At 40.8% G+C, this 144,179-nt stretch overlaps 2 protein-coding genes across 4 annotated transcripts; one reads left to right on the top strand and one right to left on the bottom strand.

Annotated features, from left to right (window-relative positions):
• Window positions 1-25,225: 25,225 nt before the first annotated feature.
• MINDY4 (MINDY lysine 48 deubiquitinase 4) lies at window positions 25,226-127,276 on the bottom strand. Of its 3 annotated transcripts, none has more exons than XM_076332019.1 (18): window positions 127,057-127,276; window positions 124,894-125,013; window positions 115,774-115,982; window positions 111,877-112,135; window positions 110,423-110,841; window positions 94,138-94,196; window positions 93,681-93,790; window positions 92,435-92,551; window positions 88,820-88,908; window positions 84,093-84,194; window positions 83,035-83,098; window positions 81,600-81,665; window positions 81,271-81,338; window positions 59,284-59,347; window positions 57,198-57,359; window positions 39,584-39,764; window positions 33,336-33,408; window positions 25,226-28,809 (listed from the first exon to the last, which is right to left on the bottom strand). In XM_076332019.1, exons 1-18 carry the CDS (start codon window positions 127,117-127,119, stop codon window positions 28,761-28,763), a joined length of 2,274 nt encoding a protein of 757 aa, XP_076188134.1. In that variant the 5' UTR covers window positions 127,120-127,276; the 3' UTR covers window positions 25,226-28,760. The 3 variants fall into 3 exon arrangements, with proteins under 3 accessions (XP_076188134.1, XP_076188135.1, XP_076188136.1); XM_076332020.1 differs by having other exon boundaries at window positions 127,081-127,276; XM_076332021.1 differs by lacking the exon at window positions 39,584-39,764.
• Window positions 121,492-124,794, top strand: LOC143156043 (uncharacterized). Its single transcript, XM_076328939.1, has 2 exons — window positions 121,492-123,306; window positions 124,747-124,794. Exons 1-2 carry the CDS (start codon window positions 121,492-121,494, stop codon window positions 124,792-124,794), a joined length of 1,863 nt encoding a protein of 620 aa, XP_076185054.1.
• Window positions 127,277-144,179: the final 16,903 nt, after the last annotated feature.

The raw sequence follows: 144,179 nt of genomic DNA, 5'->3' as shown, positions 1-144,179 counted from the left end.
CTAAATCTGTTCCTCAGGATTTGCCTTTGCTAGGCTGCAAATCTCTATACCGTAGTCCCTAGGGAATGATTATTACAAGAAGGGTATAATAGTTATGTGATTTGTCTCCTAGATGGTTGGTGAGAAGAGAAGCTCCTCCAGAGGCTGTCACCAAACACTCATCCCTCTCCTTTGAATGGGGAGAGTACATGGAGCCTAAACTGCTGACTTTTGTGTCAAACTGATGCTTAAAATTAGGTGACATGAAATCTCCCTCCCCACAGTGTCTCTGCTACAATCAACTTTCATAAGGATCCAGGAAATTTGAGGTCCTTAGCCACAGAGGTGGAAGAGTGTGTTTCCATCAAGAAAATGGTGATCCACATGACACAGCTGTATGGAATACTTGAAACATTGGCAGCGCTTTCTAATACTGAGAGAAGATAGAAATTTCCAAGCCAGACTTCAAGGAGTGCAAATTCTCTTCCCCTGTATTATGCAGGCTACTAAGGGATGCACATTGTTCCACAAACTTGATGACAGAAAAGCAAGACACTAAAGAAGCATTTTCCCCATGGGAAGACTTGATTCTGCCTTATTTGGGTGATTTTTCTGTGCCTGCTTAATGTGACCAAAACATCTTCAGAACAAAACAATGCAAGAAAACAAGCTGTCCCAGAAGCACAAAATGTGAGGTGGAGAAAGGACTCTTGTCTCTAACACAGCAAATATTTCAGAGAATCTCATTTTTCATACTCACTGTTTCATTCTCTGATTTTTTAAGCTCTTTTTTTTTCCACAGAATAAGCCAGACAAAAAAAAAAAAGATCTCCCAAAACCCAAAAGCTTCTCAAAAGGTCATAATGAAGAATAATATTTCATACTGCAGGTGGCGGAGCCATTGCATTCCTTTTCAACACCACCAGAACCACATGAGAAAGTTTGCAAATACCATTTAAGATAGCAGGGAATGAGTCGCCTCACATAGGACCTCACTGTCCTATTTAGGTAATACTCGGCCTAGCTAAAATTGTAATAACTGGTACCAGCTATCACTATTAGTAACAAATACTCTATAGGCAAGTTATCCCTTAATCTGCCAGTACCACTGCCAACATTTAATTAATCTGCCTAAAGGCTTGGTGCTTCCTCAGTAGGGTAAAGGAATGTTTTGCTATTTATTTAGAGCTAAAACATAACCCAATTGCCATTTTTAGGCACTTGAACACTGTCTGATTTTCTAGATGTGCAACACCATTCATTTCAACAGTGCAGCCAGCTAGCTGGTTTCTAAACACGTTTAGAAGCCTAATTTCTGAGCTGACAACATTTTTTTCTAATACCTCTAATGTTCAAATACCTGGCACTCCAATGATCCGTGGTAACCATTATTTTTCTTCATTCTGTAAATGAATATTCGTGAAGTAATTAATTCCCAGGGCACAACGGAGGGACAAACTACTTGTGCTTCACGTGCAGTTTAAGTATGTGAGAAACTCCAGGTTTACAACTTTTCCTTGCACTTCTTTTCCAATTCAGCCAACCTACTGGAAGGGGCATTTGTTCCAGAAACCAGTCTGGTATGAAACCAATTCAACCCATAGGCTGTGAATGGAAAACGCTGGTATCTATATGAAGTGCTCACATGGTGTGTCCTTATGTGTTGGCCCATTTAATCTTCAAATATAAAAGACACCACTACATGTGTAGTTACTCTTTTGTGATAGAAATAGCCTTTTTTTTTTGTGGTAGCAGCAGCACTTTCAGCAATCACTATAACAGAGTGAAGTAATTTATGCCCACTAGGTCTCAATTTCATACAAACCCTTTCTGAAGCTAATTTGAATTTGAATTTGAATCATTTCTTTCAACACCACCAATAAAAAAGGAAAGTTGTAATATTCTTGGGATTCTCCAACAATCTGTAATGCAGAAACCCAGGAAATAATAACAAAATTACTTTAAAAAAAAGCACATACATTTGCAAACTCCCCTCTTTTGGCCAATGACCACACCCAGCACAACCTGGAGTTCATCCTGTATCCATTTCTTTAAACAACTAAAGAACAATGAAACATTTCTGGACATTCCTGCAATTGCCTTCTATCCATCAGCTCTGGCAGCTGCTTGGCAACTCTTTACTTGGCCTCCAAAGTAAACCCACCCTCTGAAGAAAACACTGCAAACCTCTACAGCCAGCCTGTTTGCCTGCAAAGTGATTAATTTTGGGCGTCTTGAAACCAAAGCCAGTGTGCTGATAACATGAAGCAAACAGAGGGAACAGTGTGTTGAACAGCTTGGAACGAACTGTTCCTGCTTTGCAAACCAGGCTGATATTCTCACCACACAGTAGGTTTTCCAAGGGATGGAAAATGAGCACCCCAGGCAAGTTTGAGGGGCTTGAGAGGAGCTCCTCCTCGTTATCCGCCTCCTCATCTCTATGATTGTGGAGACACCCTTTTATAAACATACATTAAAGCTGTTTGTGTTGTTCAAGTCTGAGATCAGTCTCTGTGCTGAAATTCAGGGGCTTCCCTCTCTGAGACATCCCTGAAAATTTCTTCCATTATTCTATTGATAAAACAGGAATATTTCATATAATAACATATACTGATAAGACACGAAGGCTGAGATGAAGAGGACTCTTATGAAACCCAGTTAAGAAACACTTGGGTTATCTCAACCAGATGTTATTAAACTCACCACAGGAATTACTGGCTTAGATATGCTGGCCTGTGTTAGGAATCATTCAGGCCACATGGCCACATGATTAAAACAGTCTCTTTTAGCTTTAAAACCCACACGTCCTTGCAGCTATTGAACTTGCTAACTCCTCTGGAATTCATGTGACAATATCAGTTTATACCATCTTTTCAGAAAAGTGTTTGCAAAGAAAAGCTTAAAAGCGTCAAGAGAACAAAAGGTTCCCTTTTCCTTTAATAATTTTCAAGTCAATATTACAATCTGGAAGGATCTGCCTCAGGATTTATGAGTTACATGAAAAGTTAGCCTACTTACCTACCATGTACGCTTTTATCTCATGCTCATCCCATAGTTTCTGGACATGCTCAGTTATAGCCAAGGAAAACTTAATTAGTCTTGACTTAAGTCAAGGTAAACAATTTAAAGCATTTTAAAATGCTCTCTGGGGCTCAAAAAAAAAGCAAACAATCTTTGCTAATGGAATACATTATTTCATTCCACAAGCTATTGCTGAGGTTTCTTCAATTTGGTTGAACATCTGTAATGATTTTCCAAAAAAGAAAGCAATAACTATTGTTTGTAGCTAGAGGGCTTGATTTCATGTCCCATCTGATTTTTCCTGGCAGTCCTCAAGATGCTCCTAGGAATGCCCTGGTCTTTTTTCTTTTTTTTCTCCCCATCCCTTCCTTCATGTATAGCAAATCATCCTGAGGAATCATGACAGACAGGGAATGGAGGTGTCATCTGCTTGTTCACTTCAACAAAGACGGTGTGCTCACAGCATGTTATACATAACATCAGAGGCATGCATGGGGATGGTATATCTTGGTCCCTCTAAAACGTTGAGTTCCTCTTGCCTAAGTGGTTTTGGAAAGAGACCAAGATGATGTATCGTCGCAACCAGCTTCCAGCATGCACCTGTGTTTACTTAACTTCAAAATGAAGTCTGTGCTGGACGTTGCTGGATAAGGTGTTATCCTCTAAAAGCTGTTTAAACTCTTTATTCTCCTTAGAAAAACGCTGAAATTAAGTTGTTAAAGACAAGTCCTGAACACATTTCAGAGCGTACTGAAGGTAATCTAAGTGGGTGGCTTACAGTTCATTGAACTATCGCACATTCACTGCTCCCATAGCCTGAAAAGGTTTCCAAGAGATACAAGCCAGTGAGGCAGGACCGAGCAAAAAGGTGTCAGAGAGCTCAGTGGGACTGCTTCCATTGCTGTCACGACCCAGGCATGACCAAAGGCAAGAGAGTGACCTGAGAAAGGCTCTCACATTGAGATCGACGAGCTAGGGCCAGAGACCAGCTATGAACAGCAACTTTAAAAGCTTCCAAAGACTTTTGCCAACGTTTGGTGATACCACTGGGAATCCCACCATGGCTCACAACTTCATCTTTCCTATGTAGATAACAACAGCAACCTGCGTTTTGTCTTGAACCTCAAAAGCACAACGTTCATCACATTAAATTACCCAATACAGGGCCATGACTCTTAGAGAGACCAGAATGCAGCTTTTAAGGGACTTTAAGGGAAAAGTATTATCTCCTGGTCTGTCTTGGGCCTTGGCATCCTGAAGGGAAAAGGTTATGGAAACTGTACCCTAAGCAAAATGTGAAAGGGGGGAAAAGTTGTTTGTTTGTTTGTTTGTTTGTTTGTTTGTTTTCAAATATAAAATGAAGGGAATTCCCTGTTGCCTCATACAGGGCTGTACAGTTCTGGGCAGCAAAAGCTAACGACACTAAATTTCAGCGCCCAGGAAACCATACCTTTAGAAAGCTGAGAAAACTTCCCTTTAAAATTCCTAAACAGTCTTAACATTTACCAAGCACAATATCAAGATCATCAGAATAATAGCTGCAAACTGCTCTTCCACGTAAAATCTTTTGAAGGAAAAGAAACACCGGGCTATTATTTGTCCTCTTTCCACCAGATATGGGCAGGAGGAGGAGAATTATTTTAGGGTAGAGTTAAATTTTTCTTTTGGATAAAAGTCCACATTGTTAGTTGTCACAATGGACATCTGGTGTAAATAAGCCATAGTCAGTTGAGTTCTGCATTTCTTTACTCTGCCTGAATTTGAGTCCTTTGTTATTCAGAAAAATATAGAAGTCTATAAAGGTCACTCAAAACCAAGCAAGAGTGATACGTTAGTGTATCCTCATCACTGCAAGGTCTCAGCCTCTGAAGCCTTTTGGTTTTCTTCTTTATGTTCATTCACCTGTTTGGTTACTTCATAGCGATGATTCACTGTCCTTTATTTCCTCATTATTCTTTCATTTCAGGCATGGTTTTCTATTCATTTCTCTTCTTATTATTTGATTGATGTTCTGAAATGTTACAGTTGTGAAATTTATTTTTTAATCAAAAATTCTTTAGAAATGAAGGAATTTTTAAAAATCAGAAGATACTATCCTGGTGGTGTACATATGCTCCACTTCTGAGCACCGTTATTTATTCATTTTGATAAAATCTTTGATTTGAAAAGACTGTTTATCATTATAGTTCTGAGAGGTGATATCTGCCTTTTTTTTGTTTTGGGGTATTTTTTTGAAAATGAACTTATGGATACTTTAGAGATGTAAATGTAAAAGATGTCTATGAAAACATAAGATGAAAATGTAATATGAATTGTCCTGGTTCTGTGCCATTGCCCTATTCTGGATGAAGTATCAGACCTACCATTGATTTTGTGTTTCTTTTACTTCATGATAACTATGTCCAGGCCATAAAAACACACAATTCTAAAAACTCAAGAAAATATCCAACCCTACCTGAAGAAAAGTTTTCTGTTTGGTGGGGTAAAGGGGGAGCAGAAAACATGTATCTATTTCCACCATGAGCTGTAAACTTCAAGTGTCGCAGTAATGGGCACTTGCTCAGAAACAGTCCACGCATTCATTACAGGCTATAAAAGCAATGTTCTGTTCCCATCCCGTTTGCTGTGAGCAGTGAATGCCAGCGCAGTAGTGTTGGTGTCTGATGTACAAGACCAAAACGTCTCTTGGCAGAATAATTACCCTGTGCTGAGACCTGTGCTACCGTGGCTGCTTCACCTCCAGAATGAGAGCTGGCTTGGTTGAAGGTACAAGCTACACTGAGTGCATAGGGTGTAAATACGTGCCGTGACGCCAGATGTGTCTCATTTACAGTGCACAGCAAGACTTTAGAGTTAAATTTCCATTTACTCGCTGCAAACAGGGGTTTACTAATGTAAGGAAACTGTTTGTTGGAAGATGATTTAAGCAATCAGCATTTCAAAGCAAGCACTGGAGATCTACATGACTACAGCATTAGAAAGGTGAGGTTTGGGATTCCTAAAATCTGAAGTTTGATCTACATGTGGTGGAAAGTGGGAAAAGAAAGAGAATGGGAAAGAAGTTTAACATCCAAGCTGCCCACATATCACCCCTGACTTAAATATATTTGTCCTCCCTCTTCATGGGTGCATAGTCTTTTCCCTCTGTCCTCAAAGAGATGTCAGAAGCTCTTATAAACCTTCCACCTAGCAAAGCCCCTGAAACAGGCTGCTATCATTTGTCATCCTCCTCCTCCTGCAAAACAAACCCTCCATCCATGTGTTCCACTGTACATCAACAAAACAGATAATAAAGATGCCAAGAATGGTTATTTTCTGTATTTTATTATTCCTGTTTCACACAGCTTCTGTGAAAAAACATGACAGGTGGTTGGAATAAAACATCCTACATGCTTTCTTTTTTTCATCAAAAGGCTGACAAAGAAAGGCTTGTCTGTCGCATCCCTCTTGCAATGTCTTTACTGGGACAGGCTGAGACAGAGGCATTTTTGGAAGCAGCAGTGCTCCCAAGCATTTCTGGGTGGCCGGCCTGAACAGCATGTGTGTGCAGATAGATATATCAGACTGTTCTGATGCCCTGCAAGCCAATAGGTTCTCTACAAGTCAACCAGGGCTACCAGGGATTTATTACAATTGAGCCTTGGCCAGTGGGTGTCACTAAAAATCAGCTGTAAGGGAAATTAAAAAAAAAAAAAAAGAAAGAAGCATGGGGGCAAGAGAACCTGAATATTAAAACAGCATTTCAGAATTTATTTTTGGCCCCAAGCGTTGTTTTGAATCCTTCCTTTGGTCAAACAATGGCAATGAGATCAGAGCCAGGCATCTAGTGCCCTCTAATTACTATCTGGACCGACGCTTGCAGTGAATAGCTGGTAGGAGGCCCGGATAGGAGGGGAAATGATTGTGCTGAAGTATCCCACGTGGATTCCCTGGTGGTGGTGGCATGTTCCTTTATGGGCTTCCTACGCTGCTGTCCCTCACGCAGTGGGGGAACGCCAGCCAGGTGACTCACTGAGATTCTGCCCCGTGTTTACTGCAACAGCCCTCTCCACAGGGACTTGCTCACTGTGTGGAGCCTGATTTTTCCCAAGAACATCTCAAAGGGCTAATTTTAATTTAACAAAAGCTTTGGAAGGTAGGGAGAAGGGAAGGGGGAGGGGGATTTCTTGCAGGAGGAAAGAGATGGCAGAAATAGACTTCTTCCTTTTTCCTTTCTCTTGTCCAAGATAAGGAAACATCACACACTAAAGGCAATTTAAAAACAACTTAAAAGGCAGATAAATTTAGTCACAACTATTCTGCTGGGTGGACAATTAAAATATAGAACAAGTCTTCAGCCAGAAGGTTTTTAGGAAAAACTGCTAATGGTCAAGACAAAGGGGCAAAAATCAAGGAAATGCTGTTTGTATTAAAACTATCATAGGACCAGGTCATAAACCCCTTTAGAGGAAAGATGGTCCAGTAGTTACCACAGTGGACTTTAAGTTATGCATTCCACCCAGGTCTCCTGGTCCAGTCTAGGCTTCCTCTCTAACTTCGACAGTCGCTGCAGCTTTTCTCTGTCTCAGTTCTCCATTCATAAGATAATAACATTAACATGAAGATGGCTAGGACCAACGTATGAACGGCTATGAGCTTTGCTGAAATTATCATTATATTAATAAGAAGTTGCACCCAGCTCTAAAGAGGCCTATTGCACCCTGCAAAAAACAAGGTTGGAGGATTTCATTGGGGAGCTCAGATACTCCTGTAACTTTCTAATTCATGGTCCAAGTTTCTAACTAATTGATAAAGACTAAAACATGTGAGCCCTGCAAACTGGTCCTGTAGGTGATGAGATTTGCTTCCTGAGCATATGAAGCCAAAGGCATACTTTCATTGTGAGTCTCCTAGAAAGCTGGAAGCCAATTCATCCACCCACGGAAAAGGGAAGCTGAATTGTGGTGTCCTTCGGTAGAAGGGGTGGACATGATGAGCATAAATGTGTAATCTTCAGACAGCCTAAAAGGATATGTCCTCTATCATATTAAAGAGTTCATGTTCTAGTTCTATCAAGACTCAGACTCTTTCAAATCTCTAAAAGGGCGAAGAAACGCATAATTCAAGGAGTTAAAAACTGAAGGTGATGAATGAATCTTGCAGGCACTGCTACAGTCTGATGATCCTTCTGTCAAAAATTGAAGGGACTTGTAGCTCTGAGGCAGGGAGATGCCATCAGAAAATGACGCTGGCAGCTACTCAGTAGAAGTAGAGGTTTTGCATGGAACCAAACTAATATAGCCACACTCCAGATTTAATACAAGGATTATAGTAAAGCCCCCTCCTTTTATGCCTCTTGTCAACTGTCTTTTTGCTGCTCTTACTGGCCGTTTTCTCAGTGCTCTTCAGGTTATATGGAATTTGAGCCAACTTCTGAAGTTTGATGGGCCAACAAAGATATTCCATCCATTATTGTGGTGAACATGTATCAACCACAGATCAGCACTAGCTTGGGGATGTCTGTATAACGCTCCGTTGCACTAAGTAAACATGTCTTTAATCTCTCTGTACCATCAGGAAAATAATAATATTTCTTTGATTTTTTCCCTTTTGATTTTCTTCTCTGTTGAGATTACAAGTATTAAAAGGCAGGCCCTTTCTCTTATTACAAAAGGGTACATCAACACAAATATGACCAACAGGCCAGGACCTGTTCCTTGGCCCTGAAGGCAAGTGGTGTCATGCATCTCATGGCCATATAGCTAAACTTTCTTCCATGTGAAAAAAGCGTGGCCTCACCCATACCACCTACTGGGAGCAGTCTCTGACCTGTGATATTACTTGAACCAGCTCTGAGCATTGTCTGGGAAAGAGGAAAATGACATGGAGCAAAACTGTTTCAGGGAGGGTGCTAACAGTTGATCACTATGGAAGATTGCAGGTCCAGCCCTGGTCATCTTTAATTTAACAGCATAGACCCAGTTTAAGTGTACAACGCTCAAGACAAAGGGCCACAAGGTTGATTGGGGCCTGTAGGTGTTACCATAAACCAAAAAAACCCCGTATTTTTCCAATTCACTTTTTGATTTGGCTTCTATTAATTCAAATCACTAGTCATGAACACCTCCCTGAAGGACAATACAGACTCAAAGGCAGCATGCAGTTTCTACACAATGACTCCTCCAGCAGACGCTCTTGTGCACTCCCAGCCATTCTCTGCCAGTTTTCCAGCTCTGGAAAATCAGCACAATATGTTACACCGGTGTGTGAGAGGAAAATGCCATTAAAGAACATGACTCTCTTGACAGAGCGGTGGAGGTGTGTGTCGCTCGGCTTGGCTATGGTGCACTCTTTGCGTCTTTGAAACATGCAACAGTGAAAGCAACATAGTTCAGATAATCCTTCCCAAGTGTAGTGAGAAGGAACTGCTGGTGCCGCAGAGCGAAAAAGATTTCCAAAGCTCGATTCTAATTTCCTGATTTTTAAAAAGAAATTTGTCATCTGCAGCTAATCATGTTTGTGCTTTTTGTTGCCTCCAAGAGCAACATTTTCCAAGGTGTTTTTAACGAACTGAACAGCCTTTTAAAGGCTCATGAGAGACAGAGAGACTGTCAGATACAAATCACTTTCTTTGATTATGCTTCACAAGATCTTGGTACATTCTTAACGGAAAAGAACACAACAAAGATTGATCCTCCTCCCACTTAAATCAGTTGGACTTTTTGTCTAAGGTGGGATCAAATCCAGAACATATTAATTAGAAATGTGTTTTGATGAAATGATGTTATATAGTGTGAAGCGTGTAACCAGAAAGGCAGATTAGGTTACAGGAAAGACATAGCTGGAGGAGACTTCCAAAGGGAAAAAGGCCAGGCGAGGTCAAGGTGGTAGGTTTGAAAATGGAGGGCTCACCAAGGAACAAGACGGGGCATCCACACAACCACAGCCTCACCTCTCGTGGGGGCTTGGACCCTTCTGACTTGTAGGACATAGTGCCATAACCCCACCTACATTCTCAATAGCTTTGCCAATAGATAAAGGCATTTAGTTATAATGAACTATTTCACGTGCTTTGGCAGAAAAGCACATAGTTGCTGAACAGTTGGGGAAGTGTTTTATCAGAGGCAGTCTGGCTGAAGGCTTGCCTATAACATTATTTGCTAGAGTTCTGTTGCGCTACACTTCTCATTTACAAACTGCTCTGCTTTTGCTGCTTTGTTTTCTTTAATTATTATTTTTAATCTGTCTAAAAGAGCACTCTTCCCCAAACCCAGATGACATTTTCAAAATTCTTAATTTAGTAATTCAGCAGCAAATTCTTGCAATGTTACCCACAGGTAACATGGTCTTGATTGCAGGAAATTTCAAAAACTCTTCTGACAAGAAGAAACCTTCTGTACTGCTAGGTGCAGTCTGTGGTTTGTCTGACAAAGTATCTCCCACTTTCACTCTCTCCCTCTTTCTGGAAGCCAAATATTGTATAGAATTTGAGCACAGAATTTGATTCACTTTAACATAATCTGAACCGTTGTCAAAAGTTTATTCACAAGGTATAGATTCCGTCCCAGAGAAAAATAGACTTTCCTTTCTGCTCTATCCCTTTGATGATAAACTGCTTTTGAATAAATGAAAAACCACTGAAGTTTTCGTCTGTACCTTTCCTGACAAGTGAAAAATTGACGGATTCCGTGAAATAATGTTTTCTCATACATGTTTTGTTTCTTTGGTACAACTGAGATTTGGCTAGGACAGAACATCAATCTGCCAGAATTATGCGGAAGGCGTAGGTTTCATGGTATTTCAGACCTAGTCAACACAATTAACCAAGCTTTGTTCTATTTTAAATTCAGAGAACACGTCCATCACCTTAGAAGTAACTTCCAGAAAGTTTTATTTTGGTTTGGTTTGGGTTTTTTTGTTTTGTTTTGTTCTTAAACCATGCTAGTTCCAGGCTGATTTCCAGAACATTTACGTTTCAAACACAAATAAGAACTTCTGAGGAATCATCTAAGCTGAACCTCCAGGTCTTTGACAAGACTTACCTGTTAAGAATAGACACAGATGTTCTCTGCACACAGAAGCTGTTTAGCTTCAGGCCTCCCTGTAAGATCTTCTTCTGTCACTGCAAAATTAATATTTTCAGCAGTATCTAGACTCCCTATGAGAAAAATAGAGCAAAAAGCTTCAACAACTGTGACCAAGCTTGTTAGGCAAATGAAAAATAAAATAATCTCAAAAGCCCTCCAATGTTCCAACAGTGCTGATCTATGATGATGTAAAAAAATCTCAGATGCCTACGTTAAAAAATATGAGCCATTACTCTATGTTTGTTTTTCTATTCGATTGTAAACTCGTTCAAACAGTATCAGGTTAAATCTAACTCAGCCTTTTCAGAGCTATAATAGCCCCAAAGCAAATTACATCCTCGGTTTGCTGACAGGAGTCTTAAGGGTCAGAACTCTAAATTCCATCACTTTGGTGTAGTGCCAGGGTCTTTGGAAAGAAAAAAAAAATAAAAATCAAGTAAGCTTCCTATGCGTCTTAACAGATACAAACAATTTTAGTAAAACTAAACTGTTGCTGAGGACTATGTGCACCCTAGAGTCTCATCCATGTTTTATTCTGACATGTAAAATAAAACCTAATGAGAAGTTACCGTAGATTAATGAGAAGAGAAAGGAGAATATTATTTTTATTTCATTTCCAAACTGTTGTGGAGCCAGTAAGGGATAAGAATGATTTGTGCCAGATGTACATAGATGTGTCTATGATGTACAGTTTAGACTGTGGTTACTGAATATTGGTTATTATATAATATCAGCAGAAAGACATGGAAAAGGAATAATTACAAGGCATCTTCTGGGCTTGCCGTACCCTGAGTTTCCAGAAGATTTTTTGTGACCATTATGAACTTAACCATTATTTACCTACTAACCCTTAATGCTTCAAAATGACAAAGCAGGATTCCATATTTTCATTATCATATATCCCAAGTGAGATGCTTATTTATATGGGTAAGTAAATGTCCAGGAAGAAAAACACTTCTGAAAATCAGATCACTTTCCTTGAGATGTTTGAGTTTGGAATAAAGCATCAAACTCAAGCAGCCCAATTTTGGTGGTGGTTTTTTTCCTGCTGGTGATTTAACACTGGCAGGGACTCTCTTCTGATATTTGTCATGCAGCAGAAATATTTTTTCCCTTACAGTTTGCAATTGAACATTTACAATTTAGCTTGCGGGATTTCCTAGGATATTAGCATGCTTTAAGAAAATTGTTCAGACAGCGCTGGCACAATTTGCTGTAGGTGGCAGAAATAAGCGAATTCTGTGAAACGTTTTGCTCGCCCAGGTCGTTAGGAGAGGAAAACCGGGGACATTGGGATTCAAAGCATGGAAGCCAATCACGTGGACTCCATTATCTGGCAACAAGCTCTTATTGCTTACATGACTCAATCATTAGAGGAGAATGTGAAATCTGAATCATTTTTTCTGGAAATAATATCTCTCTAGATATTATTGAAAGCGTAAGGCAACTATACCATAACTTAGACATCTAAATCAGATGTTTAAATGGAAATGGGATCAATCTGGTCCATTGTTTCTAAGCATGAAGGTAGAAAGCGAGGGAGTCCTGTCATTATAACAACAGTCCCTATAGCTCTCATTAGCTTGACAGCTCTAAAATTATGAAAACCATTAAAAAATGTCATTAATTTTCCAAAAATGTCTTTAAAAAGGGGGGAGCTGGGATGCCTTGGGGATTCTGGTATTAAAGTGAACTGTGTGTGACAGATTTCTGTTCTCTTCTCAGCTGTTCTTATTCTTACAGAATAAGCTAGGGAGAGGTTGATTAACTGCAGCAGTACAGAGTAATGATTCTTTTTACCCCTTGGCAGGAGAAGGCTCCAGGATTATCCACTCCACACAGCTTCCCTAAAAGGAGAGGAGAGCGTGCGGTGCACTCTATAAATCGTTTCCCAGGGAATGTTAAGTGAGCGTTTAGGCAGTAATGATTCTCTCGTGCCTCCTTGGGCAGGGAAAGGTCCCGTTTGCTCTGGCCCAGACTAATTTTTCAGCACGTTTGCCTTGGTAGCAGCACTGCTTTTTTCACATCCCTGTTTTCTGTTGAATCAGTGATTTGGTTGTTTCAGTTCCAAGTTTTCTTGATTTTTTTTTTTCTTTTTTCCCTACGAACCTTGGTAAACAGTCCTTCATTTGTCAGGTCCTGACTAATTATTTTCACCTAGCTGATGACTCCGCATTTTTCCTTCTTTGGTAAAAACTGCATGGATGTAGCAATTTATTCCCTGTTGCGAAAGTTTTCACTGTAATTAACTGATAAAAAGAATATCTTGGTGTAGCTTATTCTTTAGTCAAATGGCCGTAATTTTTTTACGTCAAACGAACAGAAGTTTTCTGTTTAAATCAAGGTTATATTTTGTCTAGGAATCTGTAACTGCTCACCCAATTCATCCATCTGAAAGTGGCCATATGATCATTTGTGTGGGGAACCATACATCATTGACCACGATCCTCAACTTAGCACTGACAGTGCACCATGGCTATAGAACTGAATGCAGCTGAACTAGGTTAGTCCAATGGACTAACACACAGATCTTTGACTTCAGTTGGCTTACACACTATTTTATTTATTTTATGCTTTGGGAGCTACCAAATTAAGAACCCATTCTCAATTGCAGATCTTTATTTGATTCCATATAACTCAAAGCTGATATTTTTAATTTCTTTTAGTGAAATCCTATTCATTTTGAAATCAAATCATATTGATTTCAACAGGAACGGAATTTCACCTTTAAAGCCCTTTAATGGGATACCAGACTTTTAAATGGAGTTAGTTTCTTTCATTCCTTGTCATAAAGTTTTTTTTCTCAAAGAAGCATATGGGTAGAGATGCAGTCAGCCTCATTAGTCGGTCATTAGAAACGTGTAGGCCTGTCAGGCTCTACTATGAATTACTCTACACATCTTATGCCAATACTGACAGCAGGCATTTAAGCCATCATGATACTGATGAATACCGAGAAGTATTTAAAGGCGAGTCAGAAGTTCTCTGATTAATTCACATAGAAATGTTCCATTTCTAATTTTACAATATCCACTCAAATTCACAAAGGAAATTTTTTTTATTTTGCAGTGAGATCCTTCATGTTAGAGTATGAAGGTGTCAGTTTTATTCTCAAATTCCATGTAGTTAAGAAATAGGAAAGGAAAAATAAAACTCAGTCAACAAAGATTTTCCCAAATATCCTTAAATATATCAGGACAGAAATAAACATAAGACAATTGGACGGTGGTATTCCATATGTCCTTGATTTGAAGTTATGGAGTCGCCATCCCTGGAGGTATTTAAAAGACGTGTAGATGAGGCACTTAGGGACATGGTTTAGTGGGCCTGGTGGTGTTGGGTTGACGGTTGGACTCGATGATCTTAGAGGTCTTTTCCAACCTCAATGATTCTATGATTCTATGATTCTATGATTCTTGTCTGAATTTCCCTTCACCTTACTGCAATCGTGTTTTGCTGTTGTCATTATATTTTTCCTTTCATTTTCAAATTACAGAAGTGCAACCAGAAAGTTTTGGTTATTCACTTTCAATTTTGCTTCTTTGTTTTTACATATAACAGTATTTTCCTAAATATTCAGCACGGACTTGGCTCTCTTTTTGCATATTTACTGTGAGTTTCAGAGCAAAAACAATTAGAACAACACAGTTTGTTCATCTGTTTCTTGTAAATGGGATTTTGAATCAGTAGTATGGAACTCCTTAAAAATTTCTGAGATTTATTCTTTTTCTCACCATCAGCTTAGAGCTCCAGTGCTCTAAGCAAATGCAGTTTGCTTGGAGCTGTTCTGCTTGGTAACTTGCTGTGCTCAGGGATCATTAAAAGAGCTTGTCCTTCCTGAACTTCTCAGGTACAGAAGGCTCGATGGACAAAATTATTAATTTTGTGTGCTGTGACTCTGTCCTAGCACAACTGCTTGCTGTTATCTACTTCTGTCTTTATATTGGACTTTATTAATTTCAGATATCTTTTCACTTGCTTCCTTCCCCAAGCTTAATAAACTGGGCCTTTTCATCAAATATTAACAAGTTAATAATAAATTGTAGTGTCATTTACAACATGGGTGCATTCAGAAAGATATGCACAATCTTAAGTGGGGATGCCACATGCTGTTAATTTTAGATAAAGCAGCAGTTTTATACTTCAGCTCTGGAGAATGTTAGGGGCATTCACAGTTCTCACTCCTAATTTACACAAAGGGCAACTGCAGCATGGCTTAGTTTATTTGTTGTAGTAGCAATCATTTTGGCACATGCTGGCACTGGCGCTGAAAGCAGAATAATGTCACCAGAGGCCGTTTCCTACACATTGCATTGGAATTGCTCAAAAATCTCAGCTGGAAAAGAGTCTGCTGAGGCCTGAGATCATAAAGGGCTTCTCATGTGTAAATGACACTGATCCTGATGCTGGAACAAGTAGTTAAACCCTCTGCAAGCTCAGAAAGAGCATGGAGAAAAAGCCCAGAAAATTACACTTCATTTTGTAATTTTATTTTTTTTTTTCCCCACCAGCCTATGGTCTGCACACAGCTGCCACTGGCTATGATCCATGTATAGAAAGGGGGGGGGGGGGGTGTTAAAAAAAAAATCTACTGTTACAGTTGCAAGCAGAGGGTCCCTTGAAGCATCCTCTGAAGTCAGGATTCATCTTGTATGCTCTGCTGCCCTTTCAGAAGTGTATTTGTGTTTTCCTAAAGTAGCTGTAAAAGGTCACGAGGAGGCACCTGTTCATCTGGCCCTAAAAGATGTGTAGGGTGATGAGTTCAGACATAACATTTCAAGAATAAATTTAAAATTGACAGCTTCCATCTCTAGAGGAAAACAGCATTTAACAAAATTATGTTATTCGGGTGTCAGTCTGTGTTAGGGGTTCTCCAGACCAGCCCATCACTTCACACACACACTCACAGCCCAGGATGACCCTATGTCTTTCATGAGGGGATGAAAAAGCAAAGCTCTTTCCCTCATTTTGCTCCATTTTTGTTATACAATGGAAAACAGACTAGTGCTGCAGTAAACGAAATGCAATTTTACTTTAACCTGAAGGGACACTTGTTTTTAAACATAGCAGCGATTACAAGAACCATGATAGCCATAGTTTTGGCACAGAAACTGATAAAATCTTCTGGATAACTACCACTTTCCCTATCTGCATGGCTTGTTTCTCCAGTTGTTCTCTGTTTTCACACCTAAAATTTTTGTATGATTTGCAGACTTACATAACACAACTGGCCATGAGTATACGGCCATTCCATATTTCCTAGGAAACCATGATCGAGAGGTGTTTGTTAGCTTGTTCATTCAAAAAAAGTCCTTTATTTTCAAAATCCTTAGCAATAAACTGAAAATCACAAACGACAGATGAAAATAAAGGTCATGCACTGGTAAACAGCAGGTAAGCACATCCAAGCATAAAATATTTCTGAACATGAAGAACAGAAGAAGAGAGTAGATGTGCATTTACTGTAAGACCATGGGCAGTGGTTTCACTTCGAATTTTGATCACAGATTAAAGTTATCCATGATATAAATTCTCTTTGCTTGAATCTGTCTAAATGTTGAATGTTTTCTGGTAAGGATAATCTTTTTATATTACATGCCATTAAAAAGCACAGCAAAGCAGAACCTGGTATTAGTCAGAGTTTCACTGGGGTGCCGTGGAGTTAAGAATCAATAATAAAATTCTAGTTCAGGCACCTGACATTTAATTTTGGATTTGTGATTAATATTGGATGTGAGGCACAACATACTGGTATGGCATTTCATAACTGTTCACCTTTATTATAGAAAAGGTGCTAGGAAATATTAAATCAGAAACCCATTGGTCCATTGCACAGAAGTCAGATCTGTAGAGACATGGAGAAAAAAATCATCTGAATTGTTTAGTAAGCAAGAAGTCAGAGAGATGAGCTCGTGGAGGGGGAAATTTGAAACCTCCTCAGACCAAGAGCGGTGGTGGCGTGACTTTCACATACGCCTACAGTGGGATGAAGGACCAGGGGAAATTTCCCCAAGTTGCTGAACTCAACACACTATGTCCTACAACCCCTTTCAGGAACTTTTGTTGATGGAGAAACAAGTTCCCATCCCACAGATTCAGAGCACAGAAAGGGCTCAGGGGGTTGCAGTTGTCCAGTAGTGCTCTTAAAACCCCCTAAAAGTATTAACATCAAATTTATTTCCTTTTTTTAATAGCTTAAAATATGTATCCAAAAGCTTGGTCTCTCTCTTCGTGGCTTACATCACGTTATGTGATTAAAAGCTAATCACCGTAAACAGCAAGGTTCAGTGAGGATCAGATGGACAACAACTGGGGAGACCACAGGTCAGGACGACGGATGTTAGAGGCAGTTGGATCCAAGAGCCCAGTGGGTGCGAGGCTGCCACAGCTCCATGTCTCTAGGCTCAGCCAGCTGTAAGGGTCAGCAAGTATTCCCAACGGGCGTGCACATACACTCACAATCTCTCCGGTAGCTGTTTCAGACCTACAGACCCTCCAGCAGCCAACTTGCAGACCCTCTGGTCCCTCCAGTATTTGGCCCCAGGGCCATGGTCTCTCCCATGCCCGGCTCCCAGACCTCTTACCCCTAGTCTGGTTTGAAGTTCACTGACAAATTAGGTAAACCCACGTGCACACACACACAGGACTGCAGTTTCTTAGGGAAACACGCACGCATCCTGGTTTCTCCAGTTCCTGGCCCCACAGACACACAAGCCCTGTGAGCCACATCCCCTTCTCCAGCTGCTGGCACTCAGACCCCATACACACATGTGCACGCAGAATAGGGAACCCCTCGGCCAGGAAAATATTTGGAAATGGAGTTTAATAATGAGACAGGACAGACTGAGCTCAGCAAGCGCAGAGCATGGCCAGCCCTGGTTTATACACGTTCGACTGCTTTTATCCCCTTATCCCTCTGTTTGCCCACACTTGCTCCTCTCCAAGCCACGTTGATTGGTCCTTCCCCCAAACATCCTATAATGTCTCACACACTCTCATAATTCCCATAAAAATATCCCACAATGTTTTACACAATCCTTAAATGCTCCTCCCTTGCATCCCACTATGAGTCCTGTTCCTGTGAAGGCAGTAAATCCTGCGGCTTTCAAGACCACCTGGGAAGCGTTTCTTTGGCCAAGCCAAGCCATCTTGGTGGGTCTCAGCCCTGACCGTGGGCTGATCACCCTCCCTGGGTAGCCCCAGGAGCGACTGAGGCAGAGTACTCCATTGGCACTAATAAAGTTATTGGGATTCCTCCACCTACTGTATTTCCTCCACTCCTTGACGAGCCTTTGTGTTTATGCTGATTAGCTCTTAATCACATACGCTGACGGATTAGGGAAACATCGTGCCTGCTGCCTCGTTTACTGCTCTTCTGGCCAGCCCTTGCATGGCACCTAGCACGATTTCCCCACCTGCTGATCCCAAAATACCATGCTCTGCTGCTTCCCATTGCCCAGCCTGCATTAAGCTCCCAAGGCCTGGGGAACCCTGTCTGGCCAACATCCCATTGTGCTCTCTTCCTTTCAGCCACCCTATATCAATCACCAGCTTCTCCTCACCCACATCTGTGAAGGCTTTGAGATCCTATAAAGTCTTCCTGATATACAGCTTCTGTCTCATTTGTTATTGTCTGCCCTTCCCTTTCGCTCCTTCCCTCCAACTAAGACTCTAGTCTTTCCTCTGGGTTTCCTTCTCATTCGCTCTGAGCCAAAGATGTGTGATGCCTGCAACTCTGCCCCGTTCACGTCCCTACTCAAAACTCATTTTCCCTGAAAGACTCACTAAATCAGCTGGTGAAACAACATCTCCACTCCACTGTGAGATATAAAGGCAAGAACGAAGAGATCAGTGAAAAACAGCAGTAACTGCTTTATCAAGCAGATATTCTGGATTTTGCAGATTGGTTTTAAGGCAAAGAAATCGATTTTGAAGCAGGGTCCACGTGAAACGTTTTCCCTTTCCCAAACCTGGTAACAAACATGAGGTACCTAATCTCTTCCTTCCAGACTCATTCCAACAGCCACAGAATCTTCACAACCCTTCTGCTGCCCCCAGGACCGACCGCAATCGGGGCAAGGCAAAGAAAAAGCTCCACCTCCCAGAGCTGTGTATCACAAAATTTAGCAGCACCCCAACATACATTCTCCAAAGCTAATATTTTGAAGACCACAATAAGAACAGATTGTTCAGTTTCTGTCTTTATTTTACCAGCCATTGCAGGGCATACTTTTTCTGTACTCTTTGATCCTTTACTAGAGCAGGGACTACGCTCTGAAGGAGTGGCAATGGTACAACTCAGCTGAAGTCAGAGGATTTACGCAGTCTGAAGACCTGGCCCTACATTTCACCTTGGCCTTTCCAGCATGCTGATTTAATTTAACCCAAGGCCAGGAATTAAAATAAAAAACAACAATTCATGCCTGGTTACATTTGTGCTTGTGACCTACGCCTGTCCGAACAGGAGTTGGACAGGACAAAGCACAATGCACTTCCTTGCTTTTATTGCTTTCATTCACTTCATGTCATGCCAACGAAGGTTGATTTAGGAAGTTCTAGTAATTAACTGCTGATGTTTTTGAATGCTGTTCCCAAGAGACTTACAATGACTTGTAATGGTTGTTCTGTAGGAAACTCTTTCTGGAACGATTGTAGATAACATATATTCTCCGTATGGCTTTACTTTTACTTGATTATTTTTTAAAGCAAGGAACGTAGTTTTTCCTTTAAGCAAAAGTCACCTGTTCCCTGCATCCTGAAAACCTCATAAATCACCCTCCTCCTCTCAGACCATACTGACATTTTGTTGTCAGAGTCCACAAAAGAAGGAGGCTTCCTAATTCAGTCACACATTAGACATAGGATATGTAAAGTGGGCAAAACAAGCAAGGAGAGAGTAAAAATTAATGCTGTCTTTATACTGTAAGTCATGGAGTGCCTTTCATTGCTCTTAGCAGTTGAGAAAACTCAAAAGGAGGAAGCACAGGAGCAATGTGTATTTGGAGAGCACAAGCCGTTAGAAGAATTTAAATCTAGGCTGGTGCCATTAGAGGAGACTCCAACAGCTCCTAACATGGTCTCATGGCTGTTTAGTCTCTCACTCTTCAGGATGCTTCCCTGTATTTTTAACTCACTGTTCTGTTAAAAATTAGTGGATGCCTTAGCACTGTTGCATAAAATCTAACAAATTCCACCCAAAATTAAAAGAAATATAATAATTATCATTCTAATTCCTCTTTCTGTGCCCTCATACACACGTGTATTTCTCCATGCAGCTATTAGACACCTGTTTTCTCTCTTAGATGATTAAACAGTTGGGTATGCATAGCTATATTTCATACTGTAAAAAAAAAAAGTCCGATTTTCAGATTTTCACCTACTATGTTCATCTGCTGCTGACATTGAAAACTCCTGCAAGATAATACCGATAAAAGCAGAGCAGATTCTAACGTGTGTGTTGCATTTGTCAGGTTTGCAAACTGGAACCATAACTTTAATAAAACTGGATTGTTTCTTAGAGAACTGACTTGACCAAGAGCGACTCAGGAAGGATATTGTGCATGATAGGAATTCAGCCCTGAGAAGGATGTCAGTCGTAATAAAACTGTTCTGTATTGAAGTGCTTGTAAAAGACCAGCTTTCTTCACATGCCATTGCAAAGCATTACTCATTTGTCACACTATCTAGGACTGACATTTACTCAGCCGCAATTTGCTATTGTGATATTTTTCCCTTTTACTTCTATTAACCAAACGCAAACAACATATGACAGCAGATTCAAAATCATATCAACAACGTATTACAGCCACTTAAAAACAGGAATATGGAGATGTATCATAGACAATAAGACATAAAGACACAAACTGTGAATCTTTTTCTCAGCCAAAATGTAATAGCGTGCAAGACAGTTATCTTCCATGTGAGATAAATAAAAATATGGAGCACGCTGAAAACAGTATTTAGCTGATTTGCATTTGGCCTGAGTTTGGCCCTTAGTATGTTCTCCTCCTGAATTTAACAGTCAATAAAGTAAATGAAGTGTAGGCCTAAAACTGCGTCACAAAGAAGAAAAAAATCTGAGTAACACAAAAATCAGTGTTTCATGATGTCTTGTACCTCTAGAGTAAAATGGTTTGTAGCCTCTTCCATGGTCAATGTTTAGAGTTGGATTTTTTCCTTTTACTTGGGTTACTAAAATTAATTTACTGTTGCACCTTCCACCCCCACTTACGATGATGCCTTTTTAATGTTTAGGATTTAATCCCTACCAAAAGTTCGCTGATGTGACCCATGTCATACACACAGCTGACTGAGTGGCTGCTCAGTAACTGTGATCTTCAGCTGGGGTTTTAACTTCTCCTTGGAAATAACCTTGCAGAAACCCAGACGTCCTCAGGGGAACTGTGCCACACAGATCTGCACAGGTAGAGACCGTGGACCGCTCCCTTCCCTTAGCCAGAAGTTATATTTTTCCATGCTCCCTGCAGCAATGATCCAGAATTCAAGGTCTGGAGACCTTGGCTCATATCCACAACACTTACCAAACCAAGTACATCTCAGCAAAAGGTATGTTTGCGGAACGTAACTTTTAAGCTCATATTCTTTGTGTGTTGTACAGAGAGGAGCTGAACAGTTTTATTCTTTTTTTTTTGGTTACACATTCTTTGCTAGTGTTTTGTCAATTAATAAATATTTGCTGAATTCCAGTGCACGGAGTATTTTTACAAATGCCCAGAATATTTCTTAGATTAATTTGGAAGTCCTTGCCAAATGATAAGATAATGATAAGAAAATAAGCAGAACACCCACACAAGGTACAGATATCTTGGGTGTTTTATCAGGATTTAGGATTGTGACACAGTCCTAGTGCTGTTATACAAGAAATCTACGCTTACAAAATCTCATGTCCAGGACACCTCCCAGGTCTCAACTCTGATATGCCTCCTGCGTGCCCACGTGAGCAACCAAATTTTATCAGCAGCTCCTTCTCCAAACGCTGGCAGATTCCTGCTGCTCAACGCTGTGATTTTTTTCACAACGAGACATTTCTCTGTCTCACAGCTAAAAGCCGTGAAGTGGAAGACGGGGTAAGAAAGGTGCAGGAGCCAGGAGGAACTCTAACCCATCATCTCATTCTCTTGTTTTGTTAAGTATATGGGTCTAAAACCACATTCTTCTTCTTTTCTGACTAATCACTCACACACAGGGGGATTCATCTGAACCAGTCATTCTAGCCTCCTGATAGTCAGCATAATCAGTGGAGATCCAGCCAGCAGCAGGCAGGGAAGTGAAAAATGCAATTCACTTAGTAGGCACCTAACAAAGGTTGGGTGACTCATGCCCATATTGTGCCTGTTTCTCACCAGTGTCCTGGGTCACTGGTTTACGTGGAGATATCTACCCTGTAGACACCTCCGACTAGGTCAGATGGATCCTGCCTAAGATGAGACTAAACTTCCTACAGCAGGAAGCCACTTAAGTAGAGTAACTATTGCCAAGACTAGTTGACACTGTTGGGAGCTTTTGGTTTGGGATGACCACTTTCAGACACACGAAAGACCTTTATTTTTCAGATTGTGGATACTCACTACTTTCCAGCGCCTTTATAGGCATTGGTACATCAAGCAAGCAGACCGTGTCACAAACATCTCCCAGTAAGCAGTACATGGACCAGCTGCAAAAATTAAATCAGTGTTGCATCTAAACCCATTAGCATTGCTGCAGCTCAGCCAGTTAGCCTCCATAAAAGAATGAGGGTTTATATGTTCAGCTTCAGAGCCATATTAACGTTACACTGCTGCTTCCAGATATACTGTCTCCGAGTATCTGAATCTAGTCTCTGCACAGGACCACCTCACCTCAAGCTGTCTGCAGCCAACTTATTATACTCTATTTTTTCATAAATGATCTCAGGTTTCTCAAATGGGCCTTGAAAATCGAGGCACCCAGATCCATGAGTTGCTGTAAGACATTTTAATCTGTGCAGACCAAGGATGTGCTATGTAAAGCCTGCTGTGAATAGCACGTAATGCGTACAGTGCCATGGAAACCACACACTAGTTGAAACCCACCTTGATGCCAAGAGCCAGAGATCAAAGAGATAGTGCTCTAGTTCGAGGGTCTATCGAAAGTCTCAATGCAGTCCATTCTTCTGAATAGCTGAGTTGTGCCTTTAAGCACAACTTCCATGAAGTGTCAACTGTTGCAGTTTAACATAATTCCTTCAAGCAACAGAAAAAAAAAAAACCACAAAACCCCACAGCAGATGACACTTGAAATCCTGGTCTGCTGGTAAATATTTATCTTTGGAAAAAGTCACTTTGCATACTTGAGAGGGGTTTTCATTTTAAAATCAGTGCTTGTTTCCATGTTGACAGAGTCAACAACTGTTGTTACTGAGGGACGTCACAAAAATCGTTTGCTTTCCACTGTAACAACAATCCCTCCCCACCCTGGTTGAAATGACAAATAAAATATCTGCTTGAAAATGCCCTTTTTCCTTCTCTAGTTTTATAAACAAAGCTGCCAAGGAGAAACCGCTTCCTTATTTCAGAGCTAACGTTGGATTTATTATCTTTTAGCCAATGAAAACAAATAAATGAAGAGTGCTTGTATATACAAAGTGTTCTTAATGGGATGAGTTTTCCTTAGGTTATGCAGCAGGCTGGGCCCTGGATCACACGGACATGCAGAAGCAATCATTTTCTTTCCATGAAGAAACCTCTCTGTTTCCTATGTGATCTTATTGATGAACAGAAAAATAAAATAATGCACATCAGCCATAAAGGCTTGGGTGCTTGATCCGTAAGATTTAGGGTTCTACAAGCGTGAACTGAAGGGACAAATTATTACAAGACAATCTTTGGTGTGGGTTTAGTTTTTATCACCTACTCCACAATGACTGTCCACAACATACTGGGTCTGGTCAATGTGAAATAATTCAAGGCAGTTTCCTCCATAACAAACTTACCCTGGGACAGGAAAATGAAACAGAGTTACAAACATAGTGTAAATCTATATTTTGTGTCACATTACGTTTTTGTAATCATACCCCTAATCATGTAGGCACTCTGAAGAACTTACTGTTTTACCCCTTTAAAAATTGATACCAGCATTTTCAGAAACAACCAGTGATTTGAGGTCCTCGTGGTTTAATGGAGCTCCCAACCACCACCACAAAATCGTGCCTTCTTCAAGAACTTCAGTTTCAGCAACTGAATCTTTAGAGCCCCTAAACCAGTTATCACTTCTGAAAAACTTGGCTTATGGCTGTGTCATTTTTCCAAGCTCTTCAGCTTTCCTCTGATTTCTGAAGTCACCTTTTCCTGTCATTTCAAATTAGCCCATTAGATATATTAGGAACAAACCCAAAAAGAAATCTGCCTCAGAAGAGTGAAGACTTAAAAACAACAGACTCAAGTTGCCATTTTTCCTCTGCCTCGGAACAAAACACATAGTGACAGCACACACTTGTTCATGATAATCAGTCATCATATCTCAAAGTTTTCCCAGATTTGACCAGCACAATAAGGGCAGATGTGTAGAAAAACAAACACCAGCAGGTTCATCAAATTAAGTCTGAATTTTGCCCACAACGATGAATTTTTCCCAAGTGGTTACTGCTGTAATAGTAAAACATTTTTTCTGCCGCAGCGTAGACCTGCAGAGGGGTAAGAAACCTACTCAGTGTGTGCACATACCCACCCTGCCCAGGCTCCCAACAAAACTCCGCAACGTGACCGCCTCTCCCCTGATTCTGATCAGGATGACGCAACTCATCTCAGACTAAACAACAAGGAATGAGATCTTTACGGATTTCACTATCGCTTGGGTAGGCTGCAAGCAGAGCACGGTGGACGTGTGTACATGGAGTCAGACAGTACCTCATGCTTTAAACTAGCTTCAGACTAGTTGGTTTTAGTACCTGTAGCTGCCTCGGCGTAACGCGACCGAGGTCAGCGTGGGCTGCTTTATGGCACTCCGACCGCACTACCGTGCTGCTCGCAGAAGAGAAGGCTTAACTTTTCGTTATTATTCCCCTGACCTGATGAGGCCCATGAAACATTTACAATCTAATCTCCCAGATTAATTTCCACTAGCAAATGAATTATTAAAAAAATGAGGAGGAAATCTGGGCTGTTTCTATTAGCATTGCTTTAAATGTTTTATTTGTACGGGACATTCTGTACACGACAAAGTTAAATATACATTTTGTACAAAGGTGACATATATGACACCTTACCAAAATAGTACCTCTGCTTAGATATTCATCTACATACACAAAATGCCATGTCTGTTGTTAGCTAAGGGGTCAGTTTTCAGCAGAGAGTATATTTTTTTATGCCACAGAAGAAAAGAGCATGAAATTAAGACATCATGAAGGCCAAGTGCCAATGTCACCGGTGTCTTTTAATGCTCAATTATCAAACGGTTGCTGTTTGTTCATTTCAGGAAGTCACGTTCATTGGGCAATGAAAAAGAAAATGAGAAACAATGAAGAGGAAAACATAATTAAAAAAAAATAGATGCATGCTGCTGGAACAGGATATGATTCTACACAGATCTGTGCAATGGTTTTTGCATTGCCGTATAACATGTTGTATTGCCTTGTCTGATTGACTCAAAAAGCCCTGTAATGTCTTAAAAATGTGCAAGTCATCTTCTTGATGCGGACAGTGATTGAGGTAATGCTCTGGCATTTTTCTGCAGAAGAACTAGATCCAAATGTATGTTCCGGTTGCACATTTCCTCCTTATGGAAGGATGCCCTAGCAAATCTCAAGAGCCGTCTCTCTTGCCTAGTAAGGACACTGCCATTGAACCCTGGAGAAGGAAAATACTGCATTTAGGCTCCAGGAGCAAGGATGGTGGAAGGAGCTTAGCAATGCTGAGGTTCTCAGTGCTCCAGTTTGGTGGAATTGCCCTACACAGATGGTGGTTTGGTGAAGTGGTCCAAGTGCTTTATTTCTGCCTTTGTGAGTGAGGGCACAGGTGAATCCAGAGTTGGTTCATCTTAGATAGATGACAAGTGGACAGTGGGCTTTGCAGAACAAATATATGTGGACATAACGACAGATAATGGGTAAGAAAAATCTGTCTCACTGAGGTTCTGTTGTAATAGCAATTAAGTGTCAACAAAAATACTCTCCATAACCAGTGATGAAGGAGCCTCAAAGGTCTTTGCAGCCTGTTTTAGAAAAGGTCAGAGTTCAGGGCTTCTCCTAATCTTCATTTATACTCCAAGATAAACCATAAAACACAATCTATTTCCAAGGCCTATTCAATAATCTACACTCTTTCTTATACCCTGAAAATCCTTACGTCTTCATGGGTGAAATCCACCTGAGGCAATCCCCTTGGGCTCCCTTATACTCATCTTATCATCCTACAGTCTGGAGCACAGTCCTTCTCATCCTAAAGCAATGATACACCACACCCTGATATCTCCCCTCCTCTGAACAGAGAAGAACAGATCCTCTGAACACGTCAGCACTGTAGACATCCATATTTCAGTCAGATGCAATCTGGCCTGTCACAAAGCATCTCCCTCCTTCCCCAGATGAACACTTATCTTTGCTGCTCTTCTATCAGGGAGTGGAAGGTTATCTCCACACTGACATACTTTAAAGCAGTGCTTTAAAGTAAATGTTGTAGGTTTACTAGATTGGAAAATCCAGAAAGGAATTGTTTGTTAAACCTGGTTCCAAAAATCATCCACCATTTTTCATCTTTACACTGTTTTCTGTCCAAACGCATACTGCAAAAAATCGTACTTTACATTATAGATGCCCTGTGAGGTAGGTGGGAAAATCAGACTGTATTTGCTTCATGAAACCAAGTGTGGGCTATAGTTCCTACAAATTTCAAGAGAAGCAAAGGCTTTGGATCTGGAATCTTTGATGGTTTGGGATCTCCCACTCCCAGAAACGCTGAAGCTCACACTGAGGCAATCTCTTACTGGGGAACTGGAGTGCTTGAAGTTTGGATGACGAGTGCATCGTAAAGGCAGTATTGAGTCCACCTATAGCTGACAGTACAAACGTATCCCTATATACACAAAAATGAAAGGGTTTGCCAAAGGCCATGTAACATCGCTGTAGTAGAGTCAGGAATGAGCTCAGATCTCATGCTGCCTTTGCCTCCGAGGTTGAATGGGAGATTGTAATCTCACAAAGTTTAAATAAGTTTGCCTATCTGATCTAAACCAAACAAATTATATTACACTGAATTAAATAAAAATAAAATGACTGAAACTCTGAGATGCTTTAATGCATACAGATAGTTTGATGTGAATGGGAAGCAAAGGGGGAGTCATTTTCATTCAAAGACTATCTAAACCTTTCTGTTACTCCGTTATGGCTTATATTCAGGTGGGTTTCCAAATCTAGCTCAAGTGCTAATTCCCCGAGATTTGTATTTGCATAGTCAGTTTGGTATTTCTACACTACACACAGTAGGACATTGAATTTTTGTTGGAAATTGATTCTGGAAATAGCAACTAGTTTATCAGGTCTCAGAGGAGTTTGCATACTGACTAGGGAGAAGGTGCTATGATAAATATCAGAAAGTAAAAGTCCTTTATTAAACTTTCATAAAATATTCACTCTCAAGAGAGAGGAATAATTCTCGAAATTTATCTGCCTTTTTTCCAAGGCATTTTTTCCAATCCTCAGTTCAGTATCTTGTTCCAATTTTGGTAAAGTGTTGCCAAAATATGTCACTTAAAGAATTCATTTCAGAGTACAAACTGCTGCTTTGGTACCTTGTGATACATCTCCACACTACATCATTTCAGTACATGCACTTTATTTAATCATGAAAAACAGTATCTGTCACAGATAGGCACCATATAAATTTCAAACCTAACAGCTCTTCTGTTTTCTTGTAATTATGAAGAAGCAAACCACAGGTCTTATCTGTCACTTTGGTATAAATAAACCCTAGTGTACAATGGTATAAATGTAAAGATACTGATACAGCTTTCTCTCATCCAGAAAGAAAAATGAGCTACATCAGTGTGAGGCAGTGTTACACACCAATTGCGCCCAGTACAAGGAACCTACTAGTATTATTGTTCTGGTAACACAAAACCACAATCCTTACTGCAAATTTCATGACACAACAAGAACTTTGTATAGGTCAGGCTTTATCTGAAAAGCCCATATGGTTACCAACCTGTTCAGTGCAAAACGAGACTTACTAATATCAGGTAAAGAAGTGAATATATATTTCTTGGATGATATTTTATACTTGCACTGGAGTTTTGTAGGTGAAGAACTAGGCAGTACAGAGAAGGCATGTAGAGTGACAGAAATCTGGGTTCAGCATCTTTCATCAGATGTTTTGAAACAATTGCAGGATACAGAGTGGATCCAGAAACAGACCTCAAGGGGACGTTGACAACTTCACTGCTTCATCTGTAACCTTGATGTGGTGGTGGAAACTCAGTCTACCCTCAGAAGCTGTATGTTAAAGGCAATGACAAGGAATTTACGGAAGTGTTGTTTATATTATAAGCAAAATATCTGAAGCACAAGGTGATTGAGGTGAAACTCTTCCAGCCCGCAAACCATGTCATTCTTCCTCTTCGTAAACTGCACAACTCTTGTCTTATTTCCTATATTGGTGGGAATAGGAGTGTGCTAATTCAGTCGTTTCCTTTTTGTCTTTACAAATAAAGTGCAGGTCAGGTCAGTCACAAGATTGGTTCTGTGCCATTCCAGTCAATAACAGCTCCTTGCCACCTAGGAATGAAAGCAATCGTTTTACATCCATCAGCTAATCAGGTCATTGGAAAGGTAACCCAACACCCCTCAACCACCCAACAAACCTTAGAGAGTTTAGGATGGACTCACTTGGGGTAACTAATCACATCTCCTCGAAGGGAAAGGAAGGGAATTGAGGTACTTGTGCCCTGCAATTTTAGATGTCCAAGTTTGGAGGTCAGTCTCCTTACCCTTCCTCCAGTCTCTTCTATGCAACAAAGAGTCCTCATCAGCAGCTGATTCTGAACAAGTACCTTGGTTTTGCAAAGACTGTAGGGAATCCCCAAGCTGGGTACAATTAATCCTATATAACCAGAATGCTCAGTCTCTCAGTCTTCAGAGCACTTCGGAATGCGTCAGTCTCAGTCTGACAAAGACCTGAACCAAGACTCAATGAAATCAGGATGATGCTCTCCAGTGACCTCACTGGGTTGAAGTGAGTCAACTTACCGTACAGTCAGTCATTCATTGCACCCTTGTCTGTGGCATTTCTCATGTTTGCAAGATCATGGTCCAGATCTTCTGAGAACTAAACTATTGCATTCACAGTGTCAAGTGTTTAGATCTGGTTTGAAAATCTGCCTCAGAGTGCATGTGCACAGTAGTAAGACATTGGTGAGGGGGTGGAGACAACAGTGAGTTGCCAGAGTGTCACATTCTTTCTGTCACCGAGGAAAGGATGTGTCAGCAGGGGTATGGCAGCTCAGTCCTTTCATTGAGCAAGTCAATTAAGTGTAAAACAAAACCAAAAGCTGAATTCATGCAGTATTCAGTGCAAAGTCTCAAAGGAAGTGACCATCTGAGGGCTGTTGTGAAATTTTTCCTTCTTTTTTTATTTTACTGAGAAAATAAAAATTAAAAAATTGCAGAAAGACTGTCCTCATCCCAGGGCTTAGTAGGGATACACAACAGTGATGCCTCACATTTTAAGCAAAAAGCGGAATATGTTCTAGCTGGGGATATTCGACCTAGTCTGGCATTTGCCAGTGTGGAAAGCTGTCTCTGCCAGAGGTTCAGAATATCACCTTACCCCAGAACAGCCAAATACAATCACCACCTTCTGTCCCCATTGGATTTTTCTGGTAATGTCGTCAAATCATCCTTTAACTTTGTGTAAAATCTTCCCAAGACACCACCTTCTATTTCACCAGGGTGACTAAAGCTTTGAGAGGGATCCACAGAGACCTCACAGAGGCCAAAAGACACCAAATTAAATCTGCTCCAAGACTACGCTGTACTCTGTGAAAATACTAACATGCTGATACCATTTTTGCTGTTATGGCTTAAGATGTTGCTAATTGCTATGCAGTGAGGAACTGGCCTTTTTTAAAACAGGCTTTCAATAAAGAGCTTAAACAGAAGATGATATTCTGAAGCAGGACTCAAGGTAACGTTCATAACAAGCCTTATTTCCTGCGTTTATTTTCAAACCATTTTTCTTGAGCTGTTTGTACACTAAAAATCAGTCCTTGGCTGTTTGCTTCTATGGAGACAGCTTCAAAATTTTTTTGACATATTGAGCCGGCACAAGAAAAGGTGTCAAATAGTGAGGAACCTCACTCACAGGTGCTGAACAAGTCTTTTCTTTACAGACAGAAACCAAACTGTCTGGACAATGCGGTGTGATCATTTCCCCAAACTATCCTGCCACAATGTAATTCAAATGGAACCCAGATTCTAGCTGCTGATTCAATTACAATTTATCAGATGAGCAATATGAAAACTACATTTGACCCATCTGGTTCAACTACAACCTCACCCAAGGGTCATGGAGTTAATGGAACCCAAGAGGAACTGGTTCGGGCCCTGAACAATGCTCAGTCTGGAATAACATTCAGAGTGTATCTCCTGTACTAATCATTTGGTATTGTTTTAGAGCACACCAATAATTCAGGACGAAATGCCCATACTCTCCTCTCCTCTTATCCACTAAATTTCCACTGGATGTCTCACTTCAAAGCCAAACAGATGAACTAATGTATCATATAGCCCCACTACCACAGAGGAAAGCTGATGTTAGAGGGTTAACAAAATATACTGCTGAATTCAGATTATAATATCAGATCAAAGTTTTATTCCCCTCAGGCAGAGCTAACAGATGTTATTTCCGCCAGTGCACAGAGCCGCCGAGGATCGTGACTGTGATATAAGTGTATTCTTCAGGGAAGAATGGGAAAAGACATCTGCACGGCATCTCCCAAACAACCCAGGGATGTACATTCCAGACATCTCTTGGTCAGAATCTGACTGCTTCTACAGATGTCTAGGGCTGAAAGCCACAATAAAGGCATATATACTTGCACTGGCTCTTTGGTTGGGACCCTGCAGGTTAAAGCGATACCTGTTGGTGACTAGCCATTCTAGCCGTCTGAAGTGTTACCTGCTTTAAACTCAGATCTCACTCTTCTGACATTTTATACAATAGGGACTAAAAACATGAGCCTCCTCCTCCTGCAGAAGCAAAACAACCCTTCTCCTCTGATAATACTAATGAAAAAACCTAAATACAGAAACAGTCTATTACATATGCAGTTTTCCCTTTGGGAGAGGGTAAGAGAACAAACAGCAGACAGATGTTAGGCATATAACTCAATGCACTACAGGACGATGGTGTCCAGGTATTGGGATAAACAACGGGTAAGGCTTTTCATGGATTAAACCAGAACCGAGTCATGTGAATGAAAGGAAAAACCCCAATCAACATTTGGAAACAACAGTTAATCTTCTCAATTCTGACTGTTCAGACTGTGAAATGCTCCATACTGCCTGAGAAATTATCCTGGATTTTTTGATGAGAAAGGTTTGATAAGGATCTTCATCATGAATGCTTGGTCAAAATAAGTAACGGCTCTTTGCTTGCTTGCTTTACTAAAAATCAGTTTAGGAGTGTTTTTCATGATTGTATGATAGAAAACATTTCTTTTTTATCTCCCAATTTGTTAAAATGTCATTAATTTGGTTTGGTTTTTTTTTTTCCTTATATACTGTTTCATAGTTGGAAGAAAGAGTTCTTAAAACAAAAAGGAAAATTTTGACATGAAAAACCTTTAGCAGCAAGGCCATGCTTAAATAAATATGCTCAAAGTAACTGAAGAATACTGAAAACAAGGAGCCAGACTGATCAGGGTAAATCAGACAGTCCTGAGAATGGTACAAACAAAATAAATTGACACTGGAATTTGCTGGTAATTTACTTCTCTGGTAGATTAAAGCAGGGAATTTAAAATAAACAAACATCACCATTACAAAAACTGTGTAACTTTGATACAATGCCAGGAATGGAAGATGTTCTAAGAGCAACTTTAAGTAGTTGCATGCATTATTCACCCCCACTGTGTGGGTTTCGGAGGCTATATATTATTTATTTTAGTTTGTAGTCATGCTTATGTGTCACTGGAACAGAAGAATCAATACAATCTGTATGTGCAGGGAGCCTGGACTAATGTCACTGCTGTCATGTTACGGGATGCCTCTTCTACTTTTCTGTAACTTTATAATGGCAGCCCCACATGAACACACTATTTGGCAGCCATTATTCTTTTTTTTGGGGGGGGAGTGTCTTTTTACAGGACAAATTATGGCAAGAAGAGGAGGGAAATTACAAGAGAAATCTGAAGCTGCTTGGCTTGCTGATTTAGCAAATGTTACGGTCTTGACAATGAGGCTTTTACTTCTTGCTCCAAAGATATTCAGATAGCAGCTTTCAAGGCCCTGCTGGAGTTGATATAAAGCTGATTTTTCTACCCAGTTAAATTTCTCCATTTTGCTTATTTCATGTCTCACTAAACTGAAAATGTTCTCATTAACTTCAGTATGACTGAAGTTAATTCAATAAATTGCTAAGAAGTCCATCATTTAATATCATATAGATCTCAAAATGGCCATGAAAATCCTAACATGACAGGAACTAGCCTTGTATTTACGGAGAGAATATGACCTAAGAACTGTCAAGAATGACTTCTTGACACGTCACAAAACACGGTGTTTTGCGGTCTTGAGAAACTGTGATGCCCATAGACACATGGAAAGTTTGAGAAAACTAAGACAGTTGAGCACAGGGCTTCATGCATCGAGAATGGTACCCAAGTCCCCCAGTGCAATTATATTTTTCAGAAAAGACTGATGAAGATGGAAAAAAATTTCTCCTTTTCTCATTATACCTCTACAATAGGAATCAATCGCTTTGGGGAACCTAAATTTAGATCTATTGAAATCAAGTTTTGCTCTCAAACTGAATTTGGCTCAGTCAGTTCTTGGTGATGTAATGAAGGTTCCTCTAAGAATGAAGTGAACTTCTTAGCCAGTTTGATGTTAACTACAGTAACACACAATTAAATGTGTAATACATATTATCACAGCCTGGCCTATTCAGATCCTTTCTGATTTTTAAGCAGTAATTTTGCAAGATTACTTGCTGCAATATTTTTTACCACACTCCAGCCTTACATATATTATTTATATCAATAACTGAATATGTCTGTATGAAAAACCGTAGTTTCACTTACTTTGTCCTAATACAGTGCTCAAGTGGAGGAGTAAGATCATTTTCTTTCTCTTCAGCGCACATCTGAGTTGTGTCTGCAGAGACATATCAGACATTATTAGCGGCTGGAGTATATTTTATTCATACAGAGTACCGCACTAGCTTCTAGGAACTCCACCCATGGAAGTGACAGACTACCACTCACACTGTAAATCTCCTAGCCCACAAAAGGCACGTATCCACTTTGGATTGAAATACCCTGGGAGGTGAGCACTGCTGGCACTTGAATACCATCTCATGCCCTCGTTCACACCACCTGAACAGAGTGGCCACAGACAGGGCCAGGAACGCTCAGAGTAGATACCACAACTATGGCTCTTTGCAAATGGCATGGGCTTTACAGCTGGCCTTAGAGTGGACAGTCTGGCACTCGCTGCTTTCTCGCTTCTTGAACCCTTTCAGCTAGTGGCCTACTGCCTGTTCACGTGACGGCAGGCTAAAGGCTGAAAGGGGGTGACTGAATGCAAACGCTGTTAGGAATGATCCCCAGACTGTGCCCAGTATTAGCTGTTCTGGGCCAGAAACTTGCCCAGAATTGTGCTGACTACTTAGCAGTAAGGATGATCGTGGGACAGTGTTCAGACTCATGCCCTGACCCCGGTTAGTTTACTAATATAGAGAAAGTTTCAAGAAAAAACATGGATTAGAAGGTGAAAGAATATGCTGGAGGGCTGTCATAAGGTTTTTATTTTGCAATTGATGTCGTAATTAGTAAGAAAGCAATTTTCGTTACTCAAATACTAAGGAGAGTGGTAGTCCTACACTTGAATAGGAAACTCCAAGTCCAGTCCAAGCTGGCTTAAGATTCTTTCACCCTGCAAAAGAAGATTGTCCCTTGACTGTTGAGAAAGCAATGCACAGACAGGAGAAGACGATGTTGTGTTGGATATAAAAGAGCTACCACAGGCTGTGAGCATTCCTTCGGGACAGAGAGGCAATTGCACTGTTCTGGGGAAAACAGAGAGGTCAGTGTCTCAGACACTGGATCTGTCAACAGTGAAAGTAGTCGCTGAACTTCCCAGAGAGAAAACATCCTGCGACCAGCTTGGATGTCAGTCTGCTCAGCTGTTTCCTGTTTTGGAGTAAAACATTTTAAACTGCAGCAGATTAGGGTTTTTTCTTTTTCTTCTTTTCTGTCCATCATCCAACTAATGGGTAGGTCACGAGCAACAAAACGATGCCAAGACAGGGTTGTAGGATATGGGTCTGCTTCAGTGAGACTGATGTAGACAGGATGGGAGGCAATCGCTCTTACATTCACAGCTGCCGGTCTCAGATATACCTGGCTTCCTCATGCCATAGAGAGAGCCTGGCTCTCCCTTGCCTGTTGATCTTGTTGGTATAAATATATGCAGAAAACTCTGAATGACTGTAAGGGCTGGAGTAGTAGGAAATAGACAATATTTAAAAGTACTTAAAGTATTGGCAGTTTTCTCCTAGATCCTCAGGAACTAAGAGGTACACAGAAATCTTTTAAGTTTCAAAGGGCCTCTTTTATCCTAATATTGAAGAGTTTATAACAGTTTGTTAGAGGTCTCCAATAGTATTTGGATCCCTCCAGGAATTCCCGATACTGATGTTCTGGATCTTCTCATAGTAAGAAGTAACAACCACTGTCCTGACCATAGTACTGGTAGCAGGATAGGCATATGGCACAGATGCCTTTCCCAGTCATTGTCAACTTGCTGAATTTTGTCATTTTTAGACTTGAGTTCTTCCAAGCAGGGGGTTTGAATGTGTCGCGGAGGAGTGGAATGCACCTCACTCAGAAGAGAGAAGTGGCAATATGTTTTATTGAGGTAAAATAATAATTTGACAGAGTTCAATAAATTCGATGGAATTTAACAAAGTTTGACAGTGGTTTACTAAGGTACAATAAGTTTGATGGCAAGGTTCACCTTATTAATTACTGCATGGAAGAAACATACAAAGGAAAATTTGAGTTAGTGACACTTACAAAGTTTAACAAGCCATTAGTCACTTACTGAGGATCTGGTGCGGCAAGGAATCTCTCAACATCAAGGAGTAAGGGATCTCTCAACGTTGAGGAGTAAGGGATCTCTCCGCCTCGGGCAAGGAAGGATCTCTGAGCCTCAGGTGAGGAATCTCAAACCTTGAGAGGCATCCCTGCTCAAGGGGAGAGTCACCTGGCGGCAGTCTAGCTGCAATTCAGGGGGAGCTCAAATGGGGCTCGTCCAATGATCTGCCGTTGGTAAAAGGTCTCTCTGCCTTGAGGAGCAACCTTGAGAGGCGTCCCAGCTTGAGGAGAGATCACCGCCAGGCAGCCACACTGCCCAGCAGGGAGATCTCAAAGAAGGCTCACTTAGGCTGTCATATTTATGGGATAAAGTGGTTGGCTCATAGTCAAATCACATGCGATGGAAAGGTAGGCATGAGACTCCTTGTACCCACAACTTACATTGTTTTTTGATAAATGAGTTTTGTTATTTATGCGTTAATTGCATGATCGATGTTCCAAACTCATATGTATTGATGTTTACTGTGTCACTCTGTTCCTTTGCGGGTGTTTGGAGAACAGGTTGAAAATAGAGGGAGTTCTTGGCTCGGCTACAGCTCAGGCCTTTACCTCCTTTGGAGCTGTACCAAATTACCGCTAGTTTGGATAAGGGGTCGAGCGCATCCGTCACAGAATGGAGGTTTTTTAAGAGAAAAGAATAGGAAAAAAAGTGTCACTAAAGGTGTATCTTACAGGAGCAGGCAAGGAACATTTAGCTAAGTTAATTAACTAACAAACTGTGTTAAAGTGTTTCATATAACTCATTTGGAGCAAGGCACATTGACGTTATGCTCTTCCATCAAGGGCCACAAAAATGATCAGGGCGATGGAACACCTCTCCTAGAAGAAAGGCTGAGAGAGTTGGGGTTGTTCAGCCTGGAGAAGAGAAGGCTCCAGGGAGACCTTATTGCAGCCTATCAGTACTTCAAGGGGGCTTATAAAAAAAGATGGGGACTGACTTTTTAGTAGGGCCTGTTGCGACAGGACAAGGGGGAATGGCTTTAAACTAAAAGAGAGTAGATTCAGACTAGATATAAGGAAGAAATTTTTTACGCTGCGGGTGGTGAAGCACTGGCGCAGGTTGCCCAGAGAGGTGGTGGCTGCCCCATCCCTGGAAACATTCCAGGTCAGGTTGGACGGGGCTCTGAGCAACCTGACCTAGTTGAAGATGTCCCTGCCCAGGGCAGGGGGGTTGGACTAGATGACCTTTAGAGGTCCCTTCCAACCCAAACTATTCTAGGATTCTATGATCTTTTATATCTTCACTTCCATACTAAGCTAAGGGTAGTGAGAAACTGAATGCCAGCACAGTTACAGACAAACTTGCTATTCAGGAGATATGATGAGTACAGGTTCAGAAGAGTGAAATCTGAACAATCACTGAAAGAAGAAATACTGCTCACAATTGAAATGGCAACCTTAGCAAGTGGTTTTATTAATAACCTTTCCAGAAGACTTTTGCACATTGGAACAATCTCATCTTAGCTGTGGGAAAAAACTGTTCTGAAGGAAGTGTCATAATCAATATACCCGCTTTCCCTAGAAGCTGTCTCCAGTATCTGAACTTCTGCTTGTGCCATCTTCTGTGGGATCTGCAAAGGGGCTGAGGATGGGTCTATGGCTCTGGAAGAATCTTCTGAGACATTCAGTTATAGTCTTCTTAGCAATTATTCAGCTGCTTTTTGAAAACACCTTTAAAAGGATACTGAGTTGGAGGTATGCACCAATGAGATATAAGAATGATTTATTAAAAAAGATTGTACAAAGATTCCCTATATCTTCACTTGGAGACAACATATTGTAAATGCTAACATAGGCGTTAACTGTATCTGCTAGAAAGGAGGAGCAGTATCTCTCTCAGCAGTACAACACACTCTTTCATACAAGTACTTTCTGTGACATATAACAAAAATCAGAGAATCTCCACTCAGTCCCTAAACAGCTGAAAAAAGAAGATAAGCAAAATGCAGAGGGTTATTAATTTAGATACACTGGCTTGTTTTCCTTCTCTGCCTATCAGAAATTTCCACCCCAATGGAAAGGATTAAAGAACCTTCGTCTACGTAGGATAGTACATTGAACTCAGTAGCAGGCATTGCCTGCTTTTAGGAAGGAACTTCATATTCCTTGTCCATATTTTGGCAAATGGTTATAAGCAGAAGAAGCAGGGCAAATTCTCAATATAAAGTGGCAACTGCTATTACCCCCGAAATGTAATCCTACTCTTTCTTTCTGGCTTTTTTGCCTTCCTTGCCCAGTGTAATTTCTTCAAGATTTCCTGAAATGTGACCTTGATTGTAATCTTCCTAATTCTAAACAAGATTCCCATTTCAAGGAATTCACCTTTTGCTAGTGAAAAGCAAACAACTTTGCTACCCAGCACCAGTGACATATGGCTGTGCAGCATCCAGGACCTCATGTTGTATCTCTAGGTAACACTGCCTAACCATCATAGCTTGTTGATATTTCCACAATGGAAATAGCAGTAATAACTAGCATTCTGATATTTCTATCTGGTACTGTATTCATGGTTTAGATGTATGATCAGTGTTGCCTTTTTGCTGTAAAGTAATTTCAGTTTTTCTCCAGACCTAACAAAGAATTACTATACAGCCAGAACTAGGATAGCGTTTCCCTGGAATGATGAAATTATTTGCATCTTACAGCCTTTTGCAGAATTTCACAGATAACAAAAGATTTACTAGGACACATTCCTGGAAGAGGCTATAGCCACAACAAAAAGATATCTACCTCTCAATGCATGTTTAGTCTTTGAGGAGAAATATACAGATATGCCATGACAGGTTGAACAGTAAAGAGAAAAATTTATACAAACTCTGAGCACTTTCTCATCCAGGGATCTCAGAGTGCTTGGTAGCTCTGGATTTTGGAAACATTCCTGATTTATTAATGATGAAAAGACAGATAAGGACACCTGTTTTGGACCGTATGTTACACGGTACAACACAATGGAAAAAATGTGTCTCGATCTCTCTAGTCCTATGCTGAACTGTATCATCTGTGTCATTTACAAAGAATCTTTTATCTGGGACAGACCATGTGGGAACCAGTTGGCAACTATAGCCCTGTAAAGGTTAAACATGTTTTTGAGACAATATATAACGTGATCACTACAATAGAATGACAGGGATTTTAATTAAAATAAGAGGATAAATAACAGGCAGAAAGACGATTGAATTTACTACCAAATCTTGTGAGATGCTAAAGCCCCCAGCACGCCCACCATACAAACAGCTTTGCCACATGGACTCAATTAAAACATACAACACCTGTGTATAACTCAACCTGTCCAAGAACCAGAATATAGGTGCAAAGAAGGAATACAGGCAGCTTATTTTTAAAGAGTGGACTACAATAGAGTGGCTCCTTAAGACTGAGAAGGAATTTGATTAGATTGTATAAATATATTGAAGGAAAGAAAACAAAAGATAAGTCGGATATTATTAACAAATAGGAATTTAGTGGTCAAGAATGTCTTAATATGGCAATAAGTAGGAGCTTTCTAAGCATCAGAATACTTCTTGTCCAAATGCCTTCCAGTTGGAGAAATACGTAATTACTGTAAAAGCAGCTGCATAATTTGGCATGGTTTCCTGAAAGAATGAGTGTAACAAGTCAGAAGATCTTTTGCATGCTTGTGTTTCCAGGAATGCTTACAAGCAGGTAAGAGACTAGACTTTGTTAGCAGATTACTGCCATCTTCTGAAGTAGCTGGTTTTGGAGGCAAGGATTTCACGCTTCCTCACCCTCTCTGCTCATTTTACTACAGGCATGTAGGGTTGAGGAACAGGAGTCTTGCACTTTCTGTCTGTAGAAACGATGTGAGAAGATGTGAAGGAGAACGGGAGTAGTTAAATATGGTTTATAGTCCTGGGAGCATGAATAGGCCAGATCACCATCTGTTCCTTGGAAATCAGTGTCACTGAAAGATTTACCGGTCTGTATAAAGTAGCATATGCTCACTTTTAACCCTTTCAAGAGTTTATCCTCAAAATTTCCTTGTGAAATCTAATTTCCAATTAACCACCAAAACTAACTACGGAAATTAGGAAACAGGCACACAAATAATCCTTAACGCCTGAGACCATCGTCGTGTTATTGGATTCTTCTTTCTGATGTGATGCTGTTGCCACCACCAGAGATGAAACGCAGAGTTACTGAGTCGTACATACCAACTGTTAACCGTATTTCTTCTTCCTGGTTGGCCAAGCCATCATAATAATATAGATCAAATCTCCGCTCTGTTTTCCAGTCACCTAGTAAATCCTTTTCCAAGCAGAAAAGCACACTGAAGTGGCTTTCACTGCATACCAACCAAATTGGGTATTTAGGGGTCTTCAAGTAACAACCAACCTAAAAGAAAGATACAAAACATTAGAACATCACGGGGGGGCAGGGGGAGAAACAATTCATTGTGGAAAACATGAGATGTATAAGATCACTTATTTATTATAGTCTACAAACATTAACAAAGGTTTATTATATACTGCTGATGAAGCAGACCAGGATAGCTCTGGTAAATCATGGAACATATAAAGCAAGTATCTGGCCTTGAGTTATAGGCGGGTAATGAAATCCGGCTGTAGTATCCTTACAGCAAAAAGATCATATCCCAGATGATCAGAACCAAAAGAAACCCTGTCCTCTGCAATAGCTATAAAACCACAGTGAGTTTAGGTCAGGAATACTACATAAGATCAATGGGAGACCGTGCTCGTATGCAACAGTACCTGGCAGCCGGGAAAGAGACTTCATAGGATCTCAGATGACATGAGACACCCATGTGGGCAACTAAACTGAGCCCAAAATCTTTTCTTGGATTAAGAATATGATACATTCCCTTCACTTTAGCATCTTCTTCTAGCTTCACAGTTCAGATATGTAAAATATTTTCAGCTACTAGAAGAAAGCAATAACAGAAGCACTTCTTTTGATTCATTATTCTTAAAAATGAAATATTCTCAGCTGAAAAAAACCCAATGATTTCTTTAACAGATGCTTTTTCTAAGTTTTTGCCCTCCTTTTGAAAGTTTGAAAGTATACTTATTTATAAATATCCTAAATATTCTGTATGAATTGCATATAAATGATTTTCATACTCAAGAGCTTTAAACTGGAATCGATGGGGGAAGGGGATACCAACAGGATTGCAGTAGGTAAGCCAAGGGTTGGCATGGCATCACCTGAGGGTGGCAATCCTAGTGGGAACATTTACACTGCTCCTGGGAGCACAGAGGGCTCAGGAGCATATCTGAAATGCTTGTACACCAACGCACGCAGTATGAGAAACAAAGAGGAGGAACTGGAAGCATTGGTCAGCTCCCAGAGCTGCTATATCATTGGTATTAGTGAGACGTGGTGGAAGGAGTCCCACGATTGGAGTGCTGGGATGGAGGGCTACAGGCTGTTCAGGAGGGATAGGCAGGGCAGGCGAGGTGGAGGTGTCGCACTATACGTAAGGGAGAGGTTTGATTGCACAGCCCTTATAGTTAGTGATGATGTGGTGGAGAGCCTCTGGGTAAGGAAAACAAAGGAGATGTCGTAGTGGGTGTCTACTACCCATCGCTCAGCCAGGATGTAAGCACTGATGAGTTATTCTACAGGCAATTAAGAGAAATTTCTGGAACAGTAGCCCTTGTCCTTACGGGAGATTTCAACTTCCCAGACATCAACTGGGAATATCACACTGCTGTGACGAGCAGGTCTTGGAAATTCTTGAAGTTTGTAGGAGATGACTTCTTGTCACAGGTACTCAGTGAGCCAACTAGGAAAGATGCTCTTCTAGACTTGCTATTTGTCAATAGAGAAGGAGTCATGGGAGATGTGATGGTAGGTGGCTGTCTTGGCCACAGTGATCATGAAATGGTTGAGTTTAAAATTTTCAGTGTAATGAGAAAAAAGGACAGCTGAGTTGCTACCCTGGACTTCAGGAGAGCAAACTTCAAGCTATTCAGGGAGCTATTTAGCAAGAGTACCCTGGGAATCTGCTTTTGAGGGTTGAGGAGTCCACGAGTGCTGGTCAGTCTTTAAGAACCACCTTTCAGAAGCACAGGAGCAGGCAATTCCACTGTGTCATAAGTCAAGCAACCAGGGCAGAAGACCAGCTTGGCTGAACAGGGAACTCCTCGTGGAGCTCAAGAGGAAAAAGAAACTGTATGATCTCTGGAAGCAAGGTCAGGTTTCGCCGGAAGATTACAGAGCTGTGGTTCATTTATGCAGGGAGAAGACACGAAAGGCCAAAGCTCAATTAGAGTTGAAACTGGCCAGAGTTGTTTCAGATAACAAGAAGGGCTTTTTTAAGTATGTTAGTAGCAAGAGGAGGTCTAAAGAAAATATTGGACCGATACTTGTTAAAGATGGTCATCTGAATAATAGGGATGAAGAAAAAGCGGAGGCATTCCATGCATTTTTTGCCTCAGTCTTTAATAATATTGATAGACCTTGGGCTGCCCAGTCCCCTGAGTCAGAGGACCACGAGTGTGGGAACAGTGACTTTCCATTTGTGGACACTGAAATTGTAAGGGACCAGCAGTATCAGCTGAATGTGCACAGGTCCATGGGGCCTGATGGGATTCATCCCAGAGTTCTGAAGGAGCTAGCGGATGTTATGTCAGGACCCTTCTCTACCATCTACCAAAGGTCTTGGGAGTCTGGGAGGTCCCTGCTGACTGGAAGCTAGCCAACGTTATTCCAATCTACAAAAAGGCCGTGAGGGAAGACCCAGGGAACTACAGACCTGTTAGTCTAACCTCAGTTCCTGGAAAAATTGTGGAGAAGATTATACTGGGTACTATTGAAAGGCATTCCAAGGATAATGGAATCATCAGGCACAGTCAATATGGGTTCACAAAAGGAAAGTCCTGTTTAACTAATTTGATCTCCTTCTATGATAAGGTCACCCACCTAGTGGATGAAGGGAAGGTGGTGGATGTAGTTTTTCTGGATTTTAGTAAGGCTTTTGATACTGTGCCTCACAGCACCCTTCTGGACAAGTTGTCCAACTGTGGGATGAGTGGGTTTACAGTGCGCTGGGTGAAAAACTAGCTGAAGGGCAGAGCTCAAAGGGTTGCAGTGAATGGGGTTACATCTGGCTGGCGACCAGTCACCAGCGGTGTTCCTCAGCGTTCAATTCTAGGCCCAGTTCTGTTCAATATATTTATCAATGATCAGGATGCAGGAGTTGAATGCACCATTAGCAAGTTTGCTGATGATACCAAACTGGGAGGTGCTGTTGACTCTCTTGAGGGACAGGAGGTCTTGCAGAGGGATCTAGATAGATTGGAGCACTGGGCTATGATTAATGGGATGAAATTTAACAAGTTGAAATGTTGGATTCTGCACCTAGGACTGAATAACGCCAGGCACAAGTATAAACTGGGAAAGGAACGGCTGGAGAGCAGCCCTGCAGAAAGAGATCTGGAGGTGCTGGTCAATAGCAGGCTCACCATGAGTCAGCAGTGTGCCCTGGCAGCCAAGAGGGCAAACCGCATCCTGGGGTGCATCAAACACCACATAACCAGCCGGTCAAAAGAGGTGATTATCCCGCTGTATTCAGCGTTGGTGTGGCCTCACCTGGAGTACTATGTGCAGTTCTGGGCCACGCAATTTAAGGAGGATGTGAAGGTCCTTGAATGCCTCCAGAGGAGGGCAACAAAGCTGGTGAAAGGGCTGGAAGGCATGTCCTATGAGGAGAGGCTAAGGACTTTGGCTTTGTCTAGTTTGGAGAAGAGGAGGCTGAGGGGTGACCTCATTGCTCTCCACAGCTTCCTGAGGAGGGGACATGGAGAGGGAGGTGCTGATCTCTTCTCCCTGCTATCCAGTGACAGGACGCGTGCGAATGGTTCAGAGCTGTGCCAGGGGGGGTTTAGAGTGGACATTAGGAAGCATTTCTTCACCAAGAGGGTGGTCAAACACTAGAACAGGCTTCCTAGAGAGGTGGTCGATGCCCCAAGCCTGTCAGTGTTTAAGAGGCATTTGGACAGTGCCTTAATAACGTGCTTTAACTTTTGGTCAGCCCTGTATTGGTCAGGCAGTTGGACTAGATGGTCCCCTGTAGGTCCCTTCCAACTGAAATAGTCTATTCTGTTCTATTCTATTCTATTCTATTCTATTCTATTCTATTCTACTGACTTGAAGTATTATTCTTAAATCTACCAGCTATTTAAAATGTGGGCTACTACAGCAATTCTTTGGATTTGTGAGTAATTGCTTTTATCTATATATGTACCCAATTATCAGTTTAATCAGTTTTTTCTGCTGCTTCACCCCATAGTCTTTAAGGTTCAAGTCCAGCAAAGGATTGAGGCTAGTTTTATGTATATTTAGGCTCATATCTATTATTTCTCATGGAATTTATGTTTTAAGGCAGACATATATATGTTTTAATACCTGAGGAAGCGTATCTATGGTTTTGAAACTTAATGTATGCTAATTTAAAATGAGTCATGGAAGTTTCCTGCATCCCCTGAGGTCAGTGAATATCTTGTAGTATTTTCTTCACCTCACACTAATGTGTTCTGAGACAGATACCATCCTCCTATTGCATGCTGCTGCTTTAAAGCTGCAGTATCAGTTAATGATATTAGCCCCTTCAGTAGTAAATAATAGAGTAAAAATAGTGATTAGATTGCTTAATGTAGCAAAGAAACCTTATTTCTTCCAGCTAGGATTTTAATATTCAGCTACAACAGATATTTATTATTAGCTATATTCCTGTCATTGAAAGCTGTATTCCAAGTTCAAAGTAATACTGTTTTTTTCCCCATTGAATTGTTGGGGTTTGTATCTTTGATAAATCGCTCAGGGAAACTAAAAATCAAAATAAAACTTTTTGCTTTCAGTGGAATGTTTCTGACTGTGGCTCTGCTTATTATTCTTATAGTAGCCAGAATCATTACTGTGCAGGACGCTGTGTATAACCATCTTTATTTTATCCCCAGTTTTATGTATCCTTTGCTAAACAGATGTTGCACTGCTGGTATGCTACCAATGTGCAAAACAAGGAATGGCAGCCAAGTGTGCAAATATCTGTGCATAGAAATGTAAGGTCAGTTCCTGTCTCCATAATACAGACACATGGATCAAAGGAACTTTGCTAGTTTAGAGGCTCAGGTAGTTTTGAAGAGGTTTGCACAGTAATATGGCAAGTGATATAATCTACAGAAATCATCTCTATTGCTACCTTTACCTTTACCACTCTGGGATTTAAATCATGCTTCAGCCTATGCAGTGGGTGCTAGTAGAAACTGGAAAACTTTTAACAGAAAAATTCTTATATGTGTTTTTTAGATATAGATTTGCGGATACAGCTTCTACAGTACAGCCCCCAGCTCTTCACCTTGGGCACACAGGTGCAAATGTCATCTAATATACTGCTAAAAGGCAGAAGCCAACGTATATGATGTCGTAATTAAAAATGTAAACAGCATCCCAAGTGATAAGGAGTGTGTGGGTTTTTTATTATTGAGATTTAGAATTTATATCTGAAGTGTCATATGAGTACAAAATCAATTATCTTCCCCAGTGAGAATTTCTTCTGATGTTTGTTAGATAACAAGTCTCTAGCTAATTAAGTAACTGTTCTCTGACTCATTATTTTGTTAATATCTATTTAAAACACCCTTTTATACAACAGTTTTGCTTTTTATGTAAATTCTTGGCTTAAAAGTAAAGAAATTTTTTTAAAAGCTTACAACAATCCTCAAAACAGGAGTTATCAAGAAAAGAAATACACAGATGCAACAAAAGATGGCAAATTAGAGGGATACGGATGAAAAGATTCAGTCTCACAAACATGCATATTTTAATATGCAGATAAATCAACACCAAAAAGGAACAGCCAGCCTTCTCCTAAAAATGTGTTCTTCCTACATATGTCTGCTAAAGTAACTTCCAAGCTTCATCAAACATTTGACAAACCAAGATTAGAGAGATACGGAACTGTTTCAAAGCACACATCCACTCCCATTCTTACTCACATGAACAGTCCTATTGAAGTCAGGACAAATCGTTCAGATGAGAAAGGTCTGTAGGAACATTTTCCAAATATGTATAGTTCTCAATTACAATGCTTGCAGAAGAAGGCGAGGGCATGAACTTTAAGACAATAAGGAGAGTATAAAAACATTGCAGGTCAAATTGTCATCTCCCATATAAAGAGAGAAGTCTTCATTTCAGTTACGTCAATTATACTAGTTGAGGATTAGCTGCTGCCTTCAACATCAAGTTGCGTTCCAGCTGTTGGCTGGTCACTGCAGGTTTTCTTCTCCTCAGAACCACCGGTCACTCTGTCCCACTATCATCACCTTCCAGGGGCTTCTGGCTCTCCAGACACCTCAGGTTATTCCTACACTCCAGCTTTAAGGTCAAGCGGCATGGAATGGTTTTTATCCATGAGGCTAAAATTCCTTCCTCTCCCCAAACATGTTACTTTGTCTAGACTTCCTATAAGGAACTTCCCTCTCCCATAGCATTCCCCAAAACATGTCTAGGTTTTTTCTACAAAATACAATGTCTAACTACGCTACTGACGAAGTATTTATTGTGAGGATTGGAAATTGTGAGGATTCCTTTGCCTGCTTCTTCAAGCATCAGTTGTTGAGTGTGGACTAAAAGTATGCCCTCATTTAACTGGTCCAGCTGGTGAAGGGTGAGTGCTTCTTCAATTGCCTGGCCAGGCTGGTTGGTGGTAGTGATCCTGGAATGTAACAGGCCCTTGAAGCAGGACAGGGAAGAACAAGCATGAACACCCAGTGTTCTGACTCCTCAGGAAACCCTTTAAACTCAGTCAGAGTGTGTGTCATCCAACAAGTGCTTGCCAGGGAATGGGGCCCTTCTTTCCAGCTGTTGTATGCTGCCCTATGAGTGTAATGCTGGCTCTGACTTCCAAAGGCAAATCAGGGATATGTGACTTGAATCTATTTTGTTAAATATTATTATTTTTGTTAAGGGCTCATGGCTGTATTTCTACTTTGCAGAGCATAAAAAGAATCCTTTTTTTTTGCTGCTTGCAGTATCATAATGCATTAAAAAGTAATAATGCATTACTACTCAAATATTTGTTTTCAAACATGCTCATTAATCTTCTTCAGGAAAAAAAAGTAAGGGGGGGAGAATGAATTAGGTGTCTCTTCATGCTGCGAGTTTTCAATTCCTATGGAGACTTCGCTAACCCTAACCCTCTCCCTTACAATCCCTTAAAAGTGCTCATAAATTTCAGGGACACAATTCTCATCTTTGGAAAATGTCAACCTTTCAAAAGCAAGCACCTTCAAAGGGCTCATTTTCAGTACTACGGGTGGTCTTTTTCCACATCTGACTTAGTGTATATTCGCACAATGTTGAAATTAAATCTACAGACAAATATTTATTACTGGAGAATTATTGCAATATATCTGCCAGAATGAGTGTATGGTATTTCACCACTCAGATTTTATTTGCTCATTGAACAAGGCTATCTTTTGCCACGTGTATACCAAAAGAAACAAACAAGAAATATAACCCAGATTCTGTGTTTCTTGGATTCCATTACACAATTTACCTTGAACAGAAACAAACATTAGGTTATCACTCCTATGCAGTGGCCATGATTTAAAGAAGAAGAGAAGATGATATCAAAACCAAGGAGGATCACTGGATATGGCTAATGTGATGGCATTTTTCTCCAGGAGTTTTGTTATCACTTAATTTAATTTCACTTCCTTGCTTGTTGGACTTTACTTTTTTTTTTTTTAATTAAAATTATATTCAGTCATTTCTTGCTTTATGTTTGTTTGCCTGAATACAACTGTTATAGATGCTTATTTTCCAGAGTAATCATACAGTGCTGTAGTGAGACCCATGTGATTCCACATAGGTCTGGGTTCTGTCAGACTGAGTTATTGCTAGTTGTACTGAATCCAATAGGATTGATAGACAAAAGGATAATTACACAAAGCTTTCACAGTTACAGGCCACAGCCTATTGTTTGTTCTGTCAACGTTTTTTCCCTGCAATTGCAATGACCTTTACTGAATTAATATTAAACAATGTTCCAACAGTGTTAAGACTGAAGTGTCAATGGTGTAAAAGCAGATACGCTTTAATAGCCCTTGGGTGATCAAGAACACCACTGACTCAGTTCACCTATTCCACCAGCACTATTAAAACACCAGGTCAGCCACATTACTATTATATTTGCATATAGTTAAGGGACACCTTGAGGGTAAAGTTATTGCCATTGAGATGTACTTGATTTCAATCCGATTAAGAGAAATCAAATTAATGTTCACAAGATCTGACATTCAAAGTATGCATAATTTAATTACTATGCCAGGTTAGGCAGAAGTTGAAGAGTTTTTAGCCAGATATTTATAAATTGTAGTAGAAAACACTACTGCTACATGGAAGCCCTAGATAATTTCTCTGCAGCTTTGAATCCTTTTTGTTGTAGAAAAGGAAACCTTCCTGATAATGAATTGGGGAGAAAAAAGGGCAACATTAATGAAGAAGAATAGAAAGAGATGTGTGTTCAATCCCAGGACTACCAAACCAAGGAAAAGACTCCTGGAAAGCACTGGCTTTTGACTAAAGTTCTCTTATGCTGCCACAACATAAAAGAAGATAGCAGTTGCGGCAAGGGAGATAGACGCCAGGGTGCCAGGTAGCCTCAGGATTTTTCTTTATCCTTGTTCCATTCTGCTGCTTTTCTGGTATGTCCCATCAAGTGAAGAAATGTTGAGGGAGATTCTGACCCTCATTCAGAATTCAGCACTTTGCCATTCCCTCAATACACATGAATACATACTCAATACGCATAATTCATTTCAATACGTTACTTCACTGCAATGACAAAGATAGGTCCAGATTCAGTCCACTTAACTCTTCAGCATCTATTTCTGGCCCCTTTAACGTAGGTTGGCCCCTAGCTTAGGTTGGCTTTGGCTGTCTGTAAAATCAAACAAGGAAGAGATGGGTATTGTCAGAAATTTGGACTCCCCCGTCATCAGCTATACAGGGAATTGGCTGGATTCTTACCTTAAGCATTTTCAGCCTGTAAAGGACCTAAAGTTAGATGGGATAAATCCAGATCCAAATGCAGGTATTTATAATCTGGAGAGACATGTGGAAAATATTTGACTTATCATTTTCTGTTTTGTCTGTTTGCAAAGCATGCAGAGCTCTTTTAAACATGTGGGGTTTGTTATTCTTATTGTCTTAAATAAAAACTCTGTGATTCTATTGTATTTGGAAGGACGTTGACAAGAAATCAATGCCAATATCCCAGCAACAGTTACTAGCCTCTGGGAAGATAACTGTCCACGGATAAGTAGGAGGACAATAGGACTTCATTAAAGAAAATGTCCGTTTCAGGCTAGAAAGGGAGATGTAAAAACAAGGAATGAAGAACAGACTTTTTAAATGGCCAATGCCTTGTCAGCCTTGTTCCAGTCAAACTTCTATGCATCACATGTTTTTGCCCACAGTGGCGCTCACAAATGTCTTAAATAGCAGGGTCCCTTGCCGAATGCATCTACGTGACGCAGTATCTGCCGCATACCCATTACTGAAAAATAAGTGGAAAATTAAAACCAACCATCAGTTTCCATTTTGCACACGCATATTTTTGTTGTTGGTTTCTTAAATGAGATGGTTAAAAACCTCTTTCTAAACCTCCCCCTCTGCAACCCCACCAATGACCTGGCTTGAATCCAGTCCATCTGACTGAGAAAGGCGCCTGTTTAGCAGACATATTTACCAGCGAAGAAGGTTATAGGAAGGACGTTCCACAGGGCAAATAAACAGGTGAGGTGCCAGAAGACAGAGCACGTGTGCTGAATTTAATAATTCAAGTAGGTCTTGTTATAGCACAGAGTGTGCTGGTTTCATCAAAAGGACCAAAGATAATATTTCCCATTTGTGGAATTTTAATGAAAAAAATTCTGTTTATTTATGTTTCCCTCTCTTTTTGAAAAGAAATAGGAAAAATGAGCATGTAACTTCTTTGTCAATGCCACGTTCTCTCTTCCTTTTCATAAGAAATTTAATTTCTGTCATTTTTTGGGCCCCTCAGTACAAGAAAGACATTGAGGTGCTGGAGTGTGTCCAGAGAAGGGCAACGAAGCTGGTGAGGGGTCTGGAGAACAAGTCTTATGAGGAGTGGCTGAGGGAACTGGGGTTGTTTAGCCTGGAGAAAAGGAGGCTCAGGGGAGACCTTATTGCTCTCTACAACTACCTGAAAGGAGGTTGTAGCGAGGTGGGGGTCGGTCTCTTCTCCCAAGTAACAAGCAATAGGACAAGAGAAAATGGCCTCAAGTTGTTCCAGGGGAGGTTTAGATTGGATGTGAGGAAAAATTTCTTCACCGAAAGGGTTGTCAAGCATTGGAACAGGCTGCCCGGGGAAGTGGTTGAGTCCCCATCCCTGGAGGTATTTAAAAGACGTGTAGATGTGGTGCTTAGGGACATGGTTTAGTGGTGGACTTGGCAGTGTTAGGTTAACGGTTGGACTTGATGATTCTAAAGGTCTTTTCCAACCTAAACAATTCTGATTCTATGAAATGCAAAAACTAAAAAGCATCAGTCTCTTGAAATGCTGACAGCTGAGGCAGAGTCTTGGACATTGTCAAGAATCAGAGTAGGGTGAGTCTGGGAGGTCAGATGATAGGAGCTTTAACTACTATAGCAGGACAGGTTAAAAGCAGGAAAGAATCAGTGAAGACAAAGAATCGGAGTCAAGGTTCAAAAGAAACAAGTAACCTTCAATACTTCCATTACCTCATGTACAACAGCACATAGCTAAAGTGGCTTCAAAAAAGCATTTCAGGAGGATGGCCAAATTCATCAGCCAGTATCATACTAACTTTAGAATGAGAGATTCAGAAGGCCTGTACTCTTTCCCCAGTTCAGCCACTAGCTTACTGGATGAATTCTTGGGATAAGCACTTTGACATCTGTTTGTCTGTTACCCGCCCTGTAAAATGGTAATGATACTTGCCTCTTTTGCAAAGCACAGATCTATTAATAGGAAATGGCACATAAATGATAGTAGTAGTAGTAGTAGTAGTTGTAGTAGTAGTAGTAGTAGTATCTTTAAAATTCTTCAGATGAGAATGCAGATGATTTTTCTCTTTTGTTGCTGTTAGTCTCTTAAATGATCTGGTATAAATACGAGGAGCATCTGTTTCTACTTTTAACATCACAGTAAGTTTTAAAAAGAGCATTTCATCATTCAAAGTTTTTTCACCTGCAATTTTAATATGGCATTTAGGCCAAAGACTCTGACCGAAAAGCAGGGACTTTCTCACCCATGACTGCTATGATTGGTCCTGCCCACTTCTGTACCTCACCCCTTTCTCTGCGGTCTTGTCCCTGCTGCAGAAACAACTCAGCTTCCATGAGACTACTGCTGAACTGCTGCACACTGCAGCCCAGCGAACAGAGGAAAACCTGCACCAATTTTATGTGGGCTGACCAGATTTTGGAAATGTTTCTATTGCTTTAAAAGTTCTAAAAAACCCCAGGAGACCTAAAATCTCAATTTAGGTCTCTTAGTTAAATGTGTAAGATCAGATGGAATTAATATAGCTTAAATGAGGGCTTAGCACAAAGGAAAGAAATCCAAAGATGTGTAACTTGCCAAAGTCCAAAGAATTGGACTTTTAAGTTTTTTGCACTAAAATACGGAATCTCACTATGAAACTAAATGTTTGCATATGAATTAGACTGAATGAATCCATCTGTCATTGTGAAACAATTTGCAACAAGTAATTACACTACAAAACATATACTGAGCATGGTGATATGTTAGGACTAAGAGTGATGATTAGACATTAACAATTCCAGACAAATTACATGAAGCACACGTTTTTCCAATCAGCAAAGATAACACATTCGGCATGATCCACCGAAAGAGATTATTAGATCAGCAACAGAGGGATTCTTCAGGCAAACACTGGGGAAAAAGGGACTGATCATTTTGTTCTGATTTGCTACTGTTGAAGTTTGACAGAAGGATTAATTCAGTTCTCACACCCTCATGATATTTTCAACTCAGAAGACATGCCAAGGAAATTGTGGATTATATACAAATACTCCACATATTAGACAAGGGAGATAAAACGGTATAGAAATCTTTCTCTATGTGGATTTACTGCATCTAGCCTGGAATCTTGCATATCTCTTCCTAAATGCGTTGGTAAGTTGGAAGGAGTCTGGACTAGAGCAATAAAAATAAGCTTTGGACAGGATGTACTGATGAAAAAGGGAGGAACTGTTACATCAGCTTGCAAATGTCTAGCGGATGGGGATGAATTGTTTAGGGGGCAGGTTGGATTAGAAGTAAGAATGATAATCAGAGGAAACTAAGTAAATGAACAGTCAGATTTAATATTAGTACATCCAAAGCACAAGCTGTTTAGTAGATATTAGAATCTCCACATTTGCAGGTACCTGCACATCTGTATTTGCACTTCCTCATATTTTAAAGTAGAGACGCGTGAGAAAAAAGGTAAGCTCACAGTTACATGCACTACAATCAACTAATAAATGGCCATCTGAACAGAAAGGCAGGAACTTCATGGATGCAGATTTTTAAAAGAAAGCCTATTATATAACAGGACATAAAAATATCCTGAATTATCCCCTAAGAGATTGGCTGGATATGACCTAAAGGGAGTTTTCCAACTCGAATGTCTATGATTCACCATATATCACGCTCAGGATTTTCTTACTCCTGGAAACAAAAAACAAAACAACCAAAAATGACAGTCCTTTTCCATCACTGGTTTCAGTTACCATCCTCATAGCCACAATGTAATTGGATGCTGAATCTACTTACCAAAACACTGACAGGAAGAAAAGAGTCAGTTTGAAAGACTTACAGGCAAATTCTATTCTCAGTTCCGCTACTGCAAACTATCAGTGACATTTTTTCTAAATTGTTCTAAACTTTTATCTTTGTAACAGAAAGCAGAATCTGGCCCCTCATGCTGAAGCCACACTGGAGACTCCCCTGACTCGAGGCCAAAGTCCACCAGAATCCGACTTTTGTCCTAGTCCTAAGGCAGGCATTGCAGCATGCGCTGGGACGTACGAACTGAAATGCGGCGCACTCGCAGATGTTCTTAATAAGAAGCAAGACAATTTGTATCAGATGCCTAACTAGTGTAGACCAAAAAAAAAGGAAACTACATCTACTGGAGTTTCTATAACTGATTAAGAGACACTGGCTTGGAAAACAGATCACTGCTCATGAGTCCACCTCCCATGCAAGAGCACAGCAGTAGAAGAAACAGACCCCCTCCACCATATAATTTGCAGAATAAGTGGAAGACTCTGTCTGATTCTCTGGGTAACTTTTTATTTTATTTTTAGAGGGCAGATGGGAAAGAAATAGCTCTTACCTACACTGACCTCACTTACCATTTTGCCACTTAGAAGTCATATTCCTCACCAGAGAATGGAAAAAATGCTACAGTGGTGCATAACCATTTTTTGAGGTTTTAAATGTTACTTTGTTTATAGAAAAGGACAAGGAGCTTGAACTAGACACAGAAGCTAATTTATTCTTAGTCCAGTTTGTTCTGAATTAATCTGATTTGGATACACTGATATGGATACACTGATATGTTGTCTTGACTTGGCAAGGCCAAGTGCAAGGTCCTGCACCTGGGTCGGGGCAACCCCCGGTATCAATACAGGCTGGGGATGAAGGGATGGAGAGCAGCCCTGCCCAGAAGGACTTGGGGGTACTGGGGGATGAAAAGCTGGACATGAGCCAGCAATGGGCGCTCGCAGCCCAGAAGGCCAATCGTATCCTGGGCTGCATCAAAAGCAGCATGGCCAGCAGGTCGAGGGAGGGGATTCTGCCCCTCTGCTCTGCTCTGGTGAGACCCCACCTGGAGCACTGCGTCCAGCTCTGGAGCCCTCAGCATAAGAAAGACATGGACCTGTTGGAGCGGGTCCAGAGGAGGGTCACAAAAATGATCAGGGGGATGGAACACCCCTCCTCTGAAGAAAGGCTGAGAGAGTTGGGGTTGTTCAGCCTGGAGAAGAGAAGGCTTCGGGGAGACCTTAGTGCAGCCTATCAGTACTTCAAGGGGGCTTAGAGAAAAGATGGCAGCAAACTTTTTAGCAGGGCCTGTTGTGACAGGACAAGGGGGAATGGCTTTAAACTAAAGGGGGGGAGATTCAGACTAGGTATAAGGAAGAAATGTTTTACGCTGAGGGTGGTGAAACACTGGCACAGGTTGCCCAGAGAGGTGATGGATGCCCCATCCCTGGCAACACTCGAGGTCAGGCTGGACGGGGCTCTGAGCAACCTGATGTAGTTGAAGATGTCCCTGCCCACGGCAGGGGGGTTGGACTAGATGACCTTTAGAGGTCCCTTCCAACCCAAACTATTCTAGGATTCTGTGACTGAATTTAAGCCTTATTATAATCTTGTGAATAATGTAAAGCATTGCGTTAATTAAAAATATCAAAAATTATAATTTGGGAGCAGTGGAAAAATGTAACTGACTTTAGCCATATGGGAAAGTTACAAATCAAGCTTTGTTTTCAGTCACACTTTTATATTAGGTCACTACAAACAACCTCTTTGCTAATCACTTTCAGATTTTTATAGAGGCGCTGACTGCAAATCCAGATGGGACCATTATCATTATCTAATCTAGCATCTAACATGAATAAGAGAATTTCAGATAATATCCTTGCATCAAACACAAGATTGTCTGTTAAAGATAGAACATGTCTTTAGGAAAGATGTCCATCTTTATGACAATGTTGATGGAGAACCAATGAAATCGTTATACAATTTTTTCCAGAGGTAAATTAATGGCTGTCACTTTGAAATTTTTGATCTATCTTTCAGTTTTCATGATGACTACAATTAAAATACTAATTTCAAAGACGTGTTGAAGGGAACATTCCCATTATATTGACAGTTATTTTAATTGTCTATTATTTTTTTCACTGCTAATACAGCAGTATAACAACGAGCACAACTAAGAAAAGGCGACGGGTGATAGTAGTAGGCAACTCTCTTCTGAGAGGTACGGAGGCACCCGTTTACTGACCTGACGCACTCTCTAGAGAGGTGTGCTGCTTACCAGGGGCTCACATCAGGGATGTCACCGAGAGACTACCAAGCCTCGTACAGTCCACTGACTATTATCCCATTCTTTCACGTGGGCACCAGTGATACAGCCAGGAGCAGTCTGAGGAGTATCAAGAAGGACTACAGAGCCCTGGGAGCGGCGGTAAGGGACTCGGGAGCATAGGTAGTTTTTTCATCAATCCTGCTGGTCAAAGGGAAGGGGTTTGAAAGGGCCAGTCAAATCTGGCGAGTCAACAAATTGTTACAGGACTGGTGCCACAGCCGGCTACTTAGACCATGGACTCGCTTTGGGAAACCTGGTCTACTGGGGGCTGATGGGGTCCATCTGTCAGAGAAGGGGAAGAGCGTCTTCAGTCATAGGCTTGCCAAGCTGGCGAAGTGGGCTTTAAACTAAAGTTGCCAGGAGAGGGGAACCTCAATCCATCCCACTTCTACCAGTTTGATGCCAGTGCCAGCAACAGGTGCCCAGAGCCTGGAGAAGGATCACAGGTCAGCAGGAGAGCGCTTGAAGAGCAGCACAAAGGAATTCCAGCCACTCCAGCCAGTAAGACAGCTTCATCGGGGGCCCAACTTAAATGCCTCTATGCAAACGCACATAGCATGGGGAATAAACAAGAGGAGTTAGAGACGTGCGCACGCCTGCAGGGCTACGACCTTATTGGCATCACGGAGACGTGGTTGGATGGCTCCTATGATTGGTGTGTTGGGATGGAGGGATACAGGCTCTTTAGGAAGGACAGGCAGGGGAGACGAGGAGGGGGTGTCGCCCTCTATGTCAATGACCAGCTGGAGTGCACGGAGCTCTGCCTGGGGATGGACGAGGAGCCGACCGAGAGCTTATGGGTCAGGATTAAAGGGAAGGCAGGGACAAGTGCCATTACGGTGGGGGTCTGCTACAGGCCACCTGACCAGGAAGACCGAGCGGATGAGGGCCTCTACAGACAGACAGGAGCAGCCTCACGCTCACAAGCCCTGGTCCTCATGGGGGACTTCAAACACCCCGATATCTGGTGGAGGGACAACACAGCAGAGCATAAGCAATCCGGGAGGTTCCTGGAATGCATCGATGATAACTTCCTTCTCCAGGTGGTAGAGGAGCCAACGAGGAGAGGTGCTATGCTGGACCCTGTTCTCACCAACAAGGAGGGGCTGGTGAGGAATGTGAAGCTCAAGGGCAGCCTGGGCTGCAGTGACCACAAAATGGTGGAGTTCAAGATCCTGAGGGCACCAAGGAGGGCGCACAGCAAGCTCACTACCCTGGACTTCACGAGAGCAGACTTTGGCCTCTTCAGGGATCTGTTTGGTGGAGTGCCATGGGCCAAAGCCCTGGAGGGAAGAGGGGCCCAAGAAAGCTGGGTAATATTCAAGGATCACCTCCTCCAACCTCAGGAGCGATGCATCCCAACAAAGAGACAGTCCGGCAAAAATTGCAGGAGGCCTGCATGGATGAACAAGGAGCTCCTGGACAAACTCCAACACAAAAAGGAAGCCTACAGAGGGTGGAAGCAAGGACAGGTAGCCTGGGAGGAATACAGAGAAATTGTCTGAGCAGCCAGGGATCAGGTTAGGAAAGTGAAAGCCCTGATAGAATTAAATCTGGCCAGGGACATCAAGGGCAACAAGAAAAGATTCTATAGGTACATTGGGGATAAAAGGAAGACTAGAGAAAATGTGGGCCCTCTCCGGAATGAAATGGGAGAACTGGTTACCCGGGACACAGAGAAGGTGGAGGTACTCAATGACTTTTTTGCCTCGGTCTTCACCGGCAAATGCTCTAGCCTCACCGCCCAAGCTGAAGAAGGCAAAGGCAGGGACTGGGAGAATGAAGAGCCGCCCACTGTCGGAGAACATCAGGTCTGAGACCATCTAAGGCACCTAAAGGTGCACAAGTCCATGGGACACGATGAGATCCATCTGCGGGTTCTGAGGGAACTGGCGGATGAAGTTGCTAAGCCACTATCCATCGTATTTGAGAAGTCGTGGCAGTCCGGTGAAGTTCCCGCTGACTGGAAAAGGGGAAACATAACCCCCATTTTTAAAAAGGGAAAAAAGGAAGACCTGGGGAACTACAGGCCAGTCAGTCTCAGCTCTGTGCCTGGCAAGATCATGGAGCAGATCCTCCTGGAAACTATGCTAAGGCACATGGAAAATAAGGAGGTGATTGGTTGACAGCCAGCATGGCTTCACTAAGGGCAAATCATGCCTGACAAATTTGGTGGCCTTCTATTACGGGGTTACAGCATTGGTAGATAAGGGAAGAGCAACTGATGTCATATACCTGGACTTGTGCAAGCTGACTTGTAGTCAGCTGAACATCTTTCAACTCCACAGACTTCACTGAGCAAGTCCTAGTTCACGTATACAGAGCTATACAGTAGCCACTTAAATAGAAGTGTGTTAGTCTGTAAGCTGACTCCCACTTCAGGTGATCAGTTAGAAAATGACACAGGCATGTAAGATTTGAGATGCTGTAGACTACCCAAGTCATTTACCAAGGGGTGGCAGCTGTGACACAGAACCTGCATCCAGAAGGGAGGCCACGCTTTGCCTTGGAGCGGCTAAAACAGTGCTAGATGCCTCTGAGTGAGCAACTGAATCAAGCCCATAATGTCTTAGCTGCTATACTCACTCCAAGCCAATTTTAAATTTAATTGTTTCCTTTTTAATTAAAATCAGAAGAATGGAAAGCATACCTGACAAACATCATAGTGCTCGAAGAGAGACAGCAAACCAATATCACTGCGGCTTGTGATACCTTTCAAAATTGTGATATTGCCATTTCCAGAGTCCAGCTCTATCACATTGTTGAAAACATTGGACACAGCTTTGCCAGTCAAAAGCAAGTTCACCAATTCCTGTTTGTGACATGTTTAAAAAAAAAACCAAAAAAACCCAGAAGTTAAACATCTTGTCTCTACCAGACATCAGTACAAGATTGATTCAGGATTGATAAAGTTACACATGTACCAGACTCTTAATTTATGTGGTGGCTTTAAGTTTAGGGTTAGGATTAGGATTGCTTATAAAAATTCTTCCAGATATTTTGGGGAAAGTCTACTCCCAAAGTAAAATGAGGAAATATTTGCGGAGTTTTCAATGTTCATCTTTCCAGAGGCAAACCACTGATAACCAATTTAGTCTTACGTCCAACTCTCAACCTTCTCATATTAGTGTTGTGGGGGTTTTGTTAAATTAAAACATTTTGTGTCCCTTTTTCTTTACAATGAAAGCTACAGCATGAATGATATAAATTAAAAGCCTGTACAGTACTACCTGATATTTCTGCATGTGCTTAGTGATGCATTTTGTATGTTGGACAAGATTTGTTACAAGATTTTTTCTTCTCACCGATTATTTCTGGACAAACTTAAGTCTCATTCAGTAAGACGTTCACCCATATGGCTTCACATCTGGTCCATATCACTAATATACTCATACTTACTATAGCAGATTTTTCATTATTTCCTCTCCAATTGAACTAGAAGTATGTCAGAGGCTAAATACATGTGAGAGGGTGTGTGTGTGTGCATATGCGCATGTGTGCATGATTGCACGTGAAGTTCAAGGAACAGAGACACTAGACATTTTGCTTAGCATAAGATCCCACAAGGGCCAGCTAGGATGCAACAGCATGTAACAATATCTAGCAGCAGACTGCGCTACAGCAATGAACCAGCTAACTATTAATAAATAACATATGTCAAGAAACATGAGGGGAAATAATAATAAGAAAGTTTCCAGAAAAAATAGTCCAAATTACCATGCCTGAAGACATGAATAACACTGGTATTGCCAGTTTGGATTTGATGTATGATTTTAAAAATACTGCATGTATTTATAGTCCTATGTTTCTCCTGAAGGACTCCCCAAAGTTTATAGGTTCTTACTGATGTTTTTAGGACTACTAATCCACCAGTGATGTTCCACCACCTTCTTGAGGAATCACCATGTGACCACAGTATAAAAGTCTTCTAGCAATAGTACAAGAGAAGAACATGAAGCTTGCCTTTTGCAGCCAAAATGGCAGTACGTTTAATAGCTGTGGACCATATTCAGACCACACAACTGCCCATGTCCCAGCTTTGGGGGAATCCATGTCCCAGAATTTTGGGATCTACATTCCACCTAGGTGTCCAAGGCAAAGCGTTTCCAACTGAGTGGATGCCTCCACAGGCCTAGAGCCAGTGGGAGACATTTGGTTCAGGACACGAGCTGGAGTTTAGAGTACATAAAGTTGTGGTCCTAAAAGTCAGACAGCAATTCAAACTGCTTATTTTCAAGCACCACATGTCTTTTAGACACACCTATAATAAGTCAGTGTCTCCGGTTTGAAGTACCAGTTAGCTTCAGTCAGCATCACCTCAGTTAGCTGGGCAGTGACCGTTTACAGAGGAGCTGTACGATCAGACATGCAACCTCAGTCACCTTTCTGAAATGGCAGGGAGGAAACACAGTTTGCAGTCTCAGCAGTATCTCAGCACTAAAATCAACTAGGGAGTTCAAAAGAGGCAGACAAAAGGAGTATGAGCAAATGCACACACAGGTACAGACACACGCAGACCAGAATACCAGGCCAAAAAGCAAAGGCTCTGAAAGCAAAGACAGCAATATGCCAAAACACAATGAAAAAAGAATAAAGGATGAAGGTGCTTGACATTATGGTGAAAAAGGAAAAATATAAGGAACCTAAAATAAGCAATGCCACCTCTTCCCAGAGGTCAGTTCACAGCTCTGCATGCAGAAGCGTAGGACACCCCCAAGACCGCACACTTAACTTACCTGAGTACAATAGCCATGGCTGCCAATCAATCGGTTTGTAAGCACATCAAAATCATTGCGCACCCTGAAAAGGAGTGGAGAACACAATTAAACTAGGAGTGAAGAATACAAGTAAATTGAAATACATTTGCTTCTTTTCATTAGACTTAACGCCTCTAAATCTTGGGGAAAACCAACCCAAACTGTTTCCCGACCATAAATATAGCTCTACGTTTTGGAATCCTTTCAAAGTGATTCTTTGCATGGCAAAAAAAAAGTGTATACATAAACTAAACCTGTGGCAAGCAACAGTTTGTTAGAGCTAGACTAAAGAAAATAGCTGTAGGGGAGAAAGAAGCCATTGTCACCACTAGTTAGAACTTTAGAAATTAGAACTACTGGACTACTTGTCTTACAGAATTACAGAATCACAGGATGGTTGAGGTTGGAAGGGATCTCTGGAAGTCACCTTGTCCAACCGCCCCCCACTCAAGCGGCCCGACCTAGAGCCAGTTGCCCAGGACCATGTCTAGACGTTTTTTTAATATCTCTAAGGAGGTAGACTCCACAACCTACCTGGGCAGCCTATTCCAGTACTCAGATAAGATGTTCTCACAAATGCATGCATTTGTCATTCCTATCATCAATACTTGGAATATATCCACAAACAGTAGATGATATAATCTATATACTATATTGTCCATGAAAGAGACGGAAAGGAAAGGAAAGGAAAGGAAAGGAAAGGAAAGGAAAGGAAAGGAAAGGAAAGGAAAGGAAAGGAAAGGAAAGGAAAGGAAAGGAAAGGAAAGGAAAGGAAAGGAAAGGAAAGGAAAAGAGAAAAGAGAAGAGAAGAGAAGAGAAGAGAAGAGAAGAGAAGAGAAGAGAAGAGAAGAGAAGAGAAGAGAAGAGAAGAGAAGAGAAGAGAAGAGAAGAGAAGAGAAGAGAAGAGAAGAGAGAAGAGAAGAGAAGAGAAGAGAAGAGAAGAGAAGAGAAGAGAAGAGAAGAGAAGAGAAGAGAAGAGAAGAGAAGAGAAGAGAAGAGGAGAGGAGAGGAGAGGAGAGGAGAGAAGAGAAGAGAAGAGAAGAGAAGAGAAGAGAAGAGAAGAGAAGAGAAGAGAAGAGAAGAGAAGAGAAGAGAAGAGAAGAGAAGAGAAGAGAAGAGAAGAGAAGAGAAGAGAAGAGAAGAGAAGAGAAGAGAAGAGAAGAGAAGAGAAGAGAAGAGAAGAGGAGAGGAGAGGAGAGGAGAGGAGAGGAGAGGAGAGGAGAGGAGAGGAGAGAAGAGAAGAGAAGAGAAGAGAAGAGAAGAGAAGAGAAGAGAAGAGAAGAGAAGAGAAGAGAAGAGAAGAGAAGAGAAGAGAAGAGAAGAGAAGAGAAGAGAAGAGAAGAGAAGAGAAGAGAAAAGAAAAGAGAAAAGAAAAGAAAAGAAAAGAAAAGAAAAGAAAAGAAAAGAAAAGAAAAGAAAAGAAAAGAAAAGAAAAGAAAAGAAAAGAAAAGAAAAGAAAAGAAAAGAAAAGAAAAGAAAAGAAAAGAAAAGAAAAGAAAAGAAAAGAAAAGAAAAGAAAAGAAAAGAAAAGAAAAGAAAAGAAAAGAAAAGAAAAGAAAAGAAAAGAAAAGAAAAGAAAAGAAAAGAAAAGAAAAGAAAAGAAAAGAAAAGAAAAGAAAAGAAAAGAAAAGAAAAAGGAAAAGAGAAAAAAAAAGACTCTAGGTGTACACTTTTATAATACCGCTGTGTGGTCCCTTCTTCTATTTTATGACATCAAAGAGAAAAGTCCGTGAAATTGCATTATTGATAATTATGGAGTAATATCTCCCCAAACTAAAGTTCCCTCTCCCATAACTCCTGGAATTATTGAATTAGTGATTGGTTGATGACCTAAAAAATAAAGGTTGTAACTGTGATCATTTTTATCCTGCAGAAATAATGTAATTGCAAACATTATTTTATACACAAATAAATGTCTAATCTAGTTTTGAGAAAAAACACTGTACTATATTCTTGGACAGCTATGGCAATAAACTCCACGGATTAATTCTATGGTTCATAAAAAAGCTATTTCCCTTCAGTATAAAATATGTCAATCTCAATTGCTTTGGCTACATCCTTATTTCGGAATTGCTACAAAGGTAGAGAGAATGCCTGAATGATCATCAATTAAAACTCAGTTATTCTACATACATCTGGCCTTCTCACTCTCATTTGACTTGTAAAATCTTCTATGGACCCAAATATTCATGTTTCCTGGCAATTAGCACAATTATTTAAAAAAAGAAAAGATTTTATTTATGATAAAGTAAGAGTTGAATTGATGTGATGTGGTTAGAGTAGAGCTAGCTAGAAATTTCCCTTCAACATTGCTATACATGCTCTGTTAAAAAAATGATTTCTTAAGTAAAAAGCTGGGACATTCCCTGTCTTCATCCCAAACTTTACATAATTATTTTCTCATGGGATTTCTTTGAATGCCAAAATCATAATGTAACATATAATTTATAAGATTTCCAGCCCTAATGATACTTAAAATCATTCAAATCAAGTCATAGCCATTGAATCACAATTGCCTTTTAAAAAAAAATATTTTAAAGATCATTTACAAGTTAGTCTCAATCATAACAAAGTGCCACAATAACATCTCTGGCTAGTGTGGAATCAAAGAAAAGACCACGGAAAGTGTGCCTGGGATATGGAAAATTCTCTCATGCAACATTGCAAGGAATGGATGAGGCGATAATAATCTTTGGATTTCGGCCATTTTTTAGTTTTAGAAACAGTTTCATCTTGAAAACGCCATAGCCTTGTTTGAAATGAGTAGACTATACAATATGCGTCAGTTAGGGACGATGGGACATACGACAAAGACAATAGGAGGAAGTTCTAATTTCATCTGTAGGTACAAACAATATGGGAGTTCAGAGGTGTATCTCAGATTTTCAAGATGAAGAACATCTGCCTTTCAAATCATCTCTGCTGATGAGGAAACAAACGTCAGGCATATAGCTACGAGATTTACACCTATTCTAAATGGTTTTAAGATTATTATTCATACCTGCCAAAGACTTACCAGCTTCTGTGCAGGTGTATTTATTGTGTTAGAATAAAAGGCATCAGCTTTTAAGTGCAAGTACACTTCATGCGTTGTAAAAATACCAGATAACGATAACACTGTGTTTTGTTTTCTGCCGGGCTGTGAAGACATTCATTGATGACAAGCAGATCTGAAGCATTTGTTCATTCTGGTGTCTTGGCTATCAGATGTCAAAACAGACGTAATGACTAAATCATTACTACTAATACCACTTTGTCCCTGCATGGAATTTTCCATTTATAGTTTTCAAATCACTTTAAAACAGAAAACCCCATTAATTTTATGCCAGGAGACTTTTAAGTATCCTGGTCATCATCAGACAATGAGTTAAAGGCTTGACTCCACCGAATCCCTCCTTCTTAATTTACAACCCAATGCTCTGCATGCTGCTTTGACAGAATCACAGGTCACTAAAAACACACTACCCAAGAGAACAGTGTTAATGGTAAATATTTCTTCCTCATGCTATATTATCAGTATTTCCCAGTGTCACAGCAATACATAATTCTAACTGGAGAGTGACCTAGGAGTATGTTGACTGCTGGCGCAGAACGGTGGTGTTTGCCTCACTTGGTAATACTGTAAAGTCTGTGAAAAAAACTATTCAATCAGAGAGCAAGATACTGATTTTTAAAATCTCCTTTTTTAATTTAAATTTTAAAATTTAAAACAAATACTTAAAATTAAGCACGCGTTAAAATATGCTTAAGCGCAATCTTCAGCAGGAATAATTTCCTGAGTTGATACAGAATCAAAAAGTTGACAAAGAGATCTGCCAGGTTTCAGATCACTCTGTAAGATCTCCCAGCTTTATTTTTATTTTCAGTTGTACTGTGTGGAAAGTAACGTGGCGTACGTCTGTACTGAAAGGAGGGAGAAGAGAGTTTGAATTCTCTATAGAGCGAGTGAAGCTGTGGCTTTGCAGCACAAAGGAACTCCAGCCAGTGAGACAGCTTCATCGGGGGCCCAACTTAAATGCCTCTATGCAAACACACATAGCATGGGGAATAAACAAGAGGAGTTAGAGACGTGCGCACGCCTGCAGGGCTACGACCTTATTGGCATCACGGAGACGTGGTCGGATGGCTCCTATGATTGGAGTGTTGGGATGGAGGGATACAGGCTCTTTAGGAAGGACAGGCAGGGGAGACGAGGAGGGGGTGTCGCCCTCTATGTCAATGACCAGCTGGAGTGCACGGAGCTCTGCCTGGGGATGGACGAGGAGCCGACCGAGAGCTTATGGGTCAGGATTAAAGGGAAGGCAGGGACAAGTGACATTACGGTGGGGGTCTGCTACAGGCCACCTGACCAGGAAGACCGAGCGGATGAGGGCCTCTACAGACAGACAGGAGCAGCCTCACGCTCACAAGCCCTGGTCCTCATGGGGGACTTCAAACACCCCGATATCTGGTGGAGGGACAACACAGCAGGGCATAAGCAATCCAGGAGGTTCCTGGAATGCATCGATGATAACTTCCTTCTCCAGGTGGTAGAGGAGCCAACGAGGAGAGGTGCTATGCTGGACCCTGTTCTCACCAACAAGGAGGGGCTGGTGAGGAATGTGAAGCTCAAGGGCAGCCTGGGCTGCAGTGACCACAAAATGGTGGAGTTCAAGATCCTGAGGGCACCAAGGAGGGCGCACAGCAAGCTCACTACCCTGGACTTCACGAGAGCAGACTTTGGCCTCTTCAGGGATCTGTTTGGTGGAGTGCCATGGGCCAAAGCCCTGGAGGGAAGAGGGGCCCCAAGAAAGCTGGGTAATATTCAAGGATCACCTCCTCCAACCTCAGGAGCGATGCATCCCAACAAAGAGACAGTCAGGCAAAAATTGCAGGAGGCCTGCATGGATGAACAAGGAGCTCCTGGACAAACTCCAACACAAAAAGGAAGCCTACAGAGGGTGGAAGCAAGGACAGGTAGCCTGGGAGGAATACAGAGAAATTGTCCGAGCAGCCAGGGATCAGGTTAGGAAAGCGAAAGCCCTGCCAGAATTAAATCTGGCCAGGGACATCAAGGGCAACAAGAAAAGAATCTATAGGTACGTATAGGTACTGTCGTGGCAGTCTGGTGAAGTTCCCACTGACTGGAAAAGGGAAAACATAACCCCCATTTTTAAAAAGGGACAAAAGGAAACCCGGGGAACTACAGGCCAGTCAGTCTCAGCTCTGTGCCTGGCAAGATCATGGAGCAGATCCTCCTGGAAGCTATGCTAAGGCACATGGAGGACAGGGAGGTGATTTGAGACAGCCAGCATGGCTTCACCAAGGGCAAGTCCTGCCTGGCCAACCTAGTGGCCTTCTATGATGGAGTGACTACATCAGTGGACACGGGAAGGGCTACAGATGTTGTCTATCTGGAGCTCTGTAAGGCCTTTGACACGGTCCCCCACAACAGCCTTCTCTCTAAACTGGATTTGATGGGTGCACTGTCCAGTAAAGGGTGAGGAATTGGTTAGGTGGTTGCATCCAGAGGGTAGTGGTCAATGGCTCAATGTCCAGATGGAGGTTGGTGACAAGTGGCATCCTGCAGGGGTACGTATTGGGACCAGTACTGTTTAATATCTTCATCAGTGATATAGACAGTGGGATCGAGTGCACCCTCAGCAAATTTGCAGATGACACCAAGCTGAGTGGTGCGGTCGACACGCCAGAGGGACGGGATGCCATCCAGAGGGACCTGGACAAGCTCGAGAAGTGGGCCCCTGTGAACCTCATGAGGTTTAACAAGGCCAAGGGCAAGGTCCTGCACCTGGGTCGGGGCAACCCCCAGCATCAATACAGGCTGGGGGATGAAGGGATTGAGAGCAGCCCTGCCCAGAAGGACTTGGGGGTACTGGGGGATGAAAAGCTGGACATGAGCCAGCAATGTGCGCTCGCAGCTCAAAAGGCCAATCGTCTCCTGGGCTGCATCCAAAGCAGCGTGGCCAGCAGGGCGAGGGAGGGGATTCTGCCCCTCTACTCTGCTCTGGTGAGACCCCACCTGGAGTCCTGCGTCCAGCTCTGGAGCCCTCAGCATAAGAAAGACACGGACCTGTTGGAGCGGGTCCAGAGGAGGGTCACAAAAATGATCAGGGGGATGGAACACCTCTCCTGTGAAGAAAGGCTGAGAGAGTTGGGGTTGTTCAGCCTGGAGAAGAGAAGGCTCCAGGGAGACCTTAGTGCAGCCTATCAGTACTTCAAGGGGGCTTAGAAAAAAGATGGCAGCAAACTTTTTAGCAGGGCCTGTTGCGACAGGACAAGGGGGAATGGCTTTAAACTAAAGGGGGGGAGATTTAGACCAGATATAAGGAAGAAATTTTTGACGCTGAGGGTGGTGAAGCACTGGCAGAGGTTGCCCAGAGAGGTGGTGGCTGCCCCATCCCTGGAAACATTCCAGGTCAGGTTGGACGGGGCTCTGAGCAACCTGATCTAGTTGAAGATGTCCCTGCCCACGGCAGGGGGGCTGGACTAGATGACCTTTAGAGGTCCCTTCCAACCCAAACTATTCTAGGATTCTATGATTCTGCTAAGGCAGAAGCAGCCTGTTGAGACGAGAGATAGCAGCAAATACACTCAGATTAATGTTCTTCCTAATGTGCATAAAGTCATAGTTTCAACTTTTGCTGTTTTTCAGTTTTTGCCCTGGGACCCCTGAATTGCTGAATTCTCCATTCAGCAGTGCTGGAATTGCTTAGTCCAGCTTTTCTGATATTTTGACAAAATGTGGACGTATTTTTATACGCTCACAGAACCTAAATAACGTGGCAAAACTCATCTCCACATAGTTTATTAATTTTGTACTGTTCTTTTTAAAAATATTTCTATTCAAATCTTTTTTTTTTTCCCCCATAACAGGGTGATCAGAGTGAGGTACCTATATACTAGGGCTCAACTTTCTTCTTGTTCAGCATGCAATCAAACATTTTTTTCTCACATTATTACCGCATAAAACAAACATCATTATGTGACAAAACCAATAGATGTGTAAGGCAGCTTCAGAGCAAATATCTACTTTATAGCAACTGGAGAAATCTCGTCATGACAGAAATCAACAAAATACATCTGGTGTGAATTATACATATTTTTTCATGTTTTCTAACGCTGCTGATTTTAGGGCAGGAATGCCTGAAATAGCCTTTCCAAAAAATATCATTACATATTATAAATCTCATTTTCTCCCCATGCTCCTGTTGGTGTTTCTGTGTAAATCTTCAGCCTTGTTGAAACTGTTAGTTTCAAGTTATAAATAATGTTTATTAAGGATGTAAAGTACTGAAGATGTATAGATGTTCTGAGCCAAACCTTTGACTGCTCTGAATTATCACAGCCATACTGACATAACTTGCTGACTTCAAGGTAGCCATGACAGTTCTTATTAGGAACCTGCCTCATGTTTTCAATTCATTCATCCATTCTGGGATATACAAATTATAAAAAAATATTCTAAGAGTTTAAGACAGATGGACAAAAATACCACAGTTAGAAGAAGCTGTAACGGCACTATAAACCTTAGCACTGATGGTGTCCTGATAAGATAAATTACAGTGATCTGTATGGACTCTACTGAAGTTTTAAAAGTACATAAATACAAATCCAAAATACAAATATTTTGAGCACTGTATGCTACAATATAACATAATCTGTTATCAGGTTAACTTTTTCTTAGCAAATAACACTGAGTTAGATAAATAAGACATTTTAAAAATGCTTCATACACCTTAATTTTCAATTTACTTGCAGGAAAACTGTTGCCAAGCCTTAAATGGAGAACATCTGAGCATTGAATATTAAATACAAAAGTCACTTACAAACTTTAACACTAGGAATAACTCCAGACTCAAAATATGAGTTAGTTCATGTCAGTTATTTACCCTAGATATCGTTTGGATTGATAGCGGAACAAAATAAAACAATATAAAACAAAAAATGGTGCATTCAAGTAAGCGCTAGCTGTTTTACAGTCCTTAACTCTGTGGCAAAGCTGTAATAGAAAATTGGTGACCTCATTTTGTTCATGGCAACAGACAGCTATATTAACAAACACACAATTACAAGTCTACTCCGAAAATAGAATTTGGGTTGGGAGGGAGAAAAACTCATCTTCAAGCATAAGGATTTCAAATAATTACAATGGGGATGTGGAAAATGACAGGATGGGTGACTGGCTTATTGTGTAAATGTTCCATAATATTTTTTTTTTATACTGGCACACTGCAAAGGTTTCAAATGAATGTGCAAAAAAGAAGGGAAGAGCCCTTCTGAAGAAAAAAAAAAAAAAAAAAAAGGATTGTTATTTGGGATTCAAACCAGTGAAAGCAAGGAAGTGGCTTCATTCTTAATTTATCACTTTTTTCACGTACCTGCTAATTTCACAAAGTTCTTAAAATGTACATGTACTCAGGTAATCATGCACATTTAATTCATCGGCTCTGCTGCTACAGGGTGCTAACTTACTCTAGAAAGTATTTATATTTCAGAGGGATAGATCTGATGTGACAAGTGATTAAACTATTGGCATATTCTACCCACTGTTTCATTTTTTAAAATAAATTATCTTTCTTATTGAATGCAATATGTCTTCCTAAGCGCAACACATTAAGCAAAGATACTAAAGCCGGATCTGCTTAACCATGTTGACCTTATATTTAGCAAACAGCTGAACAGTACACAGTATGACAGTAGACTGGCTGAAATTGGGCAAAAATATGATGGTGTTTTTGCTACTGTTCTATTTTGTAGTAGAATCACACTTATTCTTTCAAAGCTTTGGGGTCTTTTTAATAAATATACTTTATGCCCCTAAAATCAAAAGACTTCATTTCTAAAATGTTTCGATTTCCTGAAGGAAAGGGAAAAAACAAGATTGGGAAGATGACAAAGCTAATCAATCGCTAGGGATGGGCTTCATATCACTAATTTTTTTTATATCTAAAGATGGACACATAAACATCAGTTTGTCATTCTGGGTTTCTTTACATGTACATGGAGAGAAACTGGTACGTCCTGAACGTAATTTATGTGACCTTGCTTAGATAATTTGCAGAGTAGAGGAAGAAACTCTACTGGAAAATGTCTTTTCCCCATCTGATGAACATAAAGAAAAAGGGAGCCTGCCATGACTTGGGCATGGCCATCTAATTGCTATATACCAGGGACTGGACAGATAAATCACACTCACAAATATGCTGGCACTGCAGACAGGCTGAGTGTATTTTTTTTAGATGACAAGCTGAGAAATAAGGTTGCTATAGAAATGACAACACCCTGTAGCCAGCCTTGAAAAAAGACTCCTCAATTGGACAAGCCAATTAAAAGCAATGCATGAACACTTGGTTTCAAATAGTCACTTTGTTATAAATTTTAGCTCAACAGTAACAGAATTTGAGCATTTAGATATAGTGGAATCAGAGGAAGTTCAGACGGTCAGAAGAAACCACTGTCAAGATAGGGAGCAGCTTTCCTATAAGAAGAGACTACATAGACGAGGACCATTTCACTACAAAAGGACACAACTGATGGACTGCAACAGAAGTTCAAAAACTCCTCAATGGTAAGGAGATGACTAAGGAATATTTGCTCACTACTTTTCATAACATGAACTAGGCAACACTCTGTAGACTTATTGGGCAACCAGTTCAAGCAAACAAAAGGAAAATCTCTTTCGCAAAGTACAGTGGGGAACTCATTGCCACAGGATGTTGCGAAGGTCAAAAGAATTAAAGGGTTCAAAAAGGTTTTAGAAAAATTCATGGAGGATAGGTTCATAAAGGGCTAATAAACTCAGTGGTCCGGATACAACTGCCAGCTTAGGAAGTCTCTGAATTACTGACTATCGGAAACATGGAGAATATACCAGCAGAATAATTGCTCTATATTCACCCCATTTCTTATGCAGTTTCCTTCAGCAGCCACAGCTTTCCACTATCAAAGACAGGCTACTAAGCTAGATGGACCTTTCCTTTGATCCTATACGGACAGTCTTATGGAACTGAGGGGCAATTAAATCCACGTATCTCAGATACTTCTCAGAACAGAACTCTGTGTTTATATTAGCCATAGCGTGGATTACAGCCATATCACATACTGGGGTAAAGCAGAGTTGCGGAGAAGGGGAAGAAAGGAAGATGTTCTCTGCATCTGGCAGATAAAATCCAGCCATCCCAGTTACTCTCTTTCGCAGAAAACCATGTCTTAGTTGCTTTCTTGGCTTCCCGTACTTTTCTCAGTGGTAGCTTAGGAACCTGAAATCTAGTCACACTTTGACTAGATTTATTGAGTCACAGGCTAAGTGTACTGATACATTTTCATTTTGTACTAATACTAATTTGTACTAATGTTCTTTACATTAAATAACTCTTCTCAGTCCTTCTTGTTTACTTACAACTGCTACCCTCACATTTTTTAGACAATAGTTACATCCCCTCTCAAAATTTGTTTTTTATGCTAGCAAAGATAAAAAATTTTGTTCTTCTTTCATAAGGCAGATTTCTCATTTTCCTGGTCTTCCCTTTCCCTACGCTTCTCCCAGTTTTAATGGGTGTCCTGGTTTCGGCAGGGATAGAGTTAATTTCCTTCCTAGTAGCTGGTACAGTGCCGTGTTTTGGATTTAGGATGAGAACAAAGTTGATAACACACCCATGTTTTAGTTGTTGCTAGGTAATGCTTACACTAGCCAAGGACTTTTCAGCTTCCCATGCTCTACTGACTGAGCAGGCTGGAGGTGCACAAGGAGCCGGGAGGGGGCACAGCCAGGACAGCTGACCCCAACTGGCCACAGGGACATTCCATACCATGGGACGTCATGCTCAGTATATAAACTGGGGAAAGCTGGCCGGGGGGGCCGCTGCTCGGGGACTGGCTGGGCATCAGTCGGCGGGTGGTGAGCAATCGCATTGTGCATCACTTATTTTGTATATTTACTATTATTATTATTATTATTATTATTATTATTATTATTATTATTATTATTATTTTATTTCAATTATTAAACTGTTTTTATCTCAACCCACAAGTTTTTCTCACTTGTGCTCTTCCGATTCTCTCCCCCATCCCACCGGGGGGGGGGAGGGGGGGAAGTGAGCGAGCGGCTGCGTGGTGCTCAGTTGCCAACTGAGGTTAAACCACGACAATGTGTTAACCCAATTTGACATGGTATTTCAATGAGGACACATCAGTGCCTTGCACAATCTATTAATATTTCTTCACCTCCTAAAACAATTTATGCTGATACACCCTAAGAATATATCCAACGCTATTTTATAATGCTGGCTCAAAGTCACTGTGTGCTCCACTACTCTTCTCAACTCCACATCTTGCCATTTACAACTTACGAACCCCCACAGTACAGTAGTGACTGGTCTCTTTGCATGACCCTGTAGTTTCTGCAGTTAAAAGAAATTCTTTTTTTATTACCCTCACCATGAAGCTGAGCCAACTCTTTTTGTACAACATGATTCCTTCTCTGTATTGACAGTGCCTTTCAACTTTTGAGTCATCAATACATTTCATTAGCACACCATTCCCTTTTTCCAACACTACTGCAGGGAGTAAAAACTAAGTTTAATCCCAGACTGATCACTGAGGAACGCTATCAGTAACCTTCCCCACACTGATAACTTTCTTCTGAGTACCTTTCCTTTATCACCTTTACAATTCTTAAAAGATCTCTTATTTTCACATTAGAATATGACTTCTCATTTGGCATGATATCAAATACAAAAACCTCTTATTACCTCTCCATTAACTAACTTATATTCTGGGTTGGTTTTTTTTTCAGTTTAACTAACAATTCTCCATTTGGTACTATAATTGCATGCTTTACTGAAGTTCAGATAGAATTCATCTATTTCATTTCCCACTTTAAAAAAGCTGCTGTTATCAAAGTAGAATATTAGTTCAGTCTTGTATAACTTATCTTCAATAAAATCAGACTGCATTCCCTGCCATTTTCCATTTACCTCTGTAGTTAGTTACCCTCTTTTCAGAATTTTGCCTACAGCTTTTCAACCTGCTGAGATAAAGGCTAAGTTGCTTGGTCTGCTTTTCCATCTTTCTTAAATATAAGTATTGTCTGCTATTACACAGTTATATGTTGACCTCTATTGTGAAAAGTTATTAAGCATCATTGTCATTGTATCTGTGATTTTAGATGCTAGTTATTTCAGTATTTGGAGATGGAGAGCATCCACTTCTCCAGACTTACTGCACCAGAGATGCAAGGTTACTGTATATTTTAATGGGGCAAGTGGTATAGCACGACAAAGCATGTAAGCTTTTAGGATCAAGTCCATTCATAAAGTCTGACAAAGCAAGAGAGAGCTCAGAAGGTCTTGTATAAGTTTAGGAATGAGATCTAGGCAAAAAGATACCTGGTTTATTTTTTCCTTCACGTTGTGTAGCCATCATTTTTCAGGTTCAGTTCTACCTCCCACAAAATTAATTCAATTTCTATGCATGGATTCCAATTATTCATCCTGACTTTGCACCATGTTGTTCTCCTTACTGAAATGTAAGGCAGAATATTAATTTAGATTTGGAGCGTTCTTTACATTATTCCCGGTATCAGCCACATCCACTCTACACAGAAACTTCACGTCTTTTCCTGATATCTTTTTATTGATATGATAAGGAAATTGCTTGTTGTTTAATTTCCGTGACTCAAGGTCTGAGTCTGACCTCGTCTGAATCACATTATTTCTGTATTTTCCAACACCAAGACTCAGACCACTAGTCCTAGAGCTATTTGCTGTTCACCACACTTTTTTCATTCCTTTTCACTCTTTCTTTAGAGGTCAGAAAATTCTCCAGAGAATGAGCTAATAAGCTTCCTTCTCTTCAGGCATGTTCCCCAGCTTTATGATTTATCCTGATCTGTTCTAGAAGGAACTGGATGTGTCAGGGATACAATCTGAAATTTTCCCCTGTTGTCATAAGAAATCTTTCTGTTACATATCCACACCAAATTTGCTATCGCCCAGCATATAGTCCACTTCTCTGTTCTGTGGACCCATGCCAGTAACAGGCTTCCTGAATTTTCTTAACAGGGAAACAAGGGTCACACATCTCTCTCCATTATTTGTGCAAATTGCAGTTCTTTTTCCTTTTTTTTTTTTGCATTATTTCCTAGTATACCAGTCCCTTAACTAGCAAGATGTCAAACAGAATCAGTGTAACAACCTCTTTGCCTTCTTGATTCTTCCCTTTTTTGCTGAGTTTGGTTTCATTTTTTTCTGTTTCCTTTACCACTAATCTTTGTTCCTTGTTCTTCAGTGCAGCAAACTTCTTCAAACCTAATTCAGCTCTTCCTCTTCCTTGCCTTTGTGGTCATGTTTCCACCTGGGTCACATTCCTTATCTAGCAGGCTATGTAGCTTCCTTATCTTCGGATCTTATTTAAGAGATGCCTACATATTTGTGTTGTGTCAGACCCTACTCTCCCTTCCGGTATCTTGTTTTCAAAATCCCATTCTACCATCATCTCTAGCTTTATTCTTTTGTCCCTGTGTCCTCTCTTTCTCAAGTGTTACAAGGTGACATTTCATACATCAATACATTCCACTGCATATCCACTTTTGAAAGAATATAAATCTCATAGCTTCAAATCGTGGTCTCACATCCTCCTCCAAATATTGCTAAGGCTGTCTCACTTATTAATCCTGCCTTCTTGCCTTTCTTTGAAGGAAAAACATTAACTTCTTTCAAGCAAACTCCCTTCTTTATTGCCTCTTAGCAGCTGAAGCTGCAATCTGTGCTTTATTAAGGTTTTACATTTATTAATGTATTTATTAATGTAGCAAGCAATTCTTGCCCAGTGAACATTCCAGCTATAAGGGCCTCTATCTAATTCACACAACCGAGCCTCAACCACAAGGAAGATCCTGAAGATTATGAATTGCACCCAACCTATCAAGCAGGAGGTACAGAAGTTCACTTACCCAAACAAACAAGGAGTCAGTTGTTCCCTACCAAGGACTGGATCCCACACAAACTCTCCTATTTGCTCTCCTCCCACTGTTCTTGATAAATCTAATCTCACGCTTCCTCCATGTTGTAAAATCACAAATGGGTCTTGGAGAGGTCTGAGACTCTCAAATATGTATTTTTCAGTTAGGTCAAGCTGCTTGTTTTTTAGCACAGTAACATAATTGACAGCTGTTTCCCCTTAAAAATAGCTGCTTCCCTATCTTTTTCAAACACCAAAAAACTAAGCTGTAAAATACATGATGACAGGTATTTATATTACATAACCGTAAACACCGAGTGAAAACTGCTCACACACGTAATTTCCCTTGCTGTTGGTCTCCCAGGCATTCTCAAGTGGGGGGGAACTATCTCTGAAAAAGTTTTCCCAGAAAACCGGCTCATAGAAAAATATACTTCCGTCAAGAACTGACTATGCCCCATGTGACTGGATCTTTTCTGTGAAGTTGTAATTGCTTTTACCATTGGACAAGTCACTTCACAGAAAGCCTTTCTTCACCAGCCAAATAGCATGAGGAGAGTAGGTGCATTTTAGGGGAACTCTAAATTAGGGATTGGCTCTGAGACAGGAAAAGGTGTCAGTTAAGGAAAGTGGATTGAGGGTGGAGGGCCCATTGTTCCACCCGCAATTCATGCAGCAACCGAGCATCACTTTCTTTTTTAATGTCCTATGTGACTGAAAGAGTTTGAAAGTCAAGTAACATGTCAGAATCAGGGTTATTTCACAGTAAACGATACAGAAAAGGATACAGAAAAAATGGCTTGATACAGATTACTACAATGATTATTATCTTCTGTTACACACCTCTCAATAAAAAGTTGTCTTATTAAGTAAAGATAGTCTTCCCAGAGCTTGGCTTTCAATATGGTTTAATTGCACTAATATTTTATAATTTTAATAAGGTTATTTAAGATTATTTAAGATTATTTATTGTAATGAAATGCATGGTTAATTAAAAGTGCTTATTCTGTCCTTGCAGCAATATGAAATAATCCAGATGAAAATGGACCAGCAAATCATGTCTGAAAGGCAGGTAACATCATGGCTAGAGATGCCAAAATTCAGTAGTCAATTTACAGTTTCGTCTCTGATTTGTGGCACCTCGCCCTGGCCACAGTAAAACAATGTGCTCACATGCTTATAGCACATGCCTAACAAATTATATGTATCTGGAAGCTCTTTGATAAATCAATTCCCACAGGCTTCTGCTTCCCAGTTGTCACATGTCCCTCCTGTTCCATGAAAACTCTGTAGAGTAGGAATTGTGTGGATATGGGCAAACAACTGATCTTGAGGCCAGGTAGAGTGTGACTCGTAGTAATTGCATATATACATGCTCTTACCCTGCAGCAAATCTGAGATAACTTTCTGCTGTGTGAAACAAGGATGAACGCATCTGTTTGCCCTATAAGTTAGTGCATATATGGTCAGAGCTACTGGGGAGCAGTAGGTGGCATGCTGAGGTGACTCTGGATGTGGCTTTACTCTTTCTGACTCTTTGGCAAGGAGAGCTTCTGATCTTTATTACAGCCCATAAGTATTACTGTACTATAAATATATAATGTACATATATAACAGTATGTCTCACAGTGAAATGCTGTCCTATGGAGATGAGTAAAGACAGAACTGTCATATTTTTTAAAAAATTGATAAAAATAGTTTACCAATGGACCAAAGCAGGAAAATTCGTGGAATATGGCTTGCAACCAGACAAATAACTACAGAAGTAAAACCAAGTTGACAAACAGAGCATAGTACAGGGCATAATAATGATAACAACGCAGTTTGTCCAACATCCTCCATTTTAAAAATCAGATTCCTCAGATGAGCAAGTCATTCGTTCAGGAAGGTATACTAGTTCTGTAAATGCTGAAGCTAGATGCTCTGCATAGCCAAAGAGGGATTGTAGCCACTGGTCCTTTAGCCTGTCTGATCAGGCTTTCCTCTCACATGAAGTTCAAACAAGTCAAAACTTCTCTCCCCTATAACATGCCAAGTGCACCTCAGCTTCATTTATTACAGGAAGGATATTTTTTGAGATGGAATAGGTATACTGGGCAGCTACTAACATGATTTGATGCTTCTGTGTGTTTATTTCAAGGATGGATTAGAATGAAAGACGAAGGAAATTTAACTCCCCTAGTTCAGTAAAATGGTACCACAGGAATGAAGAATGCTCACGGGCACAGAACAACATAGTGTTAATCATTTGATTCCCCTTAGTAAAAAATTGTTAATTGATAGAAGACTTCAGAGAACTAGGTAAGTTACTAATAACTAAGGGCAGACTTATTTGGTGTGAGAAGTCCTAGACTGATAAGGAATCAAAATGTGATTTATTCCATTTAATAAAAAGGCACTGGCTTTTGAAAAAAAACAAAAAACAAACAAACAAACAAAAAAAAAACAACCAAAAAAAGCCCCCAACCAAAACTCCCAAACTCAGAAATGGAAACAGCACAAATAATTTTGAAACAGGGCTGTACACATTTCTGGAGCACTAAAGACCACAGAAGGAAAGCTATTAGAGTTGTGGGATCGCAATAAGGAAAAAGGTGTTGACGCGTATTTTCCTAGGTTTATAAGTGGCCATCCTTAATGAAGTACACAGCCTCCTCTTGACTTGCAAAATCACTCTCCTTTTTCTTTTTTCCCCCCACAGATAAAGCCATTGTTTTCTTTTTTCTCACACAAACACTTCAGAGAAAAAACTGAAAAGATACCCAAATGACCAATGCTGACTGCAGAATTACATTTGTGATCTGCTATCAGTAAGTGATAAAGTATCCCTAAGTCGACAAGAAAGATTGCAAACACTGGTGTTTTGATTCTATCGGTCAGCAAATTTGCGAGTAACACAATGAGTCTGTGTTTCAGATGAGGCGCTATTTATTTTCTCCAAGTAGCTTGAAAGTGGCAGTACACTGCTTTTCCACAAAGGAATTTGACCTAAGGAATTTTCTTATTCAGTATGTTCTTTGCTCTAATAGGTTCTAGCAATGATGGTATTATGCAACACAGTTATTGCACAGATTAAGAAAAATATGGCAATGGAAACACAGTGTGACTGATCAGTAAGAAGCCGAAATTTAAAGAAAGCTTTTCAATGAATGGATCAGAATCAGCCACATCCCAATATAGCAATGGTTTTGCAGGAGTAAGCACAGTGAGGAAGGTGCCAAGTGTTAGAGGTGATGAGAAAGCATCTAGTAGAGAAAGCTTGTGTTGCAGTTCCAGTATATGTTGTATCTTCAGCAAGACTGGGGGGTTTACTGAAGCTGCCGTTACCGGGTCAGTGTAAGCCACTCCTGAGTATTCATAACTTTCCTACATGCAATGTGCCATTCTCGGATGCAACGGTGAGGCCCACATGGGGGTTTGCAGCCCACCTTTAAGTTCAGTCTCTCCCAGGTACGTGGAAAATATCTTGTGGCTCTTAACAACATGAAATTTTAGTACACATTTTGCACATTCAGGAAGATTAGTCCCCTGAGCTAGTAAAATACGCCCACTATTTTTTAATTTTTCACTGGTTGTAAAAAAAAAAGAAGTTACAATTGTTAGTAACTAGCATTCCTTCCTGTACCAAAAGCAACAACACGTTCTCAGCAACTTCCTCAGGAATTCTCACTCCTCTTTGGCCATTTGTTATCAGTTCTACCAGTGATGATCATTAGTGCATGGAGTATGATAAACTCATTACCAAAACCTACAAAGCAGTGCAAACCCCTGCATTTCCTGGCATGCGTTCCCATTAAATAAAAATACTTAGATTGTCAGTGATTTAGAACAACTGCCCAACAGACCTAGCTGAAATCTGGAATTTCTGTTTACAGGAAAAATCAGTAACAATGTAAAAATTATGGAGCCAGACCAAAAGTCAGCCTGTCCCAGCATCCAGTCAGAAGCAGCAGTAGCAAACATCAAGGCAGAACACAAAGACGGGGCACATGGAGATTACATGTAGACAGGTGCATTTAAAAGTACTGAAGCATATACGTTGCAGTAATTTGCCTAAATTTATTTGAACCTCTTCATACTTCTGGCCTCATCTCCCAGTACTGAAAGTTACCTATGCTGTGGAGAAAAAGTACCGTGGCTTGTTTTAAAATCGAAGCCTGAGCATTTCCATGACAGCCACCAAGTTTTTGGACTCTGAGAAATAATGTATAATCACTCCTTATTCAACCTTATCATGGATGTCTAAATTTTATCATATCCAAGTTATACCTCTTCAATGCCGAAGAGGAAAGATTTCATCCGTTCTCATGCAGAAGCTAGTCCACACTAAAGGGAAACTTTGTTTTTGTCTTTCAGTGTGTTCTAGTTCTAATATGTCTTTACTGACCTGGGGAGACAAGACTACATACAAGATAAAGACATAAGATCATATATTTATACAAACACATTACCATGTTTTTATTCTGTTCTCAGTTCTTATCACCATTACTCCCAACACATTATTTCTTTTTTGTCTATCATAGAAAATTGAACTGATATCTTCAGATAATTAAATTACTAGTAGTGGTGCCAGAATTTCTCTCCTTTTTTCTAATAGCCTATTTAAAGCCCATCGCTAGGTAAGTATAGTCAAGATAGTTTCTTCATCATGTATAATGCTTTGCATTATTAACACCAAATTTAATCTCCCATTTTATTGACCAGTCACTACAAGACAGCATTCATTTCACCACCTGATGTTTACAGTGTAAAGCCTCTATATGAGTAGGTCATTTTGATTTTCTTTTTATATAGAGGAGATAAGTAAGCATTTCAGGAGATGATTAATCTCATTCTAAGGTAGACATTCAAAATAAGCCAAATGAATCATGATCTTTTTCTCTTTTTTGAGCATAAAAGAAGCCTGGATGAAAATATTTCCATAGAAAGTAAATAAAGATAAGTAAGATAGATCATTACCCTCAAAATAGCAAATACCTAAGAAATAGGAGTCTTGGCTAGTAGTTCTCCCTCCAAAATCAAAGAGGGCACTGCCCACAGCAATTCTCCTCACCTTTCTTGACACTTATTTTCAGATGGGATGACTCTCAGATAAGCTTCTCTCTTTTCACTGATTACAGAGGGAGCTGGGAGGACTGAGACTTGGCGTAATTTTTAGAAGGCTAAACTTAGATGAGATTACTCCATTGTTGGCACTATGAAATCCTTCTGAACTGCTAGAACTTAGTCACAGATTTAAGAAGGTGCTAACAGGTCTTGATCATTCTGAACTGCACCAACTACTGCAGCTATCATTCCCGAGTTACGTGGTCACAACTGCATGCCATCTTCCATCTGTACAAACATGGGAAGCATCTGTCCACAGATGTGACTGCTCTGAGGAAGTCTGTAAGCTTTGTGGTCTCATTATCCTGCACTCCTTCTAGATCAGTTCTGGATGGGTTGAACTGCACAGGTCTTGGTACAGTGGTACTTATCCTTCAATTAATCAGCCTCACCATTTTGTCCACATTCAGTGCTCTGCCTTTTAACTTGTAATTAATGTTTCCCCACCATATAAAATAAGGTATTATTATTTTCTTCCAATTATATCCTGAAGTGAAAGCTTCAGTAAACACTGGAATTATTAATGGAACAGAAAACATTGGGAAGAATATTTTTGATTGAAAGAAATATTTCAATATTCATTAATCAAAATGGCAGTCTTCTCTTGTTGAACCAAACGTAAATGCTTTGGTTTGGTTTCATTGGACATATCTCCGCATCTTACACAATGTTGTTTTATGATAACCACGGTTCAAGACTATTCCATCCTTAGTCTTGAACTTGCTTACAAGAAATGCCAATTATTTACAGACGAGATATTTACTAAGGGACCCCAGAGGGTCACCATTGTGGGCACATGGTGAAGAACTGACCCAAACAGAAGCATTTCAACATGATTTGAGAAACTAAAATACTTCAACTTCTCAACTAAAATTAAATAATCTATCTAGCTTATTCAATAGAATATGCACACAAAACTCAAGACAATTGAAACTTCCATGGAATTTTCTTTTTTTTTAAAAAAAAAAAAAAACAACACTGATTTTCTGTTAAAAAACTGGGACAAAAAAAAAAAATCCCAGGGAGATCTATTACTGGATGAAAATTCCATTACCTAAAACAACTCTTATTTGTCTTCAACTATTCATCCAGAACTATGCCAGTTATGTAAATAATTACTTACAATGCTTGTAACACTCACTAAATGGTACATATTTCTTGATGATATGAGCAGTGAGTTATTTGTCTTGATATTTGTAATATCCTGGGAGAAGTACTATGACATAGCAAATCAAATCTATTACTGAAAATTATATAAACAAAATTTAGTTTGCACTTCTAAAAAAAATTATGCAAAGGTCTGAAAACACATTCCACTCTATCTAGTGACAGAGAAAAATTCCTGTTTCTTATAAACAAAAGATAGGTACCAATGCAATGTATTACACAGTACCAAGCTAGAAGAGTAATGGTACTTTAAAATGAAGTTCTGTGAGAAAGTCATGAATCTTCCTCGAAATAGAGCTACATTTTATAAACAATTATGACATTGCGGACCAGAACTGTATTTAGATACCTAAAAATGCAAATAGGCACCATAAGGAATTTTCATGTTCACTTCAGTCGCTTAGCTCCCCCAAATACAAACACAGATGATTGATTGGCCTTGTCATAATCCATCTGTTAAGAATTGAGAGGTGATGGAAAAATAAGCTCCTTGCTTATATTATTAAAGAATGTTTACCATTTTATAGCAAGTAAAGCAATGCAATCAATAGCAATTAGGAACATTGCTGCTTTTGGTGATCCTACCAAATGCCAAATATATCGTTACTTGCTCAAATACCTTTACTAATCTGGACCTCTCTGCTGTAACTAGCTCAGAAAAATGAGGATAAATGACATATGCTATAAATTTATCACGTCATTTGTATTAGAGTGCAAAAGTGGAGTTAAGCCAATGGCCTGTAGTGTTACTGTAAGCAAAAGAAAGGAAGAAATGACAACATAACCAGAAAAACAATCTGTAAATGCTTGTAGGAATCTCAGTAGGTGAGCAACTGAATGCATATCACAAATTTGGACTAAGTTGCTATTTATTTTCAAGACAATGCAGAGATGTAAGAAATAAAAGCTTACACAAATCAAACCCGTGCTACTTTCAAGCGTAGCTGCTCTCTCTCTGTCAGTTGTTATTGCAAGTTGTCAGGGAACAGGTTTTTTTCACTTGCAGACAACTCTAGGAGATTTTTACAAAAGTGGAATTTGACAAAATGAAGAAAGCTTTTATATTCTGACCCACTCTGATATTCACAGTACCACAGAAATATGTTTAATCTGTATAAAATCACAATTAACTGCAACTGTGCTTGGGCAAGCCTCAATGAGTTTTTAAAAGAGGCTATAATGACTACCCCTTAGTTAGAACTCAGCGTATTTATTACACCAGTAAATCGAGACCAGATTTGTCATACCTTACTTATAACCACCTAAAAATTAGCTGCCTAAGCCGTTTTATACTAGCCTTTCTTTATCATTATCATTGACGGAGAGACTAGGGCATCACAAGCAAGTTATTCATCCCTACCTAAGACAGATACCTAAAGTATGCGAAATAAATAAACCTCTAAACGAGTCTTGCTTTCAACTGTCAAGACAGGGAGCATAGGCAACTACCTTAGACATGTTGCCTAATGTTTAGATGGAGACATTTATATCAGATATGGTGGACTGATCACTGCCACTTTAACAACATATATATATATACACAAGCGTGTGTGTATACAACAAAAAAAACCCCGAGATTAGGTGAGTAAATCTGCATAACTTCTCTATATTTATCAGAGTAAACGTCAAGATAGATTAAAAAGGCCGGAGAGTTAAGTACATCATGGTTGTTTCCTCACTTTGCACAGCTTGTTTGCTTTGCAGTTTATGAAACAGGGATACAAAGACACTCACAGATTGATAGATCTTGATAAGATGACAGACACAGTCAGAAGGATGCACCCACAGGGACCAATTTCAAACTGAAAAAGAAAAGGACTGGTTTCATTTTGTTTGTTGTGTACATTTTTTGCCCAATCCTACAGAAATGCAAATCGAACTGAAAGCAGAGATAATTGTTCTCATTTATGCTAAAACTGATTTGTTGTTCTGTTTGTTAAAATGCAAGACACGTCCATATAGTGTTTGAAACAATGTTCAGAAGACATCACATGAGACTGATAAACACAGAAAGACTGGCAGCTGAACTGTAACAGGTTTAGTATCTTCTCTATACACAGTACCTGGTGAATATTCTGCTGAAGAAATACGATCAGATCTTCATATCTTGCGGCACTATGTAGCATTAGCTGGGAAGAAATGTAAGAAGGAAAAAAAGTAACTGAAACAATAACAACTCATTTTTATAACCTGAAAGCTGAACTAAAGTAGCCAAAACTTTAAATCTGACTGGAAAGATTTGAACTAACAAAATGGCATAAAGATCTAATGAAATCTACCTCTTACTGTTGTTACTTGGTATAATATTGTATCTCAGCACTTTGCATATTCTCAATTTTTAAATACTGCTTCTTGTTGTTTTTAAGTTCATTGAACAGACAGTTTGATTCAATTTTAAGCATTGTTTATGCAATGAAAAACAATTCCTAGAACCAACATAGGAATACTGCAGCTTTAGAAGACAAAGAATGGGCAAGTAGCTCAGGAGTTTGTACCTATGTAGTGAGCCATCTATAGCAGGCATGTATCAGAGCACTTCTTGTCATACTCAGAGAATACTCCCATGAATACTCCTATTTAACATGAAGTGCAGGAGAGTTCACAGATCCGGGCCCTTACTTCAACATTCTTTGTCTATTTTTCCATCTTCGTATTTTGACAGATATGGTGGTCTTGTGGATACTGTGTGAGGAAAGATCAAGCAGTCTGGATTACGTTCCTTTCCATCACATTTTCACTGTGGCTATGTCCACATGACCTTTGATAAGCAGTACTTAGAGGCAACATAATGGTGTTAGTTGCACTCTGAAACAGCCAGCAGCTCAGAATTATGTTAACGTATTAATTAAATAATCTATCTTGTCTCCTGGAAGAGCATATTATAGCCAAGGTTTTCTGCTGCATTCACCCTATTTATACAGGTTTTCACTTCCAGTTGTTCCAAAACTGTCTGGTTCTGAAAAGTTGTTGACACATCCATTCCTCCATTTAGGAGGCCAGTAATATTTCCTCAAACAACTAAAACCTGGCATCACTGTTTGCAAAGCCGTTTGAGAGCTTCAGATGGAAATAAAGGCATAACTGGAAAGTATTTTGCCATGTGGAGCTTCTGGAGGAAAAAAAAGGCAAAGAATTCTGTGTAAGACAAGAAGAAAATACTGCCTTTTGATGCTCACGGCCATGCTGGTCAACTTGAAAGGATCCACGTTCACTTTTACTGCATATCAATAAAAGCAGGCACAGTTTATAAGCTTGAAACATAGGCAGAACAAAAAGGACTTCAGAGAGCCCAATTGCCCACAGACACTGGGATGACTCAGAGCCAGACTACAGGATTTTATTATTTCCTATTGGTTTTTGGATCACAACTAACTAATTTGACATAAAAGATTTTAAAACACTAAGAGAGCAATGGAAATAAGATTCATTGCACTAAAATAAGAAAAGCTAGAAAGAGGATATATGGAGAATGTTACTGTGAGTTACACAGAGCCTTACAGTTTCTAAGATTCCATCTGCTTTATATTTTCCTATGGGAGTGAACTGCTGTCTTCCTGATGGCCTGAAGAGGATATTCAGACAAAAGCAAAGCTCATGTTAAAAGGAACAAAATGGCATTAAAGGGAAATGAACATGTTATAGGAACTGAATGATGAGCCAAAGATTTTGTATTATTATTTTTAACCATTTTTTTAAAAAAGACCTCTTGCATAATAAGTTCATATTACATATTAAACAAACTTTTCTCAATTAACCATATACTTTAGCTGTGTTGTGCTCTCTCAGTCTATTTAATATGAATTAAAAGTTTCTCTATACAGAAAGAGGATAAATATAGGTTTAAGATGTTAACAACAGTTTTTATTGGAAAAGAATATTAGAGCAATGACATTAAAACAAGCAGAACATATGTACAATATTATCACAGAGGAAGCATTTTACAGATGTAAAATATGCAAAATATAATTTGAAATGTCTTTGAATTTGCTGCTTCTATTTCAGGTTTGAAGAAGGACTTCTGTGCCCAAAAGCTTCTCTGTTATTTTTTAGCCATCTTAGTTGATCTAATAAAAGAAATGACCTATTCTCACAAAACCTGGCTCACTTAAAAATATCGTGTAGGATCCAGCACAGCCAAAGCTAGCGATCTAAAAGTTAGATGTCTGGTGTACAAGAAGCCTAATTGCATAGCATAAACTAAGTAACTAGTAGGCAGCTACAGCAAAAGGAGATTAATCCCAGCCATAATAGAATACCCTGCAATACAAAATTGTTGGACTAAAATGCTGCATCTGGAAAAATAACTCTTGCTAAAGATTTTGGAGGAATCCTAGCCTCAGTGAAATCCACAGGATCTTTCACAGCAATTTCAAAAGATTTGACTATTCTGTCCCAGCTACTGGGACAGCAGAAATGACATTTTGCATTTCTCCCTAAGCCATTTTAGACTGCATAAACACATCTTACAAAACTTTCATTTTGTAAACTATATACATAGATAACACACACAAGTATAGGAGCGTTGTACAATAACTAAAACTGCTTCTCTTACTTACAGTGCCACAATTGCTTTTTCATTGCCTCCTGCACGCCACAGTATGTCTGCAATAGCCACGGTGAGGCATTTGGTCCTGTGAACTTCTGAAGGCTGAAGACAACTGCAGGCCAGGAAATGCAAGAAACAGACAAGTATCAAAATGTGTATTGGGAAGCTTACTCAGTAGAGGGCAAACTGCCCCAATTACAATATACACAGATTCATAGCAGGTTTGTAGCTAAAAGAACAAAAGCATTTTTTTAGAGACTATTTAGGTGTTGTATTGTCTAATAATGAGGCTCCAGCAAGTTGCCTCAGAAAATTATCATTTAGGTATCTCAGTTCCTTCTATAATCAAGAAAGAGACAACTTGGATGGCCAACTCAAAAAAATCCTGTGAGTTGAACAGGGAGCTTGTATTGTTACTGAGAAGATATTACCAGGTATAAAGGTACAGTTGAATCCGACCCTTCTCTGAGGATTAAGCATCTGAATGAAATGCCATGAGAGCAGTCACTGTGCACGCAGCATGAAGACTTCTCAGTGCTGGAGCGAACAGGTGACAGGAGGATGTGGTGCTGCTGTTCAGCACCTAAAGAGCTCTAAAGAGAGAGATGCGACTGAAGTCGCCACTGGAATATGGGCTTTCTGGAACCATTCTTTGAGGTGAACCACCTGAAATGGCATTTTAGGCATTTAAGAAGGCACCTTGGATCTTACTGAAGATAATCAGATCCAGTGAATAGAGCTGTATCTACAACAACCTCCTCTTTAGATTGCTAGGAAAACAAACTGGGCACAGTGCGTAGGTCTCTGTTAAAGTGAGAAGCAAAACAGAAATTTGAGGGAAGTTAATTCATCTAGGTCAAGTGTTAACAGCAGTGTGTTGCATTTGGGCGATCTGGATGAGCTTATGTTGCTCATAAAGATGGTTTGACTGCTGTTACGGGTACTTAAACCAAGCAATTGTAAGCTTGCTAGCCTATGTCTGTATGTTCTATGACAATACCCTTGTAATACAGGTGAATCTAAGAGACGAAATGCACAATCTCTACTTCTAGGAGATTAATACTAAAGATGGTGTCTGATTTATAAGGAATGATTAAAACAAAACTATTACTATCATTAAGAGCAATGGACCAAAATCAAGAGAACACTAAATAAGGTATGATCAACAACAGGAACTGATTATACACAGATCTATAATCATACCCTGAAAACTAATCTTCTAAAAGAAATAGTGGATGCTCTTTCAGAATACATATTTATAATTGGTTGGACAAAAAAAACAGGTAAATATACTTTAGGGAACAATACTGTATTGGCAAATAATGGACAAGAGAAGCTAATTCATGTTTAAATCTATAATAAAATTGTTTTAATATTCTGTATCAGGATTGTTTTATATATTAAATATGATTTTTAGTTTATAAAGGCCTTCATACTTAATTTCTTTCTTAATTTTTTATTTCTTAACTCTTGTCAACAAATCTACACCATAACGTTCTTACCTACTACTAAACTTTATCTAAAGTACCCTCTGCAATAAACACTATGCTTGCATTTTTTTAATAGGGTATGCCCCAAAGCGGTGACCTAAAACATTATGGTAACTGACCCAGTATTGGTCTGTGGAGCCCCACTGTTTCTGAAATATTTTCATTTAGATGCTTGGCTTGGAACTTACACAATGCTGTGCAAAGCTACGGAATGTTTACAGTAGTCTATTGATCCTAAACATGTAAGCAACGCTGTCAACAACCTACAGACTGTGTTTTGTGAAGTTTTCTAATACCTCCTGTTATTCTAACTGCCAAGATGTGAATGGAGAAATAAAGGACCAGGAGGCCAAAAGTCACATAATGGAAAACCAGCAGATTAAGAATAAAACCTAACATCCGTGAGCCTGAAGAAGGCTCAGATCCATGCCCCTGGGAAGCACGGAATTGGAATTTTCTCTAGTGGTTTCAAGAATGGCAGTCTTTGAAATTCAGATATTATCAGTCTTAGAGTGTTACCAGCATGGGAGATGATGTCAAAACCTGTTCCCAGCATTTGAGTAAAAGATCTAATAATTCAAAAGACTAAACAAGAAACACCAAACATCAAAAACTTAAACAGACTTTCAAGTTTGATGCCTGCCTTGAATATAATGTTCATTTAGAGAATGTTTCCCTCTCTGAAGGATATGAGATATGGGAAATAATTGGTGAGAGTTTTCAAGTAAAAAAAATATAATCATAACTTTCTCTTATCTCTGCCTGTGTTCCAATACAGACACTCAGAAATTTATGTGAAGCATAGCAACTAATTCACGTGTCTGAGAGAGGTAGCAGAGTAAGAAGACATGATATTTATTTCTGGAACATCGAAGAAGCCTGAAGTCAAACACTTACTGTGAAGTGGCTAATAATTTGAAAATTAAGGTTAGAATTAGAAAGGAATATTAATCCTCTCATTTCAAGCTCTAAGACTTCCCTTTCTTTCTGCCTGACTAAGAGTTTCTGCCCATGGCAAACACATCATAAGAAAAATATGTTAATCTCATGAATAAAACAGTGCATCTTGCTATTCATTTTTAGGAGCCTGGAGGCTATTAGCATTTCTGTGCATAAAGACAAAGAGCTCACCTGCTAACCTGAAATTCCTTGGAGACTTTCTGCATACTTCAGCAGCATTTTTCATACACAAAATATGTAAGAACAAAATCTTTTAAAACCATGTGGATAATGGGAGGGGAAAAACAGTTGTAGCTGGCATGAGTTGGGACACTTATAGTTTAAACAATCCAGCCTCAATCCACTTATTTGGGTGTCACATAATTTTATGACATTTACGATCACTGAACCATGTTGAAAAAGGAGAAGGTTAACATCTCTATTTTTACTAGGGATGACCCGAGACTCAAAGGGACCAAGAAGCAGATGATCAAAGGCCGTCCTCCAAGCTGAAACAAATTCTTCGTTTTCACAACCAGAAATAATTCTTCGGTGAGTTCTGTGGAGATTCCTGATCGTAAAATCTAAATATGTACTGATTTTCTTGCATGGAACTTTCTGAGTTTTTTCTTTTATGTGGACAAGAGCCTCATTCTGCCTTGAAAAGCCTACTCTCATTATAATCTGAATTAGAATAATAAAGTTTTGCTAGCTATTTTTTGCACTTTTAAAAAGTGTGCTCTGAACAGCAGGCTCTTGATATGAATTACAGACAGATGTGATGTACTGAACAGAAGAAGAACAAAACTAATCTGCATAACGTTGTGGAGTTAACTTGACATTACAGTCTGCACATGTATTATACCACTGACCCTATCTCTTTATCAGTCCATGGTAATTGCCTTTAAGTGACTTCAAGGAACAGGCAATTTTCAAGTGATTAATTTATAGCATCTTGTTTATTTGGCCCCTGCCTCGGGGTCTGCAAGCAATCGGTGCCAATAATAACTAGCAACAGCAATAGTAGTAGTAACGATAAAACTTTCAGTATTGTATTTAGACTCTAAGCCTGGTTTTCAACATTTCTAATGGCTTTACTAGGTGTCTCGTATCAGGATTGCCTACCCACTAGTACTCCTGGACTTGGGCACCTGTGTGGACCCCCTAGGGCCTGGTAATCCTTTGATTAACTGTCACCTCCCATCCTTGGGTGCTGAAGATAAATAATGATGTTCTACAGTTGCCTGTTTCTTTCCGTTATTGATGAAAACAGGCCAAACAATGCATTTACATTAAGCGCCAGTCAGACAAAAATAAGGAAAATCAACAGAGATCCTGTCACTTTCCTAAACAGTTCCAAGCAGAAAAGTGTATATTTAAGGCCAAATTTTTACACATGATGAACATTTTTACATTGTAAGGTAATGAAGTTCAAGAAAAATCTCAGCATGAAAGCTTTTCTTCTGACTAAATTGGGGTCAGTAAATGTAAATGTAAATTATCACCCACAAATAACACAAGGTGGTGGCAGCATAAACCAGTAAAATACTGTTACCCCTACTCAACAAACTGTACCTATAAAGCACAGGAAAGCTTTGTGAAATTTTTCTTTTGTAATGGACTTAATTTCTTATTGAAAAGAAAAGGCGAACACAGGAAGCCTCATAATAAAGCAATTTTTTCAGACACTATTTTCCAGCATTTTATTGAATAAGCTCTGTTCCTTTAGCAAAGTGACAAGTACATTAATATTATAGCAGCCCAAGCAATTTTCCTTGACGCTAGCAATACTTAAAAATATTCATTTAAAGGAAGTAGAAAATACACACAGAGAATTTAAATTTAAAATCTATTAAGGAGTTTAACTGTGAAAGAACAAACACAGTAGCAAGAAAAAAAAATTATAGCTATAACTTTAATTTTTCACCCTCCCTGAGATTCTTAGTCTCAAAAACTCCATGAATTTCACGGTCTTTCAAACCTTGATTACACTTTCTTTGAAATCATATCTCCACGGGATCTCAAGGTTAAATAATTTTCATTGGCCTCAATTCAAGCTGTTGGATTTTTTTAGAGGTTCTCGGGTTAATCACAAGCAAGTAATTATACAAATAAAACACCAACCTCTAAATTCCTACAGTTGAAAGGGAAGTAAATACAAGTAAATCATATGCTACTTTCTTTCTCTCTCAGAGACTAAGATAAGTTCAATAAGTTCAAACTCAAAAGGCTCCTGAGTGGCTGCAGCAGAGAAAAAAAATTTTTACTTCTGTATGGAAAACATTTTTGATGTCAATTGCTGACTTACCGAGTGTCTTTATTCCTGTTACTGTCTGCAAAGATAAGCTGTTGTAGGACACATGCTTGAACTGCAGCCAGTACTCCACATGGGCCACCCTGAGGGGAATAATGGGACACTCCATGGGTAAAACAATTTGCACTGTTTGATGCTGGTGAAAACTTTTGCAAGCCATGTGCTTCCATTCAGGCTCAAGCCATTCTTTTATCTCTCTCTTTCCATCCATGACTTTGTAGTGCTGTCTGTTGCTCTGGGTTTTTTTTGCAAGCCAATGAAAATCAATGTTACTAACTGGTATTGTGTTTCCTACCTATTTTTCCTGAAAATGCCCAGACATCTATAACGTCAAAGGAAAGGTGTCTTAAAATCTGTTCGGTGATTATGCAAACAAATGAAAGATCTCCTGATCCCTACTGAGGTACAGTCTACCTTGACTTCCAGAGAGAAATCAAATCTGACTGTTTTCCAAAGGGTGAAAATAAGCCTTGCTCTTTTACCTCCTCTGAGCACTGTGCCTCCCCTCAAGTTCCCACTTACATCAGTAAACAAAGATTTCAGTTTTATGTATAACCTTCTGCACCAGGCAGCTATCTCACTGGGGAAGAGAAAAAAAATGAAGGAAGTTTGAACCTTTCAAATGATTAACGTTGGAAAAAAAATCACAATACCAACAAATACCATATTAACATTAAACTTTATGGAAACTAGATTTATAGCTGTTTTGAAAGACTGTGGGATGGGGTAACAATGTATTTCCTTCTCCTTGCTTATTCCCTGCCATCTAGCCCACCTGACCCCATTGCATGACCAAGACCTGTTCCTGTGGGTTAACTATATGGCAGAGACAGTTGCACAATTTGTCCTGAGAAGCAAATGGTATGCCCTCTTCTTGCCTAGAAAACTTCATCCAGCATAACTCTCCTTGCCTTGACACTCAATTCTCTCCCAGGTGCCTCGTATCATATTATTTACCCAAGTAGTTTGCTGAGGAGACAGAGAAAAGCCGTCATTTGTCTGGAACGTCTGTGCATGAGCGGAGCAGGCTATGCAGGACACAAGACTAACATCACAGATACCACAATACCACACATCGCATTGGTAGTACTGGGAATTACTGCAACTTAACAGAGGATTCAGCATATTAAATCCCACAGATGCTATCCCATGTGTCAGTCAGCACGTGCTGCCATTCTCAGAAATGGGTTCATTCCTAACATTAGGAAGTCCATTACTTTAACACAGGTCCTCCCTAAGCCAACATCTCATATAGGCTGACGTGTCAGTGCTAGCTTTGTCTACTCAGGTAAAGTAAGAAAAACAATGAGGGTAAGAAAGTATGGACCACCTAGCAGGTTTTTTGGAGAGTCTGTGTTCTGATTTTAACCCACGCCAATGTCTACGCTGTTGTTACTCTCCACAGCATGAGATCAACCCAGGATTGCACTGCTGTCATATGCAACTGTAGTTGCACCCCTGATTTCCTCTGTAGATCACAACCAGACTGTCATGAATCAGTTTAGGATCTGTCAAACTCCTCTCAAAACCCTGGAGGAAAATGAAAAGTGCAGCCAGCACTGCTATTTTCAAATAAAAATGTGATCAAAGCGATCAGTTTAATTCTCAGGTTGTCCTAAGTACAGCATCAAGCCTAAGGGAACGGGACCTGCAGGTACATGCAGTATGCACAGTATGCAACCCAGAAAATAAAAGTCCTGTAATCAGAAAGTAGCTTAGATATTGATACCTTCCATTATCTCATTTATATTACACACACACACTACCTCTCTGTAATTACTGACATAACTAATGAGTAAATCATCTGAAATATGTCAGGGAAAAAAGCAAGATTTCAGTCCACGAGGGAAAGCCTCCCAGTCAAAAAAATTATAGGAACCATTCTAAATACCTTCTTATAACACCACAGAAACTTAATGTAGGAGAGAATCAAACAATTGTTCAGCTGAAATGAATTTTGGAAGTGAGGAGGAATATATTAACTATCTGAGTTAACACATCTAAGCAAAACACTGTGGTTTACCATTCCTGTTGTGGAATTTACAGTAGGGAATTTAATGGCCAGTGAGTCGCTAGAAGTGATGAGAGATCCTTTCTCTAGCAGCAGGGTCTGGAAACACCAAAGTAACGTTTACTGTGGTCCAGTGAACATTACTGCCATGGTTCCTTTTGGAGTTTAAATTAACATTTAACATCTTTTTTCGGCTAGGTTTTATTTAAACATAAGCAGCTTTCTTCTGAGATCATCAGCCTAATGAAATATTTAACTAGACAAGGTAAGTTAATTAAACATCTTAATGACATGTTTATTAGTCATTGTCCTTGCCCCAAAGCCTCTCTTCCTCTCATTTCTGTATAGTACGTAACGGTCTACTTCTCTCAGGCCAGATAAAGATTTTCTGCATCAGTGCAGAAGCTTGATGAGTGTTTTGTAAAGAGGAGTCTACTCCTTCCCTAGTCTTTACTGAAGTCCTCAGATCCTTGCTCGTAAGAGAAGAGACCTGGTGCATGGATATCCCAGAAGCATACGTACAGAGTCACAGGGCAGAGACAAAAGCATTAAGCTGCAGCTGTGAAGGATGCATTTTTATGATGGATCTGTTTGATTTTGGAGGCAGCTACATATCCTGTGCCCTGCATGCGGTCCCTGGTCCCATCGGCCAGCTGAGAAACCGGGCTGACCAACTGCATCCGACATACAGAGCAGAAAGACAGTCTGAAGCACTGCAGTCTCAGTCTGTAAGTCAGGTGCCCAGGCAAGGCTGACGAGATAGACACCAGATGAGTGAGTCTCCCAGTGAATGCCCTAGACCAGAGAGATCTTTGTTAGCGCCAAAAATTTCTATGGGTTGGGTACATGCTTTCCAGGCTGACTCTAGCCATGGCGTGGTGGTTTTACCAGCTCAGGTTACCACAGGGACCTGTTGGGGATTTTAGAAAGGGCCACTTGGTAGATGATGCCTAGGAATTTGTGAAAACCTTGTTTTAGGCAGGAGCTGGCATCCTGTGGCTGCAGTCCAGAATTACAGAAACATGGCTGCAGAAGAGGTGGTCCCACCAGCAGTCCCAGTGTCCCAGTCCCAGTGACACTGCAGGGACATTTGTTCCCTTTTATTTTAGTAATGAGCCTCATCGTGTGACCCCCATACCTTTAAGAGGCAAAAATCTCCTTGTGATTTCCCAGGCACTACAGGCAATTCTTGCTACGTCCCCCCATTTTAAGAAGATCAAGCTCCATCTTAAACTTGTTAAACATTGTCCCCACATACCCTTTTTCTCTTAAACTCCACCCTTGATTTATGCCCTTTTATTCTTTTACCACCACTAGCTTTCAGCTGAAGTGGCTTGTCTTCCTCCCTACAAATAACTCCCCGTCACACACACATACGCACATTTTCTGCAGCTGCTTTAAGTTTCCCTCAGAAACATGCCATGCATCTCAAGTCTCCTAACAAGACCTGACAAGGTGGCATCATCCAGTGGTAACCAGCGAAATTAAAGAAAGAGAAGAGTCTTTAGAAGGGTTTTTTTTTTCACTGCTGAAACACATAGCCTTTGTAAACTCAGTGTAAAAAGCAAAGACCGCTTTAAGGAAGTCATTTACAGTACCTTTTTTTGCACAATGCCGTATTTTAACTGTGGTATGTTATTAAATGTAAAACTCTGTATTTTCCATTCTTCACTGAAGCAACAAAGACTAGAGCCAAACAAAAGATTTTTTAATTCCTGTAAAAAAAAAGAAAGAAAGAAGTTATTTTAAAAACAAATCCAAAACACAGGTATGTTTTCTTGCAGTAATTTGTAGAAAAGAAAGGAGGACTGTGGAAGGGTCATGACTAACTCACTATAACCACCCTTTTCTGTTTTACACATACTGTAAATAGCAACGCTCAAATGAAAAGGAGCAATTTTTTCCTTTTCCTGCAATATTCCTTCAACTCATAATGCTGTGTGCTGCTCAGCATAGGAAACTGTTTATGGAGATCGTCTGGGGCACAGTTTCCCATGAAAGCATTACAGGATATTGCCTTAAATTCAACAGCTCGAAGAGCAACGCTTACTAATGGTTACATTAGGGAGAAAAGGACCCTGCTGGACACAGTATGGAGAAAAGGCAGCCTGTTTTGCCTGTCAAAGCTGCTGGTATGAGATAAATGTTACTCAGACGTTTGACTGCTGTATGTCAGATGGCATACGCCAAATTCAGATCTCGGCCCTGAACAACTGCAGACCACTACCATCCAGGAATAGCGAAACTGAAGAAATTGCATTCATGCTAAAGTAAAGCTGGGTAAATAAGAACAGACTTCTCAGTGTTTGTATAGTTACTCAGACCTCTTTGATCTAGAAATGAAATTGGAAGACACCCTCATTATCTTTTCTCTGTTTTTTTTTTCCCCTCTGTCTGAATGGGAAGGACAATATTAAAAGTATTTAACGGTTCCATCTCTGCTCAAAATAAGGAAAATAAGCAAGGGAGAAACAGTGATAGGGGAATAATAAACTTGTTCTGAACCACTGTCCATTTAAAGGACTGGAGAATAAGCACATGAATAACTGACTAGAGACATTAATAAAATAATATAAGCTTCATTAATTAAAGCTATATCTGTGCTTCAAGTGGGCTGATGCATTCTGGCATGTTCTTCTGGTATTTTTCTGAATTTTGGACAGGCATCCCTACATTACTTTTTCACCTGAATACCAAATAAGGAATATACTCAGGGATGAATACAGCACACGTTAAATCACACACAAACATGCAACACAGAGCAATCCATTACAGCTTTGGCTAACTTAACTGAAATAACATTCTCACACATCTATTTGTATTTACCATCATAGTTAGTCTTACTTTTGCAAGAGAAATATCAATTGCCTTTGATACTACTTGACGCATATACTGTGTTGAAACATCCGGGTTCTTACTAACTTCTCCAGTTGTTTCTTCATCCTCAACATCAACTGAAAGAAAAAAAAATCATATGATGTGTTGGATGAAAAAAATTGCCTCCCCCAGCAGGCTCAGTGCCAGGGGGTCATCAATATGACAATTAACACTTTCTTGTCGTCCGTCTTTATAAAAAAGAAAATATAGTTCTAGTCAGAAAGGACAGATAAAAAGTACACGAGCCAGCCTTTGTTTGATCACTTCTTAATGACTTCTTTACACAGTTTTACCCAAGAAGTTAATAACAAATGCAGTCACTCTGAATCAACTAAGAGTTACAAAAGCAACTTATACATATTTGGTTACAGCTGCTCTGAAGAATACAATGGCAAAAGACAAACTGAAGCTTGCCATAACTTACCTAATTCTAGGACATCTTTCATCTGGTCTTCTTTATAGCAAGTGGATGTTGGAGACTTCCTACATTAAAATTAATCAAAAAATGAATGAACAAATGTTCACTTTTAATGAGAAAAGTTGTTTGAATAAACAAGAAGAAATATGGAGTATGCCCACACAAAGATATAATTTTTTATGTGTGTGTGTATATATGTGTATATACATGTATATATATACACGGGGGGGGAGTGGAGAGAGAGAGATAATAAAACATGCAGATAGATTAAAAACATATTCAATGGCTTTCACCTTTAGCTTTTAAAGTGTTCTATACAAAGCAGCTCAGTCTCACTAACATTTTTGTATGAAGAAATAAATGGTGTTAGAGCAAAAACTTTTTCAATGGAAGAAAGCTGAACTTCAGGAGTTCACCAGAAAAAGCAGCCAGCACAGAGCAATACACTGCAATTGATTCAGGATTTCAGTCCTGTTTCAACATCAGTTTCATTTCATTTGTGTGATTTCAGTATACGTCAGGTCCTGCAAGCTCATACACAGGGTCAGGTTTTATACTGCCCTGAATTTCAAGTGAGGATATTCACGTATACGTGACTGCCTCTGAGTTCAAAGGATCAGAACATAAAATAAAAGAGGTGTTAGACTGGCTTCCTTTACCAGGGTAATTTTTTAATCCAGTAATAGGTAGCAGTTGTTCGACTGCCCTTGTGATTTAATTGTATATTACATAAATAACAGGTTAAAAATTCATATAAACAACTATTAAGAGGACTAAGCATTTAGACTTGGCTGGGAAGTCAGACTTTAAATAGAATGTTAGGTTTTTGGAGATGAGATGGGTTTATTCTTCCTGTCGAATTTGTACCAAAATGAATTCAGAACCAAAGAAAAGTTTCAAATAACTACTGAAAAAAGATGGTCTTTTTTATTTTTCAAAAGAGCAATACTGCATCATTGGCCTTTGCTTTGGAAAAAAGGTATTACACTGACAGTCCTTTCAAAAATAGTATGGAATAATTTCCTCAGCAACATTCTTTGTATGCACGATATTATTATAGCAACAACTGCTGTCATATCACATACTTTCCATTAACTTAATTTCCTTTTTCAGTGTGTGAAAGATGAATAAAACCAGAATACAGACATATCATACTCGGGACTTTTCCAGTTTAAAAGCATTTTGGCACCTTTCTGACTGATAGTCTTTGATACTGTAAGAAAAGAAACACTTCTCTCTTTCTCTATACACAAGTTAAAGGATTTATGCAATGAAATGTGGATGGCCACAATTCAGAAAAGATAGAATGGAACTGAATCACCCATTTAACTAGGGACTTGAGGTAAAAATAAATAGGATGCCCAGTAGGTCAATATAAATAAGAGGACTGAGAAGAAACTTGTATAGTGGCATAAGTAGTATTGAGCTCTCACTGAATAGAATAGTACTTTTAATGCAATATAGAGTTTAATATAGGTGACTGGTATATTTTAAAATACAATCAGATCTCCCCTTGCTTTTTGCTAATACTGAATTTCAGCTGAGATTTCTTTCTGCTAGCTACTTGCTAGTATTTTCATCTCTCCTGGTCAGGGAAAAGGGTCTCAATGACACTAAATTTGCCAATAAAATGTTTTTCAGCCAAGTACTCGTTACTTAACTGCGCTTAGACATAACCACAATCCACTTTTTTGTTTTGCCTGAGATTGCACACTATTGTCTCTTGTTTCTTAGAGAATAATGTGTTTCTTCCTAGGTCAATCCATTTCGATCTACTTTTGCAAAAACAGAGCTCTTAACACTTAAGAATGCAGCACCACAGGTTACAGCATCCTATCCAGCCTCAGTTGCTGCTTCAGAAGGGCTTGGGTCTCCTACAGGTACTGTATCGTATGTCCTAGCTTCATCAGATGTCTTGGATACCTTATAGTCTCAAATAGGACTATACGCCTATGTTTAGGCACGTAGATCACTCCCTACATCAAATGAGCACCCTTGATTCATTGTTGTCCCAAACACTTCTCCTCGGTAGTGCTTCATCTGAAAAGATATATAAATGAAAATAAAATCAACTATGGTATAATTCCTATGTAGCTCACCTGGCACCAGTTTTTGTAGCATTATTGCTTTCTGGAAAGCCTAAAAGATTTTGGTTCTACACCCATTCCAGGAAGAACCAAGCCCGGGATGCAAAGTGCTTTAAATTCTCAAGGCACGAGGAAATTCCTGTCAAGCTGAGGAAAGTGCTGACATCAAAGATTGATGTACGGTGTTTTCTGGTTAAGTGGGGTATTTTTGCAGGTGTAGGTTCCCTCCTTGAGGAGAACTTGTGTTTCTCAAAACACTGTCAGGACATTTATTGCAATTTCCATTTCAGCAGATGGTCGCTGTTCCAGGAAAATTTATTGTACACATAAAACCATACAGTTCGAATACTTAGGAAGGGGGAAGTCATCCGTCATGGCAGAAAAATGGGACAGGAAGAAAATATGTTTCATTATAAACATACTATACAGTACTTTCTCTAAATATTTGAACATTCTTATCTGATCTTCATGCATTGCAGAAAACTGCATTTATGCAGAATAGCTGAACTCACAGAGAAAGCACTTCTCGGCACAATAATGCATGTACATTCCACTACTTCCTATTTATACTACCATACACAAGAGGTCAAATAAACAAAGGGGCTTAAAAAATAAACACCAATCATCAGAGGCTTTAAGATGACTGTGTCGGTAAAACTTATTTTCACTGCCTGATTACAACAGCTTTTCTACTGGACATATATCTTTTCTGCATAATAATTTAGTATCAGAAGGATGCCTAGAAGTCGCAATGCAATCCTCCGGTCTTGTGCTGTTGTGCCATGTACAGACATATACGACATTCTTGGTATAATGAGTAAGATCTGGAGAGTAGGTAAGAAAAAAACTAGACTCTGTTACTATTTGTGAAAGAGTAAACAAGGCCATTATATGTGATGCAGCTTGCCACTGCTCTGGGGCAAAATTATAAAAACAGAATTATTAAAAGCAATTGTAAAGATGCAAAGGGAATCATTATAATCAATACCAGGCAAAATATTTCTATGGGAAAAAGACCTTGTCAAGAAGATTTAATATAAATTCTACCATGCTTGCAAGTCTGGTTGACAAAGGTAACAGAGCTCATACACTTAATTTCTCCAAACTTCCTTTTTAGTTAAGACCTGCATCTGATTTGATTGGCACATTAGCCATATGAAAAATTAATTCATGAACAGATGGCTCATAGACCGATATAAAAAAGGTAAATGAAAAACTTGTCATTGAAACGGTCATTTCTAATAAGCTCTGTGCTGGGTTTGGCTGGGATAGAGTTAATTTTCTTCCCAGTAGCTAGTGTGGGGCTGTGTTTTGGATTTGTGCTGGAAACAGTGTTGATAACACAGGGATGTTTTAGTTACCGCTGAGCAGTGCTGACACAGAGTCAAGGCCTTTTCTGCCTCTCACCCCACCCCACCAGCGAGCAGGCTGGGGGGGCACGAGAAGTTGGGAGGGGACAGAGCCGGGACAGCTGACCCCAACTGACCCAAGGGATATTCCACACCATATGACGTCATGCTCAGCAATAAAAGCTGGGGGAGAAGGAGGATGGAGGGGATGTTCAGAGTGATGGCGTTTGTCTTCCCAAGTAACTGTTACGCGTGATGGAGCCCTGCTGTCCTGGAGATGGCTGAGCACCTGCCTGCCCATGGGAAGGAGTGAATGAATTCCTTGTTTGGCTTTGCTTGTGTGTGCAGCTTTTGCTTTACTTCCTAAACTTCTTTATCTCAACCCAGGAGTTTTCTTGCTTTTACTCTTCTGATTCTCTCCCCCATCCTGCTGCGGGGGAAGTGAGCGAGTGGCTGTGTGGGGCTTAGTTGCCAGCTGGGGTTAAACCACAATGGTCCACACATGAATCTGCATTTGTCCTGCTGAATTTTATTAATTGTAGTGACAATTCAGGAGAAAACTACATCTTTGCTGAGAAGGTTTGTATATGAAAAAAATACTATGATAATCATGAGTTGAGCTACAAGATGGTTTGAACTGCATGATGAGTTGGGCTCACCTGAACAGAATACTCTCTCACAGGCAATGAATATTTATCTCCAGCTATAAAACCAGACCTACTATAATAAAAGTGTGGCTCCTTTATTCATACTCCACTCTATCAAAGATTTTTCGCTGCAACACCCCCACACTGGAATGTTCAAGGAGCATAGTACCACTCGTGTGAACTGACCATTACATTCAGCAACTCAAAACAGCTGCCAGCAAAATAAACAAGTATCAGTAAAATAAAACAGGGAGCTAAAATCCCATTAAATAACGATGCTTACAAGACACCAGCTAAGAGACACTATGCAAAGCATTGAGAAGGGTTCCCAGACTTCAACACTCAATCAATTCACATCAGTGGAGGTGAATACAACCCTCCGTTCTGTTTGTCATACACTGTCTGGTTTTGGCCTTCAACTTTCAGGCCATTTATTTTTAAGATGTGGAATTTACGTGGCCTTACATTACCTGTCAGAAACCTCAGATATTTAACAGTCCAAACCACTGTAACCTGACAGATTTTAGCAAAATAAATTATCTTCCTGAAAGCTAATATCCAGTGTTAAATTGGAAGAAGACAAAAGCTTACACTGAGGAGTGGGGTAGTCCTCTTATCTCATTTTATTGTAAAAAAAGGTGAATACAGAGAACAGCCTATTGGTGAGCACATGTACTGCAGAGAGAGATCTTACCTGCTGGTAAAGTAATCTTAGGGAGAGTAACACACAGGGGGACAAAAATTCTTTGTGCTACCTGCAAACAACTGATTGTTTTTAAGGAGCAGCTAATTTCTTACGCTGCTTCCTACTGTGCTCCCCCCCCCGATGCTCGTATGTAGACAGTGAAAGGAAATGGTGTGAAGCTCTACCAGCGAAATAGGATGTATCCTGTCCTTGCTTTACATTTGAGAAGATCTAGAGTCCCTCTACGTTTGCATGAACAAGGCAAATTCTCAATTGAATGCATTTTAGGCAATGGGCTGGACCTTTCCAGTTTTACATCCTTTCCAAAAATAAAGAAATGATAGAGCAGCTATTTGTCATTTCCAGTAATTACAAAGTGCTTCTTCCTATGGAGTGCTGGAAAAATACTAAAAGGGCAAATGGCAGCACACACAGATGTTATGTCGAAGGCTCTGATGCCATAAATACTTGGCACAAAACAAAAGTCACAATAGTTTATTACTTTTATTTTAGGTTCTTTTTTCCGGTCCAAGCATCATGCTATAAGAGGTGTTATGCAACTCCAGATACTTGAAGGTCTTCACTACTGAGTGATTTAGCAACTACAATCTCTCTCTCTTTCTTTTTGTATATGGGCTAGTTAAATCCATATTCCCCAAAGATGACCTCGTTTTGTTTGACAGCCATTCTTCTGACTGCCAGTTCCAAGAGTCAAATAAAGACTTATTCCCCGGCTGGCAGCTGAGCACACTCTAGGAGGGTTTGATTAGTCTCTCAGGGAAGGTGCCAACTGCGCTATTCTTACTGTGCTTCCTGCCTACAAAGCCACACCGAAGCATTGACAAAAGCTTGTGATGACACCATGTGCTTCTCTGTGTGGCTTAAGGACAATGCCTGGTGCTACGCACACATCACAATCAGACAAAGATGGAAGGAAACATGCAAAGGTAATTTACTATTAGGCTGCTCCAACTCTGCATTCCTTTCTGTTCTTTTACCTGAAATGTTGCACTCTGACTAAACTCCTATTTCATAGAAATGTCACCATTGCCCGGGACATCCTCTTCCTCTCATAGAGGGAAAAATTTAATGAATTCCTCAGACGTTGCTCATACACACTGCACGTCACGGAGTATGCTGGCATATACTGAAATCAGTTGGGGTTTTCTGACTGATTTTAAACAGGCTGTAGTTTATAACAATATGGCCATCTGAGCTCAGACCTCATTTCACAGAATAGGCTATTGAGGTGATGAGTACTTTTAGGAACTGCTCAACATCTCACAGGATCAAAACTTTATTACTTACCAAAATGCCAGATATTAGTTTAGACAAAGCAATCTCATCTGACACACCAATTTCGTACATAACAGTGAAATATTACAGCCCACTGGGCAAACAGTACAGAATTCACTGTTCCTAGAAAACCTATTTTTACACCAAAATGCATAGTAGAAAAGACTGGAGCCAATCATAACTGTTGGGTAAATAATGTACATTACATAACTTTGCTGGAATTATTTTTCCTCTGAGTTGGAAATTCAATTTTATTTAAAAAATACAATTAAAACTGGAATGTTGATTAGTATTCTTTATGAAATCTGACATACATATATTAACCTTTATTAGGCACTGTATTTTCCTGTTTCTGTGATAGCCCATATTAAAAAGACGGCAGCTGCTTCGGTTCTCTTATTTCTGTCATGAGTTCAGAACCACAGAATAGCTGAGGTTGGAAGGGACCTCTGGAACTCACCTAGTCCAACCCTCTGCTCAGAGCAGGTTCAACTAGAGCAAATTGCCTAAGGCCATGTCCAGCATGTTTTGAGTATCTCCAAGGATGGAGACACCACAGACTCCCCAAGCAACCTGTTCCAGCGTTTCCACCCTCACAGGAAAAAATTCCTTGATCACCTGTGTCAGGAAGTTATCATTACCGCAGTCCAGAAACCTCTTGGATTGCTTATGCTCTGCTTTGTTGCTTATGCTGATGGACAGAACATCAAATCCTGCTCTGGACTTGCTCAGAAGCTCATGGCCAACATTCTCTGCCAATACTCTAATGTAAATCAGCACAGCTTGTGGCCAGGAAAGACGCAGGATAAAAATGTGTGAGAGGATCTTGGCAGTTTTAGGCATTCAATCATGCATAACTGACAGGTAGAGGCTTGGTCCTCACATAGAAAATAAGCTTGTTTATTCCTGTTAATAACAGAAAGCATGAATATTAATCCTTGAAGAACCATAACACTTTCAAAATATTATTTTGAAAGTCTCAGATATCTAAAAGAATACAAAAAACCTGCATATAGTCTTAAAGGATTTCTTCAAAGAAGGTTAGTATTTTGTTTTCCTCTAAGGATCTCCTAGCTCCATAAAAGTGAATTTTCAGGGACTTGTTGTTGGAACATAAGAAAGGGAAAAGGCAGGAATTTTCAGTAACACAATGGGTTCACCTGTACTGGTCTCCATTCAGGATGAAGAAAGCCACTGGTGGTTCAGAAAGCAAAGCCAAGCCATTCATTCCTTGTCAGTCTTACACACAAATGCAGGGAGTTGAAGGGAGGTACCTTTTCTATAGGAACACATATTTTCTTACCACAGAAGATTAGACTGACTTCATAATTATACTATAAATGCCATTTTGGAGGAAAACACACTAAAACACTGAGGAGACATTTTGCATTCAATGTGACTGAAACTGAAAGTAAGAATGCATATACCTGTGATAAACTGCAGTGACAAATGTGCTAATGTGATTTTATAATGCTGAGAATCATGCCACGAGCAGCAGGTGACTGTTCTTACCCTGTATTAGTGAGAGTCACAGTGTGACAAAGTTAGAGCAGTCCTTAAATACATGGAAGAAATATAAAACAAATCAATAAAACGCAACAGAAAAACAACAGCAAAATCTCAGAGCAGGAAAGATAAAAACACAAGCAGATGATACAAGCTTTAGAGAAAAAATGCCTAAAGGAACATGAAAAATATTTAGAAGTATTTTAACAGAGGCGAATACGTAGCAAGGAACAGAAAGATCAGTCAAAAATCAACTTCAGCTATGGATAACAGGGCAGAAAAAAGCAAATGCAAGGTGAATATAAGGGAAAAATTCCTAAGACTAAGGACTGCTAGACACTGGAATATATTCTCAGGGGAGAGGTGTCACTTGAATCATTCAAGACTGGACTAGACAAAACCCTGGAAAAAGTATTACAGCAAATATATGTATAGTAATGAATAATCTGCCATAGAAACAAATGACCTTAAAAGGTCTTTTCCAGCTGTAATCTCTAAGATTCTATGAAATATGAGTAATGTTCCACTAAGGAACTTGGTGACTATGGCAATTCACTAACCCTACCCTATTTGTGTTAGAATGCAGAGCACTGCTAGAAAAAGGCTTATTACCAAATAATGAGTGATATTTTGGGAACCACTAAAGACTGCCCACCTATGGTGAACTCAGTTGAGAGACTATTGCAAGAAGATAAATTCTGACACTGAACTCGCTGGCACTTGCTTTCCTGGTGGTGGAGATGAAGTGCATCAGAGATACTTAGGTTTTCGTTGGAGAATGCATCTGAAGCCAAGCCACACAGTCATAAAACAGTCCCTACTGTCTGAAAAATCCATCTGTACTGGCAGACTTCTGAAAGGAAACCACTAGCTCACATTCAGTTTGTAGCCAAGACTGATGGCAAGGCAAAGGAGGGTATGGCAAACGCAATTAGACGAACCGGATAAGTAGGGTGATTGTTCACAATGAAAGGATGAGTGGAGAATCAATTGTCTTCCTTGCTCCTGAAACTGTATTATAGACCTCTGCCTTTGGACAATGGGCTCCACTGCTGTATCCTTTTGCTCACTAATGGCAGGAGGAAATTTTTGTTCTGATGTAACGATATTCCCATTTCTTTTTGCCTTTCTGACAGCCGTTCCCTTTTAGTTTCTATGAAATTGGCAAGATATCCTTAACTTCAGGTCTTGATTGCTAAGTCCTTTCGTTCCCTTGGGTCTTTGATTCCAGTTTTGCACTTGGATTAAAGTGCAAAAAAGATTAAACTTCTTTCATTGCTCTGATTCTAGTTTCTATGCTAGTTTTCTTGGAATTGGGGGAGGGAGGGTGGTTGGCTTTACACATGAAAACTAGAAGTTCAAACATTGCAATATGTTCTTCTTCTTCTTAACTACCAGAAGTGAAACTGAGGTCTACAGATAATATCTGCCCATCTAACTTAGCATAAGGTGGTTCCGCTACACTGCAGAACTGCCCAGTCAGACTGCAGCTCAGATTTACTCGTTTAGAAACTATTCAGCTGAGAACTGGAGGGTTTCCACACCACTACCACACCTTACACTGATAGAATTAAGGGGCATGGAAAATGAGGAGAGCACTTCAACTTCAGAGGCTGCATAAGCAACAACTGTAGTACGTCTCTGTAGCTGAGACGAAAGAACTGTTTCTCAACTGCTGTAAAGAGGTTTTGCTTGCCTTTCCCCAATTTTGTTTGCTCAAGCCATGAAACATGGGGAAATCTTGACCTTCTAACACGATTTACCCTTCCCAAATAACTCATTATTCACCATGGTTTTTCTGGAAAAGCAATAGAAAGATTTTAATCCAAGGTCAGGCATCAACTTCAAGAGCTATTTATTTTTTTACAGTTCCTAAAGACCATGAATTCCAGTCCACTATAGACCCTCATTCTTTATTCGGTGTGCTCAGTTTAGTGATAAATACTTCCTTCTTGTAAGGGATTCAGCATTAAGAAGAATCATTTAATCACAGGATGGTTGAGGTTGGAAGGGACCTCTGGAGGTCATCTGGTCCAATCCCCCTGCTCAAGGAAGGGTTGACCCCACCTCAAGATATTAAAGGTGGCAGAGAGCCTTTCCTCACTGCTATTCAAGGCTCTTCCCAGGTTAAAAGACTCATGAAAGTCTTCACTAGTTTGCTACCTTTGAGCTGAATATGTTCCTTCAACATCGTCTCTCCCAAGTTCCTGTGGAACTTGCAGCATTTTAACAAAATCACAACTACAGATACGGCAACTTTTTAGTTGGAATCTTGGATCATTCACTTGAATTGTGTATTTTTAAACACAATTTTTTATTCTCTTGAAAATCTGAAAATAAAAAAATTTAAAAAGTAGTGAATCATCCACATTTTGCTTGTGCCTTGCACACAACTAACACTACTGAGAGGAACAAGGACTCAACAAAAAGGAGAACAGTGAGAAATACTCCTTTGAGAATGAACTATAAACAACAGCATCAAAATTACCTGAAAGGATAGATGGGGTTTCAAATTCTCCACTGAAGTGGCACTGAGACATAAATGTCATTTTTAATTTGTTAAGTTAAATAAAATTGCTATGGAGGAGCATGGAGGAATTACTGACATAATTCTGTATACACGTGTGTGTGTGTGTAGTTTGGTATCAATATACAAAAACTGGATTATGCATTTGTCTCCATATGTTCTTGGAGAAACATTTTTCATTTCCTTAAAATGGAAGGTTCTACAGTAAAATAATAGGAGTGCTGGGTACGTTGTGTTAGTTTATACAACAAGAAAACTAATCAACAATCTACCTTTGCATGATAAAGTCACATAGGAAAGTATCACAAACTGATTCATTGTTAATTACTTCTGCTGCATGATTTCTCTGTCAAAGCAACCCTTTACCTTTCCTCATTTACTTTATATATTCATGATTGTACTACTATTACATAGTTTAGGCAGAAAAGAAGAAATGTACTGTGGCCACCGAAGCATTATATCTGAACTATTAAAAGCTAAAGCCATGGAATGTGAAAAGTCAGACATCCAACTCCTGAGAAAAGTAAGTCTAAAACTCAGATTGAAATACTATCCTTATAATAATCTCCTGTACCTACAGCTTCCAGGGACCAGCACGGTTACCATTACCAACACCACAACATATACGGTACAATAAACAAAATAAGATGCTGCACCCAGAGGGTGGTGGTAAATAGTTCCTTTTCAAACTGGCAACCTGTCACAAGTGGGGTCCCCCAGGGATCGATATTGGGCCCAACACTGTTTAATATCTTCATAAGTGATCTGGATGATGGGATCAAGTGTACCCTGATGCAGTTTGCCGATGATACCAAACTGAGTGGGGAAGTGGACACTTCGGAAGGGAGGGCGACCCTGCAGGAAGACTTGGATAGGCTGGAAGGGTGGGCTAACAAGAACCTTATGAAGTTCAACAAAGACAAATGTAAGGTCTTACACCTGGGAAAACATAATCCAAGAGTGCAGCACAGTCTGGGATCTACTCGGCTGGGGAGCAGCTCTGTGGAAAGGGACCTGGGGGTCCTGGTGGACAACAAGCTTAATATGAGTGAACAGTGTGCTGCTGCGGCAAAGAAAGCCAACAGGATGCTGGGTTGCATCAACAAGGACATCACCACCAGAGATAAAGAAGTCATTATCCCACTCTACTCAGCACTTGTCAGGCAACACCTGGAATAATACTGTGTTCAGTTTTGGTCCCTGCCATACAAAAAAGATGTGGACAGGCTGGAGAGGGTCCAGAGAAGGGCCACAAAGACGATCCAAGGACTGGGAAGCCTGCCATATGAGGAAAGGCTGAGAGAACTGGGTTTGTTCAGCCTTGAGAAAAGAAGGCTTAAGGGAAACCTTATCACCATGTTCCAGTATTTAAAGGGTGGCTACAAAGAAGATGGAGACTCCCTTTTTACAAGGAGTCACATGGAAAAGATGAGGGGTAACTTGTACTTACAAGTTACTCCTGGGGACATTCCAATTGGACACAAGAGGAAAATTTTTCACAATGAGAACTATCAGCCATTGTAATAACCTCCCCAGGGAAGTGGTGGATTCCCCAACGCTGGACACTTTTAAGATTCGGCTGGACAGGGTGCTGGGCCATCTTGTCTAGACTGTGCTTTTGCCAAGAAAGGTTAGACCAGATGATCCCTGAGGTCCCTTCCACCCTGGTATTCTATGATTCTATGATTCTACAAATTGAGACATTAAATTAGCTGCTGTTTGCTTACAGCTGAGGATACATGAAGATTTGCTGCCACCTATATATTGCTTTTTTTCTGGATTAATTAAAAATAAAGGAATTCTAAAAAAAAAGGCATATAGATTCCATTCACAATTACATCTGAGTCGGTATGTACTCTACAGCATATTATACTTTCTTTATGGAGTAACCCCTAGTGACATGGAAAAAAAACCAATCATGACATAAAGAGCTATCATTGACCCAACAGAACAAAAATTTCTATTCCCCCTGTAATACAAGGAAGAAAATAATCCTTTTGTTCTAATTCTTTGTGATCGTTATTGTCCCTTTTCTGGGGAAGAATTCAGACATCGTATTGCCAGGTACTATGTAGATAAAGGAAGATGCAGGTGAACAAATTGTTCTTCACCTCTATCTTTCTGTGATTAAAGGAATGCGGTGCACTCGTTACATACTGACTATGTCTGCAAGGGGACTGACATTAAGTCTGGAGTATACTGAAAAAATAACAAGCAATTTTCTATTAAAAGTCAGGTTTTTATTATAGTTATGAGCAATTAGGTAATAACTGCAGATAAGCACTGGGCTTTTAAACCATCACTAGTTACCTGAATTTGAAAGCAGATGCTCTCAGCAGTAGCAGTTCAACAAACAAAGACTACATCTGTATCACTAGTCTCCATTTGATTGATTCACTAACTTGATTCCATTTCCCTAAAAAGGAACAAGGAATTGCAGCAACAGCAATGCAAATAAATGAATTTGCATTTTTTTCTCCTATCTGTGGTGGGTGTGTTGGTCTGTCATTTTGGAAAACTTAGTGCTCACTCTTGAATTACACAGCCCTCTTTGCAGGTAAGCATTTAATTTGGGTCATCACAGAAATCCAAATGCTATCTTCACTGTCAAGATAGCAAAAGGTTATCTATTTGAACAAAGGCAGAACCTCCAATTCTTAATGAGGACAAACTTTTATGTGAAATATGGTACTCAGAGGTCTAACTTCATGTTGATACTATAAGACTGAAATATCAAGTCACAAGTCTGGCCTCTCAATACAGTTACCCTGCCACACACACTTCATGCAGTAGCTAAGAATTAGATAGTTTATGAAAAAAAAAAGCATGATCATTTCTTTCATTAAATTGTGAGTCAAAATACTGTGGATCTGTATTTCCCCAGGATACTTTAATAGCTAGGTATTTCTGCCCACTCAGTTTGTAGGCATTTATTCGATAACATTCAGCTTGTCTTTTGAAGCATGGCACTGGTTTTGCTTCATTTTGTTCTCATAGGTAGACAATGGATGCCTGCAGCCTGTATGCAACAACGGCATTTTTTGCATATGAAAAAAGAGAATGAAAAAGTACAGCAAATGGAAGGAAAAATAAAATTTGTATGTCCTTAGTTTTCTATGGGAAACAAAAACAGAATTGCAGATGCCTGTGAATGAACTAGCTGTGGTTAATCCTATATAGATTTTCAGCTACTCATCTAAATACTTAGATTAGCATTTATGTCAGAGGCGTCAGGTAGCAGTAACAGGGAATGGAAGAGGATACAGACAAATATCCGCTCCTACACTGTAATTTTCATGCCTCAAAATGCTTAAGCACTCTGGCCAAATCTGAAAGGCTCTCAGACACTGCAGGACTTGGCCAAGAGGATATAGAAGTCTTACAAGAGCCAGGCCTTATATTGTAATGGTCGATGTTTATTTGGAGTCTCACTTCCACTCTCTGTTACTTCCACTTAACTTCAGGAGTATCAGTAGTCCTGATTTCAGTGAGAGTTTTCAGGAGCTCAGAGCTCGGCATGAATTCAAACGCTCTACTGGCTTTAACTCAAATCATCTGGCAGGAATGTCCCCGTTTTGCTTTGGAAACGGATTACATAGACTCTGCTTAGGAAATAGCTCCCTCTTCTGTTCTTCCTGAAACCAAACCAGTCCTCTGAAGGAAGGAAACTATTTCAAACCACTTATACAGCAATGGAGCACAGTACTGCAGTACATTGCACAAAATGCTGCGCTGGGGCAGTCCCCTTTCAGTCCAGCTTCTTCTTTTGTGCTCACTCCACAATTACTGCATAAGGTTAGGAAGAGTCATCACGTCCAACTACAGCTGAGTGAAGTCAGTACAAGAGATTTCTTGGTCAGACACAGTCTTCCCAAAGAATTTTATGCAGTCCAATATGCCTTTGACACTCATAAATAATGTACGATATAGTCACTGATTATCAAATACCATGAATACACTTACTCTTCTCAGCTTTCTTGGGGAGCTGTCAAAAGCCCACTGAAGCTGTATTCTCTACCTCAATTAATGCTGAGTGTGAAGTAATAAACAGTCCTGAAACTGGAAAGGATTAAATGATGGGTTGGCACTACCTTATACGCTCTGTCAAGCTATATGAAACAAGAGTTGTATGGAGTCAGACCCTGTTGCTTCTGCTTCCACAGTGACTTATGAGCTGGCTCTCTGCATTCACACGGAGCCATGCAAGACTTAATAAATCCTTCTGGAAGCAGAATATCAAAGGTGGATCTGCAGGCACCAGTTCCAGTTCAGCAACAGTTGGACTCGTATTGCCTGGGTTCAGCCGTTACCTGACACAGCTCAGCTTTCCAGTACGGTACATAATGGAGAACTGACCTCTTGTGGATTTTAAGACTTAAGAATGTAGTACTTTGGCCTGTTACTCAATTATCTTTTACAAATGAAGTTAGCTAACACAGGTGAATAACTGCATAATGCTGGTGGCTATTTTCAGCTCCTTTTTGGTTCCGGACAGGAAGCAAGTGCCACTCTTGGCCCATTTGCAGCTCCAGTAGATGTCCAGTTTGTTAATTCCCACAGCCCCTAACATAAATGTGGAGAGCCCTAATATATCATTGCTTCCTCATGATCTCAACAGGGCCCCAACACACCATGTCCCAAGATTTATAAGAAATTAAATAGGAAAACAAAATAGTAATAATAATTTTTAAAAATCTGTGGTTGCAGTTTTAGCATATTAATGATTTTTTTCAGCACTTAAAAAAAAAAGCAACAAACCTGGCTGCTGTTCAATTTAGTAAAACAGAAATACTACTTTATGGCCCACAGAAGGGGATAATGGCATGTGCCTTAGTTTATGGAGCAGCAGGTGATAAAAACTCAAAAATATTTCTACCAATCATAACACAGGCTCACCTCTAGCGCTGGGAGTGCACCACAAGACCAACACTCAGGGTGCCCGAGCCCCGTGCGTGACTTTACTATTGATATGCTGTGTGACCTGTAACATGCAGGTTTCTCTCTATCTGCTTCAGTTTTCCCATCTGTAGTATGGGCAGAGTGATACTCACCCCCTGCTTAATGTTGTTTGAGAGCTGCTGACGAGAAGTGCTAGATAATGAGGCAGCAGTTTTTATTATGCAGATTTTACATATGCATGGACAGGGCACAGTTGCCCTGCACTGCTCAAACCTAGAGCATCTACAGCAGTTCAGAATTCCAGATCGGTTAAACTCTGATGGATGACTCGACCCGAAGCATTTCAAAACCTAACCCAAGTCATGGCCCCACTATGAAGCCGGCTTTGAGATGTGGCAGTCTGGGTCCTACTGCTTCAGCAACCCCCAAATAAACAAAATCCCATGCCTCCCACTCTTCTCAAATTCTGCACAGAAAAAAAAAACATCAAAAAAAGATCAATTAAAAGTATAAGACGGAGAAAAGCCAAAAATACATATTTGGAGCTCACAGAAGGAGGCTCTTCTAAACCTTTTATATAAATGTGAAGGAATGCAGCACAATAAAAAAAAATCTGAGCTAACTTTTGAGTAAAATACTTTGAGACACAGGAGCTGTGTGGCTGCAGCATCATGATGCGTGGGGACACTAACTGGGCTTAGTCTAAACACTGCAATGACACGGGCTATCCTGCTTCAAGGACACATGGCAGCATCTACATGGTACAGCACTGTGCTGGTAGCTAAACCAGCCTGTTTGGGCATGGCTTGGATATCTCAACACAGCACTGCACTGATCCATGTGGACATATGCATGCACTTGGCTGGTATTCCTTAATTTTATCCTCTGAGGTTTTCTGGATGTACTACTGCAATATTTAGAGGTAATCAACACTATTTCCTAAGGAGTGAGCAATGTCCCTGCGGAACACGGTAGATGACCTCCGCAGGTGGGAGTCACCTGTACTGCTTAGATGTCTAAGTGGTCTAAGTCTGAACTAGTAACTAGCTCCCTTTTGAAGCAGTAAAGAGAAACCAGCACTTCCAGGGTCTCTCCACTGACCAAGAAAGGAGTCTTAAGTGGTTTGGGATGTCAAAAATTACTAAGTTAAATCTTAAAACTTCTCTGCCTTTCAGTATCTTCACCTCTTCCAGCTACTTCCCCTCAATGAAATCAGAAGGTGTATCTCAGTCGCTCCTAGTCCTCCATCAGACTTCCTCAATGTTTTAGTCCAATATTCTTACAAATATTCTTACCTGTGGCCTGACAACCAACTCTCATTTTTCTTGAGGGATCTTTCTCTCTTCTCTCTTCCAGCCCCTGAATGCCTGTGAGGGACACTCACTTTAAGGCTTTTTTCATTGCTGTGTGTACCAAAGCTTGGAACTGATTTTCTTTCTTCTGTCTTGGTCCTCTCTCTTTCAGACAGCAGTTTGGCAAAAGAGTCATCTGTATCTTTGGGGATGTTCCTTAGTTTTTCAGAGGCTGAACTTGTGTGTGAGCTTGACATAGTCTTTGATGCAAACTCCATATTTACTTGTGTTGAAGATCCTTTGCTTTCTTGAAAATCAGTACTTGGGACACTCAGGTCATTTTCTTCATGTTCTTCACCCTTGAACTGTGCTGTGCTGCTTATGCTACTGGATCGTTTCGAAAGCCTCCTTTTTTGCAGATCCTAGAAACAAGTGTCATTAAAACCATAGATTAAAATTTGAGCATCTTTAAATAAACATGAAAAGCAAAGGAAACTCTATCACTAATTTCTGGGCTAAGCAATTTGTTTATTATTAGGAATCAGCTTATATAATAAATCAGATTTTTAAAAAATTGATAATAAATAAGACAGACATACACTTAAAGATGCTATATACCATTAAAAACTGCTTTCTTTTACCCAAGAACATCAACAAAATACCTCCTAAAAGCTTAATTTTCGGGTTGTACCCAACTCAGGAAAACAAGACATATAAGACATTTTATTGGAAAGACTGCCCACTACAGGTATCTAGTCTTTATTTCCAAATTAGATATATTTAGAAAAATCCAACTAATCCATTTAACTTCCATATTCTTTTCAGTATTATCAAAATGGTATGTTTAAAATATTTCAATTTCTCATTATTACAAGCCTAATTTTAGACACGGAAAGTTCCTGTCTATATAAAAGCAGCATGAAGGAAAAAAAAAGAGGCAAGAATTTTAGAACTGTGTTTTGAAAACACTTATTGATGGAATATAGTCTGATTGGACCAATTTAGAAACATATTTCTATCTGAAAGTAATTTTCAATTCCAAACTGCTACTGATTAAACGTGGGGTTTTGGAAAAACCTGAGTAAAAGAGATACCCGTGGCTAAGAAAACTTTGAAAGCTGTAGCTACTGCTAAGGAAAAAAAGCAATTTTCCTAGGAAAATGGAAAATCCCATCTGTCAAGAGATATCAAGAATGGAGAAGATTTGTAAAGAAATTCTGTAACCTAAGATCACAGACATGCAGGGGGTAGTTGCATGTAGTGGTTATATCTGAAACAGTTTGAATTTCTGAATTAACCAGAACCACTTCCCTAACTTACCACATATTTTCAGATTGCAGATTTAATGGATTAGCATGCAGAAGTCATTTTAATATTATTTGCAAATGACTTTATCGCAGAAGGTTAGATGTAAAATCCATGGCTAAGCCAAATATTTTGTAAGTGTTGGAAATCACCTCTGGTGAACTTGCTACTGGTCCAGTCATCAATCCTCTGACAATGAGACCAGACCTGGGCCTTGGCTTCTCCTTCACTGTGGATTTCAGCTCCTCAGAAATCATTGCTGCTTTTAAATCTTCTCGACTGTCTTTTAACTTCTTATCCCCATCAGAGGGTAAGTGGCTGTTGTGTATTGTCCCTGTGTGGCATTTTTCACTTTTGTGCTGATGTTTTCTGGATGGAAGGATTTTATCTAGTGGATTCTCAACATCGTATCTACAAGGAAGAAAAAGGCAAAACTTCAAACAGCAAAATAATACTGCACAATGAAATCAATGAAAACATGTGCTTGGCTAATTAAAGCACTGCTGTCAAATTAAGTCACTTATTATCTAGCAATGGTACTCAAATACAATCACTTTTCACTTAAACATCTATATGTAGGTCTTCAGGACATTATTTCAGTATCATTATTATGTGTCACAATTGGTTATAATATGTGTAACACTTTAATCTTATGCTTACTTATTTTGATATGTACCGTATCATAACAGAAAGCAAACTATATGTATCATACCAGACAGGTCCTAAGCTACCACCAGCAGTTCCCATTCCTTCTCCATCTGCTTGGTTGGCAGTTTAAAAATTTGTTAACGCTTTTGCTAACATCATTATCGTATAACTTTGACTCTACTGACCCCTTTCACTCATTGTTCAAATGTAGAACACTTATTTTAGTTCAAAAAGAAAGGTACTTCTGTATTTGGGCTTTTCCTTGATAATAGGTTGCTACACTACTGTCATTTGACCTCTTCCGTATTCTTCAGCCTGGTCCTCCAGGTAGCAACACAAGGTCTAGTTCACTGTTTGCATCTGTTTTCCTACACATACATAATGCTATAAACAAGCCTTTCTGAAATGCAGGTGAGATTCACCTGGATCTGTGACTCCGTTTGTACAACACTATATGCATTTCTTTCTTAAAAGTATCTTTTAAGAAATCATATTCTTACTAGAAAAAAAGTCATCATTTGAGCCTGTAAGAAATCATAACAAGTCCAATTTTCTTCATCAGGATCTGTTTCACTGTCTGCGTACTACTAGATCACTGTTAAATGGAAGTTCTTTTATTGACTAGTTCCCACTTCACTGAGACCTCTTTTGTGTCAGTTGATAAATTTATATTGTGTAACCTGAAAATGCTAGCCTTCTTTACAGTAACTGTCCTTGAACTTGTTTTTCACTCTAGGATGTGAAATCCATCCTATTTCATAGTAAAGCAATTCCATGCGTTGAAGCATCTTGTACCACAAAAAAATTCCTTTTATTTAACCAGCTGAAAATTGGTTTTTGAAGTAGTACGTCTTGTGTTGTGAAGACACGCTGCATGTGAAAACTGAAGGGAGCATGATCAGTCTCTGGGAGCATTAGAAAATCTGAGGACTGTTAGTCCTGACCTAGGACCACGTAACCCCTCATTGCCAAAGGGAACAGTGTGTCAGCTTAGAGACTTGTTCTAACAGTTACAGACATTCAAAAAAACTTCAAGAGGTAAGTTAAAAGGAAAGAAGACTCTTTAACAAGGAACCAGTCTCCACTCCTGAAAGCATTGTTAAAAATTATGCAGGTAGGTGAAATTAAAACTAATTCCAGGCACTGGCTGGTTGACCTGGTAATGCCTGGTTTTTCCTTGGCCGGAGGGGATGGAAATGGCCAGGAGGATCACAGAGCTGCGCTTTGCCATGGTGTTTCTGTCACCGGTTCATTTTGTGGGCTGAAACAGGACACGGCTGAACCAAACTGGCAACCTGCCCACGACAGTCCTCGTCGTGGCAGCTTTGCGGCATCCTCCTGCGGCCATGCTGCGGAAACGCAGATGAACCGCACGGCTGATCCAAGGGAAAAACGAAGCCACCCATCTAGGAGTGCCCACCTGTGTCCGAGGGTCAGATTCTCAGCCGGTTTCAAAAGAAAACTCAGTTACAAATAGTGATTTGTACCAGGACAGGCCCCGAAAGCCACATTCCCCTGTCACACCCAGTCGACCTGTTTTTCCTTCCTTGCACCCCCAGCCAACTTCAGTCGCCCCCCACCCCAGGAAGGCATAACTGGTGAGTTTGGTGCATACGAAGGCATGAAAATCGGTACAAAATCACACAGGATTTAGATGGAAACCAGCAAGTCAAGACAGGATTTTGCCCCCTCCAGAGCCAGCAGCTTTCAGTGTGTGGCTGGGTAACGTTTCCAAGCTCTTAAGCGCATAAAGGTTGGGCATTTCTGGTTTTCGCTTTCCGATTTTCCTTTAATCTGCCATTTTTGGCTCCCCCCTGCCCCACTGGCTGGGGCAGCGAAGGGGAATACTTCGCCCCTTGAGGGACGGTGCCGGCGCCATGCTGACGAGGGGCCCTTCCTCACAGCACCGCACCGTCCCCCCCACCCTCTCCCGTCACCGACACGTATTGCTTCTGCGGGGGGGGGGGGGGGGGGCTTTACTTTGCCTCTTTGCATTTGTGTGTTGATGTATGTGGTTAAGGAGCGTGTACGTGTGTGCGGGTGTTTGTGCGGGGGGGCGGCCTGTGGGGGTCAACTCAACAACCGCACTGCGCATCCCTTCCCCGCCAGTGGAGGATGAAAACCATCGAGCGCCCTCCGGTGCAAAGCAGAGCGGCCCCACAGCGCACCACTTCCCGAGCAAAGACGGCCGCTCTGGGCCAGCAGCCGAGCACTCGCTTTGCGGTTTCCCCCACCCTCCCGCCTCCGCGCGCGGCGGGCGGGGGCGGGGAGCGCTCGGCTGCCAATACGCATGCGCACAGCGGGCTCTAAGGGGCTGCGGGCGGTAGGGGGGGGTCGCCATTTTGTGGGGGGTCGGTCGGGGTGCGTAGCGCACGGTTAACTCTGCTGGGTGCTGCTCTTCGGTGTCGGAGGGGGGGTGTTAGTGGATTCCTCTGTAGGGGAAGGCTTTTTGCTGTAGTAAGGAAGGCCTGCAGGCACCGGAGGGGCTCGCAGGGGGAATGGAACAACTTGCAGTGTCTAGGGCAAGGGGAGAAAATGAGGCAGGTACCAGCTCTGAGGCAGCGTGAGGTGGGATGGTATCAGACAGGGGGAGAGAAGGTCGCTGACAACATGCTAAAAGCTCCTGTATCTGAAAAAGAGAAGCAGCTAATTCTTTTGCACTGCCTCCTTTTCAAGTGTAGCTTCTCAGCTGGTAGCATCAACTTTAAAAAACTTGGATTTCTTTCCCTATAATGAAGGACTTGCTGGGGTTTTGCAAGCACTGACACTCAGACCTAGCTACTTTGAGCGTGCTGTGTTTAGGATGAGGAATAACATTAGATTAATTCCCTGAGAGTCAAAGCTGGGAAGGTGAATTGCTCTTTTGTGCCTATTTTAGAAGCTTTCTATTGAAGCGCAGGGCTGTTACTTCACCTTGAGGCGCTAATAAATGCAATTGAAAGACTTTGTTACATGCTGTTTTCAGGTATTTTGCAAGATGGAAATAACCTACACTGTTGGCAACAATACTGAATTTAAGACAGTAGGCCTTGCTTTTGATTGTGTAAGGCATGAATATACCTGTAGTTTGAGTGCAGGTGATTAGGTTTTCATCAGAATGTGCTTCAATTTGAGTATTTCCAATTTAGAAGGCATAAAAGCTCAGACTTTTATGTGCTTCAGTGACTGAAAGATGCAATTGAGATTATCAGTCTTCATAATTGGTACGAAACGTCAAAGCATTTTTGAAGGGTGGCTTGCATAGGAGATTTTAATCTGGAAATTTAGGCCTTGTGTTACTAGGAAAACTAATCAAAGGTAGCGTAGCTGAAGGTATAAATGATAAAACTTTTAACACTATTTCCCTTATTTAATTTAAAAAAAATAGTGACTAGACAGGGCAAAAAGAAAGAAGGCTGTACCTGTAGGCTTGAGTTTCACTTTCATCGAGCCTAATGGCACTCCCATGCACGTGATCTTCATCCGAGAAGTCGGGCGGATGAGATGTTGAGCTCTTACTTTGAGGAGTTGACAGAGCAGAACTTGAACTGATGATTCTGGAAGTCCCACAGTGCTCAAGGAAGTAATTGGTAATAATTTCAAGAAGTGTTTTCAGTGGGTTCTCCTTTGCCTATCCAAAAAGAAAAAGTTCTTGGTGACTATTGAAACTCTTTGCTAGTCTTGCTGCAGTCTAAGATAGGATATTCTTTTTACGCTGTACAGTAGTTGAACATATTAACTACTTTCTAGAGTGAGCTGCCTCTGAGTGTATCCCAGATGTGACCATACAAACAATCCAGGAAACTGGAAGATGTCAGCTAGAGAATGTCGAGAGCTCGAAGGTGTTGCTGTGTTAAATGAAGTAAGCATGGTACAGAAGAAACAACCTCTTATGGTCATTCTCATTTTAGCCAAACATTGCAAAGTATGCTAACTGTGCTAGAATACACCTTTTCTAATGTTACCTGGTCAACTTCAAAAGAATGTAGAATGAACAAGTATTTTTAGTACCTGACTTAGAATCATAGAATCATTAAGGTTGGAAAAGACCTCTAAGATCATCGAGTCCAACCGTCGACCCAACACCACCACCCACTAAACCATGTCCCTAAGTGCCTCATCTACTCGTCTTTTAAATACCTCCAGGGATAGGGACTCCACCACTTCCCTGGGCAGCCTGGTCCAATGTTTCACCACTCTTTCAGTAAAGACATTTTTCCTCATGTCCAATCTAAACCTCCCCTGGTGCAACTTGAGGCCATTTCCTCTCGTCCTATCGCTTGTTACTTGGGAGAAGAGACTGACCCCCACCTCGCTACAACCTCCTGTCAGGTAGTTGTAGAGAGCGATGAGGTCTCCCCTCAGCCTCCTTTTCTCCAGGCTGAACAGTCCCAGTTCCCTCAGCCGCTCCTCATCAGACTTGTGCTCCAGACCCCTCACCAGCCTCGTTGCCCTTCTCTGGACACGCTCCAGCACCTCAACGTCCTTCTTGTAGTGAGGGGCCCAAAACTGAACACAGGATTCGAGGTGCGGCCTCGCCAGTGCCGAGTACAGGGGCACGATCACTTCCCTCCTCCTGCTGGCCACACTATTTCTGATACAGGCCAGGATGCCATTGGCCTTCTTGGCCGCCTGGGCACACTGCCGGCTCATGTTCAGCCGGCTGTCGACCAGCACCCCCAGGTCCTTTTCCGCCAGGCAGCTTTCTAGCCCCTCTTCCCCAAGCCTGTAGCGCTGCATGGGGTTGTTGTGGCCGAAGTGCAGGACCCGGCACTTGGCCTTGTTGAACCTCATACAGTTGGCCTGGGCCCATCGATCCAGCCTGTCCAGGTCCCTCTGCAGAGCCTTCCTACCCTCGAGCAGATCAACACTCCCGCCCAACTTGGTGTCGTCCGCAAACTTACTGAGGGTGCACTCGATCCCCTCATCCAGATCATCGATAAAGATATTGAACAAGACCGGCCCCAGTACTGAGCCCTGGGGAACACCGCTCGTGACCGGCCGCCAACTGGATGTAACTCCATTCACCACAACTCTCTGGGCCCGGCCGTCCAGCCAGTTTTTGACCCAGCGCAGAGTCCACCTGTCTAAGCCGTGAGCTGCCAGCTTCTCTAGGAGAATGCTGTGGGAGATGGTGTCAAAGGCCTTGCTGAAGTCCAGGTAGACCACATCCACAGCCTTTCCCTCATCCACTAGGCGGGTCACCTGGTCATAGAAGGAGATCAGGTTGGTCAAGCAGGACCTGCCTTTCATGAACCCGTGCTGGCTGGGCCGGATCCCCTGGTTGTCCTGCTCATGCCTTGTGAGCGCCCTCAAGATGAACCGCTCCATAATCTTCCCCGGCACCGAGGTCAGGCTGACAGGCCTGTAGTTCCCCGGATCCTCCTTCCGGCCCTTCTTGTAGATGGGTGTCACATTGGCAAGCCTCCAGTCGTCCGGGACCTCCCCCGTTAACCAGGACTGCTGATAAATGATGGAGAGTGGCTTGGCGAGCTCCTCCACCAGCTCCTTCAGCACTCTCGGTGGATCCCATCCGGCCCCATAGACTTGTGAGCGTCCAGGTGGCGTAGCAGGTCATTGACTGCTTCCTCTTGGATTACGGGGGGTTCATCCTGCTCGCCGTCCCTGTCTTCCAGCTCGGGGGACCGAGTACCCTGAGGATAACTGGTCTGCCTGTTAAAGTCTGAGGCAAAGAAGGCATTGAGTACCTCAGCCTTTTCCTCATCCTCGGTGACAATGTTCCCCCCCGCATCCAATAAGGGATGGAGATTCTCCTTGGCTCTCTTCTTGTCATTAATATATTTGTAAAAGCTTTTTTTGTTGTCTTGTCTACTGACTTCAGTATTTGTGGTTCATTTTATTAGAACTTGGTGAGAAGCATGGACTCTAGAACTCTATTCATGCCCTTGAATTAAAAAAAAAAACCATGAGAAACACCACAGAAGTTTATGGCCGTGAAGGTGTGCTCCCCCGCCCAACCTGACCTTTATCTCCTGTAACCCTACCTAAGTGAGAACTACCAGGGGCAGGCGTTAATGCGTTAATGCGACAATGCGCGTTAATCCGCGACAAATTGGCGTAGTCGGCAGGATGGCAAGTAGTATCACCGATTATTTACGGAGGCATGGAGTGAATCCGAGTCCCAAATTCTCAGAATAATGGGCTTGTGACAATTGGCATAATTGGGAAGCTGCTGAAGAGCACCTAAAAGTATGGAAGAATGCGTTAGCCCTAGGCATTCCCAGAGGTGTGATTCAAGGTCAGCCTACTGGCATTATCTTGAGTCAATGAGAGAACACTGAAAGAAAGAGTATTTCAGCTCCTCTGGTGCCAGTGCCTAGGAAGGGAGACAACCCCTTCCTCCCCCTTAGGGAAGAACTGCAGGGCATGAAGGAAAAAAAAACAAGTAGTGTCCGGAAGGCGATTGGGCCTGCCCGTCCGGAAAGTGGAAGCTTATCAGTGGATAAGTGACAACGGCCCATACATTTTAATTCCAGTTGGCCCTCAGAGACAATTGGTGAAACTTTTAATAGATACGGGAGCACAAGTTTCAATATTAACAAGATGCCGAGAAGCTGGGCGTGCGATCCGGACGGCAAAGAGTTAAGATTACCAGTGTGAATGGGGCGAGTGTTATGTGTCAAACTGCCAAGGCCAATTTACGGCTCCCGGGCGAGAAGCGCATGTCGACTACTCGCTTTGCAATTAAAGATCATCACGAAAATATTTTAGGTTTCGACGTTTTAAACGGCCGAACCTGGCGCCTGCCGAATGGCAGCGTGTGGTCCTTGGGCTCAAACACCGATGCCAACCCTGGTAGAAAGCGGGAGGCCGCAGTGCGCGCACTCCGCGCAGCCCCTGCCCTCCCCGAGTCAAAAATTACTAACGTGCCGCAATATCCGATTGCTGCTGCGGCACGGAATGGAATTTCTGAAGTCATAGCTGACCTGGAGAGACGACAAATTATCTCCAGAACCCACTCCCTGTATAACTCACCTGGCCAGTTCGGAAGCCAGACGGGAGGTGGCGTTTAACAGTCGATTATCGGCGCCTGAATGCCAGTACAGCCCCGCGAACAGCTGCTGTACCAAACGTCACAAACTTAACAGCTACTTCGCAAGCAGCTGCACACCCATGGATGGCCGCGCTAGATGTAAAAGATATGTTCTTTATGGTTCCCTTGAAGGAGGAGGATAAAGAGAAGTTTGCTTTCACTTGGGAGGGAGTACAATATACCTTTAACAGACTCCCACAGGGGTATAAACATTCACCTACAGTTGCTCATGCCGCACTTGCTGAACTTTTACAGACGGTCTCACTCCCCCAAGAAGTGAAACTGTACCAATACATAGATGATATTCTGATTGGAGGAACTTCCCCTGAGAAGGTGGGGGAAGCAGCAGCAGCAGTATGGCAAGCACTAAATAAAGCAGAAATTGAGATTCCACCTGGAAAATGTCAGGGACCCAGTAAAGAAGTAAAATTTTTAGGTACTTGGTGGATAGCAGGCAGTGCAATGATTCCTCCAGATACCTTAAGAAAAATCGAAGAGCTGCAAATGCCCCAATCAAGGAAGGAGTTACAACAATTGATGGGAACTTTAGGATATTGGAGGAAGCATGTACCTGGATTTTCTATCATTTCCCATCCATTATACTCGCTCTTACGGAAAGGCAAACCCTGGGAGTGGAAATTGGAACATAAAGAGGCGGTGAAAACTTTAACTGAAGAATTAAAAACATATCAGTCACTGGGACCAGTACACCCCCGCGACCCTATTATAGCCGAATGGGGTTTCGCTGAACATGCTACTTACTGTAACCAATTCCAGACTGGCCCCGATGGGCCAAAAAGACCTTTATTGTTTAGCTCAACTGCATTTAAAGAAACAGAACAATGATACACTGAATGGGAAAAGGGACTTTTATCTTTAGTCCAGGAAAACACCTTTCAAGATGGGATGGGTAAAAGCTCATGCTAAGTATAATCGACCAGCCACAAAGTGGAATCAAAAGGTAGATGAGCTAACTAAAATTAGGAAAATTACCTTAAATCCTGAGTGGTATCAATTCGGAGAATGGTTACATCAAAACCTAGGCCACACAGGTAAAGAAGCACTTTACTTCACTGCACAGAGTAAAGGCTGGCCTATAAACAGGAAAACTTGTGAAACTATTCTTACAGAATATCCCCAGCGTAGACTGAAATTGCAAACAGATCATCCTGCTAAAACACCACCTCTACATATTAACGAAGGGAAAACCTTATGGTCTACATGGCAAATTGATTATATCGGACCATTCGAATCCTCTGCAGGATATCGATACATCCTCGCAGGAGTGGAAGTAGTCTCTGGCTTGCTTATGGTGACTAAGTGTCGGAAAGCCGATGGACGAAATACAGTGTGAGGGCTATCATTTTGGTTCTCAAATCTGCCTACTCCTGATGTTACCCAAAGTTATAATGGCTCACATTTTTCATGTAAGGAAGTGCAAGATTGGGCAAAACAAGAGGGAATTAAATGGGTGTTCAACACCCCATACTACCTTCAATCAAATGGGATGGTAGAAAGAGCTAATGGCTTATTGAAAAGGAATCTCAAACTACATGAGGCTCAATGGGATACGCGCCTTCCCAAAGTACTCCATCAATTAAATAATTGATACAGGCCTACCGGAAGCTGAGCATTCTTTATAAAAACTGAGCTTAATGCTCCGCCTGCTGGGAAAAGAGGATATCCAATGACATTACAGCCAGGACAGCCTGTGATGGTCAATTTACCATCCATCGGTACTGTGCCTATGACTTTAATTAAATCTTGTGGCCCACTTGCCTGGGAAGCTACCGATAGCAGTGGTGCAAAACACAGAATTACTGCACGATGGATTTTTCCTTCTTTTTAATGGGGTAACCTGTTCGGAGACTCCCCACCGAAACGAGTCTCTATTTTCTCTTATAGCACCCCGCAGGCAAACAGAAATGCTGTGTTCATGCTACTATTCCAAACCCTGACAATGCCTCTCCTCTTAACCTGTGGTCAAAGAACCCCCGAATGGCCATGGTCTCAAGCTCGTGTTAAGTACACTGGGAGTACGGGAATACACTCTAGTAAGGGAGATTTAAATCTTTCCACCGTGGTCATGCATGGAACTGAAACATACTTAGAAAATGAATGGGGCTGGGATGAAGATGAAGCTGATAATAAAATTCCCCGACTTCAAGGAACGGCAGGAAAAGAAATTAAAATAGGATGCCGAATGATCAATGAGTCTACCCATGAGAAGGCGTCTCGGATTTCTGTGTACAACATTACATCAAACCCAGTAGTAAAAGACACTAAACTTTGCGCCTCTGAAAAATTGGACTGTTGGTACAATTTTACCTTAGTACAGCCTGTTTTTGTAGTCTGCCTCTGGGCTCACCGCAGCGTGGGACTATCATTTAAATTTAAAATAGACATTACTAAACCTAGTACAACAACACCTGCCTCGATTGTAAAGGATAAGAATACTCTATCCCCACAAATTTCTGAAATTGGACCGTACGTGATCAAAAATACAGGCCAACAACGAGTGTTATTCAATCCATCATGGTCTCTTAAAAGAGTAGAACTACTAATGCAAATTAATATCTCTACAATCAAACCAACCTGTTCACCATTCCTAAGTACGACCTATGCAGGATGGTTAGCATGGTTATGTGGACGAACCCTTACCTCCCCAAGACGAACAAGGAGAGAGATGGCTGGTATCACAGGGACAGGACTGGGAGTCTTAAATAGTATAGATGCCGAAGTACTCGTAAATAAACTGAGTACAGCAACAAGTGATTTAAACAAATTAGAACACCCACTGCGGTCTTCTTTATTAGCATTGGGAACTAACCAATGGCTTTTTTCCGATATATTGCCTCAGTGGGAAAGAATTAATGAAGGGGACCACCAATTGATGGTGGATGCACTTGGTGCAGCCCAAAATAATGTTTCTCTAGCCCTTAGTTGTACCCAGGCTCAACTGTGGATGCAATGTATGGTAGCAGCAATTATAAGAGAAGGTGAAGAGGGCACCTTACCCACTGAAATTCGAAAGGTAATTTGGGATAATGCAACTAAATTTGAGAAAGAATTCCAATCCTGGTGGTATTTGGTTAATTTCACTTATGACCCCATCAACAATAAGGCCACAGCTTTTGTCTTAACAATTCACAATGCTTCGGTATACACCATATACCCAATCATTGCGTTAGGATTAAATCACAATGGAGCTATACTCTATCCATTAGAACATAGAGTATGGGCCCAACAAAATGGAAACAAATGGCAAACTGTCGATGTTAGCACATGCGTTGTACGGGAAAAACAAGGATTTATTTGTGAAAGTAACACCATCAAAGCCCAAGACGTTTGTCTTGACACTGAACAAAATGTTTGTCATTTTGAAATACATCCTGATGAAGCCCCTGAAACTGTACTTGTTTATATTGGAAAAGGATGTGTTTGTATGAGAACCCCTTGTGATTTTATCTTTGTAGATAATGTTACTGTAAATACAAGCAATCGCTCAAATATTTGTGTTTGTAACTTCACTAACGTTGTGGGATGCGACTTTAATTATTCAGCTCCTGTTATGTCTTATCAATTGTTACAATCTAATTATACATTGAGTGAAGATTTATTGCCTATCCTCATCGGAATGAATCTTACACTGGTGAAGAAACTACTACAACATAATGACCTGTGTCAACTGCTAGAACGTGTCCGAGACAATGGACACAAAACTCTAATCACCGTTCATCATGATACAGAAGAGATACGCCATGTCTTGGAAAGAGTGAAGAAGGATGGAGAACACTATTGGTGGGAAAGTCTTCTTGGATGGTCACCAACAGCAACGGGAGTGTTTAATTTTATGCTTCATCCAGTTGTAATTTTACTAACTCTAATATGTCTGTTGCTTGTAATTATACTGTATATAAAGGTTTGGTACATGATAAAACAAATAACCCAACTTCAACCACCCAAAACATACAAATTAATGCACAACAAATAGCAGTGCTTCACTATCTACTTACCGTGGATCTATAAGCGCATATATATTAATATACTATTTATGTCACAGAGGCAAGAGGTGACCGTACCACCACTCTGTGAAGGTAAGATGAATTGACTATAGTCACGGGGTGGAGTGTGACGGTGTGCTCCCCCGCCCAACCTGACCTTCATCTCCTGTAACCCTACCTAAGTGAGAACTACCAGGGGCAGTCGTTAATGGATGCTGATGGTGATACTTCGTCCATTAACGAAGTGGATTCGGGAGCCAGATAACAACACAATAGCCCTTGGTTATTGTGAGAAATACGCCCACCTAACCACAGTTATCAGTATGTAAATATGACTACGAGTCAATCATCTTACCCCTATAAATAGCGAGCAGCCCAAGAGCCCTTTGAGCTCTCCTGCACGGCAGCGGGCTGCACGCCAGGATCTCCCCTTGAGTAGGGACGCCTCTCAAGGTTACTCCTCGAGGTTGAGAGATTCCTTGCCACAACAGATCCTCGGTAAGTGACTAATAGCATGCTAAACTTTGAAATCTTAGGTGAGTGATATAAAGAATTGATTGCGCATATGTAATCCTTTAGACATAAACCGTTGACCAAGACTGGGACTAGGATTGGATCCAGCCGCACCTAAACTCCTCTCTGAGAAGTTTAGAAAGCAAGGGGGTCCTTTCTGAACCTCACGACTCAACGGGAGGCTCTCCCTGACAGTAATGTCCGACCCTGTCCTCTATGCAGTAAATAATCAAGGGTACCTTGCCATCGAATCTTGTTCACTGTCGCATTTTCCATTGAACTTTGTTAATTCACGCTTTAACTCACTGTTTTCTTATCAATATTGTTGCTTCTCTCTTACGAGTGAAGTGCAGTCTCACTCCATCCGTGACAACAGCTTAAGTAAAAACTGCTCCAATGTCTGCTATAGTGATGCAACTACACTGGGAGATTTTTAAGTTACTATTATTACAGGATAGCCTCATGCTGCTTACCAAAAGCAGCATGGTGCCTTAAGTCATGAGTGAACTGGAAATGGAAGTTATCCGTTGATGTCCCTGTCATCAAATACTGCTGTCTATATTACATTTCAAAGAATAATAAATGCTAGAAGTGTAATTTTATCTGCCAGGTCTTATATAAAGTTGCAAATAGAAAGGGGTATGTAAGGGTACTTCCAAAATTGAATGATCTAGCCATAATGATGAAGAAGGTGTTAAAAGTAGACAACTGCTCCTGATTTATTGGAGGTTGCAGTTTCTGACAAGGGTTCATGAACTACCAGGTTCTCAGCTTCATCCCATGAGCTGCAATCTCACCTAAACGTTAAGCTCTCCATTCCTCAGAGAACTGTCGGTGTGTCCACAGCAATGCAGTACCAGACACGAGCTTGAGTTTTCTGCAGCTTGGACATACACTACAGTCTTGATCTGGTTGGCCTAGTTTCACGGTATCTGATACCACATTTTGGGGAGCACGATCTGTTTCCTTACCTTGTTCTGTTTGTACAAGGAGTGCAGGTGTAGGACATTTCGAAGTTCGTTCCTGTTATTGATGCTAAGTGCAGAACGTGGAAGTTCTCGGTCCATGGCAGTGATGGTTTTCTTCAAACCCTGAGAAGGAAAAGTGTCAAGATTTCAGAGTACTTGAGACAGTACAACTTATCAAAGCTTTTATTCTTGACTTTGTTGGATGTAATATGAAACTTCTGGATACATTAAAATGGCGGTAATTAATAACAAGCTAACCCTTACAACCTGTACTTCGAAATCTTAAATCTCACAGATGTGAAAATAATTAAGGTGACTATGTTGTCTTTGAGGTGGAAATTACCGAACATGAAAAAAACCCCACCTCCATGCAGGTGACTTCAGCTGCTAAACAGCCTCATAAAAGACTGGTCTGTGGGAAGGCCCCTGCTAATACCTGGGCTTCTGGTTCAAATAGTTTCAGAAATACTGAGTTTGCTTTTTCCATCAAGATGGGATACAGCTTTTCATAAATGTGATTCTGACTTGGGTAATTACAAAGTCTGAACATCAGGTGTATGCTGTCTCCTGGTGGGTTCAGAACAGGTTTCAGAACCTTTATTCTGACTTGAGGTTATTCTGATCAGTTTCAGGTTGGAAATCAGTCCCATCTCCATGGCATCAGCTGGTTTGGGGTCTTCAAACTTCCTCAACTACTTTGTATCTGTAGTCAGCATACATGGGCACTTCAGAGACAAAATGTATGGGCATGTCACTTTCTGGAGAGAAAGAATCATTTATTGTCAATTATTAATGTCAGAGTCAGATTCTGAACTAATTCAAGTGGTACAACAGCAGACCACCATTTTGAGAGGGAAAGTCCTGATTTCTTCTCTGAAGTGCTGTTGTTACAAGAAAGGATTTATTTTTCTGCAGATGAATTGTCTGGCTCAGATTTAGGGAACTGTGGACAAGTTGTGGCAAATAAAGGATGGTTCTCACAGTTGGCTCTGATGTGTATTAAAGATTTGGGGGAAGCAGGGGAACACTTGTGCAGAAGCATAAAGGATTATCAGTGCCCTTTGGTTTTGACTCCAGAGTATATAGTATGAAATAGATGCGGCAGTTCAAGTATAAGTTGTAACCTGTCTGGTCTGCTTTACCATCAGGGCATTCCCTTTCCTTTTATGCTTTTACTCAGTTTTTCCTTTACACGAAACTGACTCAGAAATGTAAAGGCCTTTTCATTTGAAAAAACTTTGCAATCAATCGAAGAGACAGACTTGAGCCGCTCATACTTCTGGCAGTAAATGGCAAATAACGAATTCTGCATCTGAAATTCTGCTGGCAAACGTTTCAACTTTGTTCACAAACCTTGACAATGCGCATTTGGAGACTGGGTGCAAAACAGATGAAGAAAGTTGAGGTTTGTGTAGCACTTAATAAGCCAGTGGCTGTTTAATTTCTGATACAAGCTAACTCATTCCTGACACTGAGGGACTGACTGGGCTGGACATCAGCAGTATTTCCTTAGGATTGAACATAAATACAAGGCGGTAGGTACTTTCACCTGGAACTGTGAAGGTGCCTTTTCTTCTGCTCAATCCCACACTCCCCACACCTACATACAGTACAAAGTTTCCTTTACAGCATTAAGTTTGTGAAAAGTACAATGGCCTCTTTCCTCCCCTTCTCCCTGTCCCCTTCCCCCCCCAGATAAATCTGCTGCCTGCCAAGCTATTACTGAAAACCGGAAAATCAAAACCGTGTTACCGGTTTCTCTAGCACCAGTACCCTTTGCCTTTTTTTTTTAAAAGTCTTTGTCCTGGGAAGTTGTTTATGCCTCTTGTAAACACAAGGACAACAGCAAGGTAGATAACTAACGAAAAAAAAAAAAAAACCCCTGAAACTGCGTTTCTTGATTTAATCTTGGGTTTTGCAGGCGCGTGTGGGTAAGAATCGGGCTTTCTCAAACAAGGAGGAAGCTGGGTCCCATATTCAGCAATAAAAAGGCATTGTGGGAAATGTAGTGCGGATACTTACCCGACAGGCTTGTTACCGTTCAGGTCTAGCTGCTTCAAGGCTGGAAGAAGTCCCCCCTCCCAGCATTCCTCAATCTTTCAGCACTTAACATTTTTCATGTGTCATTCTCATTTGTACTAGCTGGAGAAAATCGAGACAAGTTACCTTTCTACTGAGAAATTCTCTCACCAGTGATGCAGCCACTTCTTCCACAAAGGAGTTGTCCATTTTTAGCCCGAAGTGTGCTCAGGGGGCGTATTCTTTACTTCGCCTAACAAATCATTCAAGTCTGCCGACATGGCAGCTCGTCGGGGCGGCTTTTAACCACTGCAGTCCTGAAGCGGCGGCGGGCTGGGTGGCAGCGGCAGGGCTGTGTGCGGTCCCCTCGCTGGAGGTATGTTGCTGTGGAGACCATGTCATCGGAAGCAGGGAGAACTCCTCCCCCTGGGAAGGAAGGCGGTGATAGACTCAAAATTGAAAGAGCTGATGGTGTAACGCTGCAGCAAGCATCTTGGTAATTGCTTTAAATAATAAAATTTGAGAAAGAAATGTTCAAATCTGAGAGAGGGGACAGTTTCCTGATTTTAAGAAGCATACATAGTTATTTGCAACCTATTACTCCTGTGCTAATGCAACTTTTAACTGTATGTTTCTTTAGCAAAATTGCATTCTTGTATAAAACAAACAACCAAAATAACAGCTGCTGAACTAAGCTGAATCTTTCATACTGGCAACATCTAGGGTGGGAGCAAGGTTTCATTTAACGCTTACTACTAAAAGTAGGTTGATTATAACCTGACAGATTACGTGAGGTGGTGATGCAGGGATTGATTTTCCCTGAAGCAGCGCTTCGGGTACTCCTAACAGCGGGTATTCACGTATGCTGTGATGCAGGGTCTCGCAAGGACACAGAGAGCAATCTCAGATGGGATCCAAACAGAAAGAAATCGGGAAACTGCATTTCAAAGCTGGTGAAGGTTTACTATTAAGCTATGCCAAAGAATAGTGGGCTTCTGAAACAGTTTTTGTAACATCCTTCTTATAATACTGATTTTATAAGTTTTACCTTTATCACTAACTAATCTACGTGAAGTGTCTCATCTTAGTGTGTCCACTGTGGTGGTTATAGTATACAGTGAACATAACTGTTACACGGACTGGGGAGTTGTTGAGCACATGGCACAATGCCTCTCCAATATCCACATGTATTAAGAAGTACTCGGCAGGCTCAGTTCGGTGTAAAGCATTTGCCGCATTGGCATGTGGCAGATCTCCCAACAGAGCCCCCACGCAAAATTAGGTGCCAATGCCATGCTCCATCTCCCTGCAGCCCAAGGCAAGCACCCCTGGGGTCATGGGGTCCCTCAGCTGACTAAGGTTGCATCAGGCAGTGGGAAAGGGGATGTGCTATTTCTATAGAAAATTAATGTAAGAAAATTCAATGTGAAATTCTATGGAAGGGGATTTTTTTACTCTGCAAAATCTTTCTTGTTTTACATACTTTTTATGCTAGTAACCTTGTTACCCACATACTCAGAAGCACCAAAACCTGTATGTTGAAGTGGTCTGGGCAGGATCACTTCCATGTAACTTGGAGGGACAAGGGACACTGGGTGTCAAGCGCTCACTCTTGTCATTTGGGTTCCTCTTGATCAGCAGCGATGGGAATTGGAGGGCACTCGGGCAGAGCACAGTTGGGAGGCCGTTTAATTAGAAGCCTCTGATGATGTTACCCATTTTCCCAACGTCAGAGAGCAGCAAGAGCAGATCTGCGGTGCAGAGGAAGGTGAGCTGACTGTCAAGGGTTACCACATCACCAGCAAGGGTGCAGTCCCACATTGCCCAAGCTGGGCGGATCTATCTGGGAAATGCACAATTTATAGGCAGATAATCTAGACATTGGGAAATCCTGTTCCCAAACACTGTATTAACGAAAAAAGAATTACTTAAAAGCACTGGCTAAACTCTTTTTACTGTGTTTCTCCAAACTTACTGCCAAGTCTGGAGTAGACTAGCCACAGCCTTCTGGATCTCCGTATCTGTATATTCTGATCATGGTAGTAGTGATACTGCCAAGATGTTTCACTGCAACAGCAAGACAAGCTGAGTCATCTCTAGTGTTACCAGTGTAGTATCTTGTGTCACCACTACTCATGGTGTGCTCTGCAACCCAGTTTGATCAGAGAATAGAGTTTGGAGCTCTGCATGGCCAGCGCTCTTCAGGTTTGAGAAACAGTGTTGCAGGAGAAGCAGTCTGTAGTTGGAATGTTTTACTTGAGCTAGTTTGTTGTCCGGCACTCTTTGGCTATGATTTGAGCACTGTGGAGAAAAAAAAGAGAAAACAATTAGAGAAACACTTCTATCTTCCCCTTTCCCAGTCTCGTATTCCCTTATTTCCACCAAATGATACATGGGAGTCCATAAAAATTCCTCCGATAAATAGATGGGCAATGTGGGAGTTTGAGGCAATAAGCATAGTGGTTTCTGCTCCAGCATGGTGTCAGCCATAGGCTGGAGTTCTCTCAGGAGCATACCTGACCTGGCACGGTGTATTCTTTCCCCTTGAGAGTTCCTTAAACAGTTCCAGATGTTTCATTAAATATATTTAAGCTCAAGTACTTCTCTGATTCGACTGTTTTGGCACACAACAGGTTTTTCCACTGTTGTTTCGTTTGTCCTAGGACAGTCTGGATGTGGTTTGTGATGTCCTCCCCCACAGGTCACGATTGTAGCCCGCTGCTTCTTACAGCCTTACAGGCTTCTGGTTTTAATTAGTCATCAAACTCACAAATGTCGCCAACCCAGATTTCAGGATCCCAGTCGGTGACAATCATGGCAGACACTGAGCTCACCGACTGTTCAATAGCAGCTGGGGTAGCATGGCATGTAGTTTAATTTGGCTGGTTCAGCACCACTAGCTACTGAATGTATGCGATCTAGAAACATTCTTCTGGTTAGGGGCTAAGGGAAATACTGTCAGTAATGTGAGTGACAGTTCCAGCCATCCAGCAAATGTGAGGTCTGGAAAGACTTCTTAAAATATTCTTTGAACATTGTGGTGTCTGTAAATACCATTATTTTCCAGGGTGAGTAATGCACAATGAGTAAAATAGATCTGACTTTTAAGGCACCTGGAGTTAGCTGACGTCTTTTTGGTACAGAATTTGGAATACAATAGAGTCTGGTATCAATGCAAAGTAATTAGAACAAGTTATGTATTGCTTCTATAATGGCACATGATTATGTATGTGCTGCAGTTTGTTGACTCTCCTTGTTCTCTGCTCTGTGCTGTGGAGAACATAATTGCACTTCAGCCTGATGTTTTATATGCTGTTTAAGATGACCTTTATTTGTCCAGTTAATGTTCCTGTGTTTTTTGTAAAAATGCAGAACATTTCATTGTATGTTAAAGGAAAAGTGCAATCTATAAAGATTTTCTAAATGTGAAATGCATAAACTTTTTGTGAACAAAAGGCATTTTTGTAAATAAGGGTTTTGGAGAGTGACTGATTTGTACAGGAAAGGACGTGACGTGTTTGGGCTGCTAAACAAGAAAGCTGGTTGAGCTTCTTGTTGCCGAAGCATTTTTTAGGTCCACTGTTGTTTTTGTTGCCTGTCTTTTTTTCAGCCCTTAGCTCAATCAGGTGTGTGGGGAAAAAATGAGTTAAAAGCATGAGAAAGAAACAGATGACTCAGTCCTACATATACACATATAGCCGCAGAGTAGAGAGGCATTTACCCAGGACAGTAGAATAAAATAAAAATTTTTAGAAATAAAGTTTAATGAGGAGACAGGACAGACGGTGCTGACCAAGTGCAGAAAGACAAATGTACTGACCAGCGCTGGCTAACACACATCCAGCCCCTTCTAACTCCTTACCTTTCTATTTTCATGTATCTAATCTTTCCCAAATCACCTTAGTTCCTGCCTTCCCTTGCCTTTGGCTCCTTCCCTAAACATCCCTAGTAAGTTCTGAACAATCTTGTAAAACTCTTCCCTGCATCGTATAACCCCCCCCCCCCTCAGTCAGAAAGATGTGCAGCAGAGCCTTTTCATTGTCTCATTGATGGCTCTCCTGTGACAACCCTGGGAGGAGCTGCGGCAGAGGCTCTTTTTCTCTGGGTAAGTTATTGGGGTTCCCTTGCCTGTTGTTCCTCTGTGCTCCTTCAAGCTGATGACTCCTGTGATAGCCCAGAATAGTCAGGGGCTGGGTATTATTCGGGTTCTCCCATTTACCGCTATCTATCTGTGCTGCTTTGTGTTTGTGAAGATGAACCTTTTCTCACACACCCTAGCAGATCTCTTCCTCCCTGCAGCTTTCTCTTCTCCAGGCTGAACAAGCCCTGTTCCCTCAGCCGCTTCTTACGGGACATGTGCTCCAGCCCCTGACCATCTTGGCAACCCTCTGCTGAACTCAACCCAGTTGATCAGTGTCTTCCTTGTACCAGGGGTCCCAAAAATGTATGTGACATTTCACGTCTACAAATCATGTAGATGTGATCTAATGAGTACAGAGCCAAGGGGGTTAATAATTTCCCTCAGTCAATTTTCCTCGATTAACAGGTCATGCTCCTTTTAATACAGCCCAGGATGCTGTCAGCTGCCTTTGCTGCCAGGGCACACTGCTGGCTGGTGTGCAGCTTGCTGACTGCCAAGACTTCCACGTCCTTTTCCACAGACTATTCCAAATAACCACCATCTCCTTCATGCACTCAGAATTGTGTTCCAGGAGGACTCGTTTCATCATTTCCCCACAAACTGAAGGAAAGCTGACTAGCTTGTAGGTCCCTGGGTAGAACTTTTGGCCTTTTTTTTGAAGAGAGGTGCAACATTTGTCTTTCATCAGTGACGGAGGACCTCCCTGGATCTCCACAACTTTTCAAAGACGATAGAGAGCAGCCTTGCTATGATATCAGTCAGTTCTCAGCACCCATGGGTGAAGCCCATCTGGTCCTATGGAATTGGATGAGTCAGGCTCTCACAGGTAATCTCTGACTTCAACCATACCCGCTGCCAGTAGTTCATCTTCTCCTTGGAGAGAATCTCAGAGACCTGGGAGACCTTGTCAGTGGCAAATGAGGCAAAGAATAAATTGGCTAAGTTAACCTTATGTGTCTTTGCCATTATAAAGTCACCTGCCCCATTGAGCAACAGGCCCACATTTTCTTTGGTCAGCCTTTCACCACTAATGTGAGAGAAGAAGCACTTCTTTTAGCCCTTAAAGTCTCCCACAAGAATGAACTGTGGGTGAGCTCTGGCTTTCCTAACACCGTCTCCATATGCCTTGGCAGTGTTTCTGAATTCCTCCATTGTAACCTGTAATCTGTCTATCACAGAGTTCTAGTCATTCAGGCCTTTTGTTTTGATGTGTCCACGGTCTCCCTTGACTGTATCATTGCTGCCCATGTGAATGAGCAGCAAGTGTCCAAGGGCTGGATGAGCCTTGGCAGTCTCTCCTCAGCATCCCTGATCCAAGCCCAGGGGAAGCTGCAAATCTCCATGGGCAGGGAGGTGGTTGTTTCTCTTGTCATCTGGCCCCGGGACTCTCCACATTAAGGTGCCAGACCCCAAGGTAGGGGCTCTGAAATGGAGTCCTGGTCACAAATAATGTGGGCAGCTATACTAGCCTGCTCTGGAGGAATGGTTTGATTCTTGGCCACTTCCTGAAATGTCCTTGGAAACAGGATGAAACTGGCCTTTGAGACTTCATGGGAGGGCTCAGATTTTTTTTTTCTTTTTTTTAATCATTGTCTAGGCTTATTGATAAAGAAAAAGTCAGGTGTCTGGTCCTCCTCCTGCTGAGAAGCAGGCCCTTTTCCTTTACCCTCCTTGGTTTTGCCTTGGACTAACCTTTGTTGAAATGTCACGGGTGTGGGTTCCTCTGTGCAACTACCAAGTGTTTGCGTGTGTTCTCGATCATTTGAGACCTTTGGAAGGAAGAGTGTGTATTGACAGTACAGATTTACCTGACTGAGTTTAAAGAGTTTTCTGGATGGCATGGTAGCACCTTGACTGACTTGACCAGAATCTGTGGTGAACCAGATTCCTTTCTGCTTAAAAAAAAAAAAAGTACTGTATGTAGCCGTAATTTTACCCTACAATTTAAGTCTCCTTTCTTTGTGTCGCCTAGTATAATGGATTGATCTTTGCATGTCTGCATTATATAGATATAATTTTCTCTCCTTTTTGATTCATATTCTCTTATTCACATGAATAATTGTCTTTCCTTGTTCTCTACTTTTTTCCCAAGATAAATTATTTCATGCAACAGTACTTGAAATGCTACATTTTAAGCATTAAATTAACATTGAACATGAGACATAGATCAGCAACATTGTACTAGGAAAGGAATTTATTAAATATTTGACAGATTCTTTCAAAGCAGTGCTTAAGCTCTTGAAGGCTATGGCACCCCCTTTAATTTATAGAATTTGGGTTTGAGCAAAATTTAGCTTGAACTTGGCTCATTAGTGCAGATATTCATTAGAAATAATTTCATTTCAGTTCTGCAATTGTACATTTTATTTAAAAATGTAAAGTAATTTGTGTTGACTGTATTCTACAGGAATATAGGAAATTACTGCTGATAAGCTGGAAAAGTATTAAAATACATAGTAGGAAACAGCATTGCACAAGGAAACTTGAAAGGCTTTTGAAATGTCCCCAGGGTGGTTGCTCTAGGAAGCATGGTGCTGCACTTTGATCATCACCTGGAGGTGGTATTAGCATGTTTCTGAGCATGGATGCTCCTTGGTCATGTCCTGGATGTGATATCTTCTTTCCAACCCTGAGGCAACGTAGCTTATTAATGAGAAGGTGTTTCAAAATACAAATATATCATGTCTGTGGAATTCCCTTTACCCAAATACTGAGTGTATTTGTGCATGTGCTCAAAATTTATTCTTTATTATGGACTCTCTCACTGCCAAGGAGGTCACTCACAAGCCCATAATTCTAAGATACCTTCTGGAGCCCTTCTTGTAGATGGGAATTGTGTTAGCAGCACTGCGGGCCTCTGGCAGAGCAGCTGTTTGTAAGGGTGGGTAGCATGCCTTTGCGAGCAGTTTTGCAGATTCAGATTTGCGAGAATGCTACCCAGTTGTGCTGTTTTATTAGCATTATTGATTTGGTCCAATGTTTCCTGTGTATTGAAGTTGATTCACTAGAAAGGATGTCGGAGATGTGGGAATCTTCCCAAGGTCTTCATCAGAAGAGACCAGTGCAAGAAATCCACTGGTTTTGCTTACCCCCGAGTGCTCCTATTATACTTTCTTCATCAAGCAGTCCTGTTGATTCCTTAGCTGGCCTCCTGCTTTTATGTTTTTAAAGAACTTTCTACTATGAAGTTGAGTATTCATTGTAAGGTGCTGTTCGAATTAATTTCCATCCTCTTAATTTCTTGTTTGCATTTGACCTGCCGTGTTGTATGGCTTTTCTATTCTCTGCATGTGGGCAAGCTTTCCATTTCTTTAAATTCTGACCTTTTCCTTCTGACTGCCTTCTTAACTCCCTGTTGAGCCAAGCAAGAATTAATTGGGTGGGGTTTTTTCCTCCTTTTTTTTCACTTTTGGTCCATGTTTTATCTGGGCTTCTAATCCAGTATTCTGTATAGTTTTTAGATTGTTTGTAGATTTGATCCTGCTTTTGGGGCTGTTCTTTTCATCTTTTTCTTGACTAATAGCCTTGTTTTTACGTTGTTCCATTTCCTCACTTTTTTTATCTAGTGCTTTCTTCACTCTCCTGCTCTTTTCTATAGTAAACTAACTGTATTGTGATCACTGCTAAAGAACAGCTCTTCCAGTGATTCCACTTGCACTTGAACTGGTTCCCAAGCACCACTTGAGTCTAACTCCAAAATAGCATCTCTCATGTAGATTCCTATACAGGTTCTTCTAGGAGTTGCAAAGTTGATAACTTAGTTGATAACTTAGCATTTGTCGTCCCATTGTTGAAAGACCCTGTTTTCACTGGGTCTTTGGTATGTCTGTTGCTATTGGGGTGGTCATTAGATGTCAACCATTTCATTTGACCCCCCCATGAGGTCTCCAGATTCAGTAATTTGACCAGAACGCACCTGCCTTACTGAGGCTGCTGCAGTCCCAGTCCTGGACTCGGGAAGGGGAACCCAGTGCTCCGTGCAGCCACATCTTTCCTCATGGGCTCCTGTCTAGGTCAGGACCTCTTCCATTTATGTAGAACATCACCATTGCACTGACTTACCTTCCTGGGCTGCACCTCTGGGCCGCCTGCTATGCTTACCAGTTAGTCCCTGTTTGTACACCTTGGCCATTTTATATTTGTGGGTGTAAGTTAAGTAACAGGTCTGATGGGAGCCTGCTCTGTCATCTCCCTCCAGACAACCGAGTATCTTTCGTTTAAAGAGGAGACTTGAAACAGGTATCATCTTGTTGCCTGTGTTTATCGGAACTATCTTCATTTAACTGTTAGAAATCAAAGGTAGAAATGACTGGAAGAGTAAAACAATAATGGCGAGAAATTTTGAAAAGCTTTTCAAGGGTAAGATGTTAAATTCTGATGCTTAAAAGCTGTTACACTGCTTTTCTGCTCAGGACTACTGCTGTAAAACAGTGCTGCAAAAATTGCCCTGTCAAAAATGATACATGAAGAATGCACTCTTTTAAGAAAAAATACACTAAAATACCACCCTCTGAACACTTCCATTTCAAGGTCGCTTTCTGCTGTTTTGTTGACTGAAACCAACAGAAACTGCCTGGTCCACAAGTGGATTCTGTTTTATCTTGCTGTGTATTGTTTAACAAGTGTATTAAATCAAAAGACTTGTTTTAATAACTGTCTTGTTGGAGATGGTTTGGATTCCTCCAATGTGGTTTGGCTAATATTTTCATAAGAACTTTTTTGATGTGGGATTGAAAAGCTGTTTCATTTTGTCAAAAGAAAAGGCATGGTACTATACTTTTTTTTTTCAGCATTCTTCACTCCCCATCAATTTAAGGAGGATTGGGAACAAAGGATAGGGCTTCAAAAAAGCCTTTATTTCTGTACTGCACAGTAGCCTTGGCTGTTTCTCTAAAGGTCTGTGCAGTTCTGCGTATTTCAGTTACAAACGTAGAGCAAGTAATCACAGAGATGCCAGACGCAGCTTGAAATACAGCAATGTAATACTTTGTATAACTCATGAAGTGTGAGTTATGGCATTGTTTCAATCCGGAACTTCATCCATCTTTTTGTCTTGCTCCTCTGAAAAAGGAGTACTAGTTTAACGGGAACCTCAGCTTCTTGTTATAGAAAAGGTATGAAACACAGCTAAGAATGAAATTTCTTAGAAGCGCACTAATGAAAGCAAACAATATGTACTTTTCTACCACTTGAGTTTTATAATTGCATCTGAGGCCTTGAGAGTAAGCAGCTGGGTAATTTTTAATATTGTTGTAATATTTCATATAGGAATGTGATGGATGCCTTGTTCTTCATCAGCCCTGTTGTTAAGAGACTGCTGGATATCCTGAAGCATACTTCACTGTTAACTATACGCGTGTGTGTAATGACGTGTATCTTTTGGGTACGATGCTGCTATTAGTTTCCTAATATCAGGTTGTCATACTCCTGTGAATATTGCATTTTAAATAGTTAAAAACTAATTTAGTCAAAATCTCTGGGACTATTTGCTAATGCAAGATGTTAAGCAGCAGGAGTCAGACAGTAGTCTTACCTTAATGCTTGGAAAATAGTTATAAACAAGTGTTCATCATTATCCTGTTGGAAATATGGAAGCAATACAACTTAACAGCAGGACTATACTTGGAGCATTTGTGCAGTATTTGATAACAGTAGGCCGTGTTGCTCATTCTTTGTGCAGCTCTTACATGGTAGCTGATAAGCCTATTTTTCTTGTATTCTCCCCTTTTTATTTCATCCTGTCTTACTGGATAACTGTCCTGATGTCTGTTGAGATTCTTACAGAACTTTGTTGTCCTACAATTTATAAAGCAGGAGAAGAGAGAGAAGAACAGAGGCCATGGATGGATGTGTTTCATATCAGCCAACCTCTCTGCACTGCAGTCTATTTTAGATGACTGTACTTCAACCAAACTTTTTGTGATATGCATTCTTTGTTTCCTGGAGCAGTTGTGTAAACCAGGACAGCATAGAAGTACTCCTGAGCCCATACTGCCATGGAAACAAGCTCCATTGGCTTGATACTGTGGTAACTTCGATGGCTTGTTTAGGATCCTGAAAGTATGAAGCTCTTGTGTGGTGTTCGCAAGCACCCGTTACAAAGTGCATTACGTTAAAACATTGCCCATTTTCCTTGGCTATGTAAACAGCACATACAAAGACAGCAATTCCTCTGGTCCATATGAGGGGATATTCATCTAGGTGGCTGCTACACTCTCAGTAAATGCGTCTTTTCCACCCCTTTGCAAGCCTTTCTGTGCTCTCTCTACCCTTCATAGGAACTGTTGCTACTTTCCTGCATAGAAATGCTTTGGAAATGACCATTCTTCCTTTGCTGAGTCCACCTGCCACCATCCCAAAAGTCAAATCATCAGAATAGGGCTACTCTGTGTCCAAAAGGAACAGGCATCTCGTCTCTCCTAGCAGTTCATGCAGTGCAGTAAGTGAAGCTGCTGATACCTATTTCTGGACAGGAGTTAGGGGGCTGCTCTGACTGATGCGCCATTCTGAACTCAAATCACTCCACTATACGGAGGGCACCAGATCTGCTGAACAAATCTATACGTTCTTCCTGGGATTAAGCATCAAGAAGCAGTGAGGGTGCTCTTCCTGCCAAGGCATACTCAGGTATTCATAAGGGATTTCCTCTTCTGGGATTCCATCAAGAGAAGAATGGCAGCGGAAGAGGGCAGCTGATAGAAGGTGATAAGCACAGAGCATCTTAGGGCACCCTAAGACAGCATATATGACCTCCTAACAGCACCCACGGAACACCAACAGCGCTCATATTAATATAGATGGCCCAGTGCTTTTACCCTTATCCATCAGATCTGGATTGAAGTTCACTAGTGAAAAGGCATTTACATGCCTTGCCTCTCTAGATTCACAAGCACACCACGTTGGCAGATCTCTCAAATATTATCACAGGCTCTTTCATCTAATACCCATGCCTGGGCTTTGCTCAAGGACCTTAACAAGTTGTCAGCTGAGACCTTGGCCTTTACCAGATGTGGATCTTCTCCTACTCACCAGCTAGTCCAGCTTGAAGTTTTTTAGCAAATCTCACTCAACGTGCACACGCAATTGACGTTCCCTGGTGAAGCACCCGCAGCTCCGGTACCTCCAGTTGCATGCACCAAGACCTACAGACCCCTGTGGCTGACAGACTGCTCTTCAGTTGCTGACACTTAGATCGCCCTCAGACGTGGAGAACAGAGTGAGATCTCACACAATAGTTAATAGTTAATCTAAAAAGATTAGGATTTAACGAGGAGATAGGGTCGACTGCGGTGGTCAGGCACAGGGTCAGTCAGACAAGGGTCTGACCTGCTTACACATGGCTAGCCCCCATTTATTCCCCCTTCTCTCTATTTTCCCATGCTTTTCCTTTCCCCATGCACTTTGATCTCTTCCTTTCTCCACTCCCATGTCCTCCTAAATGAACAACCCATCCTTAATTACCTTTTCCCCATTGGTCATAGTTTTACTATATCTGCATCCAAATTTGGTATTTCTGATACTGTTACCTAGGTCATCTGGGCCTTATGTGGTATGACATTACCTCGGTCCTGTTGGCCTTGTAAGATCCTGGTCCCCAAATGGTCCCTCTGATTACCTCTGGAATTTGGCCATCTCACACATAACTCCCCCTTCATCATCCGTGAAATCTGGCCATCCTTCACAGTGCTATGTATAATTTTCCTCAGCTTTTCACTCTGTTATTTATGTTCAGCAGTTTCTAATGTGTCCAGTAGTTTTTCATGGTCTGTTCAGTTAACTAAACCTCAAGCCAGTGCCCAGTCATCTACTTGCAGACCTTAACAGAAGCACTGTAAGTTCGGTGGTTCATATAATTTTTTTCTACAGTGTTCTGCCTCTCAAAGATCCAGAGAAACTGATAAGCTTTGTGGGAAGATTTCACTGCTTCTGAATTATCTCTAGTAACAGCAATATGACTGTGTTGAAAATCAAGAGTATGTTTTGTTATTTAAATAGGAGTTGGCACTGTTGTCTGGAAAATAATTAACTCAAGACCAGTAGTAAACAATAATATGCTTTGGCACATAGACTGAGAAATAAACAAAATGCAGCATAAAATTACAGGAACAAAATACATGCTCTGACTGTCAAGTCGGTTCTCAAACATCCTTTTTCCCTTTTAAGATTTTTTCCCTTCAGATACAACGTGTTTAATGCAAGAAAATGAATCAAAAGAATACAGGAGATGGCTCATTTTTCTGTGCATATTATTGTCAGCAAAATAAATTGTTGCTTTGACTCTATCACGCTTTTGCTTGCTTTTATGGATTTGGTAGGGCTTCCTCTCCAGCTAGCCTTGGTCTTACATCTCCTCTCTAAAACCTTTACTCTCAAGCAGTCACTTCTTGCAGAACCCAGTTGTTCTGATTGAGATTCAAATAAGGGATTTTGAGTTGAGATTGAGATCCCTTTCTTTCTCTCTTTTTTTTTTTTTTTCCAGAGGGGATTTGAGAAAGGGGTTAAGAAGAAGATGGAGCAACCAGAAGGACACCGTAGCATCCTTTCAGACATCTTTAAAGCTGTCAAGAATAAATGGAAGTGCTCTACTTCCTTTATTTTTGCCCTCAAATTTCTCAGTCCGTCTCAAGCTTTTCCTCCTGCTGTGTGTTTGCAGTGGTTTTTGACTTCAGGTATGACTTGGTCACCATCATCTCCTACCAAATCGTTGCTATTCTGTTTCTTTTATACACAGTGACACTGACGCATTGGCACAGTCAAGCAGTTTTCTTCTTGGTGTCATCCTGTTGTCCCTTTTTCTAAGGAAAAATACAAATAACTGCATGTCTTTGGAGCACAGTTCTGTCGCAGGGAAATTACAGTGTTCCCCCCCCTCCATCTCTGCAGGGTGGCTGTTTGAGAACAATGCTCTGCATTCTGCAAAACACTCTTTTCTTCCCCTGTAGTGTGCAACCAGCTTCTAACTATTGAGGAATTCACCTGCTGTGGGCAACGTGCTCACTGTTTTTTTTCTTAGCACTGAGCAAACTGCAGAAGGTTTTGCATCTGTCCTTGAAAAGCTTTTCCTACTGTAGTTTTCAAAGCCTTGACGTCTCCTGCCTTTTCTTTTCTCCCACAACTTGCAGCCCACTGCACGCTTCTGTGTACAGTGTACACCATCCCACTCCTCATGGTACTTTCTGTCCTGTTCGTAGGCAGACTGAAGAGGGTCGCTTTGCCAGTTTACAGGCGATAGGTATTGCTTTGCAAAAACCCCGTGTCTGATTTTTTTTTTCCTCTAAGCTGGAGTGCGTCATCATTAATGGCAGCAAACTGTATGCTTGAAATGGATTGTTTTATTGGGAATTAAAAATAAAAAAGGCAGGAAGAGGAGGAAAAATTAGAAAGACAGCATGTAGCTGCATGCAGACTGTATTTATGTAAATGGACTAGTTTCTGAAAACCAGGTCATGAATGAATTGGGAATTTCTTATAAATCCCATGTGAAATGCTTCAGATTTTTAGCTATTGCTTTTTTTCTGAAAGTGCTGAAGGTGTAGAGTAAAATCTCAACTAACAATTTTTAGGGATTGTCCATGATAAATGCTGCAATGCTTATAGTCTGCAAAATAAACTAATTTACTGCTTTCACCTTACTTGATTAACCGACTTCAAAATGCACATCAAAACATTTGAGTATGTTCAGTTTGTTGTAAAATGGGAGATCCAGATGAGTAAGCATTTGTTAAATACTAGCAAAAGAAATCAGAGTTCAGGCAAGTAATTTTTGGCTTTAATATGGAAAAGGTAGAAAAGTAAAATGATTTATGAAAATGCTAAGTATAACATGAAGGATTTTTTTAGTTCCTCACTGCAGTCTTACGTTAAACCACTAGGGCGAGCTCATGATTCATGGTTTCTTTTTTTCCAGAGGCTTGTTTGGAGAGCCGAGCCTCCTCATGTTCTCCTAACCATAAATAAAAGAGACTTTAAACAAAATATTGTCTTCTACTCCATATTGTAGCTACTTTTTTTTCGCTAATTGAAGTTGAAGTCTAATTTAATACAAGACTTAAATAAAATTCTCAATAATGAATTAGCAAAAACTATTTTTTACACATCCTCATCCACTTCTTATCCAAAAACGGGGTTTTTTTGGCCAGCAACAGTTCCAGGTGTTTTGGAACCCATTTGATACAGGCTTTTCTTCTTTTTTTCCCCCTCTGACAGCAGCACAGGATTTTTAGTGTAATGTTAGAATTTTTATCATGCATTTTTTGAATATTTTCACTGTCGTAGTGGTCCCAACTATTCTAAATTTCCGTTGCGGTATTCGGGAGCATTTGGGTAAATGAACCACAAACAGTAGTAGCATTTCCGTTCCTTGATTGGATGAGCAGTTCTGGCATGAATAACATACTTGTGTGTGTACGGATATAGTCTTTGGAGCCTCAAATATGCACCCATGAGATCCCGAAACTAATTTCTTATGAGTATTTCTGCTAAAAAAGGAATGCTTGGGTATTTGCTGAGAGCCAATGTAAAAGGATGTCTGTCCCAAGCTCCTGCAAGAATTCAAGCCTCGTTGCATTTGTTACACTGTAATTTGAATCACTTCCAGTCCAGCAGCTTACAAACTTGTTCGGGTTTTGTACCCAGACTGTGTGAAAAATTAAGTTTATTGAGACCTGCAGAAACTACACATTAATTGAAAAAGGTTAATGTTTGGATTGAAAAATAAGGCTGAGGTTAGCCATAGGTTTGCAGGCATTTACTTAGTCATGTATGGGCATATGTTAAGAACATTCATATGGTTTCTGTGGCTGCTGTCCTGGCCATTTTTTCAGCCCTCAGCATTGCTACCATCAAATACAAGGCAACTGTACTGCAGTATTTGCACCACAACCCTGGCTTACGGCAAGCTCCCAAACGGTCTCGTTAAATATGTTTGACTCAGAATTGAGTTAACTGATCCAGACCCTACTGCAGGGTTTGGAGTCCAACTTTTAGAGGTAATTCCATGATTTGGAGTACCGACAGGATAAAATCGTGATGTTTTTTAGATTAGATCTATCCAGGCCATACTGGATATTTCAAAAGAAGGTGAAAAGAAAATCTGCAGTGGACAGGTCTGGCAAAACCTTACTTCCATTCTTAAATATACTTTTAATGGCACCCAGCAAACCTCGCTTTGATTGGATGTACTCTTGTACTAACAACAGTTCTGATGGTGGGGAAATCCATCCATGCCTAAAAGAGTTTAAAAACAAAGATTCACAGAAATTGAGTAAAGGAGTGATTTTAGTGAAGTCCATGAATGGCAAGTAAACACTTGCCACTTGTCAGAGAAGAAGTTACAGCTCGTCTACATCTCATGAATCAGCCTGGGTCACACAGGCTTTGCTGCACAAGTGAACCTCAAGAAGAGATGATTAGTTTGGATGTTACCATTTTACCAATCACTTTCCCCATGTTTTAAATCAGGATGAGGGAGAAAGCCTAGTGGATCTTTAGCTTTCAATAACAGAGGCTTCACAGAACTGGGCTGTAAGTGCAGGAGGTCAGAGCATAATACTGCATACTTGCTTCTGAAGAGGTGTCTATAGTCTTTTTATTTTCTCCTATTGTTTGTGGATATTCTCAAAGTTTAATCCTTTATTTATTGAGACCTAAGCCCTTCTAATGTTTATGCATGAGCAATTATCTATTTACTCCAGCATGGATAAGAGGCTATAAGGTTACAGTTGTTCCTAATATATCTTTGAATGTCAGTTCTTTTGATTGCTCTGTTTTTCTGGGTGTTTGTTTCCCTCTAACAATGCTGTTTCTTTTTTGAACAATTGTTCTCATTAGTGTTATGTTGTTTAGCAATAATGTCTAATTGTTAGAGCCTCTGCTTCCCCCAGCATTCATCCAGATGTGTGGGGACATTTTGTTTGTGTTACAGGATTGTTTAGTGAAAACCTTCTGTGCTGATTTTGGCTGGGATAGTTAATTTTCTTCCCAGTAGCTAGTGTGGGGCTGTGTTTTGGATTTGTGCTGGAAACAGTGTTGATAACACAGGGATGTTTTCCTTACTGCTGAGCAGTGCTGACACAGAGTCAAGGCCTTTTCTGCCTCTCACCCCACCCCACCAGCGAGCAGGCTGGGGGGGCACGAGAAGCTGGGAGGGGACACAGCCGGGACAGCTGACCCCAACTGACCCAAGGGATATCCCACACCATATGACGTCATGCTCAGCATATAAAGCTGGGGGACTGAGAAGGAAGAGGGGACTTTCGGAGTGATGGCGTTTGTCTTCCCAAGTCACCGTTACGCGTGATGGAGCCCTGCTGTCCTGGAGATGGCTGAGCACCTGCCTGCCGATGGGAAGGAGTGAATGAATTCCTTGTTTTGCTTTGCTTGTGTGCGTGGCTTTTGCTTTCCCTATTAAACTGTCATTATCTCAACCCACAAGTTTTCTCACTTTTAGTCTTCCGATTCTCTCCCCCATCCTACCAGGGAGGGAGTGAGCGAGCGGTTGTGTGGGACTTAGTTGCTGGCTGGGGTTAAACCACGACAGTCTTTTTTTGTGCCCAACGTGGGGGTCAAAAGGTTTGAGATAATGACAGGTTTGACTGAAATGTGCTAGATGGAATTTATCGCTGTTACTGATGTTTAGCTATTAATTGGCAGGCTCCTGTGCTTGCTGTGGGGCTTGCTTGCCTTACTGTATATTAGAGTCTAGTGCTCGTTAGTGGCTGCTTTTTGCTTTTGCTGCTTGCGGCACTGCTGTACTGCTGATCGTCTTACTCTGCTGTGCCTGGGAACATTTTGATAACAGCAATGGTGATGTGCCTGGGCTGACAGATGGCCAGGGCATCGCTGCTGTTTCTGTGCTGCTGTACTCGACAGGCTGGAACTCCAGTGTGAACTTGTGAGTCGAAGGGACTGTGACCTGTGGATGATTCCACACAGGAGTAGGACACCCCGAAGCTGTGGCCATGGATAAGCCCATGCTAGAGCAGGTACATCTCGAAGCATCTGTGGCTGTGGCTGTGTCGCAGCAGGTATACCTCTGAAGGGTAAGTCCACGCTGGAGAAGGTACACCTCAAAACATCTGTGGCTGTGGATAAGTCCATGCTGCAGCAGGTACACCTTGAAGCATCAGTG

Source organism: Aptenodytes patagonicus, chromosome 2 (assembly GCF_965638725.1).
Source record: "Aptenodytes patagonicus chromosome 2, bAptPat1.pri.cur, whole genome shotgun sequence".
Classification (NCBI taxonomy): domain Eukaryota; kingdom Metazoa; phylum Chordata; class Aves; order Sphenisciformes; family Spheniscidae; genus Aptenodytes; species Aptenodytes patagonicus.
Note: the sequence above shows the minus strand (reverse complement) of the source record. Positions and strands in the feature narration are given on the sequence as shown.

Excerpts from the sequence above, each read along its gene's own strand:
- LOC143156043 (XM_076328939.1), top strand. The coding sequence starts at position 121,492 with ATGCATGGAACTGAAACATACTTAGAAAATGAATGGGGCTGGGATGAA. Across the intron at positions 123,307-124,746 it reads CTCTAATATGTCTGTTGCTT|AGAACTGTCGGTGTGTCCAC; the intron begins GTAATTATACTG and ends TCCATTCCTCAG.
- MINDY4 (XM_076332019.1), bottom strand. The coding sequence starts at position 127,119 with ATGGACAACTCCTTTGTGGAAGAAGTGGCTGCATCACTGGTGAGAGAA. Across the intron at positions 115,983-124,893 it reads CCTTGTACAAACAGAACAAG|GCAAAGGAGAACCCACTGAA; the intron begins GTAAGGAAACAG and ends CTTTTTGGATAG. Across the intron at positions 59,348-81,270 it reads TTATCAAGATCTATCAATCT|GGTGCGCAATGATTTTGATG; the intron begins GTGAGTGTCTTT and ends ACTCCTTTTCAG.